We start from the raw sequence: 122,725 nt of genomic DNA, 5'->3' as shown, positions 1-122,725 counted from the left end.
TTCAGGATGTTAAACCTGGAAATTTACAATTTCATCTTGTTTGACATGCAAAAGCTTCATGCAGATAAGAGGTGCGGTTGCCAAAAGCTGTAACTTTTACACTCGTAATGTACCTGAATGAAAAAACCGGAACGGCTGGCTGAGAGCTTCCTGTCAAAGACTGGTGGCTTTGACGTTTAATTGCCGCTAAACTAGCATGTGTCATGACCTTCGGCGGATTGCTTATACTTTTCGCTCTAGTTCCGGTGCTTGCGCGGTGGTCGGTCGTAGGGTGCCGGTACGGAAATCAACATATTCGCCGTGCAGGCTAGCCAAGCTTTGCCACAGTAATAGTTGTCATGCAGTGAAGTACGCTTTTCAAGAGAAAATGGAAAGGTAAAATTGAGTTAGAAAATACTTCTATTTATTCAAAAGATTTGCTGCAAAACGTTGTGAAAAATAAACTTCGTTTTAGTCAAAAATAAATATTAAAGCAAATATTATGATACTGACGTCAAATTACTTGAAACAAAATAATGAAATAGTCTCAAAGAAACCCGAGACGAAATCAACGCAAGGCCCTGCACAAGGAAATATGGGCATGCAGTCATGCATGGCACTCCTACTACGCGGAAAGCACTAAACGTGTTCTGCTGGCGGCTAGTTTAGCGAATATTGGAGACAGTCTGCCGATATCTCACTAGATCAGCACGCTTCCCGCAGGTTGCAATTCGTCAAACGAGTCTAAACTCAAGGCGCAAGCAACGTAGCACAGATACATCTGCTCGCAAAACGCCGCGATAACGCTCGCTAGGAATGGTGGGTCCTTTTGTGATCCGTCCGTTCGAGTGTGAATGCTCGATCTACTATTTTATGTACTATTTTATGTACTTCTTTGGCTCCGTGTAGGGCCACAAATAGACGAGACCTCATGCTAGTGTGCACCTGCAACAGCAGTGTCTGCATGACCGTTACCTCTCTGATCCATATACGATGGTGTCCACTGAAGGGGCAGCGTACTGCCTTTGTCAAAAATATGCAGCCCACTATGTTTGCTTCTGGGCCTTGCTGTGTGGTGAATTGTAAGCACTCCAAATCCCTCGAAGTTAGGGTGAACTCTCGTATTCATCCGTCAGAAACTTGGGATTTCCAACAGAGATAGAGATGCCCACCAAAACCGTTCACAAGCAAGCCCCTTTAATGTATATTTTTGACAAAGTTGTGCATCCTGGATCCGTAATATGTCACCATAGGCCAGTGATACCTCTTGCAAATGGTAAACATCTTTTAGTCTATTTCAGTGCGGCTCCGGAATTGCTCAGGATTGCTGCCCGTAGCGTTACGGTAACAAATGCTTGAGAGGCAATTACACTCCACAGAGCACCGCAGTAGGAGATGCTCTGGTGTCCAGGTGGCAGAAAGATCTCTGGTATACGGTAAGTGGTCGTGGCTATGCCTTGCATGCGGCTAACGCGGCCTTTAGTATGTACTTGCAAGAAGTCGTAATGTGACGCGCGTGTATCTACAGGGGTATCTAAGAGGAACCCTGAGGTTATTTTGTAGCGGGCCAAGAGGCGCGTCGCCCGCACATTCAGGGCATCGCGCGCCCTTTCCCATGGTAAACGGCGTGAACTCCATAAACGGCCCCCATAGACACCCATGCATGGGCTCATTGAGGATTCTGCTGCCGATTCGTGGTTGACCCAAAATGCGACTAGCAATTTTTGGTAGGTCTAACGCTTATTCGAACATAGCTAGCCATGCTCCTTTGCGACAAATAATGGGCCTACAATCTTTGCGCAAGTGATCGCCTCACTTGGGTAAGAAAGTAGATCGTTCTTCACAAGCCCTGTAATGTGCGCTGCCTTAAACCGAGAGGTTACTGGGGTATATGCATGCCTGTTACCGCATCCACCGCGTCTTTCAGTGATTTTAATGGGGCTGCCTAGATAGCCAACTTCACTCTTGGGGAGCAGAGCTTCCTCCGGACGTGGTTAATGTGCCACATGGTGGTGGGGGTGGCAAAACTTGATTGTCATCAAGACAAGGAGAGTGAGGGGTTAGATGTCATCTTGAAATATCTTAGGTGGGCCCTCACGATGGCGTCAGTTGGCCGGAAGTCTGTGCTTCCGGGCGACCTATAGGGCCCAGCTCACAGTCCACAGTTGTGTCTCCGGATCCGAGCTGAGCGACGCAGTCTCCCACTCATTTTGAATTGAAATTTGAAGTCCCTGAGGCGGTAAGCCCTTTGGACACTCATATAGTATGTGATTTAGATTAGCTTTAGAATAACTGCATGAAATGCAGCGGGATTGATAGACCGCGGGGTGCATGAGGGGTTCGGGAAGGTATATATGGGTTTGCTATTGCCCACAGGCAAGTTTCCCCGATTTGGCTAGAGATTTATACGTGGGAGGGGGATATTTTAATACTTAATTCCGGTAATGGAGCGTGATATCATGATATGTGACCATACGCTCCCTCGCCGATCACAGATGTGGGTCACCCACTTCCCGGTCGATAAATCCTCGGGCATGGTTGCGGGCGGCCATGTTTCCCGGATGGGAAGAGTGGGCACGTATCCATATGATGTGGATTGTCTGTTTTAGTGGTTTAGCTTTTTGGCTAGGATGTACAAAGTTGGTGTGTGACTTCTTTTAGCGAAATTTCGGATTGCAGATTTGGAATCGCTAAGAGAGAGAGCGAGAGAAAAACTTTATTTGGTCCATTAAGGGTTTACCGTTCGGTCTTCATCTTCATCGCTGCAGACTCTTGACCTTCAAAGCAGGATTGGGCCCCTAGTCCAGGGCTCCACTGAGTTGCGCTGCTTCGCTTGCATGCTGCACCATTGCCCTTTGGGCGGCGAGCTCACAGCTGGTGAGCCGGCTCTCCCACTGCTCCGCACTCGGGGTTTTGTGTTGGGGGAACGTGTAGTTTCGCTTACACTCCCAGGTTGTATGGTAAAGCGTCGGGGTTGCCCCGCACCACGGGCATGCGTTCCTATACTGTGTAGGATACATCTTGCTAAGTATATGTAGGTTAAAGAATGTTTCCGTTCCCGTTTGCAGCCTCCACCAACTAGCTGCTTCTTGTTGTGTTAGGCCCTTATGTGGCGGGGAGTATCTAATTCTCCTACCTCTTTGATAGTTTAAGTATTCTGAAAATCCGATCTCCACGGTGAAGTGCTGTCCCAGGGCGTATGGCCGCTCGGCTCGGTACGTGATCTCTCGAGCCAAGCTGTCTGCCCTTTCGTTTCCTTCTATCCCCGTGTGTGCCGGAATCCAGATTAATTTCTGGGTTGCTGTTTTTCTGAGGTGTACTGCTTCGCGGCGGATAGCTAAGGCAGCCCTGCAGATTCTACCTTTCGTATAGTTTCTGCATGTCTCTTTTGAGTCCGTTAGGATGGCCAATGATTCGTCTTTTTGATAGCTCTCAGCCACTGCCAGTGCAACAGCGACCTCCTCCGCTTCCGCTATTCTGACGCTACGTGTAGTTGCGCAGGTGATTAGATTGCCTGCGTTATCAACTACCACCGACGATGTCCTGTAGTAGCTTTCGCGTCTATTCCATGGATACATGGTTGCATCCGTGAAGACTGTGTTTTCTAATTTGGCTAAGTACCTCTCCACATAATCTGCCCGCGCCTGTCTCCTGGCCGCGTGGAGATTTGGGTCCATGTTTTTCGGAATGGGATTGACCTGGTGGGTTTTACGGATCACGTCGGGTATATCGGTGGATCGATCGAGATGCCTCCTTGGGTCGCGACCCAACCTTGTCAGGAGGAATCGCTAAGAATTTATTCCGCGTACGTGTTCGCAATGGCGAGTGCAATGGCTGCCTCCTCAGCTTCTGTTGGTTGAATGGCTTTAGTGACGGCAGCCGCCGAGATGAGGGAGCCTTCAGTGTCAACGACAGCAAGTGCAAAAGCTGCTTGAATGAGATATTCTGCCGCGTCTATGTGGACTTCCTGGTAGGATGGAGTAATGTTTATACAAGGCATTAGTTCTTGGCTGCACGGCCGCCCTGATCATGGATTGGTTGCGCATTTTTGGGTAGTGGGGGTATGATTTTATGGTTTGCTGTATTTCCAGGAATGGTATGCATGTGGCTATGCATGGTGTTGTACCGTATTGCCAGTTTGGACAGAATGGCCCTTCCTGTTGCTGTTTGAGACGGTCGCTCATACTGTGCGATAAGATGTGATTCCGTAAGCTGGATTCCGAGTTGTGCTAACTTCTCTACTGAAGTGGTTTTGGATAGGTGGAGGGCTGTCTTATACCCTGACATATTAGCTTGTTCAGAGACTCCTTTTATTTTGCGATGGAGAGATTTAGGTAGGGGAATGTATAGATGAAACGGCTGAGAATGAAGGCTTGAATTAGCCTTCGCCTATCAGCCTCTCTCAACCACTCTAGGAACAGTGCTAGGGAAGGCCCTCCGCTCTCTGAGCCGCCGTGCCTACTGGCGCGCCTTGGCAACTCAGTCAGTAATGCGATCGCGACAGCCTCACGCCCTTCTGCTCAGCACCCAACGGTGTCTCCTGCCCAGAAGCTTGGAAGCTGCACTCTGTCACCGCCACTTGCTTCCACACCCTGTGAAGTCCACTTGCGCCGTCCGAACGAGCTCGACTCCCTAGATGCCGGCGTCGTCCCACAGCGCAGCATGTTTCTGTGATGCCTAAATCCCAATCGAGAGGAGTAGCACGGTATGCATTAAGAAACAGCACAAACCTGAGGTATCGCGCAAATATTCGATTTGCGGCCGCGTACTTTTTGTTGCGGCACCCTCAACCGACGCATTTTCTTGCTCCTTCGTGCGAATGAAGGCATCGATTGCCGCCGCCTGGGTAGCGCCACTAATTCTTTGGTTACACATTACGAACTATGGAAAACTGGCCGCGAACGCTGGGAAGCGTACCCAACAGCACTGTAAAACATTCAAATATGTTGTTTGGTAATGCCCGTATAGAGAAAGTGAGCGCGATACTAAAGATCATGTTTTAAAAAAAATACGGTTTATCGAACACTGGCGACGGCGCGATAGGGAAGCGCGATGGCCTGCCCTGACACCTTACCTCCCAGTTCGTGTACATGCGGTCCGCTGCTGGCCTCACCAATGAAGGAAAACGAGTTTTACGTACCTAATGTGAAACTCGACTTTATTGACATGAGCGTTCTCGAACAATGTATCGATGACAGAGCTCCTGTTACTTAATGTTTGCTGTAATGATGACGTACTGGTGATGGCCCAGATGTACTCACGCTCGCGCGTCCCCTCAGAGGGGTATGGGTACCGCGAGATCGGGAGAGCTGGCTTTATCTCCGCCACACAAGCTGCAACTGCACTCGATCGGGTTCTGGTAGTCCTTCTGGATGCGCTGCCCATTTTCGCAGCTCAGCGACACCTTGGCCGGCCTCGACTTTTTTATGGTGCAGCAGTTGCATTTGCTCGTGAAGTTGTTCGTCTCTGCACAAAAACGGCGTGGCACAAAACACCGCGAGCATGAGCGCGCGGTTCAGGAGCCACGCTTAATTATTAAGGGCGGTGTGTAGAGTACATAACTCTTTTTGGTGAGCTTTAGCATAGCGTTACCGTATATCGCTATGGCCAGCCGCCAACGGCGCATGCGCAGATGGCCTCGATGGGTAAGGTGGGTACGTACAGCCATTGTCAAAGGTATACACCCCAAGGAGTTTGCTTCTGGCTCATGCTGCTGTGTATCGGCAGTGTTCCAAATCTGCTGAAGGTGTGAGGAGCTCCCGTCGTCAAACCTCCAAAAGCGACTTCCACGGATACCACAAGAGCACCATTAGGTCGCCCGGAAGCAAACCTCTTGGACTGTTTACTTTTGAGAAAAGCTGTACCTGGCTCATTGCGTCGTGCTAAAACTCTCTTTCGGGCAAATTGCATGCATTGGTGTACGCCCGCAAATAAATTTGGCTCAGCTTTTGGAGCCAGACTGCACGCTATGAGACCAAGTCCGGCGTAAATCACTTGAACGCAACGCTCCTTCGCTCTGGATTAATCTGCTGATACCAATGAAGCAACTATAGCCCAGACGAAAATGCTAATTCAAGAAAGTGTAACCGTATTAAGACCATTTCATTTTAATGCGGACATACTTTTACAAGAAGCCAATTTGACAAGATGTACTTGAAACCAAAAGAGAAACAGTGGCGGCAACGAGAAAAGAAAGCATAATAAGAAAGCACTTATATTAGTAGGTTCCTTGTTTCTTCACTTTTTGTTTCCTTTGAGGCAGCTGACTTGAAAACGTACTGTTTTTTTTTTAAGGATGACGGTATATTGCCACCGAATACTATGCCCCGTTACCAGTTTGTGGATCTCCTGTTCGTCACCGCTAGAGAAATGTAGAAGTCAACTTTGACGCTTTCTTCATTGTTTCTAGTGGTGCCCAGACTCTCTTGCTCTTAGCTAACAGCGAAAGTAAACCTAAACAAATGAAAAAAGCGCTCGCTGTCACATCTACTGACGTGAAGAAGCGAAAGACATTGACAGAGAAATCACTAACGCGGGCTTTGTGTACTCAGCCTCTCTGTTAATATATTTCGCGCTTTGGATCAGTGCGAATGAACCATGTAGAACGAACGCCTGCTGAAGCGACACGGCCTGTCTGGGAAGAAAGGCAACTGAAGTTGTCTCCTTAAGTTGAGTATGACATCAAATTATTGCAGGAGACGGCAACTCACGCTAGAATTTAGTCAAGAAAGGCCGTTTAGAACTGGCGAAGAAACAATTGGAGCCAACTAGAATCCAGTTGTTTCTAAATGTTACCAAATGGCTTCCTGGTGGTTCCAATCGTGTTCGGCTAGTCCCGATTGGCCCTGTTTAAATGGGAAGTGGGTGGTTCAGAAGACGCGTCAGCAAATGTCTGTAGGCGCTTCTTACCTGCATCGAAGATGGTCCTCGATGTACAGTTTCCCCTGCATTCCGCAAGGTCAAGTATGGGCTCGGTGTTGGAGCACATGCCGCGCACATTGTCGTACAAGGTGAAGTACTGCAGAGTCCGAGAACTCTCCAGAGTGTGGGGTGCGCAGGGACCTGAATAGGAAAAAGGGCGCCCACGAGCTCCAACTTAAATGCATGGCAGTGGTGGACGCGCGAGCAATGTAACTGAAGAATTGAGTTTTTTGTCAGACTCACGGGCACGTTCTTATTTCTATTTGATCACATGCCGCTCGCAATCCACTACAGCGTATCTCTTACATCAGATACAAGCCGCCGCGGTGGCTCAGTGGTTATGGCACTTGGCTGCTGACCCAAAAGATGCGGGTTCGATATCGGTCGCGACGGTCGCATTTCCATGGAGGCGACATGCTAGAGACCCGTGTACTGTGCGATGTCGGTGCACATTAAAGAACGCCAGGTGGTCGAAATTATCTGGAGCCATCCGCTACAGCGCCCCTCGTAGCCAAAGTCGTTTTGGGACGTTAAATTCCATAATATCAAACCATGTTACATGAGATGGCTTGCTATTGTTCCCTCTTCAAGAAAACAGTGACTGCTTGTTAGTTCTTACTAAAAATAAAACCATTTCACAACACATATTCACTTCCTGTCTGAAGTTGTGACGTGCGCTGAATTTTGGACAAGCAATTAGTCAAGTTTCGTTCACCATGTAGCCGCACGGGATGTTCATGATTCGGGTTTTCCGTGAAAATTTAGCAGTGAAAACTTTTTACTCCACACGAACCTTATAATGGAGCTAGACAACAAACTGCAACTAAATATTTAAAAGAATGATTTGCTGCAATTCAGATGTAGGAAAAAAAATCTCCCTGAACCTAAACAGACCAATAATGTCTTCTATATGCTGCACAGAGCAAGCACGTACCACGGCAGTCAACCATGACTTTCCAAATGAAAACAGGTTCTAAACGCTTGCGTAATTTATCATTAAGTATGGTCTTCGTTACAGTTAATTGGGGGTCGACACTACGGGGCTCCAGGTAGCATTAGGGGAGAGGTGTCCGGAGGGTTATGCATATGGGTGATGAGTGCCGCCGTGTGATAAGCAATTGCTGGGCTTGTTCAAAAAGGTTTCTTCTCGCACTTGAGACACAGCAAGGACACTCACAGATAGAGAATGAGCTCTTACCTGGGATGCTTTTGCACATTTGGCAACATCCAGTCTTGTCGCGTACGATATTGTTCTGAAAACAGAGAGGTACCAACAGGTCAGAAATTTATCGCGAAAAAAATCGCCTTTGCGCTACGGGCATTTTTATTACGTCACCTTGGGACAGTTGGTTGGTAGCTCTGGACACGGCTGGAGCGTGTACATGGTCTCCACCACACCGACGTTATTGCGTACACACTGAACTTTGAAGCAGGGCCTGAGGGTTGATACCCACTCCTCTCCAACCTGAATGACACGAAAACGAGAGGGAACGGCTGGTACGGTTGTCAGGCACGGCACGTGTGCATCAAAAGTAGGAACAGAAAGAAAAAAAAACTGCGAGGGCAGAATGATTCTGTCTCGGCACTCGCTGGAGAATCGGTGTTGGTGGTGTCTCGCGTATGCTTGTTCGTGACATCGACAATAAAGCCTCCATTTGCTGCAAGTTTCACTTATTACGGACTATTGTAGTCACTGTAGACAAACCCTCCCGTCGTCAGTTTGAAGTTGGAAGAAACTGCAAGCGAGCGCTACGTTGGCAAGGATTTTCTCCGCTGTGAGTGCATAATGTTAAATTCGCTGCTTCTGATTATGCGGGGCCTGTTAATATTGTTTTCGTCTTTTTATCTACTTAGAAAATTAGTTGCTCTAACGTCATGATGCTTAAGGTTTGCAGCCTGGCATTCGTCACTGACCCCGCAATGGAGCCTTTATTGCAAAATAAGATGTCGTATGCTGGCTGCTGAAACGGTTGTAAGAAAAATAAGATTTTCACTGCGAACGACCCAGTCTAGAATTTATACCTCGCCGCATGTTTGGAAGAAGTAAAAAAAAAAAGCTCAGTGCACACTAGAATAACACAATAGCACCTGTGTATCGTTCGATACTAATCGATGGCCTCTCTTCGAGCACTCACCGGGTACAGTTTTCCGTTCTCCTCGCAGAACTCACGCACACAGTGACCACAGCAGTCGCCAGAGCCCGGTGTGGGTTCCACAAATCTTTCGCTCTGAAAAGAAAAAAAAAATGAGACAGTTTTCCTTTGTTTACTCGTAAAAACTGCGCATTTCATTTCAAAATGCATTTGTGTTTTTGGGTCTGCATTGTTCCCTTTACATGAACGTAAAATAGACATTAACTGCTATGTACTTATTATCCTCCGCATGTACCGCCTGTACAGGCGCCACTGAAAGCCGCCTAGTGGACGCTTTCACAAGTACGCTCGGGAGAACAGTTGCCGCTCTCCCGGCTTTTTCACTAGTCGCAACAATGATGGCCGGCGTTGACGGCTGCGACTTCTCGTTTGCTTTTTAACGCGACAGCGTTAAGCAACTCGTGTCCAACTCGTGTCGCAGAAAAGCCGGTGTCGTCGTCTGCGTCTCTGGCCGTGAGTGAAAAATGGTGCATCATGGTGGACAACTGAACCAGTCGTAAGGGAAGGGGTTTCCCTTCTCTTAAGGCGCAGTAGGCCCAGTACATGTGTCCAGGAGAATTGTGAAAGGGCGTCATTTCCTTCCCTTAAAACCAATTTTCATTTCATTTTCCTTCCTTTACAGCTGGTTCCGGTGTCCACGGAGATATGTGAGACAGGCGTCCTTTCCTTCAATTGTCCAAGGGGCCACGTGTCCCCCCCCCCCCCCCCTCCTTTTTCTTCCTTAGTTCTTTCACTCCCTCCTTTATCCCTTCCCTTACAGGGCAGTTCAGGGGTTGGCTGATATGTGAGACAGATACTGCGCCATTTCCTTTCCCCGAAAACTAATTTTCATTTTCATCCGCTGTGCTAAATCTGTGTATTGTTCAAGCAAGAACCAGCCAGCTACATTGGTGTTAAAGAATTTCGAGGTCTTCAGTATGACTGGCTGCAACCAGGGGTTGCGTAAAATTGACTGTTGTTGCCTTGTTGATCGTTTTCGTTGCTCTTGCTTTATCTTGAAATGCAGCAATCCTGACTTCGATGTTCTTGACATCCGGCTAGGGTCACTTCTTTCAATAGTTTTTGAAACGAGTATTTGAGCATTCAAACTTATCCCGTCCCTAATCACGCTGCGATTCGCTTTCGGAGTCAGATATATATCGCTGAAAATAAAAATTATGTTAATAACGCGAGCAGACGCCGCGGTATAATGCCCCCACGCATGTCCGGGACAGGGGGGAATTATGTTGCGCAACATATCCCGACAGGACATAACACCTGCGCCGAATATAATCTTTTTTTTTAACACACAGAAAATTGACTGCAAATGACCAACTGTAAAATGAGTGTTTCGTCCAGTCCTATTCAGCACATAAATGGACAGGGGTGTCCGCTGTAAAAAGGAGTGCCCGCTGTGAGTCTAGAAAGAAAGGTCTGGCGCACCGGATGGCAGGTCTTGTTGCAGATCTGCGTGAGCACAACCTTGAGGGCCTCGCCCGTGGTTGGTGATTCCTCGCAACGGTACGAGCGGCACTTGCCGTCCTCTGGCTGGCGCCACTCGGAGCCCACGTAGTACGTCTGGCCATTGCCCTTGCAAGCGGTGCGACGCTGCGCCGGGCAGCATGCAGCGGAGCTTTGCGGCTCCACCGCGTACTCGTAGTCCTGTGGGAATCACGAAGAGACTACTCGTAAGTGCGCTTGCCACGGGCGAATCAGTGACGTCTTCGATGCAGCAAATCAATAAGCTTAATCACGTAAAAGCGAACTGGCTTTTGCCGGCTTTAAAGTGAGTAGCTGATGCAGTGCAATTAAAGGAGGAACATGACACAAAATTTTACATCTCTTAGTTCTACATTTTTTAGGCAGTGTAATGTAGGCTTTGAAATTATTTGTTAAAAAAAAAGAAGATTGAAGTATGTAGTGGAAAATTTTACTCGCTTTTTCGAAACACAAACGAAGATGTTATCAGCAAGAATTTCACAGACTCTTATAACCAATGGCAGTAGTGTCATGAATGACGACAGTCGCCACCATCTCTCCTATGTACGTGAGGGAGACACCACGCAAGAAGCAAGGAAGGTTTGCTAACCTCACTGTCCTTCTGCTGGCCAGGGCACACCTCGACTCTGCAGCTGTACTGGTACTGGTTGAAGTTCTTGCTGCATGTGCAGTTGGTGCAAAGTCCGTCTGTCCAACTAGAGCCCACCTGACCATAAGCGATGAAATAAAGGATGCTACTAATCAACCACGGGTAGTATAGTTAGTCATATAATTAGAGAAGTTTGCATAGGAACATCATTTAGCAGTGATTACAGGAACAAGATCCCTGATAACACTGTCCAAACATGAAAACATCAGCTGGAGCAGTTATGAAGATGCTCATTAATCTGCACACTTTAAACCTGTGTGAGGTGTGGTATTTACCGAGATCAAAACTGGTATTTACGTTTATGTTAAAAAACACTACGCACATACATAAATTCAGTCTGTTCAATAAAAAAAAGCTATTTGCACGTGACAATATACAACATGTCTTCTAATGAGTATGGCGGTAGACACATTGGCTGACAACTACTCACCGGATACATCTTCTGGTAGAGTTGGCCGGGCTGCAGTTTAACTTGCATGTCGTTCACTACCTTGTACCGATGAATGTAAGCGCACTTATTCTTGGGCGCTGAAAAGAAAGTAATGGTGGGATTGACAGTATAAGCTTAATTATATCTTCTATACAAAACATTGCAGTCAACTACTTATTGCAGTCATTCGTGCAAATGGCGCAGCGCACTGTCCACATCTGTGACATTTTAACTGCACAAGTCAATGCACAGCGCACTCATTATATTTAGACTTTAAGAACGAGCTGAAGACGCTGCAATCTAAGAGCATTCAAAAGCCAGATAGCTCTCAAAACAAGTTGCAAAACAAGAAAAAAGACCTTTGCAGCTGAGGAAGGGCTGCATTGAAGCATCCTTGTTCTGACATAGAGGCAGAATTTATCACGTACCGATTGATCGGTCGACAATTACTGTACACGAAAAAATGTCTCGCTCAAATCCGGCGCTGGTCAGCAGCCCATTTTTAGACTAAAGCCGCAGATTACAGGACGGAGGGAATTCAAGCAAATTCAGATGAATCTAAAATCATGCATACTCACACAGAGAACTGTAATTCGATACTGGTTGCAGAGCACAACTAGAACAACTGTTGATGCATCTTCTTCAGATTAACAAAACACGATCTTTCTCACATTTCCTTCATAACCAGTTTGGGAAAGAGCAAGCGTTATAGAGAGCCATGTGCAACGCACCACACTTGTACAGGGTGCAGCATTCTCCTGGCGCCTGCTCCAGCTCGGTCTCTGCCGGGCACGTGGGTATCTCAGGGCACTTGTTTACGTTGCAGCGCACGGACACCCTGCTGCAGCAGCCCTTCTGGTCGACGAACGCTTCAAGGCCCGGGTCGAGGTTCGCAGGCCACTCTAGCGGTGGACACATCTTGGGGTCGCACTCTGCGTAGTGAGGAAGTGATTGTGTGTCATTCAGGCACACACGCGTCTTACGTACATATCAAAACCAAACTGCAGCCCGTAACTCATTTTAATCTTATAGACTGTCATTTTCAAAATATCGGGCCCCTAGCACAAACACATTATTGCTGGCATTCCAAAGCACTTCATCCGATACCGTTTCAGATCCGCTTCTCCCACTGACAGATCGTCAGTGCTATTTTGTAATGCGTTATGCGTTCATGTTATGCATCCATGTACACATGCAAGACTATCTCCTTAAGGCCATCTGAACTCCTTTCAGCCTTAAGATACTGTCGGGTTCTAATAAGGCTAAACACACGGAGTGCAAAAACCGCAGAGACGACATCAGTAGTAGGCCAGGGCAATTTCGGCATCTTGGGTGCGGCCTCTAGTTGGAATATTGATTTCCAGCCATGAAACTCGGGTTTAAATTCTATAATATGTACGCTATTACCGGCGTAACATTGTGCTTCTTGTCGGCAATTTACGCACAAAAGTAGTCCTCACAGGATTGCTGTTCTTGTGCAAACCTTTACAATTTGCTGGCTGGTCTGTTCTGTGCTGTTTGAGCGAGCACAATGGAAGCGATGTCGCCGGTATCGCGAGCTTTCTGCACCTGTTTGCAGCAGACGGAGAGCAGGCGCTTTGGCATGTGCATGTACCTCATGGAAATGTATACAAGCAGGACTAGTTTACAATAACAGCTATTCTTCATGTGTACCTTTAATGATACCGTATTAAAATGTTCTCATTGCTATGCGCAGTTGTGCTAGGTAGTAGGCATTGAGCAACACAGTGGTGAACCTTTCTTTTCAACAACACAAACTAAAGCATATCGGCTATGAGAAGTGATGCAACAGAATAGCATCGTTCAATGGCAATCGAAAAATCAGAACGCGATAATAACAGTGCCACTTGCACTTGATATACTGACGAGATCGCAGCAGCATTAGGTGATTTTTCTTTGATGGATGGATAGCAGTTTACAACTACTTTTTAACATAAAGTTACAGAAAATTGAAAATTATTTCAATATTTATTACTCAGCTTTGTTGCCTTTAAATATATTTAAGTAGCAAAATCAGCCTAATTGGATAGGCGATGCAGAAGCTGTAATCAAATTTGTTGGATATAGGCAAAAATGTCAGAATCGTGTGGCTGGTCACAAGCGTTTTTAGTGAATCGTTTTGTAATGTGAGCTTGAAAAAAAATGATACTTTGAAACTATATTTTGACATCAATGTATCGATGAGTAACGGAAACAGATATCAATACTTTTCATTCTACAGTAATTAGAGGCTTTAAAACGGACAAAATAGGAACAATATCTTAAACTGCGTGGAAACCTTACGCTGGCTAATAGAGTTTTGCAAAAGCCTTAACCATAATCACCATAATACATGGACAAAACACTGACTAGTACTCAAGGTTACATTTTTCTGACAATGCTCTTCCAATGTTCCGGTGCTCTTAGGGTGCTACGAAGACAATTTTGATACCTTTGTTACTGCTGAGCTCCAGAATTGAAAAACTGGTTTTCAAATTGCGGAATTTAAAATTTTTTTATGACGTTCATTAAAGAACGAGTGAACAAATTTAAACACCTTGCATCACTGGCTACTGTACAATTTATTAGTGCGAGAGGACTCGTGTGCTCGCCTTCCCTGACCAAGAGTCTTGTCGCCGTACGATCTTGTGCTGTTGCCTAGCAACTCGAGTTACTTCCCAAGCTTACCCGAGTTACTCGGGTAAGGCGCAAGAGGTTGCTCGAGAAGAGCAACATGGTCCGCACAATCCCTGGGTGGCTGTGATACAGCAACAGCCGCCTGCCAGTGCAGTGGCGTATCTCTTATCCGCTGCGCCACGGCGCTGGTAGTGGTATATGAGGACTCGCCACCATCTACGAATGTTAAGATAGAGGATGACCAATTCTCCACATATCGGCATTAACCCACTAAAGATATCACGTCATACCCTTAAGGCCGCACTAAGTGCTCCTCCAATTGAGGAATGGACACCTGCTTTCGCACGTCTATACCCTGGTTAAGTACGTTAAACCGCTCCCAATTTTTTTTACTATACGTCACTAATTTGATCTAAATGGGCTCGCTGCCTCGTTCTTGTTGAAATAGCAGATTTAGAGTTGAGCCCGAGATACTTAATACTCGGGAGTCTAGTCGCTGCCAAGATCTCCAGCATTGGCTTCATATTTTAAACATTTCACTTTAGTGCCAATGTTTATTTGCTGATTCTTCTTTAGTTACAAGTGGGGCTGAATTTTAAAATTTCATGGAATCGAGAGGAAATTAAAAAGTCCATGGCATGAGCAAGTTAAGCTTTGCCACAATAATGTGTAGCCTGCAGTGAAGCACGCTTTCAAAGAGGAACAAAAAAAATATTTCAGTAAAACTTCTTTTTGGGCTAGTTGGTACATTTTTTAACCAAGGGAACGGAGCAGCGCAAAAACATGCAATCACACAAGAAGGACAGTACACGACAGGAGCGCTGTGTCGTGTACTGTCCTTCTTGTGTGATTGCATGTTTTTGCGCTGCTCCGTTCCCTTGGTTAAAAAAAAATATATATACCAGGTGTTTCAGGGAAGGCTTTAGTTAATTTTCGAAAACAAGATTTTTGAGGTAAAAATATAGCTTTTGTGGCATGGTATTAGTAGTGTTCGTGGACACTAAAAACAGGCGGATCGTCTTAAGTAGTCAACTGGTTAACTGATTTCTTATGATTAATTTTAGCTATCGCAGGCAGTTGGTTGCAATTAAAGATTTGTAGTCGATCGCTAGTAATAGCCACATCAATTTTCAGAATTTAGAATACGCGATTATTCTCGCCGCTGAGGCCCATCAGATTTTGGCTGCATCGTACCAAAATACATGCACTTTCGAAAAGCATGCAGGCAAAGCAACCTCTCCAGTACACGTAACTAGCCGAAAAAGCCAAATGTTGTCGAGCGACAGCGTCATGGGTAATCGGCTTTCGAAATTCTAAAAACTGATGTAGCTATATTACTAAGGATCGGCTACAAATCTGTAATTGTACATAGGCGCCTAACTGTAATAGTTACAAAAGTGAATTATTAAAGTATAGGTAACAAGCTTACTACTTGAGACGATTCACCATTTTTCTTATGCCCGCCAACACTTGTAATACTATGCCATAAAAGCCATATTTTTACCTGAAAAGTCGTATTTTAGAAAATTACCTAAAGTTTGCTCTCAAACAGCTGGTATAGATATAACGGCACAATTTCAGTTCATGAGAAAGACTGGTTGCTAAATATAGTCGAAGTACCTCGTGATAAAGAATATTCTAACCAGGCAACGAATTTTAAAACAAATGGTCAAGAAACAATGGCGAGTTTTTGTTTGTTTTGTTTCAACGAAGAGGGAATTATTTTTAGGAGCCCTCCTTTGCAATAATGTCATCTAAAGACACAGCTGCTGTGGGGCGATTAGGTTATCTAGGTTGATACAAAACTTCCTGAAGGAGAGTCAAAAATTGAAACATTTACGTTTTCTGCGTAATCGAAGAATTTAGCAACAGCAAAGGCATTGTCATCCGTCGTTTGTTCTTACCATTTCCACTCATTCCCCGCGGCGCGTAGTTTAGGATTCGCGCGGTTCCTATCTCGGGTGCAACCCATGCAACGCCGCACCATATATAACTGTCCGTGACGTCTCTTTACTGAATGTGCGACACTGGCGCTCCTAACAGCGTTGGTCTTCTTTCGGCTGTCCGACTGTAGCGCACTCATAGCGGCGGCTTCGCACATCTGATTTGTGGCGACCGTGCTTCGGCACAGCTTGCATGATGTAACGCCTAACCATCCACTTCCAGAGAACGTAGCACTAACAGCTATTGCTGTAACATAACGAGTTGGTGTAATAAATTAACGAATGACACGATGCATTTAAGAGCAACAAAATTGAAGCAAATGAGCCTAGCCTATCCTGCCTACTCGGAAGTGGCAACAAGCGCTAAGATTAACACTTCAGACTCGGGCTCACGACCAGAACGTAAAGTTGAAGACTCACCGCAGACATGTGTGGGGCATCCTTCGCTGTTGGTCTTAATCCTGGTTATGGAGCCTGGCGGACAGTGGACAGGCTCGGGCGACTTACATGAAGATACCAAGTTGGCATCTGACAGAACAAAAAAGGAATGATGGGCTTGTCACAGCGCCTGCGCGCGAAGTTTTGTAAATACATCTGCACACGAGACGAAGTTCAAATCGGAAGACAAAGCGACCTTAATGATTGTATACTTTTGCAAATGAGAACTGGGTGAAATATGGCATGCGAATATCGTGACATATGTCATGCGAATAAACTGCAGTGACGAGGAGCTTTACCACAGAGATAGGCCTCGCAGCAGGTATCGTTCTGCTTGGGAAGTTGGTGCAGCTTTTCGTCATCCCTGCAGACGGGCGGAGGTGGACAGATGATGCTCGTGCAGCGAATCTTGAGGTTTTCTCCGCAACCGCACGTCTCGCAGGGGCTCACTTTCCACGTGTCGCCAACCTTCGGGGAATGAGGAAGAAAGCGATAGGAATTGTGGATTCTAGCTTAATGTCCTAGCTTAGAAAGAAAAAAATTAGGCCTTGCAAATGAAAATTTCGGTGCAGCAGGTGCTCTCAGAAGTACTCTTAAATATGTTAGTAAATACAACACCTATGAGAACGACTCAGTAAACATGACATTCCGATCGAATGCAGTGAATAAACAACCGGAAGGAAGCATTTTCAGCACATTTTTTGGGTGGAATAACCCGAAATTGGCTCTTGGCTCATAGGGACATTTTTTTCTGTAACATCAAGAATTAGGTGAACGCTTGAAGACGAACATGCCGACTTACCAAATGCCCCTGGTCGTCGCAGGCCTCTGAAAGCAATGAAATAAAAAGCCATAAATAAGCAGGCACACAAGAATAAATTGACGCTGCGGAATAACAGTGCAATTAATATTTCGTCTAGAGTCTATGGCTTCAGATTTTACGGATAATTAGTAAGGTTTCTTGCATGATAGAACAGGGGGACCACATTCGTATATAATGGCAGCGCGCAATACAATCGCACCCAAACAGATTCCGTCATGCATAGATTGTCATGCTTGCAAAGAAAGCCTACTTCTTCTGTTGCCTGTGTTAGGGAAATCTTCCGACGAAGAGTTATATCGTGATTTCGTACCTATGCAAATTATTCCGCCTTTCTGTACGTCCCAGCGCTTAATACCCAAACGTGCGGCGTGACAAGAACATCATCACTAAGCACCAAGAATAATCTTTGTTTCTTCGATCATTCAAAGGATCTTCGGCACCAGTTTTGGTGTTGACGAGATCTTTAGTTCACTGAATTTTATGCCACATATAAATCAACGTTTCACTTCAGCATAAAAAATGTCAATGCTGCTATAATTTATTCTTTCACCGAATACTTTGATCGTGCATTGGATAGGGCTGTTCATGCTGTCAACCATATCGTTAGGAAAGCGGCTTCCTTTCAATCCTTTTTTCAACCGATTGATGTAGTCATGTCGTTGTGGTTCTGGATGTTCATGAATTGTGCGGTCCACGCTACCACTTTCCGCTGGATTTTTCGTTAACTTACGGCTCTAATGCTGCGATATTTAAAATTACGTTAATGCAGTCTTGTCTGATCTAGGCACGTGGTGCACGAAGTGAACTCCGAAAGTGACGCGTAGCGTACTCGGGACGAGCACTTCTCTTCATTCCTTGCTTACCGCAGTGCTTGGTCTCGACGCATTCGCCGTCCTTGAGGACGTAGCCTCGCTTGCAGAAGCACGAGTAAGTCGGCATCACGGGACACGCGCTCTCCGGGTCCTTGTAGTTGGCGCAAGTTTTCGGGCAGCCAGTGTCGCAACGCAGTTCCATGTTCTTTGGACAGCTGAAATCTGAATTTGGGGCATAATACATAATGAGTTAATGAATAAAAAGAGACGAATATAGGAAATGAACGAAACATACACAGGGGCGAAGGAAGAGTGCTTTCGCGTGAGCGGAACATTTCTTGCCGAAACATTATATTGTATCGGACTGCCAATTGCGCTTTTGTTTAGTGCTCCATAATCACTTGCAATATCTAAAGCCACACTGCAGACACGACAAAGCAAAAGGTGAAAATATTATCACACTTTCAACAACGGGTTTGTCATGATCGGGCGTGTGTTCAATATTCTTGAACCGGGAGGGCTATTTACTTGGTGGGCTGCTAAGCACAGGCAGATCGGTGCAACATCTCGGCGAATAAGAATTTCCGCTTCGGGACAAGTTGACAAATGCGAAATTACAGAAATAACTAGCTGAAACGGCAGCTCGTACATCCTGCGGAAATGAGTCAGTTGTATCTGTGGGTCCTAATGGTGTCAGAACAGTTGAAACATCTTGGTTTCCTTGTAGAAGTTGACAAAAGCACTTGCACTGATCGTCCAGATTGGCGTCAGTGTAGAGGTCCGCGAAGGTTTTATTATTGCACAACCTTTTATTTCAACGTTCGAGGAGCCCGGCTTTCATTGTCTTTTTCTCCCTTTCCCACATAGCCATAGTGAAGGGCCTATCGCAACCGTACCTCGAATGAGCTTCCGACAATCATCATTGTCATCGGTTCTAAAGAAGTGCTTCGGCGTGGCAACGAAAGGCGCGATAGGGAATAAATATACAGCCGCGGGACACACTTCTCTCTCATGCATTGGGTTACTATGCCGAAGCACATTTTTAGAATGAATTGCCCATCTAACTCGTCTTCGGCAGTCGGCCAGTAGGCGACCGGAGAAACGAGCTGCCAATGGAGGGACTTCTAGAACGGCACGCTTACCGCATCCGGAGTCCTGCAGCCAGCGGTGCACGGACACCCCGGAGGTGGCGCAGCAGTGCTCGGCGTACTGCAGCTTGGAGCGGCACACCGAAGCGCTCAGGTTACGCGAGTAGCTGGCGTCGCTCAGGCAGGCGTGTTGGTATGGACCGGGCTCCACGTACAGCTCGCACGCGTTCTCCTGGAAGCGGCACAGCTCGGGCGGGACCTGCCGCTGGCTCGACGAGCGCAGCACTTGGCAGATCTCCGGGGTGCCGTCCACCAGCCAGCTGTAGGCGAAGTCGCGCACATCGGTCGACTGGCGCCCGCTGCGGTGCTGCAGGTCGTTGCTGGCGTCAAGGTCGCAGTCGCCTGATGGAGAGCGAAACGAAGCGACTAGTTTTGAACAAGGCATAACTATGAGCCTGCACAGCGCTTACCCACGCAAGACGTATGGAGAGGCGGCCAACCTTTACTTGTATGAAGAAAAAACAACGCACGGAGATGGCCTAATAGAGAACGTAGTACAGCGAAATCTCGTTAATTCAAACTCCTTTATTTCGAACTTCCGGTCTTTTCGAACAAATTGTTTTGGCCCCGTCAACGTCAGGTGTATTAATAGAAGCCCGATCAGGTTCTTCTTAAGAACAGCTCTAAATTATTCGAAAAATATTTTGGTCCCTTTCGAGTTTGATTTATCGAGATTCGACTGATGTATGTACTTCCGTTCTACAATGAATTGAGGAGTTCTGCGAAAGCAGTTGCCTTTTACGAGAAGGTACATGTTTTGTTTTTCAATAAGAGAATTACGGAAGGATGCACAAATGTATGGCTTCAAGCAAACTTTTGGAGTTCCGATATGCACTACAAAAAGCTCTAATCTGTCCTTACTGTTCCACTGCATCTAACTACAAGACTCGAAACTCTTGTACACTGATTGCGATTTGGAATCGCCAATATGAAGCACTTTTACAGAAGGATGAACGTTCCATTGGACTGCGTCTCTTACAGTGTGCCTTGGGGGCTCCCGTATTGAGCGGCGAGCAGTTAAAACATACTCTTGACGTTTTTAGATGACACTGGTCTTATGGGGCTGTGGCAGAGACACTTTCATTCAGTTGCGTGACTCATGCATAGCAATCGCCTACCGACCAGTGTAAGGCTAATCCCGCCAGTACATAAAACACTGACGCACTTTATTGCTTGTTGGGTTGAAGCGATTATCGACTTACTTTAGGAAGTTTCACCGTTCAAAATCTTATTGTTAAACGAATATAGGAGGCCATAGTGATTCAGTTCTTAACCTCTAGCAACAATTCCAACAACAGCAACAACAATCGCTTTTACCGGAGCGCAGACCCATCGTGGACAACTCACCGCAGAGCCCCGTCATCTTCCTGGAGTAGGTGAAGGAAGGCACTTCGATGCTGAATCCGTAGTTGAGTTCGAAGAAACGCACCACCAAGTTTATTGCGGGGACGTAGACGACAGTGGTGCGGCCCGGTACCCAAGAAATGTTGAACCCTTGCCGGTTCCACGGGAAGTCTCGGTGCTGAAGTTCCTTGCCGTCGAACTGGACCTGAAACCACATACGAAGCTTGGCTTCATTTTTCTGCTGCCTTGATTTCGACTGCTAGATCTGTTTGACAAGTGCGCTTCAACATCAGCTTCGCTACGGAAGATGTACTGACCGCGCCGATTGCCGTCTTCGTGGCGCTGACAGCTTGCCACTCTACTGCATGCTTCGCGCTGCCGTGAATAAATGCGGGCGTGTCCTCATACCCAGAAAGCCTATTGTTGTTGTTGTTATTATTATTATTATTATTATTATTATTATTATTATTATTATTATTATAAAACTGAAGGTTCGCCAATGCACCATTTAAAAACAGCTTCTGTGCACGTACCCTCTGTCCCTTGGAGATCCTGACATGACTGTCGCCGTAGCTGATGATCACGCCCTGGGTACAGGTGGTGCGCGGCTCTTCGGGGCACTCGACGTTGACGCCCACCACTTGGAAGTCGAGCGCCTTCTCTCCCGAGATGTGCTGAGCCAGCACGTAGCTGCAGTTGCCCTGGAACTCGAACGAGCGGCCGTCGAAGCTGATGTAGTTGGGGTCTCCGTGGCCTCGACACACGCCTGAGTGGACACGGGAGCAATAAGAAAGACAGCTGTGTACAGCGGGTTCTTCGAATGCATTGAAGCTGCTATGCGCTCATAGTCGCTATCAGTTCACGCGCTTTCAGCCAAAGCGCACTACGTGACATGCTTTTGTGAGGCAGAACAAAGAAGGAATAAGATTTATATAATTTTGCCAAAAAAAATGTAGTGCAATTCATATTAGATTAAGTTCTTAGTACCGTAAAGCTCTGACGTGGTATCAGCACATGTTTATCGTCTGATTAAGTACGAAAAATTTTCGGAGTTGAAGAAAAACACGCTCCGCCAAATAAGCAGCCCTACTAACCAAACTAACCAGGGGGACTAGCAGTTGGCAAGGCGAGGCTGAATTGATGAACAATGTGAAGCTGGAACGGTGTTCAATGTATGTAGGGGAATCCTCGAACGTCGAGCAGATGATAGATCAATCACGTCGATGCTCACTAGCTTCAACATCATAATTCCATTTCATATCTCAGTTAAGAGAGCAATTACTTCCTTTCTTGAAACCTGCTACACCTTAGGGAATTTCGCTTAATACTTTACAATTTCTCTCCTCGGAAAGGATCAGGTAGAAGGGATACATCCAGCAGTCCCCAAAAGCTATACCAGGAAGGACCGAACTACAGACCACGGCAGAGTGTAACCCCAACCCGGAATGGGGAGCACAGAGATGGCGGGACTCACAGTCGTGACACATGCGCGGCGGGACGCAGGCGTCTCCCCGGCGCACCATTCCTAGCGGACAGAAGCATCCAGAGATGCACTCCTCGGGGCACTCGTCGGGCGCCTTGCTGCGGTGCACGTTGTCGCACGTCCGCTCGCACTCGCTCGATGGTCCGCACTCGCGCCACTGCATGCCGGCTGGACACTCGGGGGCTGCAGACCGAGGCCAAGTCAGCCAGCGCGAACGTCAGATGCCGAACACAGAACCGCATTGGTAATCAGGGAACAGAGATAAGCTCTTGTTTTTGCCTACGTAATTTCATCGACTCTATAGAGGGCATGCCATTTATAGTCTCGGTTGCACTACTGTTAAATTGCGGCGAATCTCATTCGAGACCAGTGGCCGTGTTATTATAAGCTGTCCATTTTCTGTTATCGATTTTCACGAACATTCGGTATTCTGTCAGTGGTCACCCAGACATACCCGCGGCTTTCAAGCGTCAGTAGCAAGCGACCCGCCGTTGAGTGGTCGGCGACCGGACCTTACCGTTCGCTGAAACTGGATGTAATATGCAGCCAACGGGGAGGTGCATCGCAGCGCTCTATCAACTACTGGCTGCCATTGGCTGTGATGTGCAGCCAATGGTGAGATCCGGACTAAAAACCACCTAATAACCGGTTCGCTTACCACAGACGCTTGAAAGCCGAGGGTATATCTGAGTGGCCACTGACTGAGGACGGATTGGACGCGAAATGGACAACGGAAAATGGACAGCTTATAGAATACGGCCTCATAACTCATATAAAAGACGCGTTTGATGCGCAGTTACGAGCGAATCGAAATTTAAAAGGAAGTCCACATGACCAAGCAGGAAAAAAAAAAACGCGGAATATTTTTTCCTTCTTTCCTACCTTCGGACTCGTTTTCAAGCTGAATAATGGTCAGAAAAGAAAAAATATTATTGTATTATCTAAAAGCTCTGCACCTCCAATTAAGAGAATTATTTCAACAGTCATTTTCTCGCTGGTGCGAGAAACACGCAATGAATTCAAATTTGCAGGCGCTGCAACAATTTGTCGGCTTGTATGGTGGCAATAAGATTCTATGTTAGGCTTTCTTTTTTTTCTCGTGTTACACATGCCAGGGCTATTGCAATAGAGATGTCCCTGAGTTTGACCAGCGCCTTACCGCATCCCAACGACAGCCTCCACTCGGATGCGATCTGGCTTCGCACGGAAGTCTTGCATTTGGACACGAATCCTTCGATGGCGCTGCACATGCACTTTTTGTCGTCACCGCCGGCCGAAGCCAAACAGTCGCACACCACGTCTGCGCAGCTGTTGATGGACGACTCCAGCAGGGCCTTGTTTTCGAGGCAGTGCGACAGCGGAGGAGACCTGTGGTGAAATCAAGAAGGCATGCAGGTCACGTGACTCAGTTAAATTAGATTAACACATCACCGCAGCATATTGAGGTCTCTGACAGACGCAAGGAAAAGAATACGGAAAAAAATTTTATCACAGGAGCTCTCACGAGCCGCCGTGCTCTGTGAAGGCGAGAAAGGACAAATAAATTCATGAAAAAGGCAAGTAGCTAACTACTACATATCTAACTGATGCATATTACTCGCCGTGACGCGCCCGCCGTGAGCTTATGAATCCAAGTGCGGAGCTCTGGAGTAAGTTTAGCGATGCCTCCTTTTCCTGGAGTCGTAAATAAAGTTTCCGTACATTGGCTGTGGTCGTCACTTCGTGCCGTGGAATTAGCTTATGCAGTTGTTACAAGTGGAAAAATAGCTCTCCTTTGAAGGCACCTCTGAAACACGCTTTGAATACGTCAGTGCTGTTAAACCAAGCAGGCACTGATGTTTTAAGCTCTTTCAGTCCGGCGCAGCATCGCCGAAGTCGAAGTGACCGGGCGAGCGGGCTGATAAATAAGCTCATACAGATTATGTTAATGCGGATACTGCCGCGCCACTTATCCACGGCGTCACAAATAGTTGCCACAGGAAGTACCTGTGATTACGGGCCTTACATGGCTGCGAAACAAGGACATAATGTGTGGAACGCCCTCACACTCCTTATAATCAAAGCTTTTGTGCTAATGCCCGTTCCAATCAAATGTTGACTACAGGCTTTTGTGTGACGTCAGCAGTTTGATTCTAGCATACTAGTGTGTCTTCATAGGCGCTGCACTCTCTCAGTACCGTCAATACCTGCTCGCAAGCAAGCAGTTAGGAAGACGTGGAAATTACATTTTATTTTTTTTTTGTCAGTGAGTCCGTCAATATTGTGAACTGTTGAAAATAAAGCTGAACAGAACTGAACTAACGTCACTTGCTAAAGTATCCACTTCACGAGGTTTCCCAAAATGATGATGGATGAGTCAATATGCTTTCGCGCGAACGACAACAAATGTTCTTCGAATGAATTACAGCTGCCATTGCAATCTCCCTTGACATAAACCATGCATCGCTTTCAGCGCTAAAATAAACATGCTTTAGCGATAAGACCACGTCGACAAGCACGCGAACAGTCGTTGGCTAGAAAGACCAAAGCCCGAGAACGGCGCTTAGAAGCGAGGGTTTGCAAACGGCAGAGCTCAAAGCGGATGCGTCAGAAATCGCCCAAGAGACCGTAAAACGTCCCTCTGCCTTGGCGACAAAGGTGAGGTGGCAGTAAAAAGCCAGTTTCCTCACAGGGCTGTGCGTCTACATTTCCGACTGTTATACGGCCATGCTTGACAAGTCGTTCGAAGGCTACTGCGAACCTTTGAAGCGGATAGCCGTCCATATGCAGCTATGCAGACGGCTCCTAGGTAACGATGTGTGAAGCCATCGCGTCACTCGCTTGCATGACGTGATGGTGAGTGTCGTGAACAGCCCGCTTGGAGGAAACACCGAAAACCTTCGTGAAGCGCGTCTATTACCACCCTCCGCACGGTGCCTGAAGGCCATGGAGAAATCAGGCAGCTTTTTTTTTTTCTCGCGGAAATTCTATCCAACTACACCTTTCAGGTTACTGTGCGCCCACAAAACTGAAGCTGCTGACCTGGTATCGCAAAAACTGCTTAGCCTACGCACTGAGTGTAATGTCAGCATGGATCTGCGGGCCTCGTGAAACAGAGCTTGCGTCGCATATAGTAAATATAATTTCTCTCGTATCGTTAAAAGCTTTTTTTTTTCTAGTGCGTTGGGTACCATTATCGGGCGTGCAAGAATATTATATGAAAATGGAAGGTTCGTCTAAATAATCGCGTTCAAAAGTGACGATGGAGCCCCTGTTACCGCGCACTGCAGGATGTTGCGCAGTTGTTGCTACCACACACAAACGGCAATTTTTTCGTGTTCCTTTTTTCAACAAGTGTAAACGTGCGTTTACACAATACCTATTGTCCACCAATGCGTAGCACATACAGCCAGGGACTCCGCAACAGAGGGGGGGAGGGAGCGGTTGTTTCCCCCCCAGCATTTCTCCAGAGGGGGCAGCGCCCCTCCCCCCCCCCCCCCCCCTCAGGTCTCTAACATCTTGCACTCAGATCAGATTTCTGACAAACGCTTCAATTTTAGGACGTTATAAATGTAAAGCGCAATAAGGCTGAGCTCGTTTGCTTCATACCCAGCCTTAAAACGTTTAATATCAGTAACCTAAAGTGATCATGCCCCAGCAGAAATTGTTAATCTACTGAGCTCTGTTCATGAGCATGATTATTAGCATTGAAACAGTATAAACAAACTTTTTTGATGCAGTCGATCACTCCTCAAGTGTACATCCTTATATACATAAAGTTGCCTTTTTAAAGTTATATATGCGTTACAAATATACTTTTGAACAGCGAAGTATGAAAATATAAAGAAAAACTAAATCAAATTAATTAAGCATTTGAATAAAACATGGAATAAATAAATAAACAACTAAAAAACCCAGGCCAGCCCCCCCCCCCCCCCCCCCGCTCGAAAAAGCCTCCGGAGTCCCTGCATACAGCAGTACACAGCATGCAATGTAGCAGTAACGCATGGTAGGCGGCAGCATGTCTCTATGGCCAGTCTCTACTGTCATCACCCCAGCCGGTTGTGCATTATGCAACGTACGTGCTCTAGCAAATGACACATCGGCACCTACACTCTAAACAGAAAGGAGTAAAAAAGGAGTGAGCTGTCCTCTGGCGCATTCTCTTTCATAAAAGAGAGCGCGCTAGAGGACAACTTACTCCTGTATTTCTCTAATGTAATAATAACAATAATTGGTTTTTTGGGAGGAAAGGAAATGGCGCAGTATCTGTCTCATATATCGTTGGACACCTGGACCACGCCGGAATTGAAGGGATAAAGGAGGGAGCGAAAGAAGAAACGAAGAAAGAGGTGCCGTAGTGGAGGGCTCCGGAATAATTTGGACCACCTGGGGATCTTTAACGTGCACTGACATCGCACAGCACACGGGTGCCTCAGCGTTTTTCCTCCATAAAAACGCAGCCGCCGCGGTCGGGTCCGAACCCGGGAACCCCGGATCAGTAGTCGAGCGCCCTAACCACTGAGCCACCGCGGCGGGGCAAAACTATAATGTAGGTGCATTTGCGTTTAGAGCGTAGGTGCTGCAAGCATGTGCGTCGCACGGGCAGGGCCGTGAGAAGCGGCGTCACTCACGCGATCCTCTGGCACCAGCGCTCGGCCCTCTCGCGGGTCTGCTTGGGGCAGGTCGACAGCGCGCAGTCGGAGCTCGCCCCGCCCGAGGAGGCCCAGCTGTTGGCGAAGACACGGGCGTCGCTCACGAGGCGGTCTTCGGGAGTGCGGAACTCATTCTTGGCGTCCCAGTCGTACAGGCCGCACAGGCCGCTCGTCTTGGACGACAGACAATCGGACACCTGCCGGCCGTGCGAGAAAGGTTGGGGCCGAAATTAGTCTGTCACAACGATCCGTTTGGCTTCGTGCTCAAAAAATACGAGAGAGAGATTCATGCACAGCCTAATTATATGTAAGGTGCGCATGTGCAAGAGTGCTTTGTTATTCGATCACTCCAACGCCCTTATAGAAATGGTATATAGACTGTGTATGGACTTCTTATAGACTTTATTGCCTTCATATAGATATTTCCTTCGGTCTATTCATAGTCAACAGACTGTCCATACAAGAAAGTCTACCGAAAGTGTGTGGCCATAAATCTATAGATTGCCTATAGACTGTCTCCAGGATTTGTATTGACTACTCTATAAGATTTCTCTATAGAGGGTCTATAGACTTTGTAGACGAAAGTCCATGGACAGTCTATATGCCTAAAGAAATTTTTTAAGGGCTGTTCTTCCACTTCGCGATACCTGCGCCCGCAAATCATCCAAGAGTTTTAGACTTGTGCGCTGATGAGAACAGGTCGAGAAAGGAGTATAAGGTTTTAGAGGTGCCTCCAGAATAAATTGTGTTCTTCCTCTGTTCCCGCATTCTAGAGAGCAGAAAAAGTAGCTGCTAAACGCAATCATCGTTAGCTCATTCATCTTTAAGCGCAATTCGGCGCGACTGACTTCAACCTCATTCTCTACTGTTACGCAAATGCAAGGCGAACGTCTTTAGTACCTATGCATGACTATGCCCACAAACTGTACACCGCTTGAGGCCTCGAGCAGATTACGCGATTCAACAAGAGATAACTTTCCGTCGTCAAGTGGTGACGTTGTCGCGTCAACACGAACGGCGACTCACCGAGATCTTGATGGTTCGGCGCTCGTCGAAGGCGACCTCGAAGTTGTGCCGCATTGAGGTAAACACGAGCCGCTGGCCGTTTCGGGACAGGTGCACGTCACCCAGCCGCCGGCTGACGGCGCCCAGGTTTCGTACCGCCACGGGAACCCCGTTAACGCTCACGTCGGACAGCGTCGGACCGAGCTTGACGAAGGTCGAGTTGCACTTGACCGACACCCACGTCTCGCACACGCCGATGTCGCCGTGCCTCGAGCAGCGCCGGTGGGCTGGCACGAGAAGGGCGGCAATGGCACTTCGTTGTAACGGCACCTCGGGCAGTGTATTAAGGCGATAGCCTTTAATGGCTCATGCTCGCGTCCGTCCGTTACATTTAGGTCACGTGACCTTAAGATCACGTGACATCACAAGGTCACGTGATATCACGGCGCAGCGCCGTGATATCACGCGCGGATTCAAGCGCGGCAAATTTAAATCAGTGCAATTAATCGCAAACGGCTCTCGCCTTCCCGCAGTTAAACGATATCTAAGTGCCTCCAATGAATTTTTAGATTCCAAAACATTGTTTGTCGGATAAGTGCGTGAGACGCCATCCCACGCGGAGCAGCTGCCGACAGGCTAATCTCGCCTGTACATTCACACCACCACCACAACCCCTGCACGCCAACTCATATTCCTAAAGGCAATCCAAGTCACCAAATTGAAGTTTGCTAGCCTTTATGAAGGGCTTATCTGTAGTGTTTGGCACGAATGCTTACTGTGTAGAATACGAGCTAAAAATCACTAACTTCATTTTAGTGAATATTTCCGTCACTTTATGAAGGCTAATTTCAAAGTTTTTGCTCTAGAATTTTTAACGCGACAGCGTTAAAGCTCCCGTTCTGCAGCAAATCCGGCGTCGCCGTCGTCGGCGTTGTGAGCGAAAAATCCCAGGAGAAGCAACCAAGGCGGGCCACTTAGGTCACGCGACCTTGTGACGTCATCACAACCTTCCCATCGGATTATGAGCAAACTGACCACCGTGGCAGGTGGCAGTTAAATTAATTATTGGTAGCGAGAGGTTGCTCGGGAATAGCAACCCGGATCGCACAAGCCCCATAGCTGGCAGCCGCTGCCATCGCAGGGCAGTGGCGCATCGTTTAACCGCTGCACCACTGCGCCAGGAGCGGTATGAGGACTCCCAAATGACTTATTAATGAAAAGTCGAGAATGTCCAATTCTGCATATATGGGCATTAACCCATTAACACTATCGCGACATAGCCGTCAAATTTTTTTTTCTGCTGCATAAAGAATTTTCATGGTACAAAAACTGCAAACTTTCGTTACTTTCTTTTAGAAAGTCCAAAAGTTTCTGAAAAATTGTTTCGCCGGCGACCATGTCAGCGCGTGCTTTTCGCCTTGAGCGCCTAATATTGGCACAACGTAGATAAATATTCTTGCATCGTGAAATGTCAGAGGTTTGTGGGATAATTCAATGCCTTATCGCTCGGACGTATGCCGAGCAGAGGTGGGCAACCTCATGAGGTCGACCTCAAGCGCAAAATGACCAACCTCACGTCGTGAGGTGAGGTGGAGGTGAAGCCGGTGACGGCTCGAAATTTTGTGCGTGAGGTCAGCAAATCGGACCTCAACCTCACGCGTGAGTTTGAGGTTGAGTGTGGTCGACATTCAGTGAGGTCGAAATTTTGAGGTCGAGACTTTTTGCAGTTGTCACGTCTTACTCCGACGAGTGCCGCTTCCGAAGCGGAGTTGCAGCGCATCACCGCAGTGTTCACGCAATGACGCTTGGTGTTCGGCTTCCCCTGTTTGGACAACCGGATGCCACAGTTCCCTCTTAGCTTCCGGTGCTGCGCCGTATGTCCGTTCAGTCCGAGACCACAGGAAGACGCACCTGTGGTTTTCCCGGAAGGAGTGTTACTGTCACAGCACGGCACTCTCCCTCCCCCTTGCCCCGCTGGCGTAGCACCCGGCTGCCTGCAGGTCGGCTCAAATTCCCGGGAGTGTGCAAAGCAAGAAACTCACGTTGACCCGCGGTAGCTTTGTTTGATGCCGCAAACAAATAATTTTGGTTTGGCTTATATGGGTTTAACGTCCCAAAGCGACTCAGGCTATAAGAGACGCCGTAGTGAAGGGCTCCGGAAATTTCGACCACCTGGGGTTCTTTAACGTGCACTGACGTCGCACAGTACACGGGCCTCTAGAATTTCGCCTTCATCGAAATTCGACCATCGCGCAAACAAATAAGTAAAGTCCAACAAGCGCGCTGTAAATTTGTCGCAGCGCGGATGGCTCCAAGCAAGACTGCTTCGTGTTCATGCTCGTTGCCGGCGCTGACGTCATGGCTCGTGCCTTGCAGTCGAATAAAGGGGATCCTGCTGCACATTGCACGGTGACTTAACAGAAACTGTAGTAGTCGGCACAGGCGAGAGAATGTGATTCAGGTGGTTCCTAACAAGGACACCTGATGATTTGATTAAAAAAGCACGAAACCAGAAAAACCTGCATAATACCGTCGAAGCTTTTGATCGGTGATGTTGCATTTGGGTTGCAAGCCCCAAGGGTAGCGTTGGCCTGGCGGCCTGGGGCAAAGCTGGAAACATTCGAAGGTCCCGGCAAAGGATGAGTCGACTGGCAACAGAACAACTTGTTTATTCTGGCATCGCAAAAGAGCAGCCGGTCAGGGCGACCACGTTACTCGAAGGAAGGAATCGAAGTCTCTCGTTGGCGTCCGGGGCAGCTCGCTTTATACCCACGGAGTCGAGGGCAAGAGGGAACGGCTTGGGAAGAGTCATCCGATACGGCGACGCTTGAACATGTTCAGGCGTGACGGGCGCGTCCGCCAGGCCGGCGCCGGTCAGACCTCCTCGCCTCCCAGTTGAGGAGCTCCTCTCCCCGGCTGCCGCGCTTTGACAAGCGTGGGCAAAACATGCACACACACACACACGCACGCACGACGACACGTGGCACTGAAACATGCCTGGACGCGCTTGGCGGGAGGCGTTGCGGCCGCGATGAACGAAGCCGCGGCGTCCGTTGCATCCGCGCCGGCTATACCGCGCGTCGTAGGTAGGCGAGACGTAACAGACCGCCCCGCCGGGAGAAGGAGATCCCGATGGTCAGGGGACTGCATCCGCTGTCCAGAGGGATGTCGCTCGATGATGCTCGTAATCGAAACCGATCGTCCCTCGACGTTGCTTGAGCGCAGCGCACAGAGAAGGCCTCGTTCTCGGGTTCAGGATCACATAGTACACTGTAAAGTCACTTCGGGAGAGTTGCCATTTTTGTGCTCGTTCCCAGCAAGCGTTAGAACTACGCCGAAACGCAACCGCTCAGTCAGCAAGCACGAGACAACCCTCACTAAGCTCTGCCAGGCTCTTTCCCCTTTTATACTACTGCCTAGTTCCTTACAGTAGTCAAGCAGCACTCAGAACGCGTCCACAAATTGGAAAATTGCACTAGAAAGCACATAATCACTTTGAAACACTAAACAAAAGCAATATGTTAAAAATCCTGCCTCAGGAAGAAAACATCAGTAACCAACAACTTTGAGGCGGATTCCTACGTTAGGGGCTTCGACTTAAGCCATCGGCGTTACCGTTGAGACTCCCCTTTTTGTAACGCACCTCAAAGGAATATTGTTGCAAAGCGAGGCTCCAGCGCAGGAGGCGGCCATTTTTGGGAGATATGGTCTGCAGCCATTGGAGAGGGCAGTGATCCGTCTCAATGATAAACCTCGAGCCGGCTAGGTAGCATGACAATTTCTGAACGGCCCACACGAGACACGCACACTCTTTCTCGGTGGCGCTGTACGCCTGCTCACGACAGGTCAGCTTACGACTAGCATACAGGACGGGGTGTTCCACTTCTCCATTGTCCCTTTGGCACAGTACAACGCCCATGCCTCGCTCACTAGCATCGCACTGAACAACGAACCCTTTGGTATAGTCTGGCGATCATAGCACAGGCTGGCTTGTTAGGGCGCTCTTTAGGGCGCTAAAAGCTCTCTCCTTTGTCTCGCTCCAGACGACTGTTTGGGGCTCTGTTTTTCTTAGAGCATCCGTCAGGGGAGCCGCGATATCGGAGTACCTGGGGATGTACCTCTGATAGTAGCCGGCGACACCCAAGAACGACCGAATATCGGTCTTCGTGCGCGGTTGCGGGAAGTTTCGCACAGCGGCCACCTTTATTTCAGAGGGGCGGCGACGACCCTGTCCAATCACGTGACCGAGGTAGACAACCTCGGCCTGTGCTAATTGGCACTTGGGAGCCTTGACTGTCAAGCCCGCTTCGCGCAGGCGGGTTAGCACTGCCCGCAAGTGTGCCATATGCTCAGACCAGGATGCGGAGAATATCGCTACGTCGTCTAAATACGGTAAAGCAAATTCTTCCTGTCCCCGCAACACTTTGTCCATGAGGCTTGAAAAGCAGTATGGCGCGTTCTTCAAACCAAAACTCAAAACTTTAGGACGGAATGTTCCCATTGGTGAAATGAACGCTGCATACCTACTAGCCTCCTCTGTAAGTGGAACCTGCCAATAACCCCTGACAAGATCTAGGGTGGAAATAAACTGAGCGCTACTAACTTTCTCAAGGCGCTCCTCGATGTTAGGGATCGGATAAATTTGATCCTTAGTGATAGAATTAAGCCTGCGGTAGTCGACGCAAGGACGAGGTTCCTTGCCCGGTACCTCAACTAAAATCAAAGGGGAGGTATAATCACTCTCACCCGCCTCAATAACACCGAGCTGTAGCATTTTCTTTACCTCAGCCTCCATAATATCGCGCTGGCGGGGTGACACCCGGTACGCCTTGGATCGTACTGGCTCTGGCGAGGTAAGTTCTATATCATGAGTAAGGACAGAAGTCCTACCAGGCCTCTCAGAGAACTGACCTTGAAACTCTTGTAAGAGTTGGTGTAGTTCGGTTCTCTGCTCAGCTGACAGCGGTGCTTTAATGATTAAGTCACTAATGACCTGATCAGTGTCTTCCCTGTTCGTCACTGAGCCTAGTCCCGGAAGCTCGACCGGAAGCTCTTCGGGAACGTTTACCATCATACACACCACTGCTTCCCGTTGTCTATAGGGTTTGAGCAGATTACAGTGGTAAACTTGCTGTGCTTTCCGTTTTCCTGGCAGACTCACCACGTAGTTAACATCCGACAGTTTTTGAACAATCCGTGCTGGGCCCTCCCACTGCACGTCGAGTTTGTTTTTTAGCGATGTGCGCAATATCATCACCTCATCGCCCACCTCAAAACGACGGGCCCTGGCTGTCCGATCATAATAAACCTTGGCCCTCTGCTGGGCCTTTGCCATTGCTTCACCTGACAACTCCTGTGCCCTTCTTAAGCGTTCGAGGAGACTAAGCACGTACTCGACCACGACTGGGTCGTCGCCCCTGCCTTCCCACGAGTCTCGAAGCATGCGAAGCGGAGACCGCAGCGAGCGACCGTACACCAGCTCAGCTGGCGAAAACCCCGTAGCCGCATGCGGCGCGGTCCTTAATGCAAACATCACCCCAGGCAGACACAGCTCCCAATCACTTTGTTGCTCAAAACACAATGCTCTCAACACGCGCTTCATGACGGAGTGGAGCTTCTCAACGGAATTCGACTGTGGGTGGTACACTGAGCTGTGTAACAGCTTTACCCCACACCTTTCGAGAAAGGCTGTCGTCAAAGCGCTGGTAAACACTGTGCCCTGATCTGACTGGATTTCCGCAGGAAAACCAACTCGCGCAAATATGGACAGTAGTGCATTGACTATCTCAACTGAGCTGAGATCTTTAAGCGGCACTGCTTCAGGGAACTTTGTCGCTGGGCAGATCACAGTCAAAATGTGTCTGTACCCCGTGGCTGTTACCGGCAGAGGTCCCACTGTATCAATAACGAGCCGTCTAAAAGGCTCCGTAATGATAGGTACCAACTTCAACGGCGCCCTCGATTTGTCCCCTGGTTTGCCAACCCGCTGACAGGTGTCACATGTCCTCACAAAGGTTTCTACGTCACGAAAACACCCTGGCCAATAGTACTCTTGCAAGAGACGGTCCTTAGTCTTCTTAACTCCTAGGTGTCCGGACCACGAACCGCCATGCGACAAGCGCAACAGATCCTGACGGTAGCACTGAGGCACGATCAGCTGATCGAACTCGACTCCTCTGCGGTCTAGATACTTCCGGTACAGGACCCCACCTCTTTCCACAAAACGAACATTTTTCTTGGCGATACCTTCTTTGACATTGCAGCGCATGTTTTCTAGGCTGCCATCCTTTTTTTGCTCTGCTATCAAAGCCGACCGGCTGACTTTTAGCAACCTATTAAGTCCATCGGACGTAGGCGCGATGAGCAAATCTGTAGATAGCTCTTCTAATTTTCCCGTGTCGGGCATTTCCTCTCCAGTACCTGGTGCCTTCAGCGCTACAGGCTCAATTTTATTCAGTTCGGACGTGCTCTGAATATCAGCTTGCTGCGCCTCCGACCCTTTCTCATTGCTCGACAACGTCGGCCCCGCAACTACCGCCTTTGCAGCGAGCTCCCGAACTCTCGATCTGGTTAAGGCCTGAACGCTAGCCTCACCAAACAAAAGACCCTTCTCGCGCAGGAGGTGATCGGACCGGTTCGAAAATAGGTACGGGTACTGGGGGGGCAGCATAGATGACACTGCTGCCTCCGTCTCAATTGCTCCGAAAGGTCCTTCAATGAGCACTTTTGCTACGGGCAGACACACGCTGTGAGCTTCCACGGCTTGCTTGATCCATGCGCACTCGCCCGTGAACATATCGGGTTCTACGTAAGAGGGGTGAACTACATCCATTGTAGCTGCGGAATCACGAAGCACTCGGCACTCTTTCCCGTTCACGAGGAAGTCTCGCATGTAAGGCTCGAGAAGCTTCATGTTCTCGTCAGTGCTGCATAATGACAAAAACACGACTTTTGTTTTTGTTTCTGGACACTGCGCCGAAAAGTGACCCGGCTTCTGGCACGTATAACACACGCGCGCTTGCCTCGCCTCGAACCGCTTTCTGCGTTCGGCTTCGGCTGCCGCCGTCTCCTTACGTTCGGTCGGACTGCTTTCACTCGCATCCGCACTACGCGTGTCCCCCCTTGCTCTCATGGGTGTGAACTTCGGCCTCTCAGACTTGGAGCCAAATTCACCCTTTTGACCGTCCTTAGCTCCGCGAGCCCGACGCGTCACAAACTCCTCGGCTAGCTCGGCGGCTTTAGCCACTGTACTAACGTCTGGCCTATCCAAGACCCAGTACCGCACGTTCTCAGGTAACCGACTATAAAACTGTTCTAGCCCGAAACACTGCAGAATTTTCTCGTGGTCACCAAACGCTTTCTCTTCTTTGAGCCACTCCTGCATGTTTGACATAAGCCTGTAGGCAAACTCTGTATATGACTCATTTCTGCCTTTTTCATTTTCCCGAAACTTCCGACGGAACGCCTCCGCTGACAGCCTGTACTTTTTTAGCAGACTTGATTTCACTTGGTCGAAATCCTCTGCCTCCTCTCTCTTCAAGCGAGCGACTACGTCGGCCGCCTCGCCGGGTAACAAAGTGAGCAAGCGCTGTGGCCACGTTTCCCGAGAGAACCCCTGCTTCTCGCACGTTCGCTCAAAGTTAACCAGGAACAAACCAATGTCCTCTCCAAGCTTAAACGGCCGCATCAGGTCAGTCATTTTGAACGATACCCGTTCTCCTGCACCGTGTGCCTGACTTCCATTACGAGCGCGTTCCATCTCTACCTCGAGACGCTTCATTTCCAAAGCGCGCTCTTCTTTCTCTTTTTGCTCTTTACGTTCGCGCTCCTCTTTCTCTTTTTGTTCTTTACGTTCGCGCTCCTCTTTCTCTTTTTGTTCCCTCTCCTCAATGGTCTCAAGGCATTCCGACAGCTCGTCATCCTCAGCCTCCAACTCAAGAATCGCCCTTAGCAGTTCTGGTTTTCTGAGTTTGTCTGAGACATCAAGACCCAACTCTCTTGCAAGCTCCAGCAATTTCGGTTTGCGCAACGACTTCAAATCCATGGCTGCTCCGAATGCTGCTTTCTCTACTGCCTACTATTGTCTTGCCGCAAACTAACCCGGCAGCAACGACAACCACAATTACCAGCTCTGTTTCTGACACTAACAAAAGCCTGGCAAAACTCAGAAGAAGAAAGTCCCGCACTCACCAAACCTCGCAGCCACGAATTCAGCGCAGTCGTTCCGCTGCAGGCAACCAGTCATCACACAGGGCTCGTTGCACTGCTCCCGGATGGTCGTTGTGCTGCTCAGCATACAGTTGACCGCATATCTTCGCTGCTGGCCTCCGTTGTCGGGATCTCACCGCTGGCAACCAGTTGTTGCATTTGGGTTGCAAGCCCCAAGGGTAGCGTTGGCCTGGCGGCCTGGGGCAAAGCTGGAAACATTCGAAGGTCCCGGCAAAGGATGAGTCGACTGGCAACAGAACAACTTGTTTATTCTGGCATCGCAAAAGAGCAGCCGGTCAGGGCGACCACGTTACTCGAAGGAAGGAATCGAAGTCTCTCGTTGGCGTCCGGGGCAGCTCGCTTTATACCCACGGAGTCGAGGGCAAGAGGGAACGGCTTGGGAAGAGTCATCCGATACGGCGACGCTTGAACATGTTCAGGCGTGACGGGCGCGTCCGCCAGGCCGGCGCCGGTCAGACCTCCTCGCCTCCCAGTTGAGGAGCTCCTCTCCCCGGCTGCCGCGCTTTGACAAGCGTGGGCAAAACATGCACACACACACACACGCACGCACGACGACACGTGGCACTGAAACATGCCTGGACGCACTTGGCGGGAGGCGTTGCGGCCGCGATGAACGAAGCCGCGGCGTCCGTTGCATCCGCGCCGGCTATACCGCGCGTCGTAGGTAGGCGAGACGTAACAGTGACTTCCCCTTTCGAATCTCACACTAATTTCACTTTTTTATCCTTCCGAATAACCTTTCTTTTGTCTCCTATTCCTTATTCCTTCTCGGAAATTCACATATTGCCGAAACACCGCACCCGCCGCGGTGGCTCAGTGGTTAGGGCGCTCGACTGCTGATCCGGAGTTGCCGGGTTCGAACCTGACCGCGGCGGCTGCGTTTTTATGGAGGAAAAACGCTAAGGCGCCCGTGTGCTGTGCGATGTCAGTGCACGTTAAATATCCCCAGGGGGTCGAAATTATGCCGGAGCCCTCCACTACGGCACCTATTCCTTTCTTCTTTCACTCCCTCCTTTATTCCTTCCCTTACGGCGCGGTTCAGGTGTCCAACGATATAATGAGACAGATACTGCGCCATTTCCTTTCCCCCCCAAAAAACAATTATTTTTATTATTAAACACCGCGTCACGAGGCGAACGCACCAGCATAGCGGTGTTAGAGCGGTAAAGTATTTATTTAATTTTTAATTGGTTTTCAGAGAAAGGAAATGGCGCAGTATCTGTCTCATATATCGTTGGACACCTGAACCGCGCCGTAAGGGAAGGGTAAAGGAGGGAGTGAAAGAGGAAAGGAAGAGAGAGGTGCCGTAGTGGAGGGCTCCGGAATAATTTCGATTACCTGGGGACCTTTAACGTGCACTGACATCGCACAGCACACGGGCGCCTTAGCGTTTTTCCTCCATAAAAACGCAGCCGCCGTGGTCGGGTTCGAACCCGGGAACTCCGGATCAGTAGTCGAGCGCCCTAACCACTGAGCCACCGCGGCGGGGCGCGGTAAAGTATGCAAAAAAACTGTAATGACGTTTAATGGGGCACACTGTTGTTCGCTTCTGTTGAAAACGAAAATGAAAATTGGTTTTTGGAGAAAGGAAAGAGCGCAGTATCTGCCTCACATCTCGGCGGACACCTGAACCGCGCCGTAAGGAAAGGGATAAAAGGAGGAGTGAAAGAAGAAAGGAAGAAAGAGGTGCCGCAGTGGAAGGCTCCGGAATAATTTCGACCACCTGGTGATCTTTAACGTGCACTGACAGCGCACAGCACACGGGCGCCTTAGCGTTTCGCCTCCATCGAAACGCGGCCGCCGCTGTCGGGTTCGAACCCGGGAACTCCGGATCAGTAGTTAGTGTGCGATTTTTTTTGTAAGTTTGTAATCATTCTCTTTTTTCTTTCTCGTATGGGATCAGCTAATTTGGCGGCCTGTCTTGCAGACGACCAGGCACTACACGTTATCTTTCCTTTAGCTATTTTGCAGAGACACATCGTTCACCTTAAACGGCTTCGCAGAATGCTCGCTCGGGCTTCGCGAGTAAAAAACGTCGAGGATGCTGGCGCACCATTGATTAGTTCAGTTTTGAAGGAAATCAACTGACTGACTTAAAGCAGCTTGTCTCAGACTGGCTGACGAAATGGTATCCAGAATTCTGTTTAGGCGTATGAGTACTTAGGCGGTATTTTTTACCGCGGGGGGTGGGGGTGGGGGGCGGAAAAAGATTTCCCTGCGGGGAAATTTGAGCGGAGAGCCATGGTGCTCTTGACAGAGCGAGCGGTTCACGCTGCCCACTCTAGGCCAGTTGTTTTGACCCGTGTGATTTTAATAGTTGGCACAGCGTTTGAAGACGTAATCTAGCCCTTTACCCGTGTGATTTTAATAGTTGGCACAGTGTTTGAAGACGTAATCTAGCCCTTTCTTTACCCGTGTGATTTTAATAGCTGGCACAGTGTTCGAAGACGTAATCTAGCCCTTTCTTTCAAAATGCAGCGGGTTCACCGAGTCATCGGAGAATTCCCAGGATTTCGAAACCATTACCATCGCCACTTGGAGTAAAGTGGGGGAAACGGGGGAGAGTCTTGACCTGCCAGAAACATCAACATCATCATCCTTAATTATTAGCTGCAGGTATTCCTATTCTCCCGCACAATAATTGCCTTCGGTTGCTGGGTAGTGTACAAAATTTATTCATTATTCTGGTAACTTTTAATTTGATAGCGGTATATCAGACTTCTCCGGGCTCATAAGGATACACTGTTATCATCATCATCATCGCCATCATCTCGAGAGTCAAAGGAATGTGTCGTTGCATGTTCTTTGCAGTATGTCATTCATGAGAAGTGGCGCGTTTACCTGCTGGACAATCCGAATGTCATTAATGTGGACCGTGTTGTGGGCACTCTTTGTAATGCATCATGCGCGCATGTGTAGTAATGTGGGATCCACATGGATCTTGAAATGGGGTGGAAGGGGGGTGGATGGGGGCCTGGTATGATGAGAAATTACATCTTTGCACGTGAGTAGGTGTGATGTCATATTACAGCATCGTCACGTGAGTAGGTTTGATGGCACATTACATCGTTGTCGCGTGACCTGGCATGACGTCACACTCCCATGATAGCATCACTAATTATACCAAGGTATTAGCATTACCTCATTATATTAATCAGCACTAGTTAATTACGTGACGTCATCATCTTCGTCGCGTGACTCGTCGGCTCGTGACGTCGCATGGCGCCGTTTCTTGCGGACACTTTTTTGCGGATATGACCTTGAAAGTGAGCCATCTAATGCTTTCTCATTAATAAAAGAAGCCGCTCGCTTCTACACAGACATAATACAACGTGCCTCTGTTGGTGTACTACAGTCGTAGCTTGTTAAGTGATTTCGAAGGCAACATACCGAGGTCTGAAAAGAGCGTTCTCGTTATGCCGGCTAGAAATAGAAAATCGAAATATACTGATATGCGTCTGCATAACCGTCGCATTGGAAAGTACATCGACGACCAGTTTCTTTATATTCGGTAACTGTTCTCAAGCCTGAATAGAGTATCGTGAATACCTCCCTCCTCTTTCAAATTTCTGGTAGATGGTGTAGAAGGGCTGTGTTTGTCAATTGCCGGTTCGTGCGTGAATGAGCGAGAGGCTTCCAATACGAACAAGTATACACGAAGCAAGTTGCCAAATATTTACTCATATAAAGTAGTCACCGACGTACTGGTGGTAACCGCGTATGGGACACCCCTGCCCGCAGGCCATATACTCTCTGAGGTTCATCCCAGATTATAAGCTTCTCCTATTGCGTGCACATGAATAGTGTCTGTACACACCTTATCAAATAATTGCATCATCATTTTGGCTTTCCTGTCTCACAGGATTCTCAGAATTGTTTTTAACTGAAAAACTTCTTGATCGCTTTTTTTTGTTTTTCATCTGTTTTCTGAGGTCGAGCAGCCGACCTCAACCTCACAATTTGAGGTTGAGGTGAGATTGAGCGAAGTCAGCAGTGGCCTCAGAAAAAGTGAGGTGAAGGCGTCTAAGGAAACCTCAACCTCAACTGATGACGTTGAGTGAGGTCGGCAAATTCTTTTTGAGGTTGAGGTGAGGTCCAGATTTTTGTGGTCAAACCCCCACCTATGATGCCGAGTCAGCGATGTGGGAAGATAGCCTCATTATTTTGCACGCCACGAGAGCCTTTATTTTGCTCTCCGACAGCACGCCTCCAACTGCATCCAAGGAATGTGCTGTAGCCAGAAAAAAAAATAAACCAGATTCATTTGCTCCTGAAATGGAGTGTGTACACACTTGGCTTTCCTTTCTCTTTTCCTCACGAACCTCCCTCGCACTTCCCTGCTTACGTCAGCGAGCACGGGGTTTATTTGCATAACAAGGGTGAGTAAGCGCGTGCGCGCACTCAGAGTACAAAGAACACGACGGTCAGACGCAGTTACTCATCCGCTCTGCAATAGAGGCCGCAACAACCGTCACTGCAACCCGACCACACAGCTCACGGCCAGCGCAGTCAACGCACGTGCATACATAAACAGCACCGGAAGCTGCGAGTAAAGTGCGGTCGTTGCAAGATGACGCTCGTCTCCTTTGGCTACAACGTAGAATAATAAACACCGACACCTTATCATTCTTCCTTGCATGCCAGGTGCGGGGACCAAGTACAGATCACGCGCAAGCCACGAATGATCCTATTTCTCTACAGCTAACCAATCCCCCTTCCCCCTTTTCTCATAACGGACGCAGTTAATTTCGAATACATTAGCAGTATTATCTGCTGCTGGTATTGTCGATTTTAAACTCTTATTAATGCAAAGCCTGTGACCTGAACAGTGCTGCTGACTTCAAATGGCGAGTAATGGTTTCAAAGGAGGCATTTCTTAGCCATCTATTTGTATGTTGAACGCTTACGCTTGTCATGTACGCATTATAGTTCCGTATGTCGTTGATTTCAACACGCCATTCACCGTTTATCAAAAAAAAAAAACTAGTCAACGTACCTGTGACTGAAAACTGCTTCGCCACCTTGTCTTGGAACAGGATATGGTTGCAGACGTCATGTGTGAAACGCTCTCCGTCGAAAGTCTTGACAGATCGGCCATCCACTATGCACACCGCAGCTGCAATCAGTCACGCAAAAGGACAGAGTTGAGCGAATGCGCTAGTCATAGACAGTCAGGTTGTCTCAGTCATTATAATCTCGACGCACGCTTACCATTGGAGAGCAGCCTGCAGTCGTCCCCATCGCCATTGAAAGGAACTGCGCGAAAATACCAGGAGGAACTATGATGTCAATCAACGGCAATTGACTTGTATTACGTTGCAGCGTTTTGATGGTTTTTTTTTTTGTACAGTGTCAGCTGTTGTTGATGTTGTGCGGAGATGGCGTAGTTCGCGCGAAGTGACGTCATCACGTGATCATCGCTGTTGACGTCATCACCTGTCACATGACCCATGAATCACCTACGTGACTAATTGTTCCCATTAATGGGCTAAGTAACTCATTAACTGTCATTGAGCCAGTTGATTCATTTAACTTTTTACGCATGAGCATGACTCCTTTACACGTGGTTCCCGTGATCACTATACACAACATGACCCTCTTCATAGCTGACGCTAGTACGCGCGTCCCATTATGTCATCACTGCCTCAATTTTCTTTTCCCCTTAGCGTCAACCGATGCTTACCACACTTGTACTCCGGACACCGAAGGTCTTTCATCAGCTTAGCCTCCTGTCCATCAGGGCATTTAGGCTTAGTGGGCTCCGGACAAGGCGATATGGCTGGAGGGCGTTCTTCGTCGCCTGAAAGCGGTTAAAGAACAAGCGCTCAGTCAAACTAGTTTTTTAGTAGTTTTTTTTATAGAATTGCTGAACTGTCCACTCAACTTAGTACGCAAGATTCGATTCTGAATTGGCGCCAAATTAGTGTTCTTTGTTCAGAACGGTCAACCGATCAGACGGTAGTTATGGCGGTGTAGAATAACGAGTCACTCTGTGTGGGAAGAGGCCATAAGTCTAGAACACGTCAGCATAGTGTATGAGAATGTACCCTTACCCGTACGGCATCGGGTCATTCCAAACAGCTTAATTACACCTTTGTATGACTGCGCATAAATTTTGTGGTGAATTACCCTTGTTCGAATCAACTGAAATGTCCTTTTTTTAGTTACTTCTCAAAAGTTGTTTGCGAGCTTCCAGCTGTCGCTTTTGCGTCAACGGGAGTAAGCCAACAAAAATCTCCAGCAGCTCTCACTTTGCCACATTTACAGAAACTGTACTCCTCCTTTAACTCTTGTCAGCATTCTCAGTGTATCTTGTCAATGAATATCAACCATGGTTCCGAGAACTGACCAACGCTATCACATCATTTCGTATCACACTATCATCGCTGTCGTACTTATCGGCGCTAGATACCCAAGCGTCCTTAACGTGATGCACATCTTTTCCTCATGCTTAAAAATGTGTCGTGTTAACCCGAAATTTCTAGAGACGCCTAAGTACGAGCAGAATCCTGAATTAGTACGTGGGTCCACTCTATTGCGCTTATGGGCACAGTTAAAAATGCATGCATTCTACACGAGTGTTTACCACACAGTTTTATCGAATCGCATATGTACGATTTTAAGTACGATCGCACAAATAACACAACGTAGTCAAGGGTTCGACAGAGTCCTGTCTGGTGAGGGGGAAACATAGTGGATGAATAAAACGTACACTCATTAATTAAAACCCATTTTTGGCGAGTGCACGTTTTATTCATCCACAAATAACACAAACGCCCTAATCACGCGTCCAGCCTTCCGAGTTCTTTTTCTGTTTTGTTACTGAATTTCTTTCTGTGATAAACACCACTATCTCGTCCGAACGAACGACGACCTTGTTAAGTCGACAGTATCTTCACTCGACCGCACACGTGAATCACTGGAGGCAGCAAAATATCGAGGCGCGTACGTGGCTCGCAGCCTTGCTCGTCGTCCGGGCAGTCCCTGACGCCGTTGCACCACTTGAATTCGTCAATGCACTCGTTGGTGGTCGGACACAGGCGCTGGCCGGTGGGACAGTAGGCGCACTTGCACTGGCACTTGTCGTCGAAGTACGAACGCTGGCTCTGCATACCAGAGAATAGGGGAGATCTCGTTACGAGCCGAACGGAAACAGGAAGCAGCGTTTCAGGCAGCTTGGTCTGAGAATTTAAAATAATGTTGAAACTGTCTTCCTCGCGGTAGGCAATGTGTGGAGACTCCACGCTGCGCAAGCCGCCGCGGTGGCTCAGTGGTTATGGCGCTCGGCTGCTGACCCGAAAGGCGCGGCTTCGATCACGGCCGTGGCGGTCGAGTTTCGATGGAGGTGAAATTCTAGAGGCCCATGTACTGTGCGATGTCACTGAACGTTAAAAAACCCCAGGCGGTCGAAATATCCGGAGCCCTTCACTACGGCGTCCCTCATAGCCTCAGTCGCTTCGGGACGTTAAACCCCATAAACCATCCACGCTGTGTAAGGACCTTCGCTCGGTTCGGCTCATCATGTGTTCACGGTATAGTTGAAGTTGAAATCAATATATACCGTATTTACTCCCATAATGAAAGCACTCCCTACTTTGGGCGTCAAAAAGTACTATTTCTTTTTCCCTCGCGTAATGGACACACCCCTTTCTTTTGGCGCGCGGTCTGCTGATAACGGCGATGAATGTTATCAGGCGCCCTGTTTTCAACGCCTGAACAGCCACTCATTAACAAAGCGCCACCTCTCGAATGTTAAATCTATAGTATATTTCACCCTACAGAAGGAACAGCCGATAAAAATGTCACGCGAGGAATCTGAGAACCAGTAGTAACCACGCCTGGTCAAAAGAGGTACCTGCCATATTAAGGGTTCTATCAACTTGTGCTTGGACTTTGCGCCAAATGCTATGAGTTATGCGGATAATTCCGGCCACCGGGGGCTCTTTAACTTGCACTCACATCGCACGGTACACGGGCCTCTAGCATTTCTCCTCCATCGAAATGTGACCGCCGCGGCCGGGTTTCAAACCCGCGTCTTTCGGGTCAGCAGCCGAGCGCCATAACCACTGAGCCACAGCGGTGGTTGCTATAGGGTCACCTGTAATTGTAATCCCTGTGGGCAGAATTGTGCGCCGCTATGCGAGTTTTACGTGCGGGTTTATGATATAAGTTGGTGACTACTCTCTCGCGCACAAAATCCTGAAAGGGGCGTTTTTATTTATTTCGAAGGACAGTCGTATCAGATGAATAATTTATTACACCCGACTACTTTTTATTCCGCTTTTACCGCTTCAAATCTTTTTCCCGAATATTTTACCGTGCGTAATGAACGCACCTCTCCAAATTTTCAGATACCTTTGGGGAAAAAAAGTGCGTTCATTATGTGAGTAAATACTCTAGTCATAATCACAAAATAAAAATTAAGTCGATGGTTTGACGGCATATGGTTTGGTCAAGCATCGTATCTGATGAAGTTCACTGGTCGCTGACCACGGTCAATAAATAAATGACGTTTTCGGAAGCTATACGGCTCCTTTGTTCACAACCCCGAAAAATCATCTTTTTTGACCTTGGTTAGCGACCAATGAACTTCATCAGACAAAATACAGCAACGTGCTAACTTTTCCTTTCCTTAGTTAACAAAGATCGAGTCGAGACAACGCACTGTAAGTGTTTCCTCTGACAAAGATAATTGCTGAACATTGCCGTTCCTTATCGCTTAATCAGTAGCACATAAAACAAATCGTATCTTCTGCGACAGCCGCGGGCACCATAACAAGCAAGAAAACATCGAGCAAACTTCGGGTGAACCTTACGCTCACAGTCCAGCTTTAGGCATGTCCCGTCCGTTACCTACCTGCTCGTAATTAAGCGATGTTTTATTTTTTAGAACGTCTCGTGTTAATTACATGGAGTCATGCATTTCAACTTCAGAAACGCGTTCGATTTCCTCAAAATGCGTAATACGTATGGCAACCCGGAATGATGGGCTAGACAGCATCCGACGGATGCTCGGCGTACAATACGAGAGGCTCGCGACGCGCCAACAGAGTGAATGCCTCGCCTTAATCGGGAAGGGCTCAGTAAGCTTGCACATGTCCGACATTCTTGGACAAAAATTTTGAATATTGGAAAACTCTACGGCACTAGTTTGGAAGTATTGAAGATAATGGTCCGTTCTCCCGACATGTTGCAAAATTTTTCTTTTGTTATGTTTCCATCGCTCGCATCGAACAGTTAAGACTTCCATATAAAACTAATGGGGAACACTTTAGATGACAGCAAAAACGTTAATAGCAAAAAAAATGCGAGCCAGCCGAAGGGATATCTGCGGATATATGATTGCTATAGTGAAATGTTACTATATATGAAAAAATTGCGTTAGTAAACTATTTCCCTCTCGAAAATGTTTTGTCCAGAATTGTTGGGTATGACGTGACACGTCTACTCGATAGAAAAATTTGACGAACAAAGCCGCAACAGGTGTGGAATACCCCTGCATAAACGCCTTCGAATGCATTCAGGTGAGGTAAGGAACGAAAAAAAGGCGTGAAAGGATTAAGGAAACAAAACGGTATTACCGAAGCTGCCGACACGTAGAGAAGAGTGCCTCCTCCGAAAACCCACAGGGCGAAGAGGGCGTGCAGTAGTTTCGTCCCCATGGCTGTCTCTTCTCGAAGCCGGAAAGACAGCGCACTCGACGCGCGGCTACACACACGGCTCAACGCGCGAGGACTGGCATTTCGAGCGGCGTACGTTTTCGTACGCAGCAATCTCGTCGGCGGAACAAGCTAGCCTAGCGCGGCGGCCCGCCGCTTGAGCGGAGATAGCGCTGACAGCGGCGAGCGTCCCCCCCTCCTTGAGATACGAGGAATCCACGCGAGATATGGATAGGGGTCGGAAGGCGAGGGCGCGGCGTTGAGGAGTGCCCTCGCAAGCTCTGCGTCGTACACAGACTCACAATACGTTGATGTCATTCAGCTGAGACGGAATACGCGTTACTCCGGCGCTTGCAGCCAATCTTTTCCGCCTTGTCCTCCTTTATTGTGATATTGAGGAAGAAATGCCCTTAAGTGCCCTGCCTGGACGCTTCTATCAGGGCGAAGACGGAAAAGTGGCTGCAGTTGGAGGAACTTACTCTTCTCATATAAGAATGTTAAACTGAAGCTCGAATGTGCTAAACTCCGTTTCATATATCATGTGCAACGCTCTCAAAGCTAGCGCTCTTTCTGGCGCTGCCTACATCTTCGATTAAAAAAAAATTGTGTTCCTTGTGATGAACTGATTTGCCAGCAGGCTTATTACATGACAGATTTGTCATGAGCTTGATTAAATGCACTCTTGAAGCTTACGGCACGCTCTCGCTTACTGGTGCCTTACACCACTCGGCCACAAAGTTCGCACCCGGCCGCGGCGGCCGCATTTCGATGGCGGCGAAACGCTAAGGCGCTCGTGTGCTGTGCGATGTCAGCGTTCGCTAAATATCTCCAGGTGGTCCAAATTACTGCCAAGCCCTCCACGGTACCGCACCATCTTTCCATTTTCGCTCCCACCGTCCTCCCCTACCTCGCGGCGCGGTTGAAGTGTCCACTGTAAAGTTGAAAAGCAAGAGAGCGCCTTCTCTTTCTGATCTGCCGGATCAGCCAGACGTTGTCGAAGAGATGATGTCGCATGTACTGGCTATCCCAGCTCAATTTAACTAAGAGTTTAAAAAGGCTGAGTGGCCCACGCGAGTGAAAACACCGGAGTGCTGCTAAGAGTCGCATAGCCTGTCAGCATTGTTTTTTTTTCGTTTATTTCTGAACATTTATTTCGTAAAAGCTGATTAGTTAACTTTTAAATTATTGGTATCAAGAATAAAGCGTCAGTGCGGAAGTTTTAGATCGCTTTGAAAAGCAATCGACTGAAATGTTTGCACCAAACTACCATTTACATAGCTTTTTTTTTTCACCAGCCTTAAGGGAAAGCCCCCCAAATACAAAGGCTACCACGTGACGTCGGTGCTACTTCAGTGCCCCAAGACGTGTCTCAAAGAACATAACTTGCTTTTCTTCTGAGCGTTGTCCCCGACGGACCTGTACGTGCGCGCTATACATTTTTCGCTCCTAGCACCCCAGCAGCAGCGTCGGCGGCGTGATTGCGGCGCGCGTCGGGTTTCTTTGCTTGTCGTCTGTTGTAGTTACCAGTAATGGACCCGGACCTCGAGGCGCGACTGCTCGCTCTTACGACCGCGACGGGCATCGAGCCCTATGCGTTCACGCCGTACCGGCTGAACGACAGTAGCGACTCGGCGAGCCACTGCGAGTGGCTCCGGAACTCCCGACAGAAGGAGGCGGCAGAGGAAAATTGAAACCATATGCGCGAAGGCCATGCCCTGTCCCGCGCTTGCCCGAGAGGGTAGCGCGGCGGCACGAGCGTACGATTTTCACGGCTACCGGAAGTGTGCCCGTGACGTCGTGGCTGCCGTGGCTCCAGCGAATGACAGCGTGTGGTGGCCTGGCGACGTCATGGGCACAGTGACGTCTTTTTTCACGATCTTAGTTTCAAAATGGGTCACTGCGAGCACACCAATTGGCCCGCGAAATTTAAAAAAAAAAACACGTTTTTAAAAGTTCATAATAAATTGCCGGCTCAGTTCCGAAGACTCATACTTGATGTCAATGCTCCTTAGCATCATTTCTAAGCATTGAAAACATTTACAAGCGACATTTTATTCATTGCATAGTCCCTTTAAAACCTCGACTACTTTTAGCTGAGACGCCTGAAATATAGGATCAAGTGCAACGTGCTTCACGCATGAACATTAATTGCAACTGATAGACTCAGCAAGCTGCTTCATACTTTCTGTTCGCGGCCGTGGTCACGAAACATGAAATTAATTATTAAATATTATTATTATTAATTGGTTTTTAGTTAAAGGAAATTGCGCAGTATCTGTCTCATATATTGCTGGCCACCTGAACCGCGCCGTAAGGGAAGGGATAAAGGAGGGAGTGAAAGAAGAAAGGAAGAAAGAGGTGCCGTAGTGGAGGGCTCCGGAATAATTTCAACCACCTGGGGATCTTTAACGTTAAAACACCGAGGAAAGGGATCATCTCAAATGTAAGCTGGGGAATTAAATAGTTCTCTTAAGACATCCATCGTCTATGTCAAAAAGTGAAATGCTGCAGCGTTTGAATCATGGACTGGTCGCCAACTGGAAGTAAATGAGAGAGAAATGCAAAATGCGAGTCTTACCTTCGGGCAGCTGCACTGACTCTTCCTGCACTTGGAATGGCCGTTGAGTGTGCACATGCAGATGTCGCATGTCGATGTCACAATTGCTTTGTTCACCTGGAACGAGACAGTGCAAAATGCTTAGAAACGCCTGCAAAGGTCACAAGCAGATGCATGATTTTTATTTTGAAACTAAGCGCTTAAAGGAACTGTCGCGGCGCCACTTGCATGCTCTGTGCTGAAATAAGCTTTATCTCAAGAGTTTGAGCGTCACGTGAAAGCACGTGAGCTCATTTCAGCCAGTATCTGCCCTCTTGCAACAGCTTGACCGCGTTGCACCCAGCCCTGTTCGGCAGCCCTGCCTTCGTCTGGCCTAACTGCCTGATTTTGTCATAACTTTCTTTTTTATTGCGAGAAACAAACTGCTGCTTCAACTTCTAAGCACTTCGGAAAACTAAAAGAATCGCACTTTCTCTCAATTCCGACCTCAGAAAATTATGTTCTACCGCCGAAATGGGGAACAAAGATAATAGATAATTAGAAGAAGGTTATTAATCTGCGCTCTCTCCTGCAAGCTTACTTGGAACAACTGGCCGTCTTGGAAGCACGAGCAGTGGGACGGAGGCAGGCACTGCGCACCGTCGCACATCAGTCCGTCTTCACAGAGGGGGCAGAAGGCTCGAAGATGGTGCGGCAGTTCAGGACACATCCGGACGGTCACTGTTCCCGTTTCTGCACCCCCCCCCCCCCAAAAAAAAAACAAGGCGGTAATGAAGTAAACATGTTATGATATGAAAGCAGGAGTCGCTTCGCCGACCGAGCCTTTTGGATTAAATTCGCTCACCCGGAGCATTGGTTGTGGGTGTGGGGGGCGTCGTTCCTGGCGGAATATTATCGGCGGTTGCTAGAAAACATAACGAGATAGAGAAGAAATGTTAACATGAAACGAGTGGCTGGCTTCGTAACGGAGACTATTCAGTTCAAAAGGTCGCCACGAAAATCTGCCTAGACATACTTTGCATACTTGCCAGCGCGCTGTTGTCGAACTACTGGGGAAAGAACTCTATTTCTGTTTATGTGCTTGGACATTCAGTGATAGTAAAAGAATCAGTAACGTAACGCAAAGGAGAGAACACTGCTGATGAGGCATGAAAAGAAAGAAAGGAGGAAAGAGAGAGAGAGAGAAAGAGAAAAGAAAGGAAGAAAGAAGGAAAGAAAGAAAGAAAAAGAAAGTTCACCTCTGATCATAGTTTACAGCACATGGTTAAGTGATATACAGCAAGAGATCCCGAAGTAGAATAGCTTATAGATTTAATAACAAAATGGGCTTTTATTCCTCTTTCTATCCACCTTGTACGGCATTGTAGCAGTGTAAATGGTACTTAACAGATGAAGTGTAGATCTGAAAAATGACCACAAGGGGTTCCAAGCAGACGTTTCCTTTCTGCACCCACTCTTGAAGAAATACATACAAATAAACGCGTGTATTTCGGTGTCCGCCAGCTAAGCGGGCACCGAATACAGCTGTAGCAACGCGGGGTCCGAAGCGAGCGTGACTCGCAAACATTCTTGAGGAACTTCGATATCGGGAAACTGGGAGGTGCATGCAGCCGTTTAGATCAGTCCTGATGGTCTCTCACCTTCTACGCAGCCGAGCACGTCGAAGCGCAGGGCGATCAGTTCGTTCCATTCGGTCGGCTCGATGCGCACGAAGCGTGCTCTCACGGGTGTGTCGAAGAGTTGCCTCGTCACTCCGCTCGACTCGTGGTTGCCCATAAAGTCCTTGTTGGAGCAGAACGCGGAGAAAAAAATCACTTCGTTACAGCGTGCTGCTGGCTTCAAATGCGTCGGGAAAAAGGTAAACAAGAATATACGGCACCTGCTGTGACAAAGATAGCCACACAATATAGGCCTTGGGAAGAACAAGGATGAAAATCCATACTGGTGGCCGATAGAAAAAAAAAAGAGGGGTGGGGGCAAGGTTTCCGTGCTTTTCTTCGATAGGAAGCTCGAACATGCTTGATTACAATCTTGCAAAGTCCGACTGACATAGAAAACGAGGTTTGCTAGCATACCGAACATATCCTTCGCGGCTCACTTGTTCCTCGCCGAAGATTTAGTCTTCACCGGCGTGCTTTTCATTGTATGTGACTGTAGCAACTGCCACTTCACTGCCGATGTCTGTCAGTGCTCGTTGGCATCACAGGGGCATGCAAGGCGCATGCATAGCCTATTGGAGGTCGAAAGCCAAAATTCGCAAAGAATTTTTTTTAAACGCTAATGCGTTCCCATTGATGCGTTCGATAAGCGCAGTAGTTAAAATATATAACGTCATCCTCGAGTCCACAGCCTCCAAGGACCTCTTGTCACATATTGTGACCTCTCCTTCTTCTTTTATCAATAAGGCCATCTTGGGCGCACGTAGGTCAACCAATCAAATGCGCCGAGTAGTCACGTGATCAAGGACGTGCCCGTCGCGCACCGCGAACTTTTCGCCTTTTCCTTATCCTCCTACTACTTCACTCTCTTTGTGCCCTCCTCCTCTGACTTTTCCTCTTCATCCTCTTACACGTAACGACGACGCAAGGAAATCCAGAGAACGGGCTCTTAACGGAAACTGGGATTTCCTTTTGCCAGGAAAAATAGCTAAGTGGGGCAAGGTAAGAAGCGAACTATGTCTATAAAGGACCAGTCAGCGTACCTGGACTCTTCGTTGGGAGCTTTCCACGTAGGCGTACTGCGTGCCGTCGACGCTGACCAGGACTCGGTAACGCGTCACCCACTGATGAGTGCGCTCGCGTCCTTGCAAGGCAATGCCGAACACGCTGCGCACTCTGCCGAGGTCCACCTCGATGAACTCCCCAACTCCCTGGCGACGAGGAATCCAAGCACCGACTACGGAAGAAGAAAGTGAGCTGTGAACAAAAACCCGGCTGGGACACGACTGCTACCCCGCCGCGGTGGCTCAGTGGTTAGGGCGCTCGACTACTGATCCGGAGTTCCCGGTTTCGAACCCGACCGCGGCGGCTGCGTTTTTATGGAGGAAAAACGCTAAGGCGCCCGTGTGCTGTGCGATGTCAGTGCACGTTAAAGATCCCCAGGTGGTCGAAATTATCCCGGAGCCCTCCACTACGACACCTCTTTCTTCCTTTCTTCTTTCACTCCTTCCTTTCCCCCTTCCCTTACGGTGCGGTTCAGGTGTCCAACGATATATGAGACAGATACTGCGCCATTGCCTTTCCCTAAAAAACCAATTATTTTTATTACTCGACTGCTAACTGCGAACATTGTACCTGCTTCGTAAGTTCGTGTTTTTGGCAATTAGACGAAAATTGATTTCGCTAAACATTTTCTCTTCCCTTTTGCTAAGCACTCGAGGCGTGATGAAGCATCAAACACCACAGATCCTTACCATTGTTCTGAGCTCCCCCTTCTATTGTGAGGTATGCATAAAATCAGTAAAACTTTTATTAGCGACCAGTGGCATTCGGCTGAATTGAAGAGATCATGATGTAGTAACGTCGACTGGACAATGCCATTGTGCAGTAAAAAACGGCCAGGCACAAAGTGGACCGCTATTTGCTGCATATACAGCCTGCGCCAGGGAAAGGCACCATATCACCCGTCGTCACCTGATGTCCGCATGATAGATTTGGGGTCCATGATCTGTTCATTGACAGCATTAAAGCGCGAAATTTGCTAGCATTTTATTGTGCTAACAGTATTGTAAACTGTACGAGCTGATAACGGCAAGGAACAGCAGTACCAAAGGCACGACGAACGCAGGAAAGAAAGCAGCATTTTCCCCGTTCTCATTCGCTTTACCTTTGGTGATGGTGCTTCCACTGCGTTACCTTCACGTTTCGCTGCCAGCGTCTAAGCGTACGTGAGGGCTCAAAACGCCCCTGCTGCACACACTAAAAGCAGGTCAGTATATTCGTGAAGTCTCAGTCAGTCTCAAATAAGGTCCTGGTGAGAGCGACGTATACTCTAGTCAACAAATAGCGCAACTTTGGAGGCGAGCAATGCGGACTTACGGGATGTCGACGATGTGGTGGATCCGAGGCGCGAGTGGGCGGGTGACGAACCGGGACTAGCGCTGCTCGACGCCTTGTAGCTGCTGTCCGGCAGCGGCGAGGGGCCGTTCACCAGGTACACGAATCGGGTGCACCGGTCTGCGAAGCGACACCACAGGCACTTGAGCACAGGTGGCTCGTCACACTTACGAAGAACTCGATATATGTTTGTACTATCGGACACTCGTGCAAACGCGATGTATTCCTAGCATAAAGGAGCTTTGCAGCCATATCGCTAACACTCGCTTAAACGCATGGTGTACACACAGATGCCGTTCAATACAGAGAGAATGCATTGCGTCAGCCATGGATTAGGGCAAGACCTGTGGAAGTGAATATGGAGATAAGGGAAGGCAGAACAAAAATGCAGAAACACACATTCAAACCACCAATCACTATGCCCTATTGCTATAGAGCATCCCATCAGCATACTTAAATATATCGCTCCTGTTAACGCTGTATTCCTTTCCCTTGAACGGCATGCCAAAAGAGACGCTTGGGGATTTCCGGAACAATGACAGCATACCTGGACTCCATTGCACTGTAGTTTGGTCGTATATTATATCTGTCTGTGTCGTGACAGCACCTGCGAAAAAAAAAAGAAACTCACATATAAAAGGCGGCTTTGATGCACTAATTCCCGTCCTTACACACTCGGAATCTAGCATCCGCTCTCTTGATACTTGCGACGGACGCAAAGAGCGCGTACATATTGTACGCATCCATAAAACGATTAAATACAGGTATTTCTGAGCGAAATGCTCCGAAATGGAGCACACCTGGCAAAGGCGTCGTTCCAGCGACTCCAGTCGTTCCAGTCGTTGCCGGTGCGGGAGTGGGCTCCCAGTTCTTGTAGCAGTCGCAGTGGAAACGAACCATGTAGTCTGGACACGGCTCCTCGTCTGACGTCGGATCGTTCCTACAAGTGAGCCCTCTCTGGATGTCGCACTGGATACGGTCTGTGGCGTTGAAAATCACGTTCCTCCATACTGGTTCGCACCGGACGTCGGTTCGGTAGCGTTCGTCGCACAGGGGCAGACCACTGCGCACAATGTCACCGACTGACTCGACGTCACCGTGCTCGTCCGGCTTGCGGGTATTGAACCACATGGACCAGCCGGGAATGCAGATGCCTCCTCCTTCCACCGTCACGTTCTCGACAACCACGGGAATCACTGCAGGACACAAAGCGTCTAAATGAAACCATGGCTCAGGACTACAGTCATTGCGCAACGAGCTCTCAGGATGAACAAAATTGTTTCACATGTTAGCCTTTGAATGTGAAAATATGATCCTAGAAGTTATACGCACTCAAAGCTTGCCGATAAGGTGTAGATAGCCTGAATAATACAATGGTCACTAGTGAGACATGTGATTGCGAAGTGAGAGTTATGCAGGATATGCCAGATCGCACAGAAAAGTGTTTCTGTCCACGTGGTAGTGAGGAGCGTACGCTAATTAGAAAAGCTTCGAAATGACCTCTCAAAATTGCGCGCAACTTGTGCGAGCAAAGATATATCTTGTGGCATTCTACTTTGAAAACAGACACGGTGAGTCTAAATATGTTCTCCTTAATAACGGATATTTTAATGTGCTTCAAAATTCTTCAAACTTTCTGCCCCCCCCCCCCCCCCCTTATTTTGTTTCGTCCGGAATAATGAAAGCTTTTCCCTAGACAAAGTTAGGCCCTGCACAGACGTTGATAGTAAGCGTGCGATTGATGAGATCAGTTATTGAAGAACATTAGAACTATAGCGCTTCGTTCTCTTCCAAAGTATGGTTTGTGCCGCTAATAAATTCCACTCCAGAGGCACTTACTAAGGACAGATGGGTATCACTTTGAACAAAATAAAAAGAAAATGCATCAGTGGGTAATGTGCAGCATACATAAAAAGAAACAATCATGGAGTGGTAAGCTGTCACGCACGAAGTGCTGCCCCGATTTTCCAACTAACCTGTGGTTGGTATGGAAACCTGGGGCAGTCCGGTGGGTAGTGGCCTGCAGTCCGGTTGCACGGCGCACACAATATGGTTGTCTTGACAAATGCAGCGCTCACAGCCTCTGTCTATAACCTGGTTAGCCTGTTGTTCAGAAAAGCATAAATGAATAAGTGATGTTTGAAAGCAAGTCACCACAAGAAACTTGGAAAAAATAATGGGGGTACCTGCACCGGCCTACTAGCTTTGACATGTTCAACGCGAAACGTCGAGACGTTCAACGCCCTATCGCTGAACAGGGCGATCAGAAACCGTCCTAAGCCTACTTCACGCCAGTGTTTCAACCCTAAATCTGTAGAATGCTGCTTTCTTGGCTAAGACCGCTTACATCTACCTCTGTTTTTGTTGCGCCGATTTCTAACTAGGACTCGTTTTCATTTCAGTGGTCTCTGCAGTGGATAGCCCTTCATCAGCAGATCAGTAGCAGTGGTAAGCATGCGGAGTTCATGGTATGATACCATGTGCGTATACAAATCGCCTCTCATATTTTCAGGAAAGGAAGGCTAACAGCTCCTGCTGCCCACAATGTTGAGCTATATTTCCGCAGAAACGACGCTGATAACATTGGGGTGACAGCGACTAAAACAGTAGTAGGAGCAACACTTGTCAGGAAAACGGTCAGCATCGTGAACAGAAGCATACAAAATCCTGGCGTTATTTCACTCTGTACGCGACGTTCAGCAGACCTTTGCGCTCCGTTGAAATGATTAAGGAAGTGGTCAAGTCTCGTTGATGAGGTTGACTTATGATCAAGCAAAGAGGTAACCGAACAACATGATGAAATATTATGCTGTTTTTTTAGAATACGGCCCATCAGTAAAAGCATTATTCTCCGCATTCGACGAAAACAGCTGCCCGGTTTGCGCAGAAAAATAATACGTGGCATTCTCATCAAAAACACCTTCACTTCTCGTTAGTAAGCGCCTTCATTTAATGCTTCGCGTTAGGCATTTTGTTTTGACTCCAGCAGAGAACGTTCCGTCCGTGACCCCACGCACAGTTCAAGCATATATATATATATATATATATATATATATATATATATATATATATATATATATATATATATATATATAGAGAGAGAGAGAGAGAGAGAGAGAGAGAGAGAGAAGAAAGCCAACGTACCCCTAGGACATCTCCTTCGAAGGCGCAACTGCACTCCTCTTCGTCGACGCACGTGTTGTAGTCTAACCAGCGGCTGGACCCCTCGCAACCTGAGTTGGGCCGGCAGCCTGGTACGCACCAGTCGTTTCCGAGACACTTGCCGTCCCTCACTAGCGCGCGCAGGAACAGGTTGCATGTCTGGTTGCACTGGTAGGCGCAGTCACTGTACGTGGTCCCCGCGGGACAGATTGCTGTACGGAAGAGAAAAGGTGCGAGGCCCTACAATTACGCGGAATGGGTGCCTGAAAACACACTTTGTGCGTGTAGAATAACTAGAAGTGTGAATCTGTTGAGTCCGTTCCCGTCAGCACACTCTACGCCTTGTGACAAGTAGATGATAACGATCTGACGTTCGATGACAACGTGTGCGGGCAACGGTCTCTGATAATAACAAGGGCATGATGAGCCGCAATAGTAGCTTTGGCAGGGGCGTAGACAGAAAGTACTTTAGGCGAGAAAATGAACAGTGGGGACAGTACACAACTAATACGTGAGAAGGTTCAAGAGGTGTGGAACACTGTTCCATTCATATGTGGAACCACGTTTGGGAGGCTGGGACGGACTTCATGCCTGCTTCCCTTCTTCCTCGCTACACCTCTTGCTCCGCCTGCTAATGAGACGAAAGGGCAAGGAGGATGTTCTTTCGACACTGTGACGTTACTGCTGCAACATTTCTCTCGCTTTATTTTACATCTATCTGTTTATCCACTTGCACTTTTGTGCAACAGTGTTTTTCTGTTTATGCCCCTCTCCCTTCATAAGCTTTATTCGCGCTCACTCTAATACTTTTAATAAAAGAAAAAAGAAATCCCTGGGCTGGCTTCTATCAACTAGGAGACAGTGGACAAGGTATGTATTGTAAACTACGAATATTTCCGCCTTCTTTCAATGCAATCTGAGCAGTGTTCAACAAAAGACGGATCGACATTTTTGTCAGCGTTTCCCTGGTGGTAGAGCATCCGCCTCGCATTCGAGCGGTGCTGGGTTCGACCCTCATGCCATCGTGTGCCCACCGGTTTCCTAATTTGTGCAGGATCTCTCGGGGCTTGGTGCTCGGCTCTTCTGGGGTGAAATCCTTGCAAAAAGGGCCTTTGGACAACTTCGCCCCCCCCCCCCCCCCCCCCCCCCCCCCCCACTACGGATAATCTATCCTCAAAGGCCCGACATCAGCCTTGTGCGGTAAAGCCCATTGTGACCCTTTCTCTTCACAGAAGTTGAGGCCAAAGACTCACTTCCCGAAAATTTCACCCCAGATAATCCGATCACCAGCCCAGGGGAAATATTGTACCCATTGTATCATGGGCGGGTACCGGGCAGCACTCAGGATTGAACCCCCAGTTACGGCATGCGAAGCGGATGCTCAAACTAACGGGCTTCTCAGATGCCCTCGGCACATTTTCAAGAGAACAGAGGAACCTGGAAATGAGCGGGGAAAAAGTAAACGTGCTGGGCATGTGTTGCCTTGTGTTTACACTCCCCCCCCCCCCCTTTCCCTCTGCCCTGCAAGGGTGCCTATGTGTTGTCAGCGCTGAATAGGAATGGGAAAAACCACTTCAGACAGTCGCAAGCATGTGACGTTTGCAGGCGCACTCTCAACAAGGCCGCAGGTCAAGAATTCTTTTTACATCCTCGTCTGTGCAGCCAGTTTTGCGCATGTAGAGGCACAGGCATCAAAATTTTCACTTCATATTAATTTCGATTCCCTTTCTTACGCAGCGATGTAGGTAAGAAAGATATGTTTACATCCTTGGCCACAGGTTCGAACTATATGAGTTTTAAAAAATGTGATGTTTTTCTAGTAAAAAAATAAAGTCGACCTGGAGCTTTCGTAATTGAGCGCTGCTAAACCTCTACACATAATATGCGCTCTAAAACACGAAATGTTCCACAGACATTGGACTCAGGCACTTTAGAGGGTTTCAGTTAAAGTTTAAACGCTAGAAAAACAAATACAAAACAAAAATAAGCGTAGGAGATTGGAAGTTGGAAGCATGCATTGACTCACCGTGCCCGGGAACCGTCACAGTCAGACCAAAACTCTTGGTTGTTCCTGCAATACGCATGCATTCAAACTTCAGCGCAGAGTAGATTGAGTGTATTATTAATTGATTCGTTGGTTAACTGCTTGACTTACTGCTCAATTTATTTATTTACCTATTTATATTCACGTGAAAAAGCTGTGGGCTAAGTGTGCAGAGTTATTGCTGTTTTTTCGAAAAGAGCCTGCAAACCTCAGCACGATAACTCAACCCTACACCACGTGTGTCCCTGATACACTAAACACTATATTATACTGTTCAAAGGCAGTCTTGAAATGTTTAGCTGTTAATTATATTCAGACGAAGTCCATCGTCTCAACTTGTGTTTTGCAATGCGCAATTTGCTTAATTCTATAGTGTTAGAAAACCAATACATGCGCTACGAAATGAGGATTGTTTCATATTACTAACATTGTAATGGTGTGATTTTACTCCTAGAAATATAAAGAAAATCTTTTTGTGTGTGCGCGCATGTCCACCTGGATGCGTGGAAAATTATTAACGGATTTCCTTTTCCCATAAGCAATTAATACGAGCTCGCCATTACGTGTCAATGATACGTCAGGGCAACGCACAAAAGCTGCTGTAAAAAAGGTGTATTTTTATATTCTCTCCTTTTTTTTCAAGGAAAGAAAACATCATTTAGCCTCAACAACAACACTGTATTAAAATGAGTGTAAAGAACTTTTTCCGTTCTTTTAAATGGAAGACTTTAATTTGGGGACGGTGTTGAAAATCGAGGCGAGCGCGTTCAGTACTTTGTTCCGAAATACATCCGTTAAAACACAGAGTAACGGAAGGGGTCGAGGGGAGGGGGGCGAGGGCTAGGAATTGGTGCTACGTGTTTCCTGTGGCCAATTTCGCGTTAATACAATGCTTTCTTTCATAACACCATTTTTCTTCGGTTGATTTCTTCGGGAATTTGTTTCGTTTAGTATTTACCATATTTGCGAAGCCAAGTTACAATCAACATCCTCGGTTTTCAACACCAGTGATGAGCCAAAAAAAAAGTAGTGCTGCGATATTCTTCTGTGAGTTGTCTGTTCAACTGTCGATCGCTCGAATTTAGATAAGACTCTTTCCGCCTGTATGTGTGATTTTCCGCTGTTTGCTTGGTTGAAAACGCAGAAAGTTTTTTAAGATACTCTTAAAACTCAGCCTCATTTCTTTTGTCACGCAAAAGAGTTTTACACAAAAATGCTGTTTAGCAAAGTTTTGTAGCTTCCTGCTGTTTTCTTATTCGTTTTGCCTTTTAAAAAAAAGCAAGAACTAGACATTGTTGTACACCCGCTGATTTATATTCCTAGTCGTATTAGCATTACGGAAAAGCAGGAACACTAAACCCAGTGAAGTGAAATGTTCACCTGTTTCAGACGAACCAGCCGTCGTGGATGCGTATGTGTATGTAGGGGGAGCTGTAGCAGAGGGGGAAAAAAAGAATAATTATGCGGAAATACCAAGTATGAGACACTTTCGCTTTGTGTCTGAGCTTTAATTACGTTACTAGACGTACCATTGCTGAGACGTCGCTAACAAAGTGACATTTTTGTTTTCACATGACGGAAATCAAGCTTTTTAGATCACTTGGTGACGACTATGCAAACTCTGGCCTGTCAAAACTCTTTGTACACGAATGAAATGTTAACAAGAAGGAACAAAACAAGAGGATTAACTAGAATATAGCACCCGGCTTTCTACCTTACGTTGGCAGCTGACGAAGGCAAAACATAAGTGCGAGAAGATGGGGGAAACGTGGACTCAACAGATAAGCAAGAAAACAAGAAAAGAAACAGAAAACAGCTATTTTTCTTTACAGACATCACGCTCACTGAGCGGCGTGTGTTGTTCTGGCCAAGTAGTAGTATCCTAACGTTAGGAGTAAACCTGGTCACAAATAGAGTGCGAGGTCACTGTCGGCATATGGATGTAAGGTTTGCCTGCTGTGCTCACCAGTAGACGGCACCTCGACAGTGGGTAGAGTGTGTTCGTAGCGTGGCTCTCGTGCCGTTTCTTCAGTTTGACCTGTATTTGAAACAAAGTCTTTGCTTTGGGTGTGCTAGCGTCACGGAGGAAGCTTTTGGATAATGACAGGTACCTAGAAAGCGCACCTGTTATTGACGGCGACGTTTCCCCTGGATATGATGGCGTGGATGATTCCACATCTGCGGTAGTTGAAGCACTTCCAGTTTCCGTAGTACTTGGCGTTTCTTGTGTCGACGTCTTGAAGCCTTTTGATGATAAAAAGGTAAATCTGTATAAATACGATGCCTGCATCGATATCTTTCAAGTGATGAATGGGAGTGGTACGGTTTGCTATACATTTATTGGGGAAATAGGTTGTGTTAATATTTTTTTACACAGCCAATATGCAACAATTAAAAAAAATGTAGCAAAACGTGTCTAATGCCGCGTGCAAGCGCGCGTAAAAATTACGTTTACATACGTTTCAATTTTTTCTTGCGCCACTTACGATCGGTAATGTTAGTACGCAAAATAACAGTAGTCTTTTCTAAACCTGACATATTTAAAAGTCAGTCCAAAAGATTTATTATTTCTAGTACTTTAAAATGCATTCGCAAATTAAAGTTTACAGAAACCACCCAATGTGGCCAACTTATTCAACAGATGGTTCATATTTAGTGTTCCTCCTTGCCTCATTGGACACAACACTTCTTGTAGAGCAAATGCGCAAAAATTCAAATATTTTGAGCATTCCACTCGTTCTCGCTTTTTTTCTACAGATGAATCTCCTTGCGTAACACCTTCGTATTTTAGAGACGAAGTAGTTTTCTCTAGCTATTGCTCAGCCCATTAGTTGTCACTAACGTATACCAAACCAAGCATCACTATGCCCTGTCTTTGCGAGCTGTCTAATTCGTTGGCACTAGACAGGAGTTTGAAGCCGGTTCGCTCATCATAATCGTAATCATCATCAACCCTCCTTACATTCACTCCAGGACAAAGACCCCTTCCATATATATTTAGCTAGTCATGCCGGTTAAACACAGACCATCGATTTTAAGTCCAAATCTACTAAGAAATCAACACTTAAAGCTTCGCGCTGTGGTGCTCTGTTGTGAAACTTTGGTATACTAAAAAAGTAGCCTCACCACGCTCCTAACACTCGAGAACAAGGCTTAGTCTCCGTCGAATGCACTGTGAGGTTTGTTAACAACAACAACAGAAACAACGACAAAAAAAGAATACCTTCGACTTATTTGCAAACACTCGCATTCTTTCTGAACTTTTCAGTTTGTGTTGTGAAAGCTTGAGCTGTAAAGCGGCGCTGCCTTCGCATTGGCGAATAGCAGTAGAAAAAAGGAAACCTTTGAAAAATGGCGGCACGCACCAGGACCGAAGGTATGCTGTGCGTTAAAAAGAATGCCACAGTAGCGCCGTGTTATTTTTCATATTCAAGAAATTCACAAACACTGATTTACAAGAATTAAAACAATATACTGAGGCTACGGCAGCACTCGCTTTTCATTCCTAATCTGTGAGCGCATAATCCCAATTAGTTTCAACTATCAGAGCTTCCTTCGCGTGGCGTGATTATACAAGAAATTCCAGAGACGTAGTCGAGGGCCGGACGCGCTACTCCTTGGCCACCGCTAGAACAGGTCATAGAGGCTGAAAAAATCCTGTTAAAAATTGTTTACAGTGTACTAAATTCAGTCGCTCACGAATGAGGTGCTTTGAGAGGTAAGGTTTTCTTGACGGTACAAATCAGTTATTGTTTATAACTGAAGCCTTATTGTCTCCCTATAAGATCAGTTGGGCTAAAAAAAAAATTAATTCTCGGTCCGTTGAAACAAAAGTATTCGACGCACCTGTGAAAAATCTGGTCGCTTTCGTCCAGAAGGATGTGGAAGCAGTTTCTTCGATTCCTGCACCCAAACGAGACATTGAAACTTCACAGTGACACAACTCCGCCATGCATATTTTATGGCGCCTTGCGGCCAAAATAGTCTACAGAACGGACAGCAAACTGTTTAAGAAAAGCGCCGACGTCAGTTTCGAGTGAGAAAGGGGGTAAGTAGGGCGGTGAAGATGCAGTCTTCCTTATTTTTGTGCTTTAAAAATAATGCAAGGAAATAGATGCGCGGAAGACACGCTGACAGGGATGGGTGAGCAACAGCAGAAAAACGAGCAGCAGGCTTGGTTGAATTAAGTTACCCGGTAAACCTGAGCGAGAAAAAATTCCCACACAAGGTGCGCAAACGCTGGTTTTATCTTTGCATCTCTCCTTTTCTGTGGATAAGTTAGAACAACTGCGAAACAGTCGTGCTCCCATCAGCTCGCATTACGAAGCCCCCCGCCTATAACCCAATAGTTTCCTCACCGAAAAAAAAAACCCATTGCGGACACTTTTTGTCGTCTCCTGCGAATCAAAAAAGACAACGAAAGAATGCCTGTTGCAATTTCTTGACGTGAAGTTCCTTAAAACACGCCGAGGAAGATAGCAAAATTTCAGATTTCCGAGCCGGCTTCGAACCCTGTAGCCGCAAGCTCGGGTAATTTAGCGTTCCTCAGAACTTTAACAAGTGCTGCTTAAGCGTTCCTGCGGTTAGGTGTGCATTGACCAGCAGACTGCAGAAGAAATAGGCTACGAGGCGGTTTCGTTCTTGAGCGGTACATTTTGGAGCATTGCAATCCCGGCGAGCGACCTGACAGCCACGTTTCTTTACATATATTTGTTTCGCATTAAAAATGGTGTTCTTGACCTTGTTTCATGCTCATCTTAACAAATTTGTTTCCTCCAAGCTTATGGCATGAGAAGTGGTTGTATTACTGTTAACTAATTGCTTAATGAGACAGACCGCAAAAAAAACTCAAATCCTGCATAAGGTCCCCAAACACAAACACACGAACACAACGCAAACATATGGGGATATGTAATCAAGGGCAAGAGATAATAAATTCGTTTTACGCAGCACACCTGTTCGCTCAACGAGAATTATAAATCCGACTTAGAACCCGACCTTCTTCTCAAAGCATATACCTAACTCTGGATATGCTCCAAACTATACACAAAGAAAAAGAATCTTGCCTGTTGTAGATGCCGCTGTGGCTGGACCCTCTGGTTCGGTATCCACTGCATGATAAAAAAAAATGCCGCCGACGTTAGCAAATGAACCACGAATCGCCGCTTCAGTTAAGGGAAGAAGGACTTCTAAAACAGATTCGTTCTGCATTTAGTTTAATCTTGGGCTCATTGCCTTCAAAATTCTGCTGAGGACTATTCCTTAACTACAATGAGAACGGACTCATTTCTGTAGTCAACAACCCTATTTGCATGCAGTAATCGTGAGAAGAAACGAGAATGCACACTGCACACTCGACAATAAGTTCGGGCAAACTTGAAAACGGTGTACGCACAGTTTAATAGAAATGCCCATGCTGGTCACTGCTACATAGCGAGCATGCATCTATACCGACGCGATATCCTTCAGAGTCGATAGTGCCCGCGATTATACTTGGAAACCAAGCGTTCCATTCCCATTCCATGACTACCAAATCCATTCGCGCCATTCCCATTTTCATTCGGCTCTTTTAGGCACAGCTAAGATTACATGCGGCGCTGTGTACGTTCATGCGCCCTTCCAGGGACCCCAGTTTCCCGAGGAAGACTCGTATCAACGGCCGCGACCTCGCCGCCGCAATCTGGCTAAGGAAAGAGGTATTGCAGGCGCTCACTTAAAAGCTTGCTCACCTGTCTCGGGCAGTCTAGTAGATGCCGTTGACGGCACATACGTGGTTTTCTTCTCTCCGTCTCCGGGCTCAGCTGAAAACATTATAATGTCTATATCTAATGATTGTATGTAATAAATATAATTCGATGTGAACCTACACTGTTTCAAATGCTGCGAACACCGATTTGAACAAACATATATAGGTGTTGAGAAAAACGAAGAAAACAAATTCTCTCACTGTAACTTTCTCTGCGGACAACTGCTTACGAAACTTAGCAGATCACCTAACTAGCAAATTAACAGTAGCAGAAAAGCCGGATAAAATTTACGTAGTTTTCAGCACTGAAGCGTTCTCCATTTGTCTATAATCCTGACCAGCCCAGACCCCGCATATCATGTGGTCATGAGAGCTTTCAATGCTACTAGGATTAGTACAATCTGTCGACCAGTTCACGGGCTACAAATACTGACACTATATTTATCACTGAACTGTGGGAGCACCTCCCAACACCTGCTCATGGAACTCAGGAGAGTTGAGATACGAGGCTCTCGCACGCTCTTCCAACATTTCAAAAACGAGTTCCACGAGAGGGGTGAAAAAGTTTATGTACAACCTGTCTGGAGGGGATACTAAAAATTTATAAATTTTGCTTAATAAAGTAATAATAATAATAATAATAATAATAATAATAATAATAATAATAATAATAATAATAATAATAATAATAATAATAATAATAATAATAATAATTGAATAATGAAATTGAAATTTGGAACTGCGCCAAAAAAATGTCGATTCATTCAACCTTTCTCGACATATTCGCCGCTAATGTCAGTGTCTTTATGTGATGTATTTATTTTTCATAACACGCTTCGAAATCACGCCTTTAACCCAAGCAGCGCAAGTAATTGGCCCAACATTGGAGCCGTATTGGCAAAGGCCGGCCCTGAAAAGGAGCAGGATGGGATCATCCTCTTGCAATATTGGGCCGATGGCCTGTGCTGCTTGGGAAAACTCTTGCAGTTCACATTTTCTGGAGGCAATCACCCCATTTCGGGTAATTTACAGTTTTCTACGGAGCAAGGACTCTCACATATCACAAGAAGAAAGATCCGGTAAATAATCGGTGGCTTGAGCAGTTTGCTGCGAGAGGTTCCGTGCTTAAAATTCGTCTTCTTGTTTCTAAAAGTAGGGGAGTATCTCATGATGGATGCTTAAGTCTGACGTTTTTTGGACGTAAAACTTTTAACACGGTTGTCCTCGCGTGAACTTCTCGGGGACAGCAACATTGGCGTTGCTGGTTGGTGATCGAGGGCTCATCATTTGTGCTATCAAAATATCCGTTTTAGAATCACTAAGATGGATAGAAACAGAAGGAGGGAAATGCAGGGAGGTTAACCAGGCCATGCACAGTAGGCTACCCTACACGTGGGGAGGGAAATATAGGGAAATGAGGGGAAGAAAAAGCGGCAACGAAATGAGTTTTTCACGTGTCCATCGACCACTGTGACAAGGAGACGGAGGGCGCACACCACTCTAAAACAATGGTCCTAGGTGAATCCTCATTGCCAAGATTCTGTTTAAGCTCGAGAAGTCCCTGGGTGGAACTGGGGCCTCATTTACAATGATTGCTCAGCATGATCGTTTTTTGCTCGTTCCAGAAGTTCTAGCACCAGCTACACACTCTAACCAGAAAGGAGTATAAAAAGAGTAAACTGTCCTGTAGCGCACTCCCTTTTAAAAAGTGAGTGTGCTAGAGGACGCTTTACGTCTTTTTTACTCCCACATAAGCGTATGAGTTTTTACAGTGCACTTTTGTTTATATTCCTATAGTGTGCATCATTATTAGGAAAAGCACTGTGAAGCAATTATACCTCTAAAACAACGTAGAAACGTCATTCTAAAGCTTGAATAGACAAGAAACTCATGCAGCAAATCGTACTGCCAAAGTCCATGAACTTTTGGATCTCCTCCTCTCGTATGCCGCAGCTATAGTGCATGGCCCTCTGGGCAAAGCAACTTGGTGCGCTGGCTTACCTGGCCCTGGACAAGCGCAGAACAGCCGCACCTCGTAGTCCTTGCACTCGGTCACTTGGAACTTGTTGTAGCAGCGGAAGCCAATTCTTGTGTCGCACGACAACGAACCCTGGCCGCTTTGCGTCCAGTCTTCGACAGTGGACTTGACGCGACACTCGATCTTCTCCACGTCCGGTGGAGCGCATGTGCCGTATCGATCCTACGCGAAACCAACCGAGGATTCGAAGCCGAACCTGATACATCGCCAGAACAGATTGAACTCGCATCTCCTGAACGCCCCGCCATGTGCATCTTAGTTCGGTTATGCCTCTCAAGCAGGACGCACGAGTCAGCCATGCCCAACGATTCTGTACAAAAGCATTTTTGAACGGGAAGGAGTTTATGAACTCAATTTTGTTATATGTTGTAACATTTCGCTACAGCAATCGATATATCCGCACATCACCCGTCTGCAGGCTTGCACTTCTTTGCTATTAACGTTTTTGATATCGTCAAAAACGTTCCTCATTGTTTTTCTAAAGGTAGTATTCACTGCTCGATGCGAGCGATGGAAACACTTTAAAAGATTTTACTGCGCATCGAAAGAATGGACCATTACCTTCAATATTTACACAACAGTACCTTATATTTTTTCAATATTCAAATTTTTTTTTTCCGGGAACGTTGGGCATGGCGATATTACCAAGGTTCGACGTACCTCTGAACATGCGGTTGTAATTAACGTGCATTTTCGTCAGTATCGACAGAACCATGCCACTTTTTGGGCGACCGTAGCCACAAGATAGAGGTTCTCTAACTGAATTCGTGAAGTTGATTGCACGTCTTCGTGTGCATATGTGGCAAGGTCAGGAAATTTTCTGTAATAACATTCGCCGAGGTTGAGCCATAACCGGCATGAATCAAGGTCAATGTGATGGGTACCGAACTCACGATACACGGGCGCTTTTTTATTTTGCATTTCTCTTTTTTTTCAGAAATGCGGCCACAGGGGTTGAGATCGAGCTCACGATATCATGCTCACCAAGAGAGCGCTGTGGTCTTTAAGCCAACGAGGCCAGCCTGTTTCTTTTTAAATTCTTGTTTTTATATGAAATGTCTCAAAATATGCAGGTGTGGCAATAATCTGAACAACTCGGTAACTTCATCGTTTAATGCTGCCAACGAACATGTACACGATGCGCTTTACCCATTTTGTAGAACTTGGCTAGCAGCAACGCACAAGTTACATCATCATCATGAGTACGCCAACAGCAGGACAAAAACCTCTCAAATATCTTTCCAATTAACCTTGTCACGTGCCAGCTGCGGCTACCTTATCCCCGCAAACTTCTTTATCTCATCTGCCCACCTAACTTTCTTCCGCCCCTTGAGACGCTTTCCTCCTCTTGGAATCCAGTCAGTTACCATTAACGACCATCGGAACATTATCTTGCCTTCGCAATACAAGCTCTCCACAAGCCTATTTATTCTTCCTGATCTCGACTAGGATGTCATTAACTTGCACTTATTCCCTGACCCACTCTGAACTCTTCCTGTCTGTTAACATTACACCTATCATTTTCATTTCCATAGCTGGCACGCATTTTTTTTTTCATTGAGGTACATGAAGCCGCTTATCGATTACCACCAGTTTAAGCCTTCTATAAGTAATTGTGCACGCTGAACCAATTTGTTTTTCTTGTTCTCATAAGTCTCAACGTGTACTGTACAAACAGCATAATAAGAATGGCTCCGCAGCTTCAAAAAACGGGACCCTTCTAGGGCTTTAAACCTTTGACGCGTTTCGTGAGCTTGGAGCACAGTGGGCGTTGCCTGCGACCAACCTTGAGCTCCTCCAGAATCTCGAAATCTCCAATGTCTTCTGTGGAAGTTCTGGGGTCGTCGCCGTCCATCCATTCGGTCCATCCACATGGACGAGGGCCTTCGTCTCTGGGAAGCGGCCGCTCGGTGGTCACCGCAAGGCTTGTAGAGGTCGGCGGCTCTACGATGGGCGTGCCACTTTCTCTTGGAGCTGTAGAAATAACAGCCACGGTAAGAGCGCGGAAAGAAAACTCACTTAGAGCCACATTGTAGCGTTTAGCAGTAAATGCCTGGAGTGAGGAGAAGTTTGAAAAGCACGACACTTCTTAGATAATCAATGGTGTGAACGAACTGGCCGTGACGCCCCGTCCACCCCACGAAGTGCTTGGCTGCATTCGGAGGAGCTGGACAACCATTGAGCGTTGGCTGAGAAAAAGAACCATGTCCCAGGGCCTTAATCTGGCTCCTTAATATTGTTTTTCGGACTGACCCACTCAAAAGTTCAAAGCCCATTGAACTACAGAAGTACCGTCAACCTGCTAAGTTTACGAAGGGTATCAACATCTAAGGTGTCCAGGTATTACCCTGCCCAAAATCAAGTGCAAGGCGGTGAACGTCAGCAGTGAGACGTTTCTTCGAAACTGTAATCACGTAGCTTCTTCGTATAACGATTATGCTCATACAACCCTTCCTCCCCCCCCCCCCCCGCACAAACACACACACGCATGCACACAGGCACACATATCCACAACGCTTTCATCGCACATTAACCAAAGGGCTGTCTCTTTTTTTTCTTCTTCCGGAAGATGGGGGTGGGGCACTCACCGCAGACGCAAAAGACGCGTATCTTGTAGTTGTGGCATGTCCTTCCCTCTTGGTCGTTGTTGAAGCACAGCAGTCCCTTCTCCTTGAGGCACGTGACGCCTCTATCTCCGGACTCTGTCCAGTCGATCAGTTCACCGGTCTCGTTATGAACAGCCTTGCACTCGATGGCTTTCATTTCGTCGACGCGGCACGCCCTGTGGGTAAATGTGAGACGAATATTTGTTCTGGTAGTAAGCGAAAAAAAAACTAGCAGAGTTTTAGCGCTTGTTAAATCTAGTGGTACGAGCGAAAGCTCTGTTAAGCATGGTTTGGCGCCGAAGTCGGTGCGGCGCACGCCTCATCCATGGTAAGACTCAGCAGTTGTTTTACCCCCCTCAAGTCACGTGGTACAGCAGCGGCAATGCTCCGAGCGAGCGCAGCTGCGGTGCCACTCCACAGCGAGCGACGTGGTGTGACGTCACTTGCCGCACCTCCGCCAAGCCGGCTCAAGGACAAACGCACACCAACTTCACCTTGGGAGTTGTAGTGTGAAGAGTAGAGCTTTCGCTCTAAAATTTTATTGCAACGCTGAATTTGCGAGGCTGTCTGAATCAGCATGTTCTGGCAACGCGCTAGTTCGCTCCAGATCAACGTTGAAGCGGCAGTGTTGGTAAAATGGAGACAAAGCAGATTTATCTTGCATGAAGTCCGGCCTGCAGTCCCATTGCGATCGGCAAATGGGTGGTGTCATTTAGCTACGCTTCGCGAATGATGAAAACACATCAGCTAATCGCCGCCGCGGCGGCTAAGTGGTTATGGCGCTCGGCTGCTGACCCGGAAGACGAGGATTAGATACCGGCCGCGGCGGTTGAATTTCGGTGGAGGCGAAATTCTATATGCCCGTGTACTTTGCGATGTCAGTGCACGTTAAAGAACCCCAGGTGGTCAGAATTTCAGCAGCCCTCCACTACGGCACCCCTCATAGCTTGAGTCGCTTGGGGACGTTAAACTCCCATAAACCAAACCAAACATGAGCTAATCGAGCATCAAGTTCTCCTTCCTACTAGACACTTCGCGAAGCTATTCTAACTTATGAATGCTTGAGATATTTTTCACAGCGCAAGCTGGTACATTTGTTTCACGACGAAATAAATCCAGCAGTTCTTGTGAGGCTTTTTAACGATGAAAGGTTCACAAAGAGCTACGAAGCTGCGAAGTGAAGCCGTTTGGCGCCACTGTGCAGATGCCCGCAGCTGTAGTGTGTTACCTTTTTTCCAACGAGCTGACAAACTCGAAATCTCCCTCTTCCGTGTTGGGGCTGTCGGTGTCAACGTACGGGGACCATCCGGGGTAGCATGTCGGGCCGGGAATTGGAGGGACTCCTCCCGGCACGGTGTTGAATGCGGGTTCTGCAAACGGCGTGCGATGTGATGCGTCTATTTGGAGCATCCTATATAAACGTGCTGTTATACTGTAAGGTTAATTGTTCACTGGAGCTAAAAATTCAGCCAAAATAATTTATTACGTCAAATATATTGTTATAAAATAGGACACAAATTACACAAATTCATAGTGAACATAATTTTTCTCGCAGGAGCACCTGTGTGGGAAGATAAATATGGCCTGCCCACTAGACCAAGCAAATATTAAATTACCTCTAACCTGATATCAACCACGGAGGTTTGTGGGAAGTAACGCAGAATGCCAGAAGGCTGTGGTAAAAGGCAATGAAGAAAGGAAAATGAACATGTGGATGGCATAGGACGCGGTGAGGGGGAGGGGGGAGGGGCGTGCTGTTTGTGAGTAACTTTATCTGATTTATTACTGTTTTCATACGGTAAGCGCGGCCTTGCCCACTGATTCGGCAATAGGCAAGTTGTACCCATAACTCGCCGCTGTGTTCAGCAAAGTGCGTAGACGCGGATGCCTCTAATGCATCATGACTTGGTGTATCAGCCTTGGCTCACTAGTTTTATTAACTGTGCCACATTTTGAGAAATTTACCAGGATTGTGCAAAAAATCCTGTGAAGCGACCCCACTTTGCGGGAAAATTATTTGTTTCGGATTGAGGTTTGGTTCTAGAAAATGCTTGCAGGATACAGGAGAATGCTTGCACTTCTGGCAACTGTCTAATATTTGGAGGCTACGTAGTTGTTTGGCAATTCATGCACTGTTGAAGGATATAGCGCCGAGACTTTCTGCTGATTTGCAGTCTACGAAGCTTTTCAGGAGACGCGACTGCGTAAACGTTCCCAGGCATGTTACTCCTGATTACGTTTTTCTTTGCCTGTCAGCAAGAGCCAATTTTGGAGAGGTCATTGTTATGAATAGCTTGCTGACAACGATCGAATGCAAGTGGCCATTGTTAAGGCAGAGCATAAAGTCAAGCTTAATTTCAATCCAAAACATTATATTGCCACATATACATTCGAAAATCAGAGTGTGCCTCACACGCAACAGGTAAACAAGAAGACAGTCAGAAATAACAAGGTACCCATTTCATGAAATTATTCGTTGCCATTTCTTGTCACACTAAATTAGAAAACGGTTTGTTCTGAGGGACCGCATTCTTAATTATCACTGGTTTTTACGCCGAATCTTATCCAGCTCCTGTTTGTGGCTGTGTCTTACCCCTGCCAAGCCAGTGTCCTGTCACAGGAGCTCGATTTGTGTCGGTTGCGTCATAGCCCGCGCGCGGCCCGTCCGGCAAGGACGCATGAGAACCCCGTTTTGCACAGCCTGTGACGGACGTGAAGTCCTCGTCCACGTTGTTTTTAAATATCTAATTTCGGCGTAGAAGCGCGTCCAGTTTTTGCGGTAATGTGGTCTACTTTGTGTTTTTTTTTCACGCTACTAAGGAAAAACCTCTGGTCCTAAATGCTTGTGGGCACCCTCGGATCCTAGAGTAGCAGCCTTTCTTGAACTTATAATCCGAACTTTATCGCCACAAACTGGTAGAGCTTATATGGACCGGTTTTCTTAAGCGTTCAACATGCCGTTTCGCTATTTTTGTTTTGTTTTCACGTTACAATTTGTTTTTATGCTTGCCTTCTTTCTTCCTAAATATCCGTTCCTATGTACTCTCACTCTCATTTTCCTTCAGGCAGGCTAGGAAGTGTCTCTTCTGCTGGCAGGTGTCAACCTGCCTTTTCCCACTTCCCTTATCATCTTCCGTTCCACTTCTCTGGTGAAATTTATGTACTAGTAATAATAATTGGGAGACTGCAGTGGTGTCTGTGGCGATGATGATAACACTGGGTACGCGCACTGAATTTTCGCCATGGTGACGGTAGCTGCCATTTTGTGGCTATTAACAAGACGGTGTCACCAAACAGTTTCTTTTGCCACCCAGAAGCGCTGAGGTATAGCAACTTCACCAGAAATCGTCCTCACCTGTAGTGAAATATGTGGTCGTCGTTTCAACCAACGGCCTGCCTTCGGTGGTGAATCCACCAGTGACGTCGAACGTTTGACCTGCGTAATGCATTCATACATGAGTCGACGGAATGTTCACTCGTCTTCAATCGTATATCATCCTCGAAGACCGCGATCATGCTGAAAGCAGAACTAGATAAAATAACTGGCTTTTAAGTGTATTAAGTAATCTAAGCAAAGGTTTGCAGTCACCTGTAGTGACATAACTCGTCTCTTCCGTCGTCGAAGGCCTTCCTTCAGTGGCAAATGGAGATGTGGTGTCGATTCTCGTGTGATCTGCCAAGAGGTCAGAATCATATTTGGAATTTTATTAGTGACATTGTGGGTGGTTACAAATATCGATTGATTGGTGGTCCCCAAGTTACACAAAGTTAGCTTTGTTCAGCCCTGTGCTGAACACCGTACTCAGCTGAGCTTACTTGGTTGCGCTGTTCAATTTCGCATGCGTCACTTCACGCAGCATCGCTGCTTATACAAAAATACAAAATTTATAGTCACCTGTAGTGACATACGAATCTGTCGTTTCTGTCGAAGGCTCGCCTTCGGTGGCAAATGGAGTAGTGACGTCCACCTCCACGTGACCTATAGCAGTTGTAACAATAAGCGTCAATATCAGTAAGGCTCCTAAAATTTCTTTGAGAGCGTCGACTCCATCAGACTAATGATGGGCGTTCTAAAAATTTCCCCGTCGATACGTATTTCCATAGACGCAATCGCATGAGTAGCGTGTGTTAACCTCACTGCTTATTTTGCTAATTTTGTCATGTACAAGTGAGAACCGTAGGTTTCATCTTACATGTTGAACAACTATAGTGTTCCGTGGCGGCTTTTTTAGCAAAAAAATCAATAACTTTAAGTGCTCCCAGCATCTTCTACTCATTCAGTCTCCGGTGCGCTTCGTTCAGTCATAATAAGAAAAAAACGCGCATTTTTGAAGCAGTAGTTTCCATAGACAGCTCCGGATGAAATCAGCTGACACGGGTGTTATGTTGACAGCAGCATTCTCCAGTTGGTTTCGCTCCATCACTAGACGACCACCCCAATGTTGTAACGTCCGTCGCAACGCTACCTTTAAAGCGTGCTCACGGGCAAACAACTGTGCTTAACAGCCTCTTGCACGGCAGTGGTCGTTTCTTAGTTCATCACCTTATAAAATACAAAATATCGTAAAGGACTGTCACCTGTTGTGAACGATGTTTCTGTCTCCCCTGATGATCCGCCTTCAGTGACGAATGGCACTGTAACGTGAACCTCCGTATGATCTGTAAAAGTTGGCCGATAATATATATTGAAAACTTTCAAAAGACGGAAACAACTTGGCTAAGAGAAACGAGTGAAATAGAGGCCGAGAGGTAAACTGAGGCTGCCTACAGTGTGTTTCATTTTGATGTCTGTCCTCTTATTGTGATAGTGAAAAGTTTAGGGAAGGGCTGGTCATCTACATCGCCTAATGATTTGATTGAGCCTGATGACATATTCAGTCTGCGTTAAAATAAGTCGTTTGAAGAATATAGACTCCGTCAAGAATGCTAACGAGCCCTTGCAAGTCGTGGAGGTAGCCATCGCAGCCATCAGCGACGTAAGCGATGTATCATAAACAGCGGCTTCCATCAGAACTCTTACATTCCTTCGTCAGCATCTTCTTACTTCGCTGACTCCCGAAACAAAACTTGAAACACGTGCGAAGATATGGACTACAGAGAGGAAAGAAGCTCAGCGCGTCCTTCACACTTCTTCATCATCGACAACAACCATATTAACAAGGCTTTTAGGCGAATAACGTTTGCAAAAATTGTTCATCACCTGTGATGTAGCTCGGTGTGCTCGTTTCCGCTGATGGTTCAGTTTCCGTAGCGAACGGAGGGGTGGAGGTTAACTCTGCGTAGTAAGCAACACGTCAGTTGCTAGTGATGTTACTAACATCAAGTGCCAATTTGTAACAACTGTATGCGCTATTATTTTTTTCTTTGTGCCAGATCAGATCAGCCATTTTGTGCCGTGCGACTACGCTCCCATATTCTGCAATATTTTCTTACGTCAAATCGCACGGCTCTAGAACAAGTAAGAGTGTTCTGATTTTTTCCGATGACACATCGGAAAAATGACATGGAATCCGTGATCGACGTCTGTGCAATGAAACATTTACGACTACACTCATTGTACGTCGCAAACAAGCTACTACAAGCAAAGCGTAATGAAAGTAATCATATAAGGCCTCATGTCTCCCGCAAATCACTGTGTGGTAGGTGTAGAACAATAAATAAGACCTACCATGAACGCGTGTTGTCTCCTCGTGTTGTGTATCTGCAAAGCAGAGGAACACATGTAAAATCTATGCTGCTACCAAATAGTGTGTGCTGCGAATTGGCATGTAATACTCAAGCGGGTTCTCATGCGATTTAACTTTTTACTTTCTTTGTTTTTACAGTCTTTTCAGGCCTCCAACACGACTAAGTTTTACATTCTTGTGAAGTCTTGAGCACTACCAAGAAAGCTTGGGGATGCATATGTTTTGTAACCGCGCTGATCCCTTTTGATACTGGTCTTCAATACCCCATCCTTTTAATCGATTTCGCGGTGATGACACTGCTGTAATGAAGCATGAATTACTCTACGTACCGCATTCGCAGAAGAACCTGATGGCATAGTCGTGGCACTTCTTTCCCGGAGCCTGGAGCCAGTTGAGACAAACCAAGCCGGTGCCCTTCGAACACTTGACACCCACGTCCCCCGTGCTGCGGTAGTCGGTCATGTTCTCTCCAATGTTGGCCATACACTCCACGTCTGCGATTCTGAGCCCCTCGCATACGGGGAACAGCTCCTGGATGTCCTTCAGAGCTTCCACGTCGCCGTCGTCGATCTCCGGGCTGTCGATGTTGTAGAATTCGGTCCAGTGAGAAACGCAGGGACCCGGAGGACCTGGTATGGGGACTCCCGGAGTGGGTGTGGCGTCGCGCACGTAGTCCGTAGGGCCTTCGGTTCGGGTAGTTGTCGTAGGCGGAGTGGTGGACGGGGTGACGTCACCCGCGTTAGTGGTGCCAAAGACGGCAGTAGTTCCGGCGGTTTTTGCATCTGTACATTCTGAGCATTCCTCCTCGGTTGTGCTTGCAGCCGTTGTTGATGGCCTGCTAGTAACCGTGGTTTCAGCCGTTGTGGTCGGCATGCCGGTTACCGCGGTTTCACCGGTTCCTGTCGGTATGACAGTTTCCGTAGCTTCATTCAAAGTTATCGGTGTCGTTGACGGCCTGCTGGTAACCGTTGTTTCAGCCGGTCTGGTCTTAATGCCGGTTACCGTGGTTTCACCGCTTCCTGTAGGTGCGACAGTTACAATAGTTTCAGCTAATGTTGTCGGTCTTGCAGGAACCGTCTGCGAGTCTAGAAAAGGAAAAAAAAGGGGGGAAGAAACGCAGGGTACAGTTAAGGCTCAATCAGTCCTCTCTACAGTGCTTGTGTCAGTGTTATACAAAACGCACTATTTACGGAGGATGAAAGAGAATTTAAAATAACAATTGTATGTCTTTCTACACATGCCGCAGCAACAATTCCGCCCCACACTAGAGCAGGGGCTGCGTAGGTATACAGATGTGGAAACGTACAGAGACTGTTGGTCAGTAGGAAAGTGCCACGAAGGTTATAAACAGCGGAGGAAGAGTGAATAATGGAGGACACGAATGATGGATTTCTGGAGCGAGGGAGTCACGCGGGCAGGAGCTAGCTTGCTGGTCAGTTAGGAAGAGCGGCTGGCTTCCCGAGCCCAAGACATTTCGGCGTCATAGACTCGGCGCATTCGGTTAAGTTCAGAAGAGCACTGGCTTGCCGAGAATTTTTAGACAGCCTCTGATGTCTAAAAATATAAAAGTGTGGCGCTGGTAGACAGAAAAGCCTGTGCACCTTATGCGCACGGTACGGGAATGCGCTTATTTTCTTTTGTTACTATGACAGTGCGGCGCCTTAACTCTACGTAGACTGGACAGACAATTTGCACTGGCCCGGGCAACGACGGGTGCGTCACGGAATCGCGACGAGTGATGTGTGTGACGGATGCGGTGCAGTGGAAACACTAGAACATCTGCTCCTTCGCTGCTCCGCGTTCGCCGATGCTCGTCGCGATATGCTCGCGGCCTATAGGGCGCAGGGCATACTACCAGACTCCATCAAGACGCTATTGTGGCCGCAGGGCAGTGCGCGCACTCGTGAGCGAACTTTTGTGAGCCTCTGTGCATTCCTCGAACACACGGGCTTGACGTCCCGTCTGTTCTCCGTCAGGTAGTTACACGTAGTGACCGAACGCTCCGCGAGTTCTACCTTGAACGATTAATAGCTGGACGCCCCACTCCAGTTGTAACCTACACAGTGCTGTGCGCGTGTGTGATTTAATTCCTCTAAACTGAACTAATCACGCGCACAACCTGGACACATTACTTATTGTGTAAATAGTTTGTACATATTACTTCTCCCCTTGTCCTCTATTCCTGTCCCCTCACCTCTTTCATTTCATTTCTCCATTCTGCCTGCTGTCCTTTATTTCCGCTGCCCCAGCTCAGGTGCTTCAGTATCGATGGCAGATGCCGGGGCTAGCAAAAATCTTTTCCTTCCTTTTTACTATTATTTTTAATAAAACCACTACCACCACCACCACTTCGCTGTAAATAACACCATGAGCCTCCAGTAAGGACACAACGTAAAATCAAAAAGTAAACCTGAAGTTTTCATGGCTACGCAAGAAGCGTACATCTATCGCGAGCGCAGTCTTGTTTCCTGACATCTAATAGAAGTTGTAGCCGTGAATAATTACGCTGAATTTCGTATTACTCACCGCAGTCGCAGAGTAGGCGCACTTCGTAGTCGAAGCAAGCACCGCCCGCCTGGTACCTGTGGTAGCAAGCCAATCCTCGCGGCAGCTCGCAGCTCGCCATCTGTCCCGCTTCTGCCAGATCCTGTCCCGTGGCCACGACGCGGCACTCGATGTTGACGACCTGGGCGGGGCCGCAGTACGCGCCGTACTCGGAGGCGAAGCGGCGGTCTGCCAGCAAGGCGAAGTCTCCGGATGCCCGAGCCGCAGGGTTCAGCCACGGCGTCCAGCCGCTCGCGGTGCATCCGACGGCGGTGGGTGGCTCAGTGTTGGGGCACGGATGACCAGTGCACACAATGCTTCCGCGACGGCAGAAGCTACGACAAAAGCAAGAGGTAACCTGCAGTGAGCTCCACGTGAAATAACGAAGCTTCTTGGTACTGGCGTTTGCATCTGAAAAGGCCATCGTACGTTTGAGCACGCCAGCACTCAGTCTGGCGAGCTGTAATGAAGAAGGCAGTCCTTGCTGATAAGCTGGGCCTCAACCGGGACCAATTGGGGACTAATCAGACACCGTTCTTAAGTAGGCTTATAGGCCTGTCTTCTTTTCATTTAGAAAGTAATTGGCTATGCTAGAAAGAGTACTCCAAGAGATGTTTTAGTTGCCTCCATAGCGAGAAAACTGTTCCAGCACGAAGATATCTTTTGAGCACTATAGTGGGAACTTGGACGAAAAACCGAGCTGGTATTCCGAAGTTGGAAGGTAAAGTGATCAGCCTGTAACTAACTATATGTCCTAAAAGCATGAAAAATCTAATCACACGCTGCACAAAGCCCACCTGCTGTCGTCAAAGAACAAAAGTCAAACGGCCAAGAGGCCTCTACTCCGGCTTTCCCAGGATCCGGTAAAAGTCCTTTCAGTTTCCTTTCCCCTTTAATAATAATAATAATAATAATTGGTTTTTGGCCTTTCCAAACACGGAAATCAGGCACGAAAACTAGTCGAGAGAGAGAGAGTTTGTTGCTTTTTCTAGAGAAAGAAGAAAAGGTAGAACTGAGCTCTAAATACAGAACCTGCTACTCTACACAGTGGTAGAAGCAGATCGAGGAGAATAAAAATTGTTGTGATGAGCGACAGTGTCGACAATAGAGAGGGGCTAATATATACATGATAAATATGTCCTATCACAACAAAAAGACAGTGCAACCTACCATGACTCGCAAGGCTCCGCTATCCTGGAGTCCTCGATGCGCTCGCCCTCTAGGTATACACGGCCGTTGATCTCCTTGCAGGGCACCCGACACTGAGCCTCGGGCACACAGTTCATGTCGCGCTCGTTGTCGTAAACAAAGCCCTCTGGACAAGGCTTAGGCTTGCAGCCCTCGATGCATGGCGCAGTGCTGGTGTCGCACACCGGCCCTTGCTCGCCCACAGGAGCGCCCAGAGTCTCGCATGTCCTCGGCGGGCAGCCAGGGATGCAAGCATCGTATTCGGAGCACTCGGCGTCGCACTGGATGGCTGTCGGGCAAAAGAGAACCCCAGGAAATAGAGAGAAAGATTTGACAGCTTCGTCCTTATGAGAATAAGTTTATGGTTTATGGTTTATGATGGTTTAACGTCCCAATGCAACTCAGGCTATGAAAGACGCCTTAGTGAAGGGCTCCGGAATTTTCGATCACCTGGGGTTTTTTAACGTGCACTGACATCGCACAGTACAAGGGCCTCTAGAATTTCGCCTCCATCGACATTCGACCGCCGCGGACGGGATCGAACCCGCGTCTTTCGGGCCAGCAGCCGAGAGCCATAACCACTCAGCCACCGCGGCGGCTCTTATGAGAATAAGTGATTTACCACCTTATTGCCCAACCCGTCTACCACCACCTCTTGGTAAGCTCCTCTGTCTAGCTCTAGCCTGGGCGATCAGCAATGCCTGATTGCGCCGGCCAGCCCACAAGATAGTAGAAGCTATCGGAGTTCTAGACAGAGAACCCTGCCCATGAGGACTGGTCTCCCAATCACACTTTCTAAAAATTAGTTTTTCACCGCCGTTACCACCCTCAAAATATTTACCTTCCCCGCGCAGTGTAAATACTTTTACAGGACAGAAAGCTGAACTCAGCAGGTCTTCACCGTATATGAAATTGACCCCAGCAGGTATTGTCGTCTTACCACGCGACGGAAAAGCCTAAGACATGTTCTAAAAAAAAAAAATGGGCCTAAAAATAGCAAGACTTTGCAACCTAGAAACTGCATGCAATGCACTTAGTTGCGGAAGAACATTCATAACAGTGCAGACGAGTAGTTTTGTCTAAAAGGATTCAGTTCGGTTTCATGCCTTCCTAATTACGTGATGTAGAATGTCTTTAGACGCAGCGAAAAATGGAAAGCAGGTGCACTCACGGCAAAGTGACTGCGATCGCCACTTGATGTGAATGCCCTGCGCGCTGCACTCGTGGGCATAGGCCGCGATGTTGGTGCACAGGCACTCGCAGTCGCCGCCCGAGTCGCAGCCGCACACGTCTTGAACGCACCTGAGAAGCAGGAAGAGGATGGAAGGAGGGGTTGCACGAGGAGGATGGAAAGCGCATTCTGAACGCGTTCGGAGTAGCCCTCGTCCGTCAGCCCAACATACACTTTTAGTCTAAACAAAGTAGTTTTCTTCCTTGATACCATTATTTGATTTTATTTCATTTTATTTCCTTAAATACCCTGGTGAGGGCTAGGAACAAACGTTGTGATGGCCAAGTGCTAACATAACGAAAGGTGCCTCGAAACATTTCCGGCGAAAGTGTATGAGCATGGGATGGCAGCGATTAGTAGCGAGATTAATGGCAAATAGTGATATGATATTTACATATTTATTATGTTCTGATCTTTTCTCTAGAAGTTGTTATCGCTCATTCACGCTTTATTGTGGTCGGCTCCAAACTTTTCTCGTAGCATCGCAAACAGAGCTGCTTTAGCATGTTTATTTATTCAAGTGCTTTGAGCAAATCATGTTTATATCGGCCAGACGACACTCTATGCCGGTTCGCTATAGCCGACCTAAACGCCTTGAAATTTACCCAAGCAGCACAAGTAATTGGCCCAACATTGGAGCCGTATTGGCAAAGGCCGGCCCTACAAAGGACCAGGATGGGACCATCCTGTTGCAATATTGAGCCGATGTCCTGTGCTGCTTGGGTAAATTTTGGCTTATGGCCGAATAGTTCATTTAAAATTTTCAACTAAGTTAATAAAACATTTTTCCACTTAATTTTCACTTTTTCTCATACCAAACTGTGGCCAACACAGATGTGCACAATGCTGACTATGCACGTTACCGTGATGACTTCACGATGCCTAACTTTATCAGAAAAAAAAAATCAGAAAAATTGAGTCCTGCAATATAGATAACTGCCTAGCAAGACGTAGCCAGCTCGGCTGTTTTTTTTTTTTTTTAGAAGGAAGGTGTCAATCTCTAATCCTTTCTTTCCTACAAAAAAATGGTTGCATCTATACGCACTGTAAGCTATAGTCCCTTGCGAACTGAGAATTAGTGTAAAACTCGCAGTTGCGGTACAAATTCAGTGTCATAAATTACAATAATCCTCAGAATTTTAAGAAGGCGTCCATCAAGCTTTCATGCCTTTGCTCATATTTTACATGGCTGTTGTGGCACAGTTTCAAGAACCAAAAGATTGTGCGGGATGCAGAGTATACCTCTCGAGGTAAGGCTCGACGTCCACCTCGGTGTGGCAGGGCTCGAAGAGGGGCGACCTGAGCACCTCACAGCGTTGCGTGGCCCAAGCTGTGCGGTGCGGTCTGTGTTCGCACACTTCATGGCCCTCACCGACGAGCGTGAAGTTGTTCCGGCATGCGTCCTGCAGCTTCCAAGCGTCCCCGAAGACTCTCGCGTCGCCTTCCGCGACGCCGCCTGAGGGCGTCTGGAAGTCATTCGTCTGGTCGCCGTCGAAGTTACCGCACAGTCCTTTCACCTGCCAAGACAGGCCCAGACGTCAACGGGAAAGAGAATGCATTTGCTGTCATCCGTTGAAAAAGATCATTGAATTGGACGACTTGCAACGACTAAAGGCTTAGGCAAGGCAGCAAATGATATCTGCAGCGGGTGTCAAGCTAATGGCGAGGCAAGCTTCAGCCTGACCTTCAGCCTGTCACTGGTGTAACTAAAAGCCACTGCTGCAGCAACATACTACAGAGGACACCCTGTTAAACTACACCGTTTTTATTTTGCATGTTTACGTTTCTATCTGACTTATCCCTTTGATCTGCTCTCGCTAGGGTTTCTACTACCCAAATGCTGCTAAAAGTGCGCAGCTTTAGACAAAATGAGCTTGGAAGCTTTTGTCAACTAGCTGTGATGCTACTTAGCATAGCAAGCTACAAAGCGTGAATAAAAAGAATGTGCACCGAGTTCTAAACGGTCGCCAAATGCTTAATATCGCCATCGTAAACAGGCTGCCACACCGTGCTAGTTCAAACGGTGCTAGTGGCATGGACGGCATTCTTACCCTTCCTCTCCAAGCAGGCTGCAGGGCTAAAGACACTGTCGTCCCCTTGTCCCACTGCACGACGAGGCCGACATCGGTGAACACTGTCACGTGCAGGGTGGTCTCCCGGAGCAGGTAGCCGGGTCCGAATCTTACGACGGGAAGAGTCTTAGAGGCGCCTAAGGTGAGCAACTCTTTTCCGCCTAGAAAGTGAACAAACCCGGACAAATGTACACTTAAGTAAGTTCCGGCAAGTAGCTCTAAAATAGTGCACTCAGAAATTGTGTTGCGCATTTCACTTACGCACTTAGTGCTTCGGCATCGCATTTTATCCCTTTTATTGCTATCCTGCGACGCTACTCGAGTTACTTTGCTTCACTGCACGATTTCGTCTTCCTTAGAATTTGCTCACAACCTAAATTCTTGTAATCACGTGATATTACCTCTTTATATACACCGCTACTCCTTTTTCTTAACCAACGGCTTCAGGCTTTGTTTTTATAATAAATTTATTCCTATTACGTCAAGCAAGAAATCTTCACATCAGTGCATAACTCTTGAGTGTCGTGCCTAATGTTTAACTTGAGTTTTCTCACTTCACAAGCTCTGACGCTGTGCCACATCATCTGTCATGACGTCGAAGATGTCCGACAATATGTTTCGACGTCTCCTAAGAACGAAATGGCCACAAGTTACGCTTAATGAAAGTTCTCGTATCCTTTTTTATTCTGACTGCCTCTTCTACGATAGTAATATACTACTGCTGCATTGAAGAGATTTAACAATGATATTCAGCAAGGTGCCTTGAAAGTAACGTGTCAAAGCCAGCAAATGTCTCTCCAGTTTTAGAGAGGTAAATATAAGGAACTTCCTGTTAGCATTGCCCCGAACGGGTTCGTTGTTAGAGGCATGCATGGCGGTATTTCTGCCAACATAGCAACGAAAAATATCCCCCCCCCCTTTTATAGCTTAGATTTTTCTGTCTTCCTCTCATCCGCTTTAAGTGTACTTGGTAATTCAAAAATCATCGATACTTTTCGTAGTCAACAAGATTCTTACTATATTATAATCCATATGCCCATTATTCAGTAGCGCCTTCATCAGAAATTGCATCTCGGTGACAAGGTTGTTACCGAGGGTAACATTTTCTGGTAGGGATTCCAGTAATATACAGTTATACCTTTCTCTTATCTGTTTTCTTGGCAGTTACACCAGGAGAACTAATGAAGAATATGTAGTGTATATCTTCACGCTTTTATTTGCCGCCTGTTGCAAGAATCGTGCGGTAGAAACAAACTCGAATGGAAAAAAAGCTCACAAACAGCAGCACACCAGGGGGCAAAAAACCATGCATGGCGTGACACGCTATGTTCGAATAAACGTGGCACAGTTACGAACTTAAAACAAACGCATAGGCTGGAAAACTTACCTAAATTCGCATTTACTTTTTAAAGTAGTCTATGTGATATTTTGTTGCAGGCAGCTAGCAGCATGGCGTTTTACTAACCTCTTTTTTCACACAAGTAAACTCACAAATTTATTCAATCTAGGCTTAAGACTGCCCTTCATTACCACCAAAGATTCGCAGGACGAATATGCGCCTGAATACCGGAACCGCGCCTTGTATATGTCATTGTATTTTTGCTTGTAATCAGAACCATCGATGCTCAATACTTCCCTTAAAAGGTAATTACGAAGTTTAACCACCTTTTAATAACCCAGCAGGGGTGAAATTCGACAAAAAGAGGTTTTTCCTCTATCAAGGCCTTCAAGAGACCCGAAATTTTTCCGAAGTTGTACGCCTTGTCGCAACTCACGGGAGACGATCCTGGCAGTTCTCTTGCAGACGTTGTCTCCCGTGGAGCACGGTACGTTCTGCACGGTCACTTCGAAGTGGTCGCCATCGGCCAGCCTTCCCTTGGCGAGCATGAGCTCGCAGTCTGAGCGGAAGTCGTAAATGTGTCCGTCGAAGGAGTTGAAGTGGGACTCCCCCCAGACTGTGCACACACCCGGGCAGTCCTTCTTGTCACAGTCCCACAGGCCTGCACTGCACGTGCTGTCCGGTGGAAGAGTCACAAGGAAATTTATTAGATGAGATGACCAGCTACATGCTGGAAAAAACGAGGGCTCTCGAATCAAAACGAAAAAAGCATGAGGTTTGAGTGCCCCTTGAACTTCGTGAGATTGAGACAAGAAAAAATCCCAATATAGATACAGAGGACAAACATGTGCGGACGGAGCACTAAACAAAGAATAATTTCAGACATGTCAAAGAAGGATCAACTGCGCCAGTTTATTATTTTCGAGAACCTGTAAAACTCAGCCGCAGGATTTTCAAAAACAACAAACACAACATGCGTTCTAGTGCCCCCGGTGCAAACAGTGAGAGACTACACGAGCCACTGCAAGAATACGCACGTTATAGTTTCTGTAAACAGCCTACCTCGCGTTCGCGACGTCACAGATTCAAGCAGTGTTAACATTGGTTTGCCAATCACCTACCACTTGTTGCAGTCTCTCTGGATTTCCGAGCCCGGAGGAAAGAGCTTGCCGCCGTGCTTGCAGCCGCATTCGCTCTGGGGGACGCAGCTGTTGGTCGAGGGCTGCAGCACAAATCCCAGCTTGCACCTGCGGGAGCGAGAACGGTGTTAAAACTTAGAGCAACCACGAACTCGTGCGCCTTAGCCAAAAGTTAGAGACAATTCTGTGTGAAGCCCCGCGCCGTGTGTGTGTCCCCTCTCGCTCTTTGCCCTTGTTCTCAAGCGCTGTTGGAAAATTACGAAAGCATGCCAATTCGCCAAATCTGCCGTTCTTTTTCAAATCTTAAAGGACGACGTGTTCCACAGTGGTCGAGTCGAAAAAGTTGTATACTGTATTCCGTAATCCCACATAAGGACAGATAGCGAATAATCAAGCATTAATTATTACCAGGTCTTCCATTCTGCGCCTTAACACCAAGGAAACAAAACAAAGCTGTCGAAAAAAATCAATAAGTGCTTTCAATGCATCTTGATAACTGCACCCGTCAGATGAACCGACTTTCAAAAAATCGCAGACTTTGAGAACTCCATGTGCACTAAAAAGCTTTTCTTGATAACAAACACATGCAGGCTAGTTACTTGCGTCTGTGGAAGATGTAAAAGAAAGAATACGGTCGCGCAGCGGCCCGTTTTTCCATCTGTTCGTACGTTCATTCGTTCATTCGTCCGATCGATTGATTGATTGATTGATTGATTGATTGATTGATTGATTGATTGATTGATTGATTGATTGATTGATTGATTGATTGATTGATTGATTGAGTGAGTGAGTGAGTGAGTGAGTGAGTGAGTGAGTGAGTGAGTGAGTGAGTGAGTGAGTGAGCGAGTGAGTGAGTGAGTGAGTGAGTGAGTGAGTGAGTGAGTGAGTGAGTGAGTGAGTGAGTGAGTGAGTGAGTGCAGACGCTCGTTGCCTTACCGACATCCCGGACGGCACTGCTCGCTGGCTCCGCACGACACGGCGGCGTTGATGTTATCGCAGGTCAGGGGACAGGCGTCCAGGCACTCGGTGTACTCGGAGTTCTCGTCGTGGGCGCACTTCTGCGGGGGCGGGCCCTCCTCGAAGATGCTGGGCGCCGGAGAGTCAGGCTGACGACCCCCCTCCTCATCGTCGGAGCAGTCCCACTCGCCGTTGTCGCATTCGCTGCACGAGGCAGCATGGGCCGAAAGGAATTAGAGACGCAAATGAATGACGAAGGCGTCCGTTTTGTTAAAAACGTGTCTGCCTTCAGAACACACATTGATTGTTTGCGTGTGCTGGTGCTGTCCGTTATGACTAGACTGGTTTATCTATACTGTTTGATTAGGGGCATTTGCTTTGCACGTGTTTGAGCATTTTAGATACAGTCCTTTACAAAAAGGACAATGCCTTAATTATTTGTGGGCACTTACCCGTCATATATAAATCAAACGCATAAGTGAGAAGGACGTTAAGAAATGTGTCACGAGGCTCCATAGATCGGTCTTATTTTCACTGCTTAAACACGCGGATCGTTCATTTAAAAAAAAATTGGAGGACGCTTAAGCTTCGTCTTTAAGAGTGAGACGCGACAGCGTGTCGCAGCGTTGCCAAGGAGTCCACGGAACGCCATCGTCCGTTCGGTGCGACGCGTGGCCCGTTGGACAATTTAAGGAAAGGACGGCTGTCTCACATATCTCGGCAGACACCCGAACCGGGCCGTAAGGGAAGGAAAATGAAATGAAGAATTGCTTTTAAGGAAAGGAAATGACGCCTGTCTCACATTTCTCTCTGGACACCCGGATCGCGCCGTAAAGGAAGGAAAAATCAATCAATAAATCAATCAAACCATAAATTAATCAATCACTCCATCAATCAATCAATCCTTAACGCTGTCGCGTTAAAATCCCTTCCCTTACGGCGCGGTTCAGGTGTCCACCGAGATGCGCCATTTTTCGTTCACGGTCAAAGACGCCGATGACACCGGCTTTTCTGCGACACGAGCTCCTTAGCGCTGCCGCGTTAAAATATTCTTCTAACCAATTACCTAGCTTTATAACACAGTATAATTCATGAAGAGATGTGAAACGACACTGAAAAAGTTCGCGTTCACCGCTAGTAGTTCACGAGGTTTCACCCTTAAGGAGCAGAACGCTGAAAAGAAGTCCAGTCTGACGAATCTGGAACAAGAATTAGTCTTGAGCACATAATAGTTCGTGAATCACAAAATACTCGGCAAGTGTGACGCTGACATTTCAGCAGAATTGTTATGCCAGCAATGCTGCTATCTCAGGATCTATTCTCAGGACATGGCTTTTTGTGCCTTTATTTTCATCTCATCTATTTTTATTCGGTAAGGTATGCACTTTATGTTTCATGCATGTCACACCTGTATGTATGGTGTACGGGAGTGGAGCCCTGGAATGAGGACCCCACCCACAAGCCTTAAGAACCATTCCTCTGATTTTAACCATTATAGTTTACCTACCTAGCTACCTGCATACCTACGGCTTATAGAATGAACTTCCGAGCCTATCCTCACAACGGGGTCTTACCAGAGCTGACCGTCCCTCTTCTGCATGCTGCCCGGCAGGAACTGTTTATGCTCGTGGAGGCAGGGGCAGTAGTCCACGGGAAGACAGAGTTTGTCCTTCTCATATCCGTCCTTGCAGACGCAGCCTTCCACGCACGACGAGTTCGCCAGGTCGCCGAGCGCCACTTCGAAGCAGCTCTTTTGTCGGGCGCACTCGGTCCACCTCATGTCGCTGGGACAGGTGGCACCTTTAAGAAGAACGTCAGGTTGCAGGACTCAGTAGGGCAAAGGCACTGCGCCTGGGTTACAAATCAACATGAGCCGAAATTTTAATTCTTCAGTCAGAGGGACCCAGTGACCTGAGGAAATTTTTAGCCTGTTATTTATTATGAGTGAATAGCGAGGTGACGCGCGCACACACCACAAGTGCACAAGTGAGCACCGCACGAAATCTGACTGAGTCATGTGGAACTAAAAAGACGAGCAGAGCTTTCGCCCCGCGTAACAAGCAGGTGGCCCTACTCCGATGGCTAAAAACGTCGTCTATGGCAAATCGTGCCACTCATGCACAGCTTGTGAGGCAAGTATAGGTACCAACCAAGAACAAGAGCTATTATCAGCAAGACTAAGAGTTCAAAGTTCCCTTATCTTAAGGAATCTGAACACTGTTGCCGATTGTGTTCAATGCTCCTACGCTCAAATCTCTTTTTTTTTACAATTTCCGTTGAAAGCAAGGCTTTATGCCCAGGGGCAATAAATTTCGCTTTCAAAAAAAAAAGACGAAGGAATCACGGCTGTTTGCGAACTTACGGCAGAGAGGTATGTGACGGCGCCACTCGGTGAGGCGTCCCTTCCTGGCACACTCGGCCGCGTACTCGGCCAGGGAAGGGCACACGCAGTCGCTGAGGGCCCCTTCGCACGAGCACGTCTGGTGCAGGCAGGCCTTGTGGTAGGGCTCCGGATCCACCAGCTGATGACACTCTGCGTGACGTCAAACACTGACGATGTACAAACGGACCTCTACCGCGGACACCCTTCTACGCCGCCCGACTGTAATGAGAACGGTGCCCAGGGAAGTGCCAGCTATGGTAGTTCGAGAGGGTTCAAACTCTGAGAGTACAATGCAGTGCCGCCATGGTAACAGTCTGTAGTGCGGCTAGCTGATGACACGAGAACTTGGTGAAAAGCAGAGATTAGAATCAAGGCAAGGAAAGCGCGCTGTGTATGTCGACTCTTCCGTGCTCTTCTTCTGCGAGGTGTTTTTACACATATTTTTATTATTGCCATGTAGTCCAGCAAAAATGGGAAGAAAGATTTCTTGGCAAGGCCCGCGGAATGACACGGCATTTAAAATACAAGCAGTGGGACAACTCTTAGTAAGTCGCAGTGGTAGACCGAAACAGAAACAGTGAGCAATGATTACCTCATCCCGATTTTTTTAACAGGTTTCTTTCTGAGAAAGCGCAGCTGAAAATATAGAAAGGAAATGTTCGCTTTGAATGATTCGAAGGCTGACGTCTATTCGAGTTCTATACGCGGTGTGAGGAAGAAAGCGGAACCTTTTTCTGCCTGGCCAAGACCCCATTCTAGAAAAAATAAAGTTCCAAGTAGGGGCCGTATTCCTAGTTTGTGTCATAATAAAAAGCGTCATAATCTGCCGCAGCGGCCACACCTGATTGGTCGAAACGCCGGAAGCAGATGTCGGTTCGATTGTGACTGCGAACGGCGGCAGGATGTCACTGCGTTGCGGTTGCCGCAACGCATGGTCCGCTATGTGTTTGACGTCACCGGTCAGAATACTTGGACCCTTTTCGCTGCATACGAACCATCACATCCACTTCCGGCGTTTTGACACATCAGGTATGGCCGCTGTGCCAGATTATGACACAAACTCGGAATATATACGGGCCTAGGTCTCCCACCTCTCGCCGCCGCCGCCGCCCTTGGCTTTGTTCTGCCTCTGCTTTAGCATACTTTCCACCATTCACGTCCAGACGAGCAGCATTTCCTCACTTATCCCCCATGGTTTTATCGCAGGCGCTGTAGAGAAGCTCGCACCTCTGAAGGCGTCCCCGTGGATCTCCTTGCAGAGGGTCTTGGCGCGCGGGGCCTTCTGCGGCGACCGCTCGCAGGGGTGCTCCTGGAGGCGCTCCTCTTCGTCGCACGACGCGTCCACTTTCCACTTGTCGGCGAACGCACGCACGCTTCCTTCCACGTCGCCGGCAGGCGTCAGGAAGTCGTCCTTCTGGTTCCGGTTGTTGGTTCCGCACAGGCCCTGCAGCTGGCCGCTAAGGCTGGCGGGGCTGTCGATGTGCAGGCGACCTTTGCGATTCCACTGCAGCACGACGCCGTTGGAGAAGGACGCCTGCGGAGAGGTGCAGCCGTGACCTTCCGATCTTGAACGAGCTCTCCATATTGATTTTACCCGCCGACTGCAAGAAAATCTTTCTCTCGACTTCAGAAGTGCTCAGATACGTTCATTGTTTCAGTGTCAGCGAATAGCACTGCGGTGTAGTCGATGTGCTAACGAATGAGCCATACAGCAGATCGTAGAATTTCACATGATGTTCTAAGTGGAGACAAAGAAAGGTTTATTAGCTAAGAAATACAGAGAACTCGGTGGCACTGCACGCGTGCTCAAGACTACGAAGGAGCTGTACTCATGTGAAATGTCTAGAAGCCCACAGGGTGCCAGCATTCACAATCTTAAACGGCTGGCTAAGAAATCGTCACTGAAAACATATATTCTTTGAAATGACGCTAGCAGGCCTATCAGTTTAATTTTAGCCCCTTACGGCGGAAGGCAAGTTCTGTAGACAGCTTATAAACATCAGCACTGCACTTCATACTGTACAGGTTAAGTAACGTATAGTTATTTAACGCAAAAAAATAGGTTCGTGTAAAAGCGCAAGATATATATATATATATATATATATATATATATATATATATATATATATATATATATATATATATATATATATATATATATATATATATATATATATATATATATATATATATATATATACCGTTTTAAATAACGGTGGAACATGCATGCTGTGCAAAGCTTTGATTGTCTTACCAGCGTTACTTCAGAGGAAGGCTTGTACACAACGACGATGTTGCTGGAGAAGGGAAGCCCCACTTGCTTGTCGTTCACGTACACCTTAAGGGTAAAGTCGCACAAGACGAGAATGTGTCAGTGCGCGCACAGCATAGTTTTGAGTACGGTTTGAGATATATACTTCAACATACACCGGCCTCACCTTCTCGTGAGCGAGGACAACACTGTCGTCTCCAATGGTGATGGTAGTTGTCTTGGAACAGTCCAGCGCGTTTTCACCAACGCCCTTCGCGAAGGTGACTTTCACGTTGTGGCAGTGGCCAGTCTCCTGAACGACGCTGAAGTTCTGCGAGCGCACCAGGTAGTAAGGGCAACGGCCGCTGAACTCGAACGCCTTGCCGTCGAAGGTCGAGTAGAAAGGGTCCCCGTTGGCCACGCACCGCGACGGGCACTCCTTACTGGTGCACTGCCACTCCCCTCCTCTGCACTCGCTGTGTAAACACACAAAAAGAGTGTCCAGGCGGTATTTACTGAGGGAACTCATGATCCTGCCAGTTTGTTATTTGCCTTTACAGTGATCGCTGTGCGAGGGACTTTCTCCGCGTAAAAATACATTACACTTTCAGCCAAAGCTTTTTTCATGTCTATAGAAAACTACCAAAGGTAGCTCAGTGGTTACGTCGTTCGGCGGCTGAAGCGAAGGTTTTGGGATCGGAGCCGCGGAGGCCGCATTCGATGGAGGGAAATGAAAAAACTCCTGTCTACTGTACGACATCAGTGCACGTTAAAGAACCCCAGGTGGTCGAAAATAATCCAGCGGCCTGCATTATGACGGTCATTCATAGACCAATTAGCAGCTTCGGGACATTAAACCCTCCAGAACATAACATATCCTTAGACAAGGAAAGCGGTGCTGCAGATATTACTTGCAAACTCGAGGAAAAAAATAAAATAGTCACAATAAGCGCAGTGCAGTTTCACCGCGTTTTTCACTTCGTGGTCACGGAGTCACCGCTACGGCGCCTTAGCAATGTTAACTATTTCCAAAGTGCCCTTTGTTCTTTAAGGTGCGCCAGAAAGAAACAATTTTCGCCTTGTTCTACTTTAACGGCCCCCTAATCTGCTCTGTCGTCGTACACCCCGAAGAGCGTACTCACCATGTGTTGCACTCCTGCTTGACGAGAGACCCCGGTCGGTATTCCTTGCCGTGCAGCGAGCAAGGACACTGCTCCCGGCGAATGCAGCGTCCGTCGTGCAGCAGCTTCGTCTCGGGACAGTGGCAGCCGTCCACGCAGGGCCGCGACTCGCACGAAACGTCCGGGTTGCGGCACGTGCGTGTGCACGAGGCTCCGCACTGGGTGTACACCATGCCCGCCGGACAGCGAGCCGCTGCGCCGTAACGTAATTTCATTGGTTGTTAGCTATCCTGAATTTATCAAGCAAGCCAGTAACGTGACTATCCATAGACTCCGTTTTTCGAAGCGCGGCATGTTGGTTGGCCCAAATTCTGAATTCCTTCGGGGGGTCCCGTCATCTCAGTCCTGATAAATGAACTGCGCGAGCAAAAGCAGCATTGATTCCAGCGCTTGGCAACCTAATGTGTCAAATCGTGACCAAGGTGCAACGGCCTATTTAACTGGGTAGGGTATCAACCCTCTCAAAGCACGGGCCTATAGGAGTGGATACGTCATCCCTGTCCAAGTAGTACCTTGGCATTTATACCGCACAAGGATAAAGGGCAATGCCAACGCCCAGCTTGACTCCCCCGGAGTAATACTTGAAACGGGACCATCAAACCCATTCTCGCTTCAACACCATACCCATTATTTCTATTTCCCTGAAGCACACTCTCACAAAATGAGAAAACTGTGGTATCAACAGGATACAGCAAGGCTAGCCAGTTTACATTCGTTTAGACCAAACTTGAACTAGTAACAGCTATAACCCCATCAAACAAGTCAGCATAGCATTCCAGACACCAACCACTCAACAAAGAGAACGTAATTCTAGTTAACGCTATTTATAAATAGTAATAAAAATGAAAGCGAAATACTAAAGGAATAATAAGTTATCCAGTAGCAATACTTGACATTATGCTAATAATAAAGCTCTTAAATTCAACAATGACAAGCCACTTTATCTTACAAAGCAACACAACAACACTACGAAAAAAACTACTAAAACGCGACTGTGTTAAGTCTTTATAACCAAAGCACATTCACCATGACTAGTTTCATTCTACTCACAAGATAATCTTGATCACCATACCAGTCAAGAACCTCAGGGTATATAAACTACCACTCCAGACAATTCTTGTGGTTCAGTAAGCATAAAAAGACACATATCAATAAATGAAGGTTGGGGGGGGAGTAGTTTTCTATTTAGAATCTATCCCAGACAATCGATGCAGTTCACCGCAGGAGGCGCAGTGAAGAAGAAAGAAGAGGGTTACAGCACCTATATGTTTACTGAGGTAAACAAGAACAACAACAACCCTCTGAAACCCTTCCAACATCCCGTCAAGACAACCCACCAAAACCAACAATTCCTAAGCCCGGTCTCTTCACCACCTCCAGTATGTAATCCATTGTTAATAGCCAGCGCATTGCGAAAACCCTTTAATTATATTTACCATTTTACTTTGTAATATTGTCTCTTTTATTTGATTTTGTTTTCTGCTAAGTGAAATTGTCCTTTGGAGCTATTATTTTTTATTTTTAAATGGTTTAAGCATATTAAAGTTAAGTGGCACGGGTCGGAAGGTTTCATTTGTTAATTTTTTTTTAATACGAAGTCACATAAAGTTATACCATACGAAAACAAACAAAAATGCTTATACGATTATCAGTAGAGCGAGGGTGGAAGATGAGATTCTTGACAACGCAAAACAAAGTGAACATGGGTTGAGGGGGAGCCTCGATCCGTTAGCCAACGTTTCTGCAAGAGGGCTTCTTGTCGAAATGTGGTCTAGAGAACTGAGCCGCCCTCAACCCTTCTTCGCGTTGATTTATGTCGCCATATATGAATACGTTTTCTCAGTGCGTTTGACCAGCGCAGCTGTCTGTTTTTCTGACTTAAGTCCTTGCTGTTTGCGATTAAAAATGGAGACCCCACCAACAGCTGTGCAGAACACGCTCGGACGCGTCCTCATTGCCAGTGACGTCATTCGTCGCGGGGCGTCACTGTGAGCCACTAAGAGTGAGCTACCAACAGCCTCGCCGTAAAATACTTGGTCACGTTCTATGAAGTTCTCCTGCAGCACTCGCTGCAAGACCCAAAGAAAACAGCTCCATGTTGCTTCATCGTCAGTTCGTCCTGGCGTTCGCCTGTACTCGTCAGAACGTTGCTCATAGAGTTCGTACGAAATTGATTTGCAATGTTACGAAGCTTCGATGCTAAAAAAAAATATGCGAATAAATGGCTTACGGCAGAAATCGTGCCTTCTCCAAACAGATTCCAGTTTGCCTCCGAGTCGTTCGCACTCTCGGAAGTACTCAGCCAGGGCGCTGCATCGGCAGTTGGAGGCACTGTCACCCAGGCAGGACACGTAATCTTCCAGGCACATATCGCCGTACGGCTTAGGATCGACCACCTTGTGGAAATGAAAAACAAGAAATGCGTGTAAGGCCGAACAAATTGCCGTTCCTTGTGTTGTACTTGATGCCTGCGCTGGGGTCTCAATGCTTCGAGAATGCGCGTGAGGCATGTGGTACAAAACGTTGTCAAGTAATCAGTTGATCAGTTTCCACCCCTTACCTTGTGGCAGGCTGCAAATCTTTTGTCGGTGACTCTGGAACAAAGTCTTCTCGCCTCAAGCACGAGCTCTTCGCTGGGTTTCTGCTGGGATGGATCGAAGAAGATGTCCTCGCAGTCCTCTGCAATAAAGAACAACGCAGCGTCAGCCAAAACAGCAGTCGCAGAAATTGAATGCCATGCAATCGCTGCAGTATCTTAAGGCCTTGGCTTGGTGTTCTTAAAATCTAGAAAAGAATATCCGAGTGTCCTGCTCCTGCACCTGCACCAGTGAAGTGAAATAGCGGACAGCTAGTCAGTAACATCTCGTTATAACGAAACGGTGTGTGACGAAGTAAGAGATATAACGAAGCGATGACGGTTCCCCTTGGAAGCTCGTTCAACACGGGCTATAACGAAGCTACGGCTATAACGAAAAAATCGCCGGGCCCCTTCAACTTCGTTACAGCGAGGTATTACAGTAGTTACGGAGAGACGCCGTACAGCACGATGAAGGTTGAATGTCTGACAATAATGAAGAGATGTTTTTTTTTTTTTTGCATTCATCTGCCATGCGAGGAAGTTGAGGTCCAAAATCCGATAGTTCAGGCTGTTTCCGAAAGCTCAGGCTGCTTTTGGACTGTTATAGCTGTGAGGTACGTGATGCGGGTAATGTGACGCCACGTTCAGAAGAAGCAAAGCCGTGACCTTGACCTTCTAGCTCATTCCTCTTCCAGCTGTCCACGAAGGCCGACCTGGAGGTGACCTGGCGACCGTGGTTGTTGACAAAGTCGTTGGTCGGGTCGTCGTCATACTGGCCGCAGAGGCCGCACATGCTGCCTTTCAGCGACGAGTCCACGGATACCTCCACCAAGTCTTTACCGTTCCACGTTACGCTGGTTTCGAGGAGAGGGTGAAATGGGGCGAAATGGTGAGCTTGTGCAAGGCTCGTTTTATTGTTTAAGAATGGCAATTCTGGAAAAATGTACCATATCTTTTTTTTAGCGACGCTTACAATGATGCTTCCTGAAGCGTCTTTGACGCACGTTATGATCCAGTTCATAATATATTACCAATTGTAACAATTACTTCACCATATGCATTTCGCATCTCATGAACTCCAATACAGGACCCTTTTGCCTGACTTTTTTCTTTACTTGGCCTAACCCCCTGAGAGCTGTTTAAACTGTACTTATAAATATGTTTAGCGTGCCGAAGTATCAGAAATCTTGTTCTGTGCAGTCTGTATTGCGCTTTGCATGCTCGGCGAAAACCTTGTCCATAGCTTTGAGGTCACGATTGTTATAAATTATTTTTGCGGCCTATAGTGGCTTACTTTGATTCACCGCAGAATTCTACAAGGCAATGCACGAGTTGATTTACCTGAGCGCAGTAATAAGAGCTTCGGTAGTCGTGCAGAAAAAAGGCTGGCCTAGCGTATCTCTCCTAATCCCGCTCCTGTCACCATAGCTGACAGAACGAAGAGTAAAGTATGCGCGCTTACGTGAATCCGAGCTGGCTACTGGCGACGATCCTTCCAGCGACGTAGTCGACTCGAAGACCTTCCAGCGTGGTGGGCAGCGGCGCGGAGATGTTTCCCAGTGTGACACGGGGCGGGTCCAGCTCGAAGCCGAAGCGTTGCCCCTCCACGTAGATGTCCAGGGCCCGGTGGCAGAGGAGCCCCACGCTGTCGTCGGGGCAGTGACCGTCGCTCACGTGTACGCTGAACGTGTCTCCTCGACACTCGTGCGCCAGGAGGTGCCGGCAGCGACTACGGAAGCTGTACAGGGACCCGTCGAAGGTGCGGTAGTGGCCCCGGCCCCAGACAGAGCAGGTGCCGCTCGAGGGCTTGCGCGAGGACGAACCGCCGTTCTTGAGGCGCTCCTGAGCCTCTGCGGAGCAATTAGGCTAACATATAAGTTATAACCCACGAGTACGTCTATTCAAGTCACTAGCTGTGCCGGGAGCCTTGCGGGCGCCCCTGCACCGACTGATTTTTTGTTGCACCGACGGTACCATAAATACAACCGGAAAGCACCAATATTCGCTGAAAAATGCTGTCGCTTAGAACGCATGCATAGTGCAAGTGAATCTAACCCCTTGGCCTGTATAAAGTTTTCACGACTCGTTCGCCAGGTCGTGGATACATTGACAAAGAGCTATGGCACACGTGAATCGGAAGACTCTTGGTTCCAGGTAACAGTGACGCTTATGTAAGAATGGGAAAACAGAAAGCATCCCGCTCGTTGCGTGTATGGCTAGTGTATACTATATACTGACCATCGATGCAGCGCGGCAAGACCGGTGGTGACCACACTCCGTCAGCAGTGCACGTGTAGACGTTGGTGGCTGGCAGATACTCGTAGCGCAGACCGCGGTTGCACTCGAGCACGCAGGTAGTGGAGAGCCGTGTGTGGTTGCACTGGGACGTCCCGTGGAAGCCGGTCCGCTGAAGGTCGCACAGGGACATGGCTGCGGCGTGCAATGGTGAAAGAGGTGAGCACTGACAGTTGTGATTGAAAGCATGGAGCAGTAGTGAGCGATGAGGTTGACCGGTATACGGTGCAGACTGAAAGAACTTGTACAAACAGCGCCTCATTTTGTAACATTCTACCCCTGCTTCTGCAAGCCTTTCTCACAAGGAAATTTCCTCGTGCATTCATTTCTTTTTTTCTGGAAAACATGTAACGTGCAAGGTACTGTGCCATCACAAGCAACCTGGCCGTTTATTGGCGCACAACTGTCATAATTTTGTCGTCGGGATATGAAATGTTTGTCACCTGTGCTCGTCCCATCTAAAATCTCTTCTAAGCTGCCTTAAAAAGCGCTACACGGCGTGCTTGCTCCAAGCAGCATAATAATAACCAATAATACTCATTTGTATAAGATGGAGAGTATCTGTGAATGTCATTGGATTCCGATGTCTCCTTATTACATGGAAAACCAAGTGAGAAGGCCAGTGGTTTGGTACTGCTACGATGGCGCGATGGTAAAGGCGATGGTAGTGACAAAATACGATGTGGAGTTAGAGCTGTGCGTGATCATACCCATGAAGGAGCCTAGAAGGCTCCAGGCAAGACACGCGCAGAACATGAGTGAGCATGACAGCGAGGTAACCATTCTCACTTTGCTTTCCGCTCACCTGGTTGACTTTGTCTTCAATATGACGTACCTGACTTCACCGGTCTCGAGCTGTTAGAACGCTATAAGTATTTTAAACACGATTGGCGTTTGATTGCTTTTATGCAGCGCAAATAGAACGCACGGATTTTTTTTCCTGTTCTCATCATATACATTCTGTAACCTTCCTAATGAAATTTAAGTTGTGAGACAGCGCTGGCGTGTGTTCCTCCTTTTCGTCTTCGTCTTTTTTCGCGTTGACTTTTCCAAACTATCATCCAATCCAACTCGCCCAATTCAGCATTCCCTTGTCTTTGAGCTTCTTTTAAAAATAATAACTAAAACCAAGGTCTAGGTTCACGATGGAACTTCTGGAACACGTATATTTCTTTTTGAACTAAGCAACTGACATAGCCGCGGGTTACGATTTCCAAGACGTTGTAATGTGCTGCACAGCTCGGCAAATGACAAAAAATTTCCCGAGAGCGTGATCATCATACAAAGTTTAATATTATAGCAACCTGCAATATACTTACGATATTCGCAAAATTCTCCCCGAAATCCGTGTGTACAGGCGCATCTTTCCTTGTAGCATCTTCCACCGTTTTGGCATGGTCGCGAGCATGTCTCCTCTATTTCTGCATGAAACCGGCACGCAAAAGGTAAGACTGCAGGCGGAGCCACCGTTTAGAATATCTTTATTTCTGTTCTTCTAACACAAAAGTCTGGAAGCATATTATCCAGCAAGAGATTCTTTTGACTATTTTTTTTAAATCCAATCAGGCGCCATATAACAGCTAGATTAAAAATAAATATTTTTCAGCGTGAACAGAATATCTTGGAGTCAAGAAAGTCAATTCGTTAGCTTCCCAACGCAAAAACATCAGTGCTTACTTTTTTACACGAAGATGCAAAATTTATTGCAAATGGCCAGAATAGCTGAAAGCGCTAATATTAAAACACCAAGAATTACGAAAACAGTAACCCATCTAGAAATCATTTTTCCTTCGAAAACGCGCATGACGCGAGAAATCCAGAAAAAAATAGACGTTAGTGCTAAAAATAGGCATTACCACTTTTTAACAGAATTTTTGAACATACGCAGAATAATGAAGGAAGTGTGTGAAGCCGAGGCTGTGCAGGTATTATACGTGAAAGATTTGCCCCATTTGATACACGTTAGGTATGCTGTTCCTTCCTTTTGTGTATTTGACGTTCCGTCAGTAGCAAATAAATTTTGGGAGTTTTTCAGGCATGCAAATAAGTTACACCAGAAGTGCATTATTATTTGTGCACCTAACGGCGTGTCTTTAGTGATGCAAAGAAGACTCCTTCTGTTGTAGCAAACAAATGACGTAGTTTGCACAGAACGTTTTCGGTTGTCGTGGAATTGCGGATTTCACTCACGGAGCTTATTTTAAGCGCTAACGAAAGCAGCAAAGCACAAACTATAAAATGCTGCTTAATGAAAATCAGGTTATTTTCGCGAAAATATCAAGATGAGGGATGCCTTGCAGCCATTCTTAGATATGCAGACGAAACTTCAGAGTGGTACGTTTCTGTTGCCTCATGTCAACCACCTCGTGACACTCAGGCTACAGCAAGCCACAGACAAGCCGCAGACTATAAAAGGAGATCAAGCCAAGGCAGTCTTGTACCTATTACCGAAGAGTGCCGTGAAGTCTGAACTCTTCAACTGAAGAATTTGGCTTCAAGATAAGCACTTAATGGGATGCTACTATGGCACGCAATGCCCACGAGAGAGATGACAACCAGTTTAAGATATGTAAACTTGCGGCCGTCTTGGGCCCTTTTCAAAACTGTCAGTTCAGGAAAGTGTTTGAGGACTGCAATTATCTCCTAAGCACTGTAACCTCTGACGTGGCCTTATGAATTTGAGAGATACCTGCTAACCCCGCCCCTCCCCTCCTCCCATTACACCAGGATTGGCCTCCTGTCATACCGTCATGGCTGTACCGCACGCTACCACTTAGTGGTAAACTCCTCTTTGACACCTTTGTGTATTCTAAGCGGCAACTGCGTCGAAGAAAGAACATTCTTGCATTTGCGACGTGTAAACACTATGCAGATAAGCATCTGTGAACAAACATCTGTGAGATAAAAAAAAGTTTTTGTTATCTGGAAGGCTTCACATAACGTGTTTTTGGTTATTAAAACTTAATATGCTTTGTGAAATGAATCTGTGCCCGGTACCGAAATTACCCTAATTCTGTGATAATTTCGGGAAAAGCCTGATTTCTCCTCGAATATCAACTCTGAAAACACAACTCAATTTTTGCCCCCTGAATTTTGAAAAAAATAAAACCAGTAAACGAAGGTTCATAGGTAAATGTGAGATGTACCATCACCAATACGTGATATTCATCACAGGAAACGTCCATGCCGAGATATCGGACAACTCCGGAAAACGACGAGCAAGCAGATGCTCTACTCTACATTTACTTTTTTTTGTTCATAGAAGCCACAGCTCTGTGTCCGCTGTCTTGGTGCCATGGATGTTACGAGAACGTCGATATAAAGTACAGGAGTGTGTCGGTTATATACCGATATTTTCGACACACGAAAATGTTTATCCTTTCCACGGACAAGAAGGCTTAAGCATATGGGTCCTCATGAGGCATGTTACCTTGACACCAAAATGTCTTGAGCGTGAAGCAGAGAACTCAGTTTGGTACTTAGAATGCGATTCCTAATTACGTAAGTTGACGCTTGAATGATATGCTGTAGAGACATAAAGAAGCCCCCCTCCCTCCCTCCCCCCCCCCAAAAAAAAATCGTTTGCAAATGACCATAATCTTTGCTGCCGGCACGTGGTACAACATTCGTTTTTCAATTTCATCAAGTAACCGTTATACAGATTTCTTTTTAATTCGGACACTTGCCATAAGGCATAATTTGGGCTAGCTGTGTACTATACAAAGTCGTGTAAGCTATTTTCATGCACGAACCTAAGCAGGCTCCTGCTCTTATTATCGTCCGTCAGCCACTTGGAAAAGTATTCCTCCGTAGTGGCCGTGATTCGCACTTCCTGTAGTATTCGTGTCCTTGTCCCTACTCAAGCCCACAGCACATTGCGAACATCCGCCTCTGTTTCGGCGAACGGACGTCACATGGTCCGTCGCTCCCCGGAATGGTCACGTGACCTCCTCCCCTCCCCGCCAATGCAGGGTTGACCGTAGTAAGCCAGCACTACCCACGTACCGGCGGCACGTGGGTGTTATGCGATCCGCTACAGCTGGCATGGCGCCACAGTCGCTGTTATCCGCATTTGACACCTAGCCCTTCGGCACAGTGAATTAACCGTGTGGTGGCACGGTAGGCTTATCCGCAATATGCACGCGGAGCAACTTGTGGAACATGCGGTAGCTTCTGAGCAGGCGCCCGCACACTAAACAATTTCTCACCCTTTAGGGTGTAAATCAGCTGTCCCCAGACGAACACCCTTTTGCATTGTTTGGTGCTAAAAAAGGGAGCAGAGATCAGCACCCTTAAGGAAGGGTGCACTTAATGATACCTTAGAGGATGTAATGGTTGCACCCTCATTAAAGGGTACTATTTTTCCATAACACCTCTACGAATGCATGTTGGAAGGGTGCTCCGCGTTAATCTACCCATGAAGCAAAACCCTTGGACTGATGCACGCCCTCTAAACTTTCATGATGTGCACCCTTCCTGAAGGGTGCAGATCTCTGCTCCCTTTTTAGCACCCAAAAGGGTGTTCGTCTGGGGACAGCTGATTTGCACCCTTAAGGGTGAGAATTTGTTTAGTGTGCGCGGCCGCCACCAGAGGCACTCGTGACCAGGAGCGAAAACACGACCGTGATAGACTTCGTGGCCAAACCGGGCACCGCGCGTGACAGCTACTCGCTGCATTATTCGTGTCAAGCCTCAATTTTTCATTCATATTTTTCCAGTGATTAACAAGGCTGGTTATTTTATGCTAGGCTGCAGTAGGAAACTGTATTCCAGGTGACTTAAGCCTAAAATTTTCGTACTGTTCCAAACTGCGTTAAAGTCACCTAAACTTGCGCTGTTCGGTTGTTCCAATGTTTAGTTGCATCAATTCCTTAATTTTTGTCGGCCGTCCTTTTTCATCGAATATAAAATTGTAAAAAAAAAAACTTCCTCTGCGCTTTTCTCTGCAAGATGGGGTCTACGGGAAGTGTGTGAAAGTCGTCCTCGTCGGCTGGAAAGAAGGAACTGACTCTATAACATACCTCCCGCCAGACTTCGCAGAGTAGTAATGAGCACATTTGCAGAGATTAAACAATTGTCTAAAACTACTCTAGGTCATAAATCTAAATTGTAACGATGTCCTTCGCATTAAGTGCAGTTGCTGCATCTAAATGGTATTTGAAGAGTGCTACCGCACATTTATGGCATTTAGGCAAAGGATTTTTTTCTCTTTCTTTTTATAACATACCCCTTGGAGAATTCGAGAAGCATTCATGCATTGCACAGAACTCGATCATTTGTCAAGGTGAAACTTGTCGCAGCAAAAATTTTATCAAGCATCACGCTAAGCAAGCAATACGTAAATAGCCATCGCTACTGAAATTTGAGACTTACCGTCATGTTTTCCTTTGACAGATTTTCTGAAATAAGAAAAGATAAATATAGACATGTCATTCACGTTTAATAATGCATTACCTACTTTTACTATTACATTTTAAAAATCCCTCAGTATCCTGGCTCATCAAAACATGTGCCTTTACTTAGGGGGAAAATTACCTTCAATCGCCATTTGTATATGGTACTAATAATCATGAATTGTTCTAGAGGAAGTATATTTGCTGCCTGACGTCTGGCTCAGCGATTCTCTACTCAAACTTGTGCGTAGTCACGTCTATCACAATCCTATAGGTGTGACCCCTAAAAGGCGAATTCAAAGATCCCGGTGGCTCTAGCCTGTCATCCTGCATGCTGAATAAATCGACCAGCGAACCAAATATAAACTCCTTCTCTGTTTCCTTTAGCTTAGCAAGTAGCAGCGATCAGCGCGAATATCGCTCAGTATTGAGGGTTCCAACCCGAAACTATGCCTTCGCAGAGCGAGCACTCTACCCGCAGCAGGGGCACTTACCTGAAAAACCGGAATTTCTTCTCCTTTGCCAGCGCCCCCAAAAGTGGTAGCACGAGCAGCAAGCACAGGCCGGCTCTGGTTAAGAGCGCAGCCATTTCCACACTTTTTTGTCTCACACTGCGAAACTTCTTCGCAACAGACCGACAACTGCGTCTAGCTACCGTCTCCTCCGCATGCCACCGCAGACAGTGGGCGCGCGCGCGTGTGTGTGTGCGTGCGTGTGTGCCCGTGCACGCCGAAATATCTTAGCTCAGAAGCGACGGCGGCGCAACCCGAGTCGTGCGCGGCTGGGCGGTTCTCCAAGATAGCACCGCTGGTCCCCTGTCAACGGATCCGGGCGGCCGGTCTGCTTCTGCCGCTGCTGGCAGATCGGACTGTCTGCGCGAGCGCGCGCACCGCACCGTGAAAGAAACGCTGTGACGGACGAGATGCGGAGATATATGGCGCATCATCCGCCGCGGATATGCCGCCGCAGCCAGAGTCGCGATATCCTGGGCGGCCGCGGAGACGGTGAGAGTTGGCCGGACGTGCACCTCCCCTCCTTGAGGGAACGAGGACTCCTCGGAAGCCAGATACCGCGCGGCGGCCCGGCGTCGCTTCTCCGGCATTGCCTCAGAGCCGCCGACAGAACGGAGGAAGACACCGCGTGCAATTCGCGGATGCATTCGTGCCACCACTCGTCGGGATGGCTACGCCGGCGCGGACGTACTAGTCAGCTTCTGGAAGCGTTGCCCCTGCTCGAAGACACGATGACCTTGGAGGCTTCAGGGTTAGCGAGCTGTGTAATACACACGTCACGGGAAACAAAGCGTTGCTTGCCGGATTTGTTGCTGCTGTGTAAGAACTTCAACCTCGTTCCCCTGCTCGCACTGCACTTTTTTTATCTCACCAGCGGTTCCGGACGCGCGACCGGAATTTCGAAAGGTGTGGCGGCGACCGCGCAATCTCCGTATGCGCGCACGCACAGAGAGCTCTTGAATATCTATACGGGCACAAAGTGTCACTTCGGTCAACATGGCGAATATCTCCCGTTGCAATAGAGGACGAAGTTTTTTCTGTTTTTTTTTTCGACAGCCTTTTCTGCCATTACTGAAAAAAAAAGTATGGACTACTGGGAGTTAATTTGGGCGTTTCTAGCAAAAACGCACCGTCATGAGGAGCACAGAAATTTCAAGAAAGACTTCGGCTGACCAAGCTCAATAATTAAGACATGCAACAAGGTAGCACTGTCCAGCACTCTGCCTGACCATTTTCTGGCTCCTCGTTGGCTCGCAGCTGTGTTCCATAACAAAACTGACAAATATTTAATCAATAACAACATGGCACCATAACCATTTCATTAAAAAATGGATCACAAGGAGGATTAATTCATCTTTTGTATAGGGCAGAACAACAAATTATTTTTTTTTTGTAATCGCAGTTCCACTTTTTAACAAAAGGTACTCTGCGTGCAATTCGCCGCTGCTTCCAGTCAGCTAAAATGCTAATACGTGGTCATCGCGTGCGTAAGCCTGAGAGGCCAGCGTAAGCGGAGCGGACCGTCAATTCGGTCTGCTAAGACTCTATTCTGTTTAGGTTAGATTTAATTCTTTTCATTTCCTGTGTACCACAGGGCAATATGTTCGGGCCCCTGCTTTTTCTTGTTCTTTTTTTGTAATGACATTGTTAGTGTGGTCGACAGACCTATCAGAATTCGACCCTCCACTGACGACTCAGCTTAACTCTGGCCTTAGTAATATCCTGGCCTAGTGGCAGGAGCGGGTATGCAACTTAACGTAACGCGGGTACATCGTTCTTCCTTAGCATAATTAGGAAGCAAAAATCTGCTTCAGCATTGTAATTCTATTAAGCAGCGCCACTTAGCCAAAGTTACCGAATACGAATATTTTGGAGGCATGCTAAAAACTGCCTCAGCTGGAACACTTATGCTAATAATATCTCCCCTTCTGCCTTTCGCAAGCTACATCTATTGATGCAGAAGCTGAATGATGCTCCCGCACAAGCTATACATCTTGCATATACATATTTCATAATACCTTAGCTAGAGCAAGCCTGAATTATGTTCACTCCTTTTACAGACATTCTTGAAAAAATTCATAGGCCGGTAGCACGTTTTGTTTACTTCAGGTACGGTGACACCAATTCTGCGTCTTAACTAATGGCAGCTAACGGAAGTTACGCCTTAAATTTGTATTGTTTTACTGAATCGTAAAACTTGCACTGTAACTTAGCCCGTACATACGTCCTCTTAGTATTAGACACGCTAGCCGTTTCCATCAAATAACATTAACCCCAAATTCATGATATGTACAAATTATCCATTTTTCCCTATACTATACTTTCATCGATTGAAGTAACATTATTTCTCTCTCTCTCCAGCTGGAATAGAGTAGTTAAGGTTGCCGAATTTTTGGTGGCTGTGGCGACCAGTCATCGTGTTCACATATGGCGGCTTCAGTTTATACTTACGTAGATCAAGTATTGCATGCATATTCTTTCTGTGCGGTTGTCACAAACATGTAAGCGTGTTATTGCAGTTGTGTTTTTTATGGCTCGCTTTCATCTTACTTCTCCCTCTTTCCAGAATGCCATTCCTTCTTGGGCATTTTGCTGCGTGCAGTATGTTAAAAATAAATTAAAAAACTTCTCCGGCTAAGATACTTCTTAATATTAACAGTTCAGCGAAAAGTTGTTCCCACGGCACCGTTTGCGCTCCTGTTTCACTTTGCAAGCACGTTGCTCGTCCGTTCGCTCACATATTACATGATGCGGCACCGCCGACAGTCCAGGCCCGCCAAAGGGCACAGCTAAGCGGGAGAGATAGTTGAGGTTGCTGTTGACTACACATTGGGTTAGCCTCACGTTAAATCGGCCGGCAATTGCTCTGGCACAGCTGTGAGACCTAGTCCCGCATACAAGCGCCCACAAGAGTCAAAATTGTATACTGTCACTGCCACCAGTATCCTGAACGAAGTGTAGAAGGCGGGAGACCTCCCTCCTAATTGTCTGGCTCTCACACGCGTAAACAATGTATCTCTGCTAGGCCGGATGCTTCCATCTTACGTTAACAACACTCCCCAACAGTATGTTGTGTTCATATGGCGGCTAAGTTCGGTTTGAGTGCAGAGCATAGCGGCTTCGCGTTCCGCTCACGTACGGCTGGATTTTTGCGTTGCAGACGCGTCTTCTCACGCTCAGGAACACGCCGACTCTCAGGTGCTGACTGCGGCTAATCAGACAGTCTCGCATCTTCCATGGCAGAGGAACTGCACGCAAGACTTCCTCTCGGAGCCGCAAAGCTAGTAGACGAAGTGGTCACGAGCGCGTGAGGTGCGCTCGTGGTGCGTTGTGGCTGTGGATTTTTCATGGCCTACACTTAAGCTCAGCTGGGAATATAGGCACGCTATAACAGCTTTTCGCTATTAGATATAGCTTACACAGAATAAAGAGCGAGTGAAGTAAAAGGCGAGCAGCTTTTAGAGTACCGAAATTCGAATAAATAATTGGCCGCTGATGTAATCTGAAAAATGTTGTTTTCTCGGGCAAATTATCATGTTTATTACAAAAAACACAAACCGGAAACTTTGAAACGAGACTCGGAGCAAGAAATGTCATATAGCTAGTAACCGTAAGAGCCCCGCAAAAAAAAAAATAATTAACTCTCAAGTCTCTCGTCCCTCTTCGCGGAAGAGTGGCAGGGATGGTTGTAATCTACCCTTCCTGGTTATAGTTATGAAGCCAGTGCATATATGGATGCCATTGCTACGCATGCGCTCAAGGCCCATTCTCGAAAGCGACTGTTGCTCGGTCCACCTGAGTAACATTTTCGTTGTATTACAGTGAACGCGGCACTTTGCGGTTGTAACATAATACAATTCTGCACGCCGTTTAGCTCAGAGAACGTTTCTTCACAGCTGCCACTCCGAAATTCCTTACCAAATAGATCAACGCTTTTACATTAGAAGTCCATAACCAGCTGCGTCATATCAACTGGTGGCCTCGCATATACATTTGCTTGTTTTTTCCCGCTGAACTATTCAAATATGGCGTTGGTACATAGCGTGGTGTGTTCGGTGTGCTGCTTTGTCGCTGTCCCCATTTTGGCAGAGGCTTGCGTATGAAGTAAAATCACAGCGACTGCCAAAAGTCTCGACCTCACATGTCAACTTCACCGAATGACGAACTTACCGATAACCTTAGTCCTGCCGAAAAGCATCGTAAGACCTGCAAGTATGATGACAAAGAATGCACACTGCTTTTCGGAAGGACTAAGGTTATCGGACGCGCGAGGGATCAGAAAGAACGTGAAATTATCGAAGCCTCGGAAATCGCGAGATTAGGGCCTGAAAAATGTGTTAGCGAGGCTTCCCTACAGTTGTACCGCAGTGAGTTGCAGTTTCTTGGATTGACGAGATGATTATGGCTTTTGTCTTTATGGTTGGTGCGCATGCGCTTTGTTGTCGAAGGAAGGAAGCGTTGGTGCAATAAACCAGTTGTTAGTCTGCGCTTGTCTCGTGTGGTTCTTCTCTCTTGTCCCGTCCTTTTTGCGCATTTATTCATTGTTCTCATAATGTCGTACCAACTATCCCCTCACTGCATTCTTTTGTGTGTACCACTCAGCTGCTTTTTTTTTTTTTAGCGAGCAAACTTGTATTTGTCACTTTTAATTTATGAAAGAAAAACTAGTCAGTGAGGTTTCTTCCCAAGCAATATTGCTTATCATACCTGCCATTAATTCGTTGTTTTCTTTACGTCTGTCTACCTTCTTTCCTAGCGTGCATACAAAACAAATAATTATTACAGCATTCATCTCACTTATTTAGTTAATTCGATCCCGCTTACATAGCGAAAGGCACAAAACATCTCAAGCAATTGACCAGCTCTGGGGAACTCCCCGAATCAGCGAGCAACTCGTTCGATGGAACCGTACTGAAGGTCGCTGCTTCAAGGAGACCAAGGCTTCTGAGCAAGAAATCTTTTCACCTCCTCTCCGGCCCGGTCGCCTCGCTCACGCTCAGGGAAACGTGAGATCAAGAAACGACGGCGTGCTCAAAACATTGCCACCACACGGTACCAAGACGACCATTACTTCTTTTTCTACATGCGGGTTACAAGCAAACAAGTCAATGCCTCCACACGTGGTGGCAGGGGAAACAAACTTTCGCACTGCAAAATAATCTCCATAAGTAACGTTTAATAAAGTCAAAGCGCTTGGCTGCATGCCAGGCAATGTATTTTGCGGATTTTCCTGTTCAGTACATCAGGCTGCCAAAATAAAACCGGTCTCCCCCCCATGGCGCCGGCATATAAGAGCAGCTAGTTGACAGGGGCGCAGTTAGAGACTCATAGAAGCGCACTGCTGACGCTAAAAAAGTACCGAAACACAACCATCCAGTCGTTCGAAATGAAGGGCAACGCTGTTGCTGCCCTGACCGTCGTGCTGCTTCTGAGCGCGGCCTCCGCTCCCGTGATGGGCATCTGTCCCAGCACCCAAGGCCAGATCAGTGACTGCGCCTTCTCCACTTGCACGCCGTACCAGTGCGCCCTCCAGGGACTCGAGTGCTGCCCCAAGCCTTGCGGTGGCACCTGGTGTGTCAGAGGTGAGTGCCGCGGCGATATTCTCCCTTTTGGTGTACTCGTGCGGAATAAATTTAAAGGTAAAATATGAGAGCCGGATAACAAATTATCGTGAAAGACGCTTTTTCGCGGAGAGCAATGTGGTATCGATTTGCTTGGGGAGAGGAAAACGCGATAGCTGTTACACAGTCACACTTATTAGTCCTTTAAAGATTAGTTTGCAGAACAGAACAAGGTACGAGGAAAAACATATACTACGCGGCAATAAAAATTCTGGCAGCCGACGAAAACAGAGATTTCAGTGAACGGATTAGACTGTCGAAATTTGGGCAAATAAGGCTGGCGCAAGAAATTGGATAACTCTCGATCACTGGCACAAGCCCGTTTCCAGCCCAGGAATCAAGTCGGCCTGTGATGATCTTGATAATGAAAATATTCATTGCACATTACATTCCATTCTGAATTCTTGAGGTCCGTATACTGTGTGATGTTAAAGAACCCCCGGTGGTCTAAATTTCCGGAGCCCTTCACTACGGCGTCCCTCATAGCCTGAGTAGCTTTGGGACATTAAAGCCCCATAAATCATTGCATTTCGAAATAAAAGTAATGATTTGTCAATTCAGGTCTTTTTTTATTTTTAGCTTTAAAACCATGCCGCTCGAGCGACCTCTTCTTTAGGCCGAACAAAATCGATAAGGGTCCCAACAATATAAGCACTGATCCTAAGACAAAAAGTTAAATACACCTGAAATCATGGCCACGTTGCCTCGGCATCCATTCGCAACAAAGAACTTGTGGCATGTCATACTGTTTTTGCTTTAAGATTAGGCACTCTGACAACCGCAGTCTGCAATTCCTATAGAGTCCTTTTTCTCTTGAAGGCACGTCTGTATATCAAAAACGTTTATCCAGCTTTATTAACATAAGCAAGAGACGCTCAGTTGCTATGACCATCACAAATGAATTGTCGTAGCGACACACTCATGCATAATTCACGGCTAGCTTGTCCAGCGAGGGACACTGCCCTGAATAAATGCACGGACATTGCTAAGGTTTGTATTTCAATCAAGAAGCAAGACAATGCTGCTATTGGGGAACGGCGTGATCTGCACGACAAGGAACAAATTTAAAAGGAAGCAAAGATGCTTTTAAAGCTTGGTTTGTTCGGCACCATAACGTCGGAATCAAAATGAAGGTGATCACATTACCGGCGGGCCGAACCTGACAAAGAATTTTTTTCAAGTGCGGCCACCACTTTCTCTTCAATAAAAGTGGCGGCCAACGATACGAAGAACCAAGTTGTCATCTATTCGCATGTATTTTGTTTAGCCTCGGCTTGAAAATCACCTGCGTTAAAGCGCTCCATCGGAGCAGGTTCAGTTTAAAATGACCGCCATCATATTGGCTCTCACTGTACAGCCAGCGTCAATATGAAGGTCATCGCTTTCGAGCCGGCCGACCAAAACCAATAAATATTTTCGTTGTGACGATCTCTCAGTCTCTAATAAAATAAAAGGAGCCCGCTGTAGTCATGTGTTTTCCTCGGTATTCGTGCAAACATGAACTGTGGTAGAGCATTTCATCCCACTAGGTTTGCCCTAAAGGAATCACATTCATATTAATTCCGACTGTGTTGCGGTACAGACGTAAGCGATGCCGTCATAAAGGCGTACGTCGGGCAACGTGCACTAAGCAGGTGACCCGACGGACCCTCTTTCTGGTCAAAATTTTGGCACGTGGCACCGATTCAGTGACCGCACAGTGATGTCGAACTCGGCAGTAATGTGTTCACAAATATTCACTCTTACTTTTTTTCCTCCTTTCTTTTTTTATGCAGGATTTTATGGCTAGAGCACGTCGAGACCATGACACATTTGAGATGTTGTGAGCAACATCCTGTTTCACTGAAACGAGGGGGCGCTGATCTCTGCTGATTCCTCCTTTTTGCAGAAATAAAACGTGTCGCAAAGCGTTGCTTGCTTGTGTCCGATTATTTTTGAAGTTAGAGACTTTTCAGCGTGCTTACAACGACAAAACGCTCATCCCAACCCTTGCCTGATTACCAAGCAGATTCAGCGCTGGTCAACCTCTCTTGCTCTTTCCTTCAGCCCTTGCTTGCGTAGGATAGACCTCTCAAGGTGTTCGATGTTCTTTATGTCAGTGAGAAAGAATGTATAAGTGAAGGCACCTTATCAGATCTTTCCGACTGGAATGGCCACCGCTACGGTACAGCAAGTAAGTTGCCTTAACCCCCCGTACTTGTCAGATAGAAGAAATGTAGTGTGCAGCATGGTCGGCTATGCCTTTGGTAATTTGTGCACCAAATTGAGGGGAATTCTTGCGATGGGCAAGCCTCAGACTCTGATCTCTCCGTTCTCAGATTGTATGGTGTGCGGCCCGATACGGAGCGAGACGCACATGTCGGAAATGGTCCGACGCTTATCTTCGCTGATAAGTTTCGTTTTTAGTGCGCTCAGTTGAAGCGTCGCTAGCGAAAAAAACCGTCCTGTCTGGGGGGCGAAGCCTGGGAGAAACTCGGGTAGTCTCGAACGGGCATCGTGCCAGCTGCAGCCAATGGGAGGTAGGAAGCTCGGTTAAGCTCAGAGTAACTCGGGTAAGCTTGGGTAAGCCCTTAGAAGCGTCGCATCAGCTACGGCCAATGGGGAGAACGATGAAGAATATGATGAAGAAAGTAGATCAAGAGCGAGAAATGCGGTTGCGTGCATATGCAGATGAAAACGAGAAGAGGCGAAGAATGGAGTCGCCGAAGGAGTGTGCAGAGCAGAAAACGGTAAATCATGACGGAAGCAATTTTTTCGACAGATTCCGAAGCCGAACGACGTGCACGATGAGCTGAACACCAAAGCAAAAAAAGAGAGCGCCAACGCGAATCGACCCATCCAGTGAATATAACGAAGCGACAAGCCGAAAGAGCGGCGAAGACAGTATAACCTAGCTAAATGGCATGCGGACACAGGTGAAGAGCGAGAAACGCAAAGATGAGCGAGAAAGAAGAGGCGAATGATGAAGTCGCCAGTGGAACGCGCAGTCGAGAGGCCAGACGTACAAGTGGCTTCAGAAACCGCCGAACAGAAGGAACGGCAACTCGAATCGCAAAGACCAGCTCAGGCGGCTTTAACGCAAGAGGAAAGGCGAGGAACGACTGCAAGAACAGTTGGATGCAACTCGAATTTTCAAGCTTATAAAAAGAAAATAAAAATAAAGCTAAGCAAGGGCAAACGTGCTGGCGCACTTATGTCACGTTTAGCCTAACCAGATAAATCGAGGGCAATTTTTGGAAGAGCGAGTCGCAGATCCATTTCGATATGGGTGGCCTCTAGACTTTGGAGGGCTGATTAAAATTCGATCGGCATGGTCTTTTTATCGGTTTAGTCTGTTGCGTCGGTCCAGATGCTGATGTCATCAGCATAAAGGATAAATGATAAATTAACAGCATGGGTTCCAGGATAGAACACTGGGGAACTCCCCTAATCAAGTAATAGGCGCTTGAGGCCTATCAGCTGTCATGCCGTGTTAACGAATGGGCCGGGATACAAAGAAATTCCTAACCTAATACTAGGCGCGCTGGCTAGTAAAACGTTCGCGAGCTCCTCGAGAGTAGTGAACGTTATCGAACGCTTTGTAATTGTCGAGGCGAGTAAGTTGTGTAGGGCCGCGCGCCGCGCAGTTGGTGACACGCCGCATAAGCTAGGGACAATCGTGGTTGGCCAGCTGAGCGCGAAAGCGGGGCAGAACTAGTTCGAGGTAATGCGAGAGTGAATCACGCTTTCGATAAGAAATATAGTGTCTAGGTCAGTGAGAATTATCGGTGACTGATGGGAAGCTTCGGATATTTTCTCGGTTTTGGTAATGGGTAAATGAGAGAGAGTTTAAGTCTAGTAGGAAAGCTTCATGAAACCTAGATATCATTAATTACCTCCGAGGGAGCATCTTATAAGCTTCCTTTTCGTGACTGCGATACTCCTCCCACGTTATTCCATTGTGTCGGGCACATTGAGCGAGGGCGGCGCTGTTTTATAGCGGCGATAATTCACCGGGGCTCATTCTGAATGGGCGACCGATATCAAGGTCCGGTGCTGGGATGACGCAAGGGTCCGGAGGTATGGGCGGAATGAGAAAAGCACGGATGAAATATGTATACTAACCTCTTTCTCTGCCGTAGCCGGATCAGCCTTCATGAAAAGCTCAGTCGGGAGAGGAAGACGATTCCCTTTGCCGCCGAGGGTTCGAAAGATGCGCCCTATGCTCTGGAGTCCCAGTACTCGGCTAAAGCGGTCGCAGGTAGAATGCACTGGCCCTCGCCCTCAAGTTGGAGCGGGCACTTGAGTACGAACTGCAAGCAACGCTTGACCTTCATGGAATCAGAATGACGTTTACCGCGCGGGCGGTACCGTCCTGCTTGATGATTTGTCTGTGTCCAGAGATAGGCCAATTTCGTGTCTATGCGTTTAGTAGAATAGTCACGCGGTACTTTATCCAGCGCGAGTGTGCGAGTCTGTTGAAGGATGTTCAGGCGACCGTCCAGAAGCCAGTAGTATAAATTCGGAAGGTTTTTCAGTTGGGGACAAATGCCGCAGTCTTAACACACTGGCTTTTGCTGTTAAGCGTCAAGGGTATTGGGAGGTGATCGCAGCCTTACGATTAATCGATTAGAGTCTGTACAGTGCCGGACGAAAATAGGGCTGGCTAGGCACGTAGCCATAATTTTTTTTTTTCGGGAGGGGCCCGAGGCAGTTGTATCGGGTGAAGCCGGGGGGGGGGGGGGGTGTTACCGAATAAGAGCCCCCCCCCCATTGGATACTTGCCTGGGGCTGGCCCTGAGGGTAAGCTATACATGTGTCTTTTCTCGCTTTGTGTAGACCAATTGACATGGGGACACCGGGGATGTTGCAGAAGTCTAACCTCGTAAAGATATTTGCCCCTCAGTAGAGTGGAGAGCTGGGCGAGTTGGTACATTTTTGAAATAAGTAAAACCAGCGGAAAGACGCAGAAGCAGAGAAGCACACAGGATGAAACTCTGTATTTGCCCAGTTGGTTAGGCTGTCAGGCACTCCGTGCAGGGTGGTGGGCATTTAAGTCAACCCCATCAAAAGAGCGAGGCTCTAAGACGCCTGCGTGAGCGCTTCAAGCCAGCCGCAGGGTTCGACAGATACTTCCCGCACAAAAGTTAGCAGAGGAGCAGAACCATGGGGAAGCGCTAGCTGCCATACCGGGTACAGCTGACCCTATAGCCGCCTTTGACTGCTGCTGGCCTCTTAGCGGTTAGGAAATCGCAATAAGTACTGGACAGTGTCGAGGAGCCTCTGCAAAACTCGTGCCGAAACTCTAGTCGTGTGGTACGCGCAGACGAAAGCTTGACGACAAAGCCGATAAAAACGCCACAGTATAGTGAGATAAATGCAAATGCACTTTGAACGTAGTACGTATTCGTATGAATCATATCGTCAAGGGCAGGTTTAGGTTACAAAAGGGGGTGGGGCGACCGCCCCCCCCCCCCCCCCCCCTACTGTCTGCAATGAGAAATTCTGTATCGAGAAATCGCATACAGTGTCCCCACGCTTTGACACAGAAAGGTTAAGAAACGCATAATGTATATATGAAGCGGCCCCACCCCCCTCAAGTGGTTGCCCATAAATACGCTCCTGCGTGTCGGTTCAGGGGATATGGGTTACCAATGTTTCTGGAAGCATATTGCTAGGATCATGGCAACTGCTCTCGGAATCGAACGCAGTTTAAGACCGCGCTACAAAAAGAAAAAAGAGCGCCATCGGAGTGGGGGCGTAAACAGGAAGCCTTAGAAAAGAAAACGGACGCATCCTTGCCCAGAGCCGACGGGACTTCTACGTGCATGTGCAGCGGCAAACGGAACTCATACTTTTATTCGATACGCGCAACAAGGGTGGTTCGTGCCCATGCACACAACCCTTTCACGCTAGTTTTTGTCTTCCCGCGTGTCACTAATGGGGTGCTGAGTCCGAGCAACCGACAATGTATACATAGTAATATAGGCGTGGAGACAGCGTACCACTATCCCCGTCGCTCTTTCTCCCCGACCGGGGGGGGGGGGGGGGGGGGGGGGGGGTGTTCTCCACCGTAGTCGGCGTAACACGCCACCTAACAGGTGGCAACAGATGGAGTGTGGAGGTTTGTGTGTAGACAGGTGGCGTGTTGGCAGATAGTAGCACAGCGAAACGGAACCTGCCACGGCGAGGGCGGATGAATGAACAAACGGAAAGTGGCAGGTAGTAGCTGCCACGGTTGACGAGCTGAGCTCAAATTTCGCATTGCCGACTATCGTAATCGTCTGTCTGCTTCTTTTATTTTCTTTCTTTAATGGTCGTGTAAGCCAGCCATCGGCGTGCCCCTCACCACCTCAGAAATAAGTCTGAAAGCTTTATTAGCCAGTTTCGGGAGCAGGGGTTGTCGCTGGGCACAGATTGTCACGAACACTGTGAGCCAATCACTCGTGGTACTAAATTCACATTGCGATAAACCAATGAAAATTAAAATGACGAAATGATTCAGGCACAAACCAGTGTGGTTACCAGCCGTCGTATTGAAATGGGTGGTAAACGTGATGTGCCCTTTGGGCTCTGGGTATTCGTGTTCCTTGAAACAGGCGGCACACGGAAAGAGCGGTTGCCGTTAGTGGTGCCAAGGAAAATACTGCTTGTTGCCAACAATCTATGACTCCTTGGAAGAAAACGACGAGAGTTGTCTTCACGCATGTGGTTCGAAATGTCGATCGCCAAAAATTTGCCTTTTGAAGCTCGTTGAGTTGGCTTTCCCGCATTGCACATTTATAAAATAGTGCCGCAGCCGTGGCCTAGTGGGTTGGGCGCCCGTCTCGGCTGCGGGAGGTGGTCGGTTCGAAAGCCACCGCCGGACACCCACCGGTATAAATGGGTACAAGCGTCCCCCAGCCTGGCGCCCGGCTTTCATTAGGGGTGTTCGCTTGGGAGAAGCTCCGTAAACCCCGCTGCGCCCCTCGCGGGCGAAGCCCCAGTATCGGACAACCTCGGTGCCTGCTAAAGGTGGTGTCACGGCTAACGTGGCTCGCACCTTCATCACCTGCAGCAGCAGTTATAAAAAGGGCCACAAATGGGCTTCTACCGCACGAGGCGGATTTAACATTGTTGACGGCGGAACTTATCGCTGATCCATCAAAGCAACTGTGGTCAAGACCCTTTTCCCAAGCATCTCACCCAGAAGAGCCGAGCACCAGGCCGGGGGAAATCTTGTACCCATTAAAAACCGGTGGGTACCCGGCGGCACTGGTGATCGAACCCAGCACCTCCCGAATGCGAGGCGGATGCTCTACCACAAGGCCACCGCTTCGGACGCCGAAATAAAGGTACCTTCTACTTCATCAAACTACACAAATAGCGTACATATTTGATGCATCTCAAATGCAAGGGACGCCATTTTATTAACATGCAATGAAGGAAAGCTAACTCAGCGAGCTCTCAAAAGCGTATTTTTGACGCTTGATAATTCGAACCAAATTGCCGATTAAGAAGATATAAAAACAGGGCTCTCCTTCGATGTCGACTGTCTTCAATTTCGTAATTTAACCTTGCCCCCTAAAATCTAAAACTAAAAAAGTTGAGTAATTAATTTTAGTGAATTATTCATTTAATTTTTGAGCTCTATCATGTAGATTATGCCCGCCTTGCTGTACAATCCACCTGCACTGACCACACCGACGTATCTCTCACAGATTTTAAAATAAAAATCTGCAAACAGTTGAAAAAATTACCCTGTATATAGCGGTGCATTTCTTTATCACCTGATTTATGGTGTGATTGTGGTTTATTGTCGAGAAGCCATTAGAAAGTCAGCCTGTTTCTTTGATTGACTGAAAACAAAAGATTGCAGTAATTCTATTTTAGATTGTCTATTTAAACGCCCTGTAAACAAAGGCAGTTAGCTGATCGGCCTGTAATTTTTTAAAGTCCTTAACGTCCCTCTTCTTTTGGAATAAGATATGATGTTAGCGGTCATCCAAGGTTCCGTTTCTGTTTAGGTCGTGAATCAATGTGTATTCAGGGTAGCAATTTTTTTCTAGCAAAATTTCTCCGCAGTTATCTAACAAATCTGCTCTTAACTAAATCCTCAACAGCAGCTTTCCCAATTTGCATCGCATGTACGGCTTTCTTTACTTCATCTTTCGTTAACAACGGGATGTCCAATTCCTCCTCACCACTGGCTTCATCATTAGCATCCTTATTATTTCGACTATTGTATATACCTGCGTAGAACTCCTCCGCTACCTTAACTATCTTATCTACATTGGTAACGACATTGCGCTCCTTGGGTTTCAGAGCGTACATCTGCATTTTGCGTTTTCCTAGTTTCCTATTAACCGCTTTTAAGCTAGTTCCATTCTTTAGAACATGCTCGATTCTCGGCTTATTATACTTCCTTATGTCCGTTAACATCCGCGTATTGATTAACTCTGACAGCTCAGCCAATCCTATTCCGTCTGTGGACCCGCCGCGATGGCTCAGTGGCTTTGGCTTTCGGTTGCTGATCCCAAGGTCGTGGGTTCAATCCCGGTCACGCCGGCCGTGTTTCGAGGGATGCGGAATACAAAAACGCCCGTGTACAGTGCGTTGTCAGCGCACAATAAAGAATCCATCGTAGTTCAGATTAAACCGGGGGCCCGTCCACTACGGCACCCCTCACAGCCTAAGTAGCTTCGGCGAATTCAAACGGCACAATCCACAATCTATTCTATCTATGAGAATAGAGGTATTCATCATTTAGTGTTTCTTAATGACATCTTCCGTCACCTGAGAGCTTACAGGTATCCTGTCCAGCTACTCTACTTTCATTGTGCACTTGAAAGTGATGTTTCTGAGGTTATTATTCATTGCTTTAACACTAAGGTCGTCGTCCTCTATTAAAGCGAAATATCTGTTCTCGAGGGAGATCTTGATTACCTCTACGTTTCCTCTTGCCGCTAACTCGTTGAAGGGCTTCTTCCTTACCGGTTTCCTTCCCTTCCTCTTCAAGTCTTGGCTAATTTTAGACCTTACCATCTTACTGTCACTAAATCTCACCTTGCCGAGCACCTCGACGTGCTGCACGATACAACGATGCGAAAACTCTGTAATGTCTATTTCATTTTTGGCCTCGCCATTCGTGCTCTTCTATGCCCACTTCCGGTGATCATCTCGCCGCGTTGGCTCAATGGCTTCGGTGTTCATCTGTTGATCCCAAAGTCGGGGGTTCGAACCCAGTCACAACGACCGTATTTCGAAGAAGGCGAAATACAGAAACGCCCGCGTTCTGTGCGATGTCAGTGCACGTTAAAGAACGCCAGGTGGTCTGAACTAATCCAGGCACCTCCACTAAGCCGTTCCACATAGTCCGAGTCGCTTCTGGGGTTAAAATCCCAGAATCCACTTTTGGTGATCAATCATAGTGACCAACCTCAACCAAACACGGCTCGTGTTCTCAGCTGTGAGGAACACAGGAGAAAGCGCACAGCTTTTCTGGCGTTTTTATTATGCAGCACGAACTTTTCCCCTAAAAATGCAATAATTGGCCCAGCAGCAGGTTTCACTCGTTCTCAGTGGTCATCGCCCAGTCTGCAAAAAAAGACAGTGGTCCAAATAAAAACATATGTTTGTCCAAAACAGTTGTTTTTTCATGACACCGGTTTTCACAAACACCAGTGAAGCCCACCTTTGACATACATATAATGGACACCTGCGAAGGGCAACACTGCACACACAAACACAGCACACACACAATGCTGGCGTCAATGGCACACGGTGGGTACACAACACCGCACTACAGGAATATTGCACTGCCGAGGGGGGACCTACGGTATGTCTACCCAGACAACAATTGTCCTGTTATGAAGAGGTCCGTTGACAGCCCTCGGAGCACTGATAGCCCGACAGCGCTGCGCCGCCTTTTTCCTCAAATCGGTCGCAAGCGCGCACCGCCAGGCGCCGCCGGAGCGGTCGCTGATTGGCCGAAAGTGACAACGGGCAAGGTCCGTGGCCAGGGGGGGGGGGGGGGGGGGGGGGGGGGAGACTTCAGCGAGCCGCGACAGCGAGCGGACGTCAGGTAGTTACCTCCGTTCTTCCCTCTTTGTTGTCGCCATCTTGCCCCGTCAGCCGCACGAACAAGCCAAGCGGCAAGGGTCGCAGATCAAGCATCCAGCAGCCAGGGATTTTGGGAGAGCCCAATAAACGTTTTGGAGGGGGGGCAAAGCGCCCTATTCCGTGTTGTGTTCTTATTTCGCTTTTCCGCTTAGCCGCCGTGAGAACAGCCGCGCGTGGTGTGCGATACCGGGAGCTAAGAGTTCACGGCCTAGACCTCAAAGAAGGCTCAACGGCCTAGTAAGAACCCCCACAACATTGAAGTGATGTTTTACATATCTGCTCAGCTTAGAGGCGAGTAGTTCTGACTGACTGCTGCAGTCAGTCAACACATTCTATGTTCTTCTCCTGGCCAATCAACAATCTAGCCAGCGCAGTGTCAGCTGAAAAAATGCATGGTTAACTCGGGCGAAAGTTACTACGCCAGGCTACTCTTTATATATGAAAGGTTGACATCCGGAAACTTCTCACATGTATATGCTGGAATAAATGCAACGAATACATTGGGGAACTTACAGAACGGGTGCGGGACACATGCAGGAAATGCAGCTATGATTACATTTTTTACAGTCTTGTTAGACCATCAGCCTTCTTCCAAACTTGGATCTAAGGAGCCAGGTGCCTGAACTGATGTAGTGGGGAATCCTGAAAAAAAAAAGGCATCTTTTTCCTATGATTTGGCTGACGTAACTCGGAGTGTACTCAGAAGAGTGGAGAGTTGGGCTTGTTGGTATACGATCAAAGTGTACAATGATCGGAGTGTACAATGTCAAAAGCGGCCCTCAACAGCCAACGGTATAGCCCTTACATTCAACACTGACGGAGTACCTTAATGTGAAAATACCAAGGTCAGCATGAGGTGATGAGACAGTGAGCTGATGAGACTGACAGAGTTTAATGGCCTGCAAGGCGCTATGCATGATGCAAAGATCCAGGTCAGGTGGTCCGGAAAATAAATTGGTTTTACTGCGTGTACCCGTCAGCCAATGAATCATCGCAGTTATGGAGACATCACTCATATGTGAATCATGCTCACAAAGCAAAGTTCAGACAAGGTCCAAGTTGTGGCATTAAAATTGCTAGTGGGCTCAAAAAGCTCGCTCTCTTCACATTTGATAAGGACTCGTTGTATATTGCACGCACGCAGTCTGCTCTGGGTTGTCAGGGCAACGCTTCGCGGGCATCTTGCTAATGCAGACGCCTGCCTTCTGAGCCTCACTTCAGTGTGGGAACTTTCAAGGCTGCCAAAATCTCTCTCCCAGTTTAAGGACTTGAAAGCTGTTGACAGGCGAAGTTTATGCTCCTTTACGCACCTATTGTACTAAAATAGTGTACACCAGAAAGGCAAAGAAGCATTGGATGCAGTTTGCTAAAATTATGCGCCAACTCTTGAACCCTGCCGTTTCAATCGAGCACCTCATTAATATTAGTCAACATATGGTCACATTTCTCATCGAGTACAAAGAAATGTACGCAATTGCGCACATGTCGTCCAGTGCACATCTCCTCGTTCACCTTACAGACAGTGTCAAGAAATGGGATCCACTTTGGCCGTATTCTCTCCACCCATTTGAGTCTATGAATGACAGTTTGGTAAAGTTTGTCGAAGGCACTCAGTATGCACACTTTAGATTCTGCAGAAACTTTGTGCTATACGTGCGCTTTCAAAGCTTTGGTAGGAAAATTCTTAAAGAAAATGTAATATGTCACGGGGTCTTTTTTTTTTTCTTCTTTAAGTCATTGCTTAAAGGATATGCACTACGGAAAAACTTGTAAGAAATGTCTCAGTGTCGCTTCTGGGAAAAGGTCAAGAGAGACAAGACAGAATGAATTTCAGAAGTCGTTATTGGTTCGCTAATATTCTGTACTACACATCTCGACAAGAATTATTTGAAGAAACTCATTTGAATTAGCAGATGGGTCCTTTCGGCGCCCTGTTAGAATAATGTCACATGAAAACTTCATAAGTAGTAGCACTGGTGATATCAATGTTCATTTCGGTGTTCTTCATGTAACGCTGAGGATATCCAGTGATCTTCCCAAAGATAAGTTTTCCGAATTTGTAGATGCGCAACCTACCACGGAGTGTTGCTTATTTAATGCCAGTTCATTGAAAAATTCATCTTATCTTTTTTATTATACCAACAGTCCTTACTTCTACTTGTTGCACGAAAACAAGTGCTGGAGCACATATGTGTTGACCGTCTGACTACTGCGCAGTGCGATCGGTGTTTCTTAAAGCGACTTCTGGTGCACCAGCTGTAGCGCTTCAATATAGGGCTATACAGACATGCCCCGTTCAAATGGACGACTTGAATTATAGGGGGTTTTTCGCCATACAAAACTTTTGCAATGCGCTTACGCTTCGTTATTATGGAAATTCGTTGAACGGCCAATGAACGGAGTAAAGATTCACAGAGCCCATTCGGACCCATCTATATTAGTGCAGCATGTTGTCTGATCACTGCCATGCAAAAATATGAGAAAAACATGATTGGCTATCAGGTGCCATGAGCTGTTTCTTCGTGAACATTGCAAACTCAACTCAACTGGCATTGACTATCCGACGTGTTTCTATTGACTCAACAGGCGGTAAACAGCCGGACAACGATTCCAAAACCATTTTTGTAAGGGGCTGATATTTGACATATGCACTGCTGATAGGTAAGAGGGGTAAGAACAGTGTAAAAAACATGGGTATCATGTTCATGCTTTCCTGCAGCAGAAACAAATCGCACGCTCTTATGCGTGTTACACAGACCAAGAAATACAGCCTCCGCATCACCCTAGTAAACAAGATAAAAGAATATATGCACTTTATGCTTCTTCGAGCTTGTTCTAAAAAATAACTCAAACCAAGTACGAGATCCGAGATAAAACTTTCACAAAATACTTATTGTGATTTTGGGAAACCAATGAACGGAGCCACAGATTACGACTTTCGAGGCATTCGGGGCATTGGAGGCGCGATGTACAGCGCGGCATTTAATAAAAAATAATAGGCTCTTTGGGCCTCCTAAATATGCAGTTTAATGCGAGAGCATCTGTTCTGTCTTGTCATTTCTTGGATCCATTCTCGATTCCTTTAGTTCCTTTCTGGATTCTTTTAATTCCTTTCGCAATCTTTCTAGACCGTTCTCGATCCTTCCAGTTTATTTATCAGCTTTTCTCACTATTCCTTACCGTATTTTCATCCATTTTATTTCCTCTATCCACATAGCGCCGCCAAGCCATTGCCTAGCGCCAATGAACACTCCACGTTTTGTCCTCATATCGTAAGTTTATTGCCACAGCTACGGGCCGGAAATGGCGTAGTATGGTCACTTGATTTTTTATTTTAAATCTCGGGGCATGGTCACGTGGGTTGCTTCATTTTAGATCACGTGGGATTGCCACATGACCCCTTTTAAATAATTTGAGATGGTCATAAGATCTTTTCGTTTTAAATTACGCGGGTTGGCCACATGGATGGGAGTTGACGAAGTGCGAGAGTGTGTTGCAGTTTAACTCGAGGCGTGAGAGCATATATGCGGCGATAGCATATATGCTCTCGTGCAGTGGCCAGTGAAGCTGATCTGTTCGCGCTGCCGCGAGTTCGAAACCGAGCCGCGCCAAAATTTATTTTATTTCTCCAAGTTGGTCGAAGACACCCTCATTCAAAGCCTCGTTTATTTCCCTCCATTCCCCGCATCACGTGGCTAACTTCACAGGCTTCAACAGACACCCGCATTTCCCAGGTTATGCGACCAACAGTGCTTTAGCACTAAAAATTTCGTTTACAGTGTAATCATCGTAGGAAAACTCTTAACTTTCAGTAACGAGATATTGTCACGAAGCGGTGACTGCAATCCGGACAGCAGAAAGAAAGCGAAAATGGCGTCTAAATAAAACTCTTTATTTGTGCTGTCTTGCACCCACTCTGGACTGAATCACACGGCGGCGGCGTAACAGCAAGCGCGCTCAGCGGTCGTCGAACAGAATGCCCGCCGCTCTCAACCGTGCTCAATTAAAATCTGATAGCGAACTTTCTAGATAAAGTGTGCAAAGTTACAACAAGATTCTGGAACAACGCAGAATCGTCTCCGCCTGGATGCGATCAATCGAGCTTCGAAGAATGAACAAACACTTACTATATTCGCAAAATTGTCCATAAAATCCGGGGGTACAGGTGCATATCTCCTTGTCGCATCTTCCTCCGTTTTGGCAGGGTGGAACACATGTCTCCTCTACCTCTACATGAAAGCGATGAGAAAAAGATAAGGCCGCAGGTTGAGCAGCCATTTAGAATATCTCTACTTGGATGCTTCAACGACAGAAGCACGAAACCATATCTCCCCGAAAAAAATGCTGGTATTTTTGACTCAACTTCGTAAATACAATATTTCGTGTAAAAATTTATTTTACAGTGTAATCATCTTATAAAAACTCAAACTTTCAGCAACGAGATATATACTTACGATATTCGCAAAATTGTCCATAAAATCCGGGGGTACAGGCGCATATCCCTCTGAAGCATCTTCCTCCGTTTTGGCAGGGTGGCGCACAGGTCTCCTCTCTCTCTACAAGAAAGCGACGAGCAAACAATGAGACCACACGTTGAACCACCATTTAGATTTTTTTTTTTTTTTTTACAGTGATAGCTGTTAGGCGACCGTCCCTGGCTTGCCCGTCGCCGTCGGCGTAACCGGTGGGTGCGTTAACATGGTTACCATGGTTACCATTCATGGTTACCATGGCAACTCGGGTATGGCTATCATCCCGCATGACACCACGAAGGATGCGTTAAAGCCTTTATTAATGCTGTGCGTCTGTTTGTGCCTCGTCGTTTGACGTCACCTTATGTCACGGCCAACCTGGGTCGCATAAGCCTATGGGTGGCTCTGTTTGGAACAGCCGCCTGCCAAAACTAAACGCCTAAACAGCTATCACTGAATCTCGCGTTACATAGTCGTAACCGTACTGTGAATTTTTTTCGGTGCTTAAACAACAGAAGTCTGGAACTATATCGCCCCGAAAAAGAAGCTGGCCGTTTTTACTCAACTTCCCAAGTACTTAAAAAAGCTTTTCTTTAGCATTTTTGTATCTCGTTCTACGGACAAGTAAAAAACAGACGCTGTTCTTCCTGTCTTCTATTTATTTATTCCGCTTGTGTAGTTCCACATTTGTATATTTCTCTAGGTACGGGTGTTTATGGAAAACCAAAACTGGAAAATAAAAAACGTTAATCGCAGGGTGAAAAGCAGAGGTTATTGGCTGGATCAGTTCGAAGGAAAGGAAGACTATTGTGCACCGTAATAGAAGGAATCATTCTAAAATAATTCAAGAGGCAGCGTCTTAATGTTCGTAGCGACATCAGGATGCCTAGAAGGCACACTACTAAATGAAACTAGCTTAAGACGACAACTCATGTGCGGTGCGTGGGTAATCTGAAGAAACAATTGCGCATATTTCGCTAGAGTTCCGCGTTATCCACCTTGATGCCAAGGCAGGCACAATCAGTAACACTGAGGCCTTATGGCTCAGGGATAGTGAAGGTAAGGTGAATGCATCTACATCAAACAATAGTAAGGAACTGTTGGAGGATAGACGGCTTAAAGAGAGGGCAGTGACCTGAATATAGAAGATCAAGATGCAAAGCTGGTATATTGTAAAAGTCATTAGAAGGTCAACATGAAAAAAAGTGGATTTCTAGATTGTACGTTTTCAGTTTGAAGGACTGGCTGATGAATAAGAAGAGAAGAAAAAATTCCGGGCCTGCCGCCGCTCTGTTTCAAAGGGAGCGCTCTTAATATTCATCGATCACTCCGGGCCGGCTGCATTTGAAAAACACCCTTCCTTGTTGCAATGGCTATATAATGTCGATATATAAAGCGTTTGCCCTAGTCGGTTACATTATAGATATTTCTGACGCGTGATAAAGATAAGATGTTTTCCGAGGACAACTCCACGATGAGGGTATTCACCTTTGGTATGTTAGCTTGGTGTAAAAACCTCTTAAGCGTTGAGCATCAGAGCCAGTTCGGTTGTGATCACGTTATTTCCGTTTTTAACTGCTCGGGTGATATGCTGTTCAGACATGCGTAGGCGTTCTAAATTTAACACAGCTAGCCAATTCTGTAAATGCCCACATCGCTGCTTTAGGTGCATGTTGCATTTCTGTTACTCACTTCTATTCACCATTTATAAAGGTTTACTGATGTACGCTAGGCCACAGTGGAGAACTTTAATCCATATTAGGTATAAGCTTAAAATGTTTATATTGTCTAAACGGTATTAAACTTTGGTTGAGAAGAACTTTGTTCA

The 122,725-nt window shown here is 47.1% G+C and overlaps 2 protein-coding genes and 1 long non-coding RNA gene across 3 annotated transcripts in view; 1 reads left to right on the top strand and 2 right to left on the bottom strand.

Moving 5' to 3' along the window:
• Positions 1-5,120: 5,120 nt before the first annotated feature.
• LOC144125529 (hemocytin-like) lies at positions 5,121-101,088 on the bottom strand. The gene is made up of 74 exons (XM_077659012.1): positions 100,707-101,088; positions 100,193-100,218; positions 96,139-96,240; positions 94,763-94,954; positions 93,987-94,374; positions 93,197-93,378; positions 92,507-92,625; positions 92,177-92,342; positions 89,908-90,139; positions 88,953-89,241; positions 88,769-88,852; positions 87,742-88,048; positions 86,494-86,664; positions 85,706-85,931; positions 84,111-84,335; positions 83,157-83,282; positions 82,472-82,710; positions 80,676-80,857; positions 79,867-80,141; positions 78,565-78,695; positions 77,376-77,682; positions 76,188-76,540; positions 73,991-74,746; positions 73,643-73,675; positions 73,175-73,249; positions 72,553-72,633; positions 71,870-71,953; positions 71,564-71,647; positions 71,330-71,410; positions 69,203-69,344; positions 67,957-68,150; positions 67,155-67,342; positions 65,332-65,530; positions 63,314-63,385; positions 62,651-62,695; positions 61,431-61,487; positions 59,709-59,828; positions 59,551-59,622; positions 58,965-59,015; positions 57,567-57,611; positions 55,523-55,752; positions 54,355-54,481; positions 53,179-53,574; positions 52,926-52,985; positions 52,361-52,498; positions 51,025-51,218; positions 49,964-50,105; positions 49,168-49,227; positions 48,904-49,055; positions 48,345-48,440; positions 43,057-43,213; positions 41,791-41,907; positions 41,319-41,363; positions 41,104-41,223; positions 27,900-28,165; positions 26,853-27,070; positions 23,399-23,607; positions 22,231-22,422; positions 21,290-21,522; positions 20,760-20,961; positions 19,407-19,754; positions 18,316-18,486; positions 17,432-17,457; positions 16,929-17,097; positions 16,612-16,719; positions 12,343-12,543; positions 11,612-11,709; positions 11,122-11,238; positions 10,476-10,694; positions 9,036-9,128; positions 8,237-8,365; positions 8,099-8,153; positions 6,889-7,041; positions 5,121-5,445 (listed from the first exon to the last, which is right to left on the bottom strand). The coding sequence occupies exons 1-74, from the start codon at positions 100,799-100,801 to the stop codon at positions 5,255-5,257; spliced, it is 12,228 nt and encodes a 4,075-aa protein (XP_077515138.1). The 5' UTR covers positions 100,802-101,088; the 3' UTR covers positions 5,121-5,254.
• Positions 101,089-106,039: 4,951 nt separating this feature from the next.
• On the top strand, positions 106,040-108,257 carry LOC144123503 (uncharacterized). The gene is made up of 2 exons (XR_013313107.1): positions 106,040-106,306; positions 108,121-108,257. It is a non-coding gene; the product is annotated as an uncharacterized LOC144123503 (long non-coding RNA).
• Positions 108,258-115,796: 7,539 nt separating this feature from the next.
• LOC144123502 (uncharacterized) overlaps positions 115,797-122,725 on the bottom strand; it is an 8,317-nt gene continuing 1,388 nt past the window's right edge. Inside the window, exons 3-5 of the mRNA XM_077656317.1 lie at positions 120,880-120,981; positions 120,553-120,654; positions 115,797-115,900 (exon numbers count right to left, since the gene is read on the bottom strand). Of these exons, the coding sequence (XP_077512443.1) occupies positions 115,872-115,900; positions 120,553-120,654; positions 120,880-120,981 (233 nt within the window). The 3' untranslated portion in view covers positions 115,797-115,871. The remainder of the gene's footprint in view (positions 115,901-120,552; positions 120,655-120,879; positions 120,982-122,725) is intronic.

The sequence above is a fragment of the Amblyomma americanum genome, chromosome 3 (assembly GCF_052857255.1).
Source record: "Amblyomma americanum isolate KBUSLIRL-KWMA chromosome 3, ASM5285725v1, whole genome shotgun sequence".
NCBI classification, from domain to species: Eukaryota; Metazoa; Arthropoda; class Arachnida; order Ixodida; family Ixodidae; genus Amblyomma; species Amblyomma americanum.
The sequence above is the reverse complement of the archived record's forward strand: the minus strand, read 5'-3'. Positions and strand labels throughout refer to the sequence as shown.

Coding starts and splice junctions, on each gene's coding strand:
- LOC144125529 (XM_077659012.1), bottom strand. CDS start 100,801: ATGGCTGCGCTCTTAACCAGAGCCGGCCTGTGCTTGCTGCTCGTGCTA. Junction 71,954..72,552: donor AGAAACATCGTTCACAACAG/GTGACAGTCCTT, acceptor CAACTGCTATAG/GTCACGTGGAGGTGGACGTC. Junction 11,710..12,342: donor CTGCACCCTGTACAAGTGTG/GTGCGTTGCACA, acceptor CTTTCTTTTCAG/CGCCCAAGAATAAGTGCGCT.